The sequence below is a fragment of the Schistocerca piceifrons genome, chromosome X (assembly GCF_021461385.2).
Source record: "Schistocerca piceifrons isolate TAMUIC-IGC-003096 chromosome X, iqSchPice1.1, whole genome shotgun sequence".
Taxonomy (NCBI): Eukaryota; Metazoa; Arthropoda; class Insecta; order Orthoptera; family Acrididae; genus Schistocerca; species Schistocerca piceifrons.
The window spans coordinates 528842424-528986602 of NC_060149.1; the positions used below are offsets into that span (position 1 = coordinate 528842424).

General features: G+C 42.5%; 1 protein-coding gene across 1 annotated transcript; it reads left to right on the forward strand.

The window, feature by feature from the left end:
- Nucleotides 1–18971: 18971 nt before the first annotated feature.
- Nucleotides 18972–112229, forward strand: LOC124723012 (protein obstructor-E-like). The gene is made up of 5 exons (XM_047248187.1): nt 18972–19077; nt 87001–87234; nt 99233–99427; nt 109190–109379; nt 111914–112229. The coding sequence occupies exons 1-5, from the start codon at nt 19035–19037 to the stop codon at nt 112026–112028; spliced, it is 777 nt and encodes a 258-aa protein (XP_047104143.1). The 5' UTR covers nt 18972–19034; the 3' UTR covers nt 112029–112229.
- The last annotated feature ends 31950 nt before the right edge of the window (nt 112230–144179 follow it).

The window sequence follows — 144179 nt, forward strand, 5'->3', positions numbered from 1 at the left end:
CAGAGTTGTCAGTGCTAACAGACAAGCAGCACTGAGTGAAACAACAGCAGAAATCAAATGTGAGACGTACAACGAACGTATCCATTAGGACAGAACGACGAAATGTAGCGTTCGTGGGCTATGGCAGCAGTCGACCGACGCGAGTGCCTTTGCTAAAAGCACAACATCGCCTGCAGCTCCTCTCCTGGACTCGTGGTTTTATCAGTTGGACCCTAGACGACTGGGAAATCGTGGTCTGGTCAGGTGAGTACCGATCTGAGTTGGTAAGAGCTGATGACAGGGTTCAAGTGCGGCGCAGGCCCCATGAATCCATGTACCCAGGTGGTCAACAAGGCACTGTGAAAGCTGGTGGTGGCTCCATAATGATGTGGCCTGTGTTTACTTGGAATGGACTGAGTCCTCAGTTATGTTCGGCTACTTGAAGACCATTTGCCGACATTCGTGGATTTCATGCTTCCAAAAAAAAAAAAAAAAAAAAAAAAAAAATGGAATTTTTATGGATAGTAATGCATCGTATCACGAGACCACAATTGTTGGCGATTTGTCTGAAGAGCATTTTGGACAATTCGTGCGAATTATTTTGCTATCCAGATCACCCAACATGACTCCCATCGAACATTTATGAAACAGAATTGAGACGTCAGTTCACATACAACATGCTGCACCACTAATACTTTCGCAGTTACGGACGGCTATAGAGGCAGCATGGCTCAACATTTCAGCAGGGGATTTCCAACGACTTTTTGAGCCCACGCCACATCGAGTTGCTGCACTACGCCGGACAAAAGGGGGACCGACACGACATTAAGTGGTATCTCACGACTTTTGGCACCTCAGTGTACTTTATTATAACAAAGAACATTGTGTTTTACATAATTAATACCGAGCGTAGACAATATTGAAGTGCCCATCAGTCTTCGTGACCTCTGTGAACTGAACTGAAAGCTTTACTCGTGTGCATACCCGAGATTCCGCGATTTGAAACAAATGCCGCACAAGTGGTCTCTACCACACCTGTCGAAATAGCTGCAACGCAAACACCGATACACTGATCAGCTAGAACATTATACCGCCGACCTGCTAGCGATGTAAACCTGTCCAGGCGATAGCAGAGTCACCTGGCGAGGAATGACTGCTTGCCAGACACACGCATGGTGCATGTACAATGGTGTCCAAAATTAAAGCAACAAAACGCTGTTTCCCAGTCCTGTGTCTAATTCACTATATAGTCATACAGACTGTCAAGAGATGTCCGTCCGATCACATTCTGCACGGAAGATAGCATTTCGGTCAACGGAAAACCACATCAACGATGACGTCAGGGCACCTATCAAACGGAATAGTGTTTGCCGTGTAGTCCCACATCCACAACCGGTGTGAACACAGTCACACATGGTGCAGTGTGGCACAGAGGAGACGCCTACCAGTCACTCTACAATGGAGGGCCGTAGGAAGAATGGAAGCAGGACAGTCGCCAACAGATGTGGCCCGATAGCTTAACGTGAATCGTTCTGTCGTTTCTCGGATGTGGCAACAGTTTATAGAGACCGAAACTGTTCCTCGAAGACCAGGGCACGGCCGACCACTTGCGACACCAGAAGGAGAGGACCGTTACTTGGCTGTAAATGCAAGACGGTGTCGCCTTGGTATTACGCAGCATCTGGCATCTAATCTCGCAGTATCCACTGGACAGGATGTATCGGGGCAAACGATGCAGAGAAGGCTTCGATAGAGTGTCTTTTACTGTCGGAGACTTGCTGTATGTTTGCCTCTCACGCGTTTTCACAGAAGGGAACCTCTGGGTTGGAGTCGTCAACATGCCACATGGACAGTCGAAGAGTGGGCCAATATTCTTTCCACAGATGATTCCCGATTTGGTTTGGAGAGTACTTTTCGACAGATTCGCGTCTGAACACGATTTCGAGCCCTGAACATTGTGGAAATAGATCGACATCGAGGAGAATCGATATTGTTGTGGGCAGGCATTGTGTTGAGCACCTGAACACCTCTTCGTGAAATTGTACAGGTGAAACGGAAAGGTTTAACTGCTGTCAGATATCGTGACGTGGTCTTAGGAGTTCATGTTTGGTTGTTGCGAGGTGCTGTGCACCCAGACTTCGTAGCGCTCGACCTCATTGTGGACGAGTAGTTGTTTTCTTGGAACCGGAAGATGCTGCACGTATGGCGTGGCCTTCGCGCTCTTCCGATTCGAATTCCATAGAGCATGTCTGGGATGCACTATAGAGATGGATAGCAGCACGGTAACATCCACCAACCACTCTGCAAGACTTGTGAGCAGCTTCGCCGGAAGAAAGGGCATTATTGCCTCAACATAACATTGATGACGTTATTCGCATCATGCTTTGTCGTTGTCGGGCCTGCATTGCTGCCAGAGCTTGTGACACCCCATAGTGAGAACATTAACCAGTTGTCGCAATACGTGTGCAAATCTGTTAAGTTGGAAAAAAACGTAGAACATTTTCGCCTACTGTTATGTATGTTGCAGATGTTTACGTTCTGTATTCATTACGATGTTTCTACTTTTCTATCACCTATTTATACTGTTTTGTGGCAAAATAAACGCATCCTTCCAAAATTTACGTTGTTACTTTAATTTTGTACACCTGTGTAGCATCAGTGAGCGTGCTGTCCGTGTGTAGAATGCACGATTTGCCGGATGTTCGAAGAGTGCTGTGATGAGTGTCTTCAACATGTAGCGAAACCAAGGTGAATCCACGTCCAGATGTCGTGGGGTTGGGCGGCTACCCTTCATTAATACGTTACAGGCCATAGACTGGGAAGACTGGTAAAAGGGGACAGGTGGCGAACTGTGGCAGAACTAGCATCAGAATTTAATGCTGGCCAGAGTACAAGTGTGTCTGAACACAGTGCATCGAACTCTCCAAACAATCGGCCTCCGCAACTGACGATCCATGCATGTGCTAATGTTAACACCACGATAACGGCAACTACGACTGAAATGTGCATATGACTATCGGCAGTGGATGTTGGTGCAGTGGCAGAGCGTTGAGTGGTTTGACGAATCCCGATACCTTCTTCATCATGCTGATGGGAGGAAGCCTTCCAGGAGAACAGCTCCTTGACACCTGTACTGCGGTTCGGAGACAAGCTGGCAGCGGCTCCATTATGCTCTGGGGAACATTCACTTGGGCATCCTTGGGTCTAGTAGATCCAAATGGTATCGTATACTGGTTGCAGACCATGTACACCCCTTCATGACGATCAAGTTTCCCGACGGCAGTGGCATTTTTCAACAAGATAATGCGCCATGTCACAAGGCCAGGAGTGAGCTGGAGTGGTTCGAGGAACAGTGGCGAGTTCCAGTTGATGTGGTGGTCCCCTAACTCGCTACATCTGAACCCGATCGAACACATCTGGGATATGATTGAACGTGCTGTCAGAGTTCATAGTCCCCCTCCTCGGAATTTACGAGAATTAGGTGACTTGTGTGTGCAGGTGTGGTACCAGCTCCCTCCAGCGGCCTACCAAGGCCTCATTGCTTGCATGCCACGATGCGTCGCCGCTGTTATTCGTGCCACAAGTGGACACACCGGCTATTAGGTAGGTGGTCATAATGTTCTGCCTAATGAGTGCATAAAGCCAATGTTATTGTGTTCAGCACGAATTTGTACCAAAACATTTACAATGCGTATGTTAAGCGGCATGTGGACAAGTCGAAACACGAGTGCGAGCAAGTAGTTGATCATTTTTGGAACGAATGCTCTTAGAGATCATATAAAAGAAGAGATAAATGAAGAGAGTCATACAGTTCAAAGGAAGATACAAACAACGTTGTCTTTCATCTGCAGTGTAAGTAAAGGTTGAGTGACATTTAATGTATATAATATACCAATAAAAGGTCAGTTTTCTAGGAATCCGTCAGAATGGTTAATACTATTTTCATGTAGCCTGTTTATCAATCTCTGTCTCTGTCTGTCCATCCGCCTGAATACTACTCAGAGTTGGCATGTTTAAAATAAGGCGTTTTTAATCACGTGATGGAAACACTACTTAATAGGCTTTATAAATAAAATGTGGTTTTATTAAACTGTTTTAATCAATGTTTAAAAACTTTAAAGAAATTGCGGGTAAACCTCATGTGAGGGGGAGAGAGTGGGTGTCCCACAACATGTCACCAAGGGGAAGGGAGGATCCAAATTTTAAAGAAAAGCCCTCACGTAATTAATGGACGTGCCTTTGAGAGGACTGAAACTAGCACCGTGCACTACTCTTCTGCCGATCAGTTAATAACAATTACTTTTAACAGGCTGTTTTCCAAAATAAATATGGGAGAGCTTCAATCTGAGCCGCATCAGCGTGTAGTATGCTGATCGATACAGTGTCACTGATTATTGATGCACGGCCTTCAAACAGACAAGATCATCAAAATTCAGGTAAGAGAAAATTTATTTTGCTCTATCACTACCGCTTGTAACACACCTACTTAATAGCACTCCATTAAAAAAATAAGACGAAGCGATATTGGAGGCGATAATTATTAAAATTCTGGAGACACCGCAGGTAAATAGTGGTTACGACTATAGCAGACCGCCCATGGTTTCAAGTTTGTTAGAGGTGACAGGTGAATTCCTTCAAGCACAACCGAATTTGGCACACGTTTCCCCGAGACAATGAAGGCCAGCTGTTAGAAATTAGAACGCTCGCTGAATCTTTCCTGTCGTCCGTTGTCGGAGCTTCCTCAGCGTCGCGCGGAATTATACTCGCAGTCGCGGACGGAAACCACGCACTCGCAGCGATGTGCGGCGCGTGAGACAAACTACGGGATAAACCGGAAATGTTTATTGACTAGCCCGTATTAATTCTCTGCTCTGGTACATATGTAAAATCAGTATAACTATGGGTCGTTAGCCTTTCTTTGATCCGGGAGACTGGTTTAAACTTCTCACAACTTCCAAGTCATTACTGTAAATCAGGTTTACTTGGACGCTAGGGGGAGGTTACTTATACCCAAAATGTTAAAGTGATTTAAGCCGCTTCAAGTGCCGGTTTATTGAAATATTCGACGTAGTTCCCAAAGTCATTAGGTCAACCATAAGACGACAGTAAGTTAACATTAGAATATGCTGATGATATCAGCCTCCAATCATCAGGAGAAAATGATTCAGTTCTCCTAGCAGTGAGGATGAAGCATGTGACTTGAGGACCTTTATCTGCCATCTACCAGGAGGTCTATGGACGAACAAGCTAAGGTGCACAGTGAAAAAAGTTAGAAGAAAAAAGACAGTGGATAGAATTGGAAGGAAAATCAGCTTTGGCCGTATTTTGTTGTTTTATTGTCAGCAAAATCGATTTTCGGTCACTTAGTGACCATCCTCAGTGCTGTAATATACGACTAAAATTGGTAGGCACTGGTATCAAGCTATAACCACAAGCTTAGAGCGCTCACATAAACTCAAAAAACAAAATACGGCCAATGCTGATTTTCCTTCCAATTCTATCCACTATTTGGTCGTGGTGCACACAACACGCCATGGAGTCGCCAATAAAAAAAAAGACAGTGGTTCAAAAGAGAGTAGTCGTAAACAGACATAGGAAGCAGGCAATTTTTAATCGTTTTATGGGAGAATATTGAATTTCCTGTCCATGTGAAAAGCACAGACGACAACGGAGCTTTCGTCGAGTGTATGCACCAAACAAAAAAATTCTGGAAGTGGCCTGAATGAAAAGACGATCTACATTATAAAGGGTGCGTAATGAAGAAGAAGATTAATCCTCCAAATCTTTCCAAAAGGGCCTCATTTTTATTCCAACAGTGAAAGATCATGTTAAAAGTCGTTTATGGTTCTGTAATTTGTTACACAATCCTATTTTTCTATTGTTTTATTGAGTTGTTAAAAGAATTTTCCGAATAAAATTATTTTGTAAATGCCTATCTAAGTGTTACTTAAAGACCCTAGTCATACTTGAACCACACGAATTTTTATGACGCATCTGCATAGGAAAGTAGAATATTGGTTCAAGTAACCCAACCTAAGGGCTACTTGAACCCAATATTGCTTTGTCTTTTTAAAATCGTGAATTGCACAAATAAGGTAATAACTGTCACAAATAGGAGGTAAAGAAGTTGTTGATTAAGACAACTCATTTACCAGTACTAGTCTTTTATAATTATGGTTTTACAAGAACATGTATCAGAAATGTGTAAAAACTGGATCCAAGTAAGCCCGGTTTACGGTAATAAAAAACGTTGTAGCTATCCAACAACTCCCAGGAAAGATTCCGAGGTCTGACAGTTGGGTTTGAAAGGTTCACCGCTAAGAGTTCAGTACACACCCTCCTTCCAACTGGCAGCTCTCGCCGATAAACACAACAACAGTACAAAAGAACACTTCAAAGTCAGTATGGAAAGAATCACACAAAGTTATCACTATCAAATTTTCATGGAAACTAATGAAATTTATTGACACGGATTAATCTTACCCAAGTCTGACACCTTTATCCAGCGACACCTGCAGCTAGCTAACGGCTCCACTTTATACTCTGAGGCTTGTTTATGCCGAACAAATCTACGCACACTAATATGTAACACTCGCCTAGAAAAACGGGAAAGTGCCTACACGGAATTCGACGGCCCGCACAGGAACACACTTTCGAATGCTTTGTATGGTTTCAGTACTGGAAAAGTAAACACACTGATCAAACAGGATAACTAGCTGCAGACTTCCGAAATTATAATCATTGAGAAACATAAACTCCGGCCCAAAGGGCCACGATTTGCTACCTCAGCCCTACGAACGCCGCAGAGCGACTCCTCGATTTCGCGAGTCCCAAAGCCGCTCCACGGAATTATTTTACATTTAAGCCTTCCAGATGATCTGAATCAGGAGTAGAATGCAGGATTCACATTGACCATTTGCTGCTTCTGATTACAGCGCCTCTGTAAGGTGCTGCGTTGTGGCAGTACTTAGGAACTCTTTTTGCATGGATGAGGGAAACACTGGTTGTCACGGGAAAATTACTGTCCCTGTAAGCCAGCCAAGTAGGCTCTGGTTATAATCCATTTAGGAGGATTGGATAAATATTGGCCCATCAGCTCCAGGTCGAAGAAAGACCTCCTTCCACTGTGGCCGGATGCTGGGATCTGGCGAAGTTGGCAACAGGCTTTCGAGAAATGTACATTGTTTCAGAGTTATTGACAGATATGCTGTAGTTCTAGAGGCATCCGTACAAAATTTGAATAGTTCTGCAGAATTTCACGAAGAAAGCTATAGTACTCGGGAAAATATTCATTTCGTAAAAAAATTATTTGCCGGTTTGAGGCCGGCCAGAGTGGCCGTGCGGTTCTGGGCGCTACAGTCTGGAACCGAGCGGCCGCTACGGTCGCAGGTTCGAATCCTGCCTGGGGCATGGATGTGTGTGATATCCTTAGGTTAGTTAGGTTTAATTAGTTCTAAGTTCTAAGCGACTTATGACCTCAGAAGTTAAGTCGCATAGTGCTCAGAGCCATTTGAACCATTTGCCGGTTTGAGAAAAAAAATTTATGATCACAAATTTGAATAGCTCCGCAACAGTTCCAGAGAAAACCTTAATGACATTTTTTGTGCACATAATAGTTTATGAGATAGCTCCAACAATGAGGAACACATTTTCACTACTGGTGAAGTTGGCACTCGACTTTCAAGAAATATACTTCTTTTTTTCAGAGTTCTTCATAGACATGTCATAGTTCCAGAGTTCTCTGTGCAAAATTTGAATACTTCTGAAGAATTTCGCAGTTCAGAAAAATACTGTGGTTCTTCTTTGTTTTTTTTCGGAGCAATTCTTTCGAAAGTGGCTCCGCATACTGTACATCTCCCTTTGATCTTCAAGAAGTATTTGGAACTTGAACTTTCGTTTGCTTTCATGTATTTGAAAGATGAGACACACTGAATAATTTCTGAGGTTCATGAATTTTATCAGCTAGTAAATCGGTCCATTTCCCTATTTCTAATCTTGAAAACTTTCCATGTTTCTCGTTTGATGGTAGCCCAGTTTTCTGCTGATAACAGAAGGTCACATAGTCTCTATTGGACGATGAACCAAAAATCTTCTAGGACTCGTCTTTTCTGTAGTTGTCATTTTCGTCAACGAAACATTCCAGAATTAAGGTGTTTCTAACGAAAGTAAGAATATCATTATGGTCTCCTTTAATTCGATCCTGGTATCCAACAATTTTCTGAAGACAGGATGAGACGGAATGAAGAGAACGCCTCTATCATTTGTGACTTTAAATTCTTCAAAGCCACGAAGACGTTTCAATTCTAACAGATTGTGCATTTTATGAGTTTTGTGGTTCATGGAACTCAATTACACTACAGTGACAACTGAAAAAGAGCACCGACTGAAAAACATAACCAGAGCGTTGCCAACTCTTCGAAACAAAATAATCTAAATGTGTCTACAAAAAAGCGCCAGAAAAGAGCTGGTATGTAGCTGTGCAGTTTTACTTTTTCAATAATTATACTGTGTGAGGTATTTAAGGACAGCAGGGACGTGCATATGAACTACATAAAGATAAATTTGGTCAAATTTTATACACAGGCAAGCCAATATGAAATCAACACTGATATTATTTTGAACGTTATATTTTTAAAAAATCAGGGTCCCGAAAAACAATTTACTCAGATTTACTCAAATTAGGGAAGTAAATCAGTTTAAAACTACTTCAGAAAATATTTTTCGCACAGCATTTTGCATCATATCTTAACCACATGTACGACGTTTCATTTTAATGGCTTTAACAGTCAGAGAGCAAATGTATTGACACTCAAGACTGTAAAGCTTCCGGAAAATACAATCGAATAAAAATTTAAAGGCGTGCCTCGTGCACCTCAGTAGATACATGATTTCTGGCTGCACTTGTACTTCGACTGCAGGTACAACAATCTGAGATTTTATTTCTATGATGTGCGAATAAAATATCAGCACACTTTTAAAACCTTGATATTTTGCTGCAAAAGTGTATTTAAATAAACACATTCATGTCAGTTTCTTTCGCATTGAGAGGCACCCACATGCCTTGCTCATACTGTGGCATCAAGCAGTCAGGCCTGCAAGATGAGTGGTCTGCCAAGCGAGTGGATTCATTTTTTATTTATCAAGTAACATGAGCGTTAGTACTTACAATTAAGTTACAAATTATTCTCCTGTTTGAATATTAACCAACGGAAACGGATAACGCACATCTGACTATTAAAAATTTACACAACTCTGATTATTCACTACGCACTGGCAATACCACATTTTCGTTCTTATTCAACGGCTTTGATCAACACGTGGCCATCGCACTGAATATGAATGGCGCACACATTATAAATTCTGGACATCATGACAACATACAGTTCGAAGGAAAAGGCCACCAATCTTTTTCTTTTCACTATCTTATTTATTCCGATAAATTCTATAACCTAAACACACAAATTCTATAGCCTACAACAATAACACATGAGAAATTCCGCCCAGTGGGCATGGCTTTACATTGGTGACTCTCTATCTTATGGTCTCGTAATAATTTAACGTTACAGTGCACTTTCTGGATAGGATGGTGGATCTTTTGCTATATCTCACACTTCGACTCTCAAACCCATCATCACGAAACTTTCCTCCACATCGAGTGGTACAAAAAGGAACATGCATAACCCACTGCTTCTAAAACTATCTTGTTACTCTCCCATGCCAACCACACATACTTAAATTTCATGAAATACATCACACTGGCAACATACAATACGAAACAAGGATTAGTCACAACGTTATAATCACATCACTTTCAGCTTTCCCACTTCAATTAAAATTCATCCCAGTTTCACACGACACTGCCCCACTTCGTAACTTTTCTTTCCTACTACGAACTCTGGAGGATATATGCACGTCCTCCTGTGCAATGCAAGCCAAGTGGCGTTGCTGGATAGACGGCTGACTCACCTTGCTTCTCTCTCAGAGTTTTATAGTTTGAATCAAGCGTCACACGGAAACATAACACGCAAAGTAATATTAAGAACATATTCATGACACACGCGAGTCCTCAACTGATACTATGGACGAGTACTTCTCTTTATCCTTTGTCTCATACACAGATTGAGACTCACACAGTACTCACCACGTGGAAGTACTCGTCTCTAATTTCAAGTCCTGCACACGCCATTTCTTAAATATTTCCAACTTATAGTACACACGCTAGTAATTCAGCTTAACTTAAGCACTCGGAAGTATTTCAACTTATTGCTACACGTGGTTTCATTGTGACCGTTGGTCACTTCCGAAGATAACTACGATCCCCTTTATATTACCTGCCTGACATTTAATTCTCCCCACAAAAGTTCCTGAAATAGAGAAATTATTATTCCAAACTACTCTTAAGTGTTTCAAATGCATACCATGTCTCCACTCTTTTGTTTTTATGGAGCACACCTAAGACAGGTTTTACCAACACTAGATCCAGCGGCAGAGTGCTGAAACATGGCCGTTCTTCAGGTCATCTCGCACCTCTGTCGAGGTGGGGGCGCACCAGGTTACCGTATTGGTCAGCCACATTTCAGGCGCTCAAAGCTCAGGTAAATTTCATCTCTTTGGTTCCACCAAAGATGACCAAATGACCGTCTCAAAGATGATCATATATTCACATTCACTATCTGCGGCTAGCAGACGGCCATACATTCATTCATTTCACAGATCTCACCAAACTGGATGTAGGGATTTATTTTATGGAAGTGCACATGTGATCAATTAAATAAATAAATTGTCATTCTTTCCCACACTGGTATCCGGCTTCGTTGTATTAATTGAAATTGAGTTATTATTAGAAAAAATATGTTGTACTGACAAGAATAACGAAGAATGTTGTACTTATTTTCAATGTCGGGCGGTACTGTACCCTTTCAGTCTAACTTTCTTTTTCTCACAATAAAAATAAAATGATTCTGCTAGGCACTTATTAGGACAAACTTCACAGTATCTGCACTGCAATATTACATTATTTCTTGCCCTTAGGAAAATACTGCAGTGAATAGAAGTTCGATGTTCCTCTCCTCAGTTCAGTCCCTAGCATATAGTTTATTGCATCTGAGAAGCGTTATAAATATGCCTTCTGACTCATGCTGCATAAATCCAAGTCCGCTTTGCTTAGAACAGCTCCCATTATTGTGAAGTTGCGAAACCTTGCTGACGTCAGCTATGGTGCAACAGTGTTTCCAGCAAGGCTCTCATCCATTTATATGCTGTAAGACAAAAAAAAGCCGACTCACGACGAAGGTATTATTCGAATGTGACGGAAATCGGTAGATGTGACGCATGTGTACAATCAAACAAATGGGTACAACTTCAGAAAAATTAGATTGTTTATTCAAGAGAAAGAGCTTCACAAAATGAGCAAGTCAATGACGTGTTGCTCCAGCTCTGGCCCTTATCCAAGCAGTTATTCGGCTTGGCATTGATTGATAAAGTTGCTGAATGTCTTCCTGAGGGATATCGTGCCACATTCTGTCGAACTGGCGCGATAGATCGTCAAAATCCCGAGCTGACTGTAGAGTCCTGCCCATAATGCTCCAAACGTTCTCAACATGGGGGAGATCTGGCTATCTTGTTGGTCAATGAAGGGTTTGGGGAGCACTAAGACAAGCAGCAGAAACTCTCACCATGTGTGGGCAGGCATTATGTTGCTGAAATGTAAGCCCATGAAGGGCAACGAAACGGTGCGTAGAATATTTCCAACGTACTGCTGTGCTTTAAGGGTGTCGTGGATGACAATTGGAGGGGTCCTTCTATGAAAAGAAATGGCACCCGAGTCGACCACTCCATCGGTGCCTGGAATCTTATTGACTGGGGAAGAATTAGCTTCAGTGATTAGTCCCGCTTCGAACAGGTCCTCGATCGTGTCGAAAGATGCAATCGCCATCCCCGAATTGCCCTTCAACAGTGGGAAGCAAGAAGGTGTTTAAAACATCAATGTATGTCTGTGCTGTGATAGCGCTACGCAAAACAACAAGGGTTGCAAGCCCCCTCCATGAAAAACACAAACACACCATAACACCACCGCCTCCGAATTTTACTGTTGGCACTACACTGGCAGATGTTAACCGGGTATTGGCCATACCCACACCCTGCCATCGGATCACCACGTTGTGTACCGTGACTCGTCACTCCACACAACGCTTTTCCACTGTTCAATCATCCAACGTTTTCGCTCCTTACACCAAGCGACGCGTCGTTTGGCATTTACCGGCGTGATGTGTGGCTTATGAGCAGCCACTCGACCATGAAATCCAAGTTTTCTCACCTTCCGCTTAACTGTCATAGTACTTGCAGTGGATATTAAAAAACTAAAAACCCGCCTCGACTGCTAAAAAAGCACCTAGTGTTAAGTGTTAACCCAGGTTTCGATGTAGATAACTACACCTTCTTCAGAACAACAATAAAACCCACAAGTGCCTAAGAAGACCTTTGTCAATGATTAAAATAACACCGTACTATACATTTATAAACGAAAAAGAAAAGAAAACACAAACAGTACATATGTACCAAAGTCAAAACCACTACTTAACTTAATGGTGTACGCTCCACCTCACACCGGCCTATGTTCGATGGGCCATGACCCGCCATAAACTGCCCCGCCTTTCCAGCAGCTCAACAAGATGGTTGGGCCATGGGCGAACTAAAACATATGCATGGAACAGCACTTCTAAGACCATAGCATCACAGGTGATACTCAACAGTGTGCCTTCTATCTGACACACGTGGGCCCAGAAATTTAGCAGCATCTGCAACATCCCGGAAGTGGTTTCCCTACTCTACCCTAGGAGAGGTTGAAGTCCACTTTGTTAGAATACTTTGACTCTCATGTGCATGTGGCAGCAGCATGCTACAAGTATTTCAGCTGCCATAAACGTAATGGTCTGCCTGACCACCAACGGATCGTCCATCTCCCGGGTTTATTTTGTGACTATCGTTCCCAATGCGGTGATCTTCGGTGTAGGCAATCATATGTGGCTCCCTTGGTCTGGGACACGATTCACGTGCATGCTCCCGATGAAGGTGTACGCAGGAATCTCCTTAAATTGAAGGACCCTTCCATAGAAATATGTCTCCCCATTATCAGATATTTTCAACAGTCTCTCAGATCATCAGCCACCATGCAGGAACCATCACAAGAGCTCGCCGCCTGACCAACACGCTGCCCTCAGCTCCAGTCACGTATTCGCACAATATAGAAAAGGACTCAGCACCCAGTCGCCACCCTCAAGAACTCCCTACCTCCAGCCAGTGTTTCATTAGTTACCAGAGAAGCCACTGCCAGTACCAGCTCGCTAAGTGCATCCCTTGTATGAAATCTGGACATAGGGCTGAAGTGTGCCAAGCAGTGGTAAAAAAGAATGTCAACTGTGCAAGTATGGTTCCATCGGACGCAGGGGTGGATGATGGGTTGTAGCTGATCTCGGACATATCCTGCATCCTCTCTGTGATTCCTGACTCTGTATCTACATCCACATCTATACTCTGGAAGTCATATTGTGATGTATGACAAGGAGTACTTTGTGTACCACTGTGACTTCCCCTCATTTCTAATCCAGTCACGAACAGTTCGCGGGAAGAACGATTGCTGGTAAGCCTCTGGGTAGGCTCGAACCTCTCCAGTTTTATCTTCATGGTCTTTCCTCGAGAAGCCGGCCGTTGTGGTCGAGCGGTACTATGCGCTTCAGTCTGGTACTGTGCGACAGCTACAGTCACAGGTTCGAATCCTGCCTCGGGCATGGATGTGTGTGATGTCCTTAGGTTAGTTAGATTTAAGTAGTTCCTAGGGGACTGATGACCTCAGATATAAAGTCCCATAGTGCTCAGAACCATTTGAACCATTTTCGCGAGATATGTGTATGAGGAAGACATATATTTTTTGTATCTTCTTAGGACGTACGCTCTCAGAACTTTAACAATGAGCCACACCGTGATGGCGAATTCCTCTCTTGCAGCGTCTGCCTCTGGAGTTGGTTGATATCACGGCGATGCTTTCGTGCTTATTGCACGAACCTGTAACGAATCGCGCAGCTCGTCTATGGATCTTCTCTATTTCCTCTAACAGTCCTATCCAGTATAGATCCCATACTGATGAGCAACATTCAAGTATTACTCAGAGGAAAGTCTAACGCTCACAGTAGCCCTCAAAAACTTACCCATCAAGCCGCAGATACATGGGGTCCTCCGTGACCATCATAGATTGGTAATCCTATTAACGCATTGGGTCCCCTCCCCTTCAACCTATGGACACTCCGCTGCATAGTTACAGCATTAGAGTCAATGGAAAATTTACAGTCCAAGTTCAGTACGATTCAGTCACCGTAACAGTCAGGATTTTGGACTTTGAGGCTCCTGGAGCCATCAATCTCTTGGGTCTGGGTCTGTTCAACGTTCTTGGCTTAGAAATACGTGACTGCGCCAACTGTCAAGTCATTGGGTGGCAAACCCTCCCTGAGAGATCTCTTTTCCAAGGCTAGCTCAGTGTTCATGCATTCCTCCTCACGTATCAAAGATTTCAAGGCACTTATGGCTCTTCTGCTATCAGCCACGCCAAATTTCTGCAAAGCCAGAAATGTTCCCTTCTTACTAAGAGACGAATTTCGTCTGGAGCTACAGCGGTTGCAGGATGAGAGTATTCTCACTCCTGTTGCCCCATTGTCATCACAGATAAAACAAATGGCGCATTGTTCATTTGCAGAGACTTCAAGGTAACCAATAATGTTCACACTGTCTTAGATCCTTATCCTGTTCTCAAGATATAGGACATAATGACCCACTTCACAGGTGGAAAAATGTTTATCAAAATGAATATCTCCAGCTTCCGTTGACCAATGATTCCAGATGCTTCTTTGTGATGAATACCCCTTTTGGATTGTATCAGTCTAACCGTTTTTCAGCGCTACCTCGAGCACCTCACCTGCAGTATGCTAGGCAGGCTGAATTATTTACATTATATTCATTTCGCAGGCAAAGGACAAACACAACTTGGCTAACAAAGTGCACACAATGTTCACAGTCCTCCAATAGGCCAACCACAAATGCAATAAAGACAAATTCTGTCTTTATTGCCTCTCAAGCAAAAACATTTGCTGGCAATGGACCACACCACATGGTAAAGCCTTCCAGGAGTTCAAACAGGCCCTCCTTCACCTACGTGCATCATGGTATATGACCTCACCAACACCCTAATCTTGGTAGCTGATGATGAGACTATAGATTAGGGACAATCTTCTAACATGTAATTGATGGGGTGTAGCGACCAGTCGCGTTTGTGTCTAAGACACTGTCTGCTGCATATCATAACTACAGTCAAGTAGAGAAAGAAACCCTATCAATCATATTTGGCCTAAAAAAGTTTCATGGCTTTGTCTATAGCCGCCATTTCATGCCCTTACTCCCTCTTTTCAAACTGTTGGCAAATAACCTGATCAAAATAGCAAGCTGCCTCCAGCAGTGGGCCTTGTTTCTTGCAAGTTATAATTGTGACTTTCAGCACTGTTGAGCAACCCAACACACTCACGCAGACTTCCTCTCACATATGCCCCTGGGCCAGGACTCTGTCTTTTATGCAACTCCTGAAGTTTTCTTGGCCACTGCAGTATCTATGGCCAACCTTCCATTGGACGCTAAACCCGTCACATGCTATAATGTCAAGTATCCAGTGCTTCACGAGATGCTTTGCTTGGTAAGACGCAGATGGCAACCAGACCGCAAACATCTGTGACACCTGGGGGTCCTGGCCTACTCATATCATCAGAACATGCTCTCCACCCCAATGATGTGCTCCTGCTCTAGGTTAACAACGCCCATGCCAGGGTCGTGATCCCAGTGGCCCTCCAGCAGCATGTCTAGCCTGGATTGCATGTCGGGCACTGGGAAGTTGTGGTCATCAAGCATCTAGCTGGTTGTCCAAGCTCCATCACCATCATGCTTTGGCTGAGGCCCTATGCTCTTTCTGTCTCCTTATTGTTCCACTCCCCAGGATGAGTCAATCCCAGCAGAAAAATTCGACAGCATACCACACTGGTTACAATAATCTGTTTCCGTCCCACCAGCGCATACCCCTTATGTCGGTAGTCCAGCTGCGACAGTTTCTCCCTTATCCTGTGTGGTGTCTTCACAAAAGGCTGCCAGCATTGGTTTCCTGTAGTCAGTTCCAATTTTCTGGGCCAAGCCACGGCTAAGGTGACGCTTCAAGATGGCACAGCATGCCATACACACATTAACAAATTTTTACCTCACTGAGCATCAGTGTTTGTTCCAGAAGCAGAGTCCTCCATAATGACCATCCTGGACACCAGCCTGTAACAGACTGTAGCCAGGTACCTGGAGGGGTCCTCAGCTACTCCGCACACTACAACAGTGCCAACGCCAGTGAGAGTTGATGTGAGTTAACTCTCGCCCCTTGGACCTTTTATCTTCCACGAAGCCATCCAAGTCGACTTTCGCCTCCAGGAGCTGACAGCTATGGACCTACACCCTTCGTGGCCTCTACACCAAAGACACATGGCCTCCAGTGCCGAAACCAGCGACTGGACTTTGTGATATTTGTCTTTGGTTTTCATCGGCAATATGGCGGACTTAACTTTTGCACCTTTTGCACATTCCTTCTGGACGTTGACTGTGGCGTGCTACGTGCATATGTATTGGATTTTGGAACTTTCAATTTACTGTGACATTTTAAGGCCTTCTGTCTTCAAATATTATTATTGTTCTTTCAATATTCAAGAAGTTATTTGTTTTTAATTATTGTGTTCTATACTATTTCCCATCAGAGAAGATAGTTTGTGTGTGTTACAGTACTCTTCATATTCATCGTATACCTGGTTATTTTTCCTGCACTGCCTTCGGCGGACACATCAGGTTGCTCACTCAACCTTGAGTATCAGAACACCAACTCTGATGCTTTTGACAGCCTGTAAGTATGATCAGAATTGTTTTGGTTTTAGTGAGGAATCATTCAATAAGATTCTGCTACGGAAGTAATTGACGACTTCATGCCTCCTCCTTTTGAGAGCCAACGTGTTTCATTCAGCATCTCATGTCTGTAGTGTTATGATTTGTTCTACACCAGTTACGCAGTAGTTTCTGTTTCATTAAAAGTTTCTTTACTTTGACTGTATACGAAGGAGAGCACTCTCTCAACATGAACTGTCTTACTACAATACATCCATCTTGTTTTTCTATCTATCCAGTGCTTGGTGACGCATTCCTTCAGTTCTTAGCCACATTTCTTCTACATGATCCTGCCCAGAGGCAAACGATTTGAGGTCCCCTTTGGGATATGACATGACCACCTCTTTATCCAGCAACGTGAACATGTAACTCCTTGTGATTGTTTTTGTTTCCCTTTGTATTTTAGTAATAATTGTTGCTAAAACTGTGTCATGGTCACAGATACCAGTTCCAATATGGACATTCTCAAAGAGCTCATGATATTTGTGCTATTTGTTCCAATTAGTTTTCAGAGAAAGTATTTAGATTTATTTCACATGATGTCTTGTTACGTCGACAACTTACAAAACTGTAATTATTCCAAGCGTTTGACAGATGGTTAAAATCTCCTTCAATGACGACAGTGTGATTGTGGAATATGCATATTAGTGAGCCGAGAGTTTATGTAAGGTCTTGGATTACATCTGGGAATGAGTCTGATGGTCGACAGAAGACACAATTATAAATTTATGTCCACCCTTGATACTGACTCTTGAAAAACATTCACACGTGGAACTTTAATTCCTTTCTCCAGATTTTTGCACCTAATATTATCAGCTCCATTGCTCTTTTAGGGCTCTTTGAAACTCTGGAACTTTCACGTGAATGCTCCGACAGATAATCACCAAAATTCTTATCATTTCATGTATTTGGGGGGGAGGGGGGGGGGGGAAAGGATTTCTAAGTCTTACATTACTACTCTGGGGTCTCCTACAACTAATGATGGTGAGTCGCCCTAGCTAAAAACGCCTTGTGTGCACCCAACACTCAGTAAGCTACCTGGATAGCAATCCCTGATTTGTAATGCACTTCGGACCCATTTAGAGGACCTTTCAGTTTTCAACCACATGAAACTTCCTGGCAGATTAAAACTGTGTGCCCGACCGAGACTCGAACTCGGGACCTTTGCCTTTCGCGGGCGAGTGCTCTACCATCTGAGCTACCGAAGCACGACTCACGCCCGGTCCTCACAGCTTTACTTCTGCCAGTATCCTTTTTTTCTCTTTTGTTACGTGTATACAATACAAGTGGAGAAGTAGAATCATAAGCAGATTTACCAAAGTCTTTATTAGCAATTTCAAACATATGATAGGTGCGATAGGCTATTACATCTCTATCATTAAAACTTTCAAGTCCAGGTACACTAGAAACTCCACTACCACCTCTCACTATGGCAACAGTAAACCACCCATTTCCATGTGAGAAAGTATCGTTTATATCCAAGCTACAATTAAGAGAACATCCAAGAAATACACAAGGTCCATCGACTAGGGCGTGGGCTGCAACACTCTTCACTGGAATGCGATTCTTCTTGTCTCCTGATGTTGTCGTTAGTTCAATGTTTTCTATATTTTTGTAAACTGTTGTACGACGACAATGAATATCCGTTTATCATCTATATTTCTTCTTGGTGTAGCAATTTTAATGGCCAGTAGTGTAGATTTAGTGTAATTAGAACTTCGCTACAAATAGTTCCTTGTTTCACTTGTGCGCAGGTAGTACGTAACTGAGTACTTAGCGTACTACAAACTATTTTTCTTGACTATATTGACGAACAGCAGCAGGTGCGGACAATAACGCGAGTGCAACCATTTATTTTGGCAACCGTGTGTGTGTGTGTCGGTGTGCAGACGTAAGGAATGGAGGGGCATCAATTTGTGTGTGTGTGGTGGGGGGAGGGTCGGCGAGGTGAGAGGTTGGCCGGCGCTGCGTCATGTTTGCAGGTGCGCAGCAGGGGGCCGCCGTGTTAAGTAAGCGCAGCCGACCATCCGCGGCACACACGGACACCAGCCATGCTGCACGCCGCGCTCATCTGCCTCGCCTTCTGCGCCCAAGGTACTGTCTCACTTCTCGTTCTCTCTTCTAGTGTTGCTGCCCTCATTAACAAGCATATTATCTGCACATAATCTGTACAACGTAGGCCAACCCAGGGTGTGTGGCGGAGAGTACTTGGTGTAACGCTGTCACTTCCCACTTTTCCTATACCAGATGCGAGTGGTTCGTGGAAGGCACGATTGTTGATAAGCCTCCGAGTGAGCTCGAATCTCAGTAGTATGACGGTCGTGCTCTTTTGCCGAGATATACGGAGGAGGGACCATTATATCGGTTAACTCTTCTCTCACTCGTTCAACCTATACTTGAGTATTGCTCGTCAGTGTGGGATCCGTACCAGGTCGGGTTGACAGAGGAGATAGAGAAGATCCAAAGAAGAGTGGCGCGTTTCGTCGCAGGGTTATTTGGTAAGCGTGATAGCGTTACGGAGATGTTTAGCAAACTCAAGTGGCAGACTCTGCAAGAGAGGCGCTCTGCGTCGCGGTGTAGCTTGCTGTCCAGGTTTCGAGAGGGTGCGTTTCTGGATGAGGTATCGAATATATTGCTTCTCCCGAGGAGACCACGAATGTAAAATTAGAGAGATTCGAGCGCGCACGGAGGCTTTCCGGCAGTCGTTCTTCCCGCGAACCATACGCGACTGGAACAGGAGAGGGAGGCAATGACAGTGGCACGTAAAGTGCCCTCCGCCACACACCGCTGGGTGGCTTGCGGAGTATGAATGTAGATGTAGATGTAGATGTAGCAGTGAACCGCTCAGAGATGTACAACGCCCCTCTGGCGTCTGCTATTGGAGCTGTATGGGCACACTGGTGACGCTTTCGCTCTTTCCTCCAAACGAACCACTAACAAAAAGCGATGCTCTTCTCTAGATTTTCTCTATTTCTTCTATTTATCTAATCCGGTAACGGTCCCACACCGACAGCAATACTTAAGTATCGGTGGAGCGAGGGATTTGTAAGCTGCCTTTCTTCCAATGATTCTCATTCTGGCCTTTGGCTTCCCTACGATTAGCTTTATCTGATCGTTCCGCGCATGCTCCCACATCTGTAATGGGTGTGACTGCTTGTAGCGACTGTTCAGTCATCGTATAATCATACGGTAACGAGTCTTTCAGACTATTTATGCTCAGTACGTTATATTGTTTAAGCTGAGGCTCAACAGCCAATCTCTGCACTAAATGAAAGTCCTCTGCAGTTTGTAAAATTTTTTGGATTGCGACTTCCCTATATACAACAGCATTAATCGCGAACAGCTTTATGGAGTTTTCGACGTTACCACTAGATCATTTATACATATTGTAACAGTACTGGTCCTGTAACACTCCCTCGAGGTACGCCCGAAGGTTCCCTTGAGTCCGAAGATTTAGCTCCGTTACGAATAACATACTGAGCTCTATTTCGTAGGAATTATTAAATCTAATAATAATGTTTGCCTGATATTCCGTACGCTCATATTTGGTCCATTAAACGACAGTGCCGAAGCGTATCGAACGGCGTGCTGAAGTCAAGGAACATAGCATCAGCCGAGGCGCCCGTACTAACAGCCTTCTGTGCGAGATGGATTTCACACAGTCGTTGTTTGCCGAATCAGTGTTGATCCACAGAGAGGAGATTTTAGGTCTCCAGAAAACACATAATACGCGAATATGAAAATGTTCCAAAATTCCGGACCAGGCTTACATAAGTGATTTAGGCCTATAGACGCGTGTGTCTGTTCGACGACCCTTATGGAAAGCGCATTTCTACAATCACTAAGAACGCTTCGATCCTCCAGCGACCTACGACAGGTTTCTTCTGGAATAGTAGCAAGTTCTTTTGCATACTCTGTGTGTAATCGTATGAGTATTCTTGTCGTAAGAAGTCATGTTGCTATATCATCTAATGATGACAATTTCACTGTATGTCTTTGATGACCACTACCACTGCCCTGAAAAAGCCATCTCTTTTATCCTCTTCTTATTCATCTTTTTTCCTTCTTCTTCTTCTTCTTCCGCCGCTGCTGCTATTGCTGTATGTTTTCCCACCTTACGCAGAGTTTCCGTTTTTGAGAAATTTCTTCCATTTAACCAGCTCCAGGGTGTCACCCTTTATCAATTTTTATACCTCCAAACCTCCCGAACACAATCGTTCCACTTCTTCCTGGGCCATACCGAGTGGGTGGTGAGATCGGCCTTGGCCCAGAGCACAGACAGGAGCCAAGTGCTAACTAAAGCTAGTTGAGAAAGTAGCCGCATGGAACTTCCAGGCGAAAGCGCTGACAAAAATCTTTGACTCATTTGATATTTTAAATTTCTTTTTTGTTGAAGTACGTGTTAAAAGTTCTTTATCCAAACATCTTAACAGCTTTGCGAATATTTACAACAATGCCAATGAATATAGCATCTTGTGTACGTAGTTGCAATACCTTAAAGTGATTAAAAACCATTTAAGATCGAGCGTGGATGAAAGAAAACTATGCAATTTTGTTATCTTGCCCACAGAATATGGCAAATCATTAAAAACCTGTATTCAAAGACAAACAATTAGTTTACTTTGCTGAAATTTAATGCATGGGGAGTAAAATTATAATTAAAACACAATTCCTGGAAAGAGATATTTTCCTCTAGGGCTCATAAAAAACTATTGATATTTTTTCATCCAAATGTTATAGTGAGTTCAACATTTTGAATTTTTAATCATGTAAACATTAGAAAATATCCGTCAATACTTATACAACAATTTTCAGTTCCTATGTCGTCAGCAGTCGATTACAGACCCCTGTTTCTTTCACACACTAGACGTAGCGTAAAGCGAATAAAATTTGTTCTTTGTTTTCTTTATCACACATAACATAAAATTCAGTATTCACAGCTGTCATGAAGAATTATACATAGATCTTTACTTACTGCAGTGATACAATTAATTTGCTCTGTAAAATACTCTTCATTAATATAGCTCATTTCTCGATAGGTCGGTGGTTAAGTACCACTATTACGAATAGAAAGGTCTGGGGCCGATTGCCGGTCAGTCACGTAATTTTCATCTGCCATGGAACATTTCTTTCACCTGTGTCATTGTTCGTTATTGTGGAAACTTCCAAGTTTAACCGTTGCTATAAGTCCACGTTAAACTGTAGGTTCCCCTGTAACTGGATAAGTAAATTCAAAAGTCGAAAGAACGCAACGGCATACCGTCACCAACAGAGCCAGGCCAGGAAAGCACTGTGATGTTAAAACTGATCCTAGAGTTGACTACACTTTTACTTTAATGTAATATTTCTCAATAATACATAATTTTTATAAAACGTAATTACAAAACAATAAAATTTGCTGAATCCATGCAGAAAAAAGCAATGAGGTACTTTTGTAGGAGAGGGGAGAAATCATCGAGGGGATGACAAATTAACAAATATGTAGCGCGTAAGCCGTGGGGCCGCTGGTACACTATGTGATCAAAAGTATTCGGACACCTAGCTGAAAATGACTTACAAGTTCGTGGTGCCCTCCATCGGTAATGCTGGAATTCAGTACGGTGTTGGCCCACCCATAGCGCCGGCCCGAGTGGCCGTGCGGTTCTAGGTACTACAGTCTGGAACCGCGCGACCGCTACGGTCGCAGGTTCGAATCCTGCCTCGGGCATGGATGTGTGTGATGTCCTTAGGTTAGTTAGGTTTAAGTAGTTCTAAGTTCTAGGGGACTGATGACCTCAGCAGTTAAGTCCCATAGTGCTCAGAGCCATTTTTGAACCCACCCTTAGCCTTGATGACAGCTTCCACTCTCGCAGGCATACGTTCAGTCAGGTGCTGGAAAGTTTCTTGGGGAATGGTAGCCCATCCTTCACGGAGTACTGCACTGAGGTGACGTATCGATCTCGGTCGGTGAGGCCTGGCACGAAGTCGGCGTTCGAAAACATTTCAAAGGTGTTCTATAGGATTCAGGTCAGGACTCTGTGCAGGCCAGTCCATTACAGGGATGTTACTGTCGTGTAACCACTCCGGCACATGCCGTGCATTTTGAACAGGTGCTCGGTCGTGTTGAAAGACGCAGTCGCCATCCCCGAATTGCCCTACAACAGTGGGAAGCAAGGTGTTTAAAACATCAATTTAGGTCTGTGCTGTGATAGCGCCACGCAAAACAACAAGAGTTGCAAGCCACCTCCATGAAAAACACGACCACACGGTAACACCACCGCCTCCAAATTTTACTGTGGTCACTACACACGATATAAAATGACATAAGTGACACCCAATCACCTGACCACGTTTGAAGTCCGTGAGTTCCGTGAAGCGTCACATTCTGCTCTCTTATGATGTCTAATGACTGCTGAGGTCGATGATATGGAGTACCTGGCAGTAGGTGGCACCAGAATGCACCTAATATGAAAAACGTATATCTTTCGGAGTGTCCGGATACTTTTGATGACATAGTGTAGTTGCGCTATGGCCGCAAGGTCACTATGGGTCTCTTCTCGTGACCTGTTCATGCTACTAGAGTCTTCTCTACTAGACTTTTTGAACATTTCAGTAACTTTTAATCATACTTATACTTTCTCATTTCGAATTCTGCCGATCCTGGTAACGCCAGACAGCCATTTTGGAATCTTCCTTTCGCCTCTCGCATTAGTTTTTATTCTCCGCAACGTTCAACAGTAATCGTCTCCACGTGAGTGATACTAGCTTTGTTTGGCGTTGATGTATACAGATGTGGCAGGAGGAATAGTACATTTTTAGGAGGTAACAATGTACACTAATTCCAATAAAAAAACCTCTGACTTCAATGTACTTTCTTGTCGCTTTGGCAACTGCACGTCGTGCTCTTCTGAAAGAAGGAAGGAAATGAAGTGAAATGATCATATGGCATTATTGGCCGGGAGTCCCCACCCGGGATTGTTCGGTAGTCTGGTGAGAGTCTTTTTATTTGACACCACCTCGGCGACTTGCGCGTCGATGATGATGAAATGATCAACAACAACATAACACCCAGTCTCCGAGCGGCTGAAACCTCCGATCCGGCCGAGGATCGAACCTGGACCCCTGCCTGGTAGTCAGACGCGATGACTGCACAGCTGCGGAGGCGGAAGGAAGGAACGAACGAATGAACGTAGGTTCCTGTTTAACGTCCCGTCGACAACGAAATCCTTAGAGACGAAGACAAGCTCGTATTAGAGAAGGGCGGGGAAGTAAATCGGCAGCACCGTTTCAGAGGAACCATCCCGGCATTTGCCTGGAGCGATTTAGGGAAATCGCGGAAAGAATAAGGGCAGGCAGGGACTTCAACCGTGGTCCTACCGATTATGCTCTACTGGAGTCGTCTTGGCGCTCTTTCAAATGGTTCAAATGGGTCTGAGCACTATGGGACTTAACATCTGTGGTCATGAGTCCCCTAGAACTTAGAACTACTTAAACCTAACTAACCTAAGGACATCACACACATCCATGCCCGAGGCAGGATTCGAACCTGCGACCGTAGCAGTCGCGCGGCTCCGGACTGAGCGCCTAGAACCGCTAGACCACCGCGGCCGGCTTGGCGCTCTTTCATGACGGCAGGTTATTCATAATTCGGACGATCAATTCGTCTCTTGTGTTTACTTTTTATTTCTAGACATCCCCTTTCAACAATCCCTGCAGGTAAAAATGTAAATAAGTAAGGTCTGGGGATATTAGTGTCGAAGAAATGTGACCATTTCTGTCGATCTGTCTTACGGGGAATGCTATGTTTAATTGATGTATGAGCTGACGACTAGAATGTGCGAGGACTTCCTCATTCCAGAAGAAAATACCCGTTCGTGTACCCAAAGTACCACCTTACAGTAATTCTGGAAGGTAAATTTCAAGAAAGTCTAAAAATAACGAGGCCTTGTAAGACGATGTGGTAGCACAACAGACTCAATTAACTGATTGTGTATAATAGCCCGTAACACATACCCCCGGACAGCCGAGTGTGTGAGCATGCCGCTTACGGGATTCAGAAAGACGCGCCGGCCGCAGATCGAATCCGCCCGGAGTATTAACTTCGAGGGCTGGTGTCCCGGCCAGAGTTGATGTTGATGTGATTTTAGGAGGTTTTCCACATCCGACTACAAGAATACTGGGTTGGTACCCACTTCCCGTCTCTGTTACAGGATTCGCAAACGTTTGCATGGACAGCACTAGAGGCAAGCAGTTGCGGTACACAAATTCCGTCTCAGAAGGGGGAGGGGACTGGGGGAGGAAGGGGATATGCGTGGCGACAGTAAGGGCAACCAGCCACCCGTTGTTATTAACAATGCCAGCTGCGATTATTAACGTGCCGACGCGCGTAACTGCGGGCAAAGGAAAAGAAAAAGAAGAGGAATAAGACCACACAACACATTGACATTTGAAAATGTATGTCCCCAAAGGCATTTCTGTTGGATAGGTTAGGTTAGGTTAGGTTAGGTTAGTGTTTACAAGTATTATTGATACCGTTGCAAGTGAATGTGGTTTCACCAATAAACAGTATTAATGGGATCAGCAGATAAGCTTATCGTTTCTTGGCTAACCAGGCCCCCGAAAGTCACCCCTTCAGATTTTTGCATGTGGGAATGGCTGAACGGCGAAGTCTACAAACACAAAGTAAACAAAGAGACGAACTGATCGTTCGTATTATGAATAGTGCTGCCGTAATGAAAAGAAAGTCAAGATGATCTCAGGAGAATTACACGTTTTGTTGCCAATAATGTTCGAAAGTTATTTGAAGACGGGGGGGGGGGGGGGGGACATTGAACTTAATCAATTTCCTTTTCTTAACGCCTTATATAAGTGTTTGTTTGGGTTACAGTCAAACAGCTGTATCAATGTAGTCAATAAAAATTGGACACACGTCAAATGGAATTTTTTGTTCGAATTAGTCTGTACTGCTACCTCGTAATATATTTACGGCTCCTCCTGGAACACCTTCTACTGCGAGTCTCTTTCTGTACGGTTAGATATTTCACATTTTTGGCATATTGAAATGATCTTTTGCTAGAAAGGATTGATATACAGTATACATATACTGCTTGAATAAACGTGTATGTAGACTGTCTTCTACGAAGAAACCAAACGTCGTAAAAAAAGAAAAGAACAGTTGTGCGATCTGTGGTATGTGGCGCAACATCCAACAGCATGACCTCGGATACAACTAACTTGGACGGTCATATGCTCTGTGTGGGAGAGTGTTTGCTACCTGGATGTAGAAAGCTAGTTGTCATCAAGGCCACATACTTAACTAGTCGTTAGAAGCCAAGTAGAAGACATCGATTGAGCAAATAAATACACTGCATGGACCAGATCTGTGTTGTGTGATCATGTACCAGAAAACTAATAATTTTACACACATTACCTCAAGGCAAACGTTTAGAACGTATTGAAATATTCCTCTGCTAATGTTACACGGGGAACATGCGACAGTATGAAGCTTGATAGCGGATAAAATCGTGTTCCAGTATGAACTCACAGATAGACTTTCGTCTTACGCAGACACGCCTCTCGACCCGACTGGAAATTTCGTTTCTGCTAGTACCTCTCTCTAAAATTACAAACTCCACACAGCCCCTAGTCCTAAGAGGTTCTGAGATGGCCCAGTCGGTAGTGCGGTGCTGCGAAAAGCAAAATTCCGCATTGGACTCCCAGCCCGGTAGACAGCTGTAATCCACAGGTGAGTAGAAGCAGTTTACATAGTACATCACAGTTACGCTTTCTAAAGTATTGCTCGACTCAAAACCTCAAAGAACAAAATACATCAGGTGATTTTTTGTAATTTTCTCCAGATCATCTGACTGAATGGATAATAATACTCTTACAAACAACTGGTTTCGATCCTACTTTGTAAAAAGAATGTTAAAGTGATTCTAAATAATTTAAACAATGGTGAAGTGAAAAGATACTTTAGTGACTGTGAGAAAATAAATCGCAAATAGAGTCCGACAGCGCTCAAGTTCAGATACATTCCTTTTCCTTATATAGGTGAATAACATTTAATTTTTTGTCGTAGATGACAAAGTTTATGATTACCGGTACCTCTGTCTGAGAGACAACAATATAGATACTTGTCAGTAATATTTTCCAAAACCCATATTTATTTCTGAATTAAACACAGAATATTCATTTCGTGGCCAGAAATGGAATAACGTCAACAACTGGTCAGTGAATTGAGTTGTGGTTTTCCATATTTTTTGGTGTACATATTGATGGACTCATGAACTGGAGGAACAATGTCAACCGGCTTCTCCAGCAACATTCAACAAATTTTCGTCTTCACACTACTGCTAGTTTCATACACAAATAAATCAATAGCTTATGATAATTTCACTCTTTAATGTTTTATGTGGCATAATTTTCTAGAGTATTTCATCTCTTACAAATAAAATATTAATTGCGTAAATCGAGCACTGAGATAACATGTAGTGTTCACCAAGGCGTCTTTTAAGCATTCCATCCGGACTTTCACAGTATTTAGAATCCATCGCAATTTTCAAATTAAAGTAATGTCGACAGCTACAACATCAGAAGAAAATATAACTCATCGTTAAAGCTGCCAGTGGTTCAGAAAGGTATTCAACACAAAACCACAAAAATCTTCGATAATATGCGCAATTCAATAAAACTCCTACCAGATAGCAAGGTAAATATAATTCTAAATTGAAATCGTTTTCTTTAATGCCTCTTTCTATTACGTAAACACGTTTATAATAAAAATGGTAGCATATGTAATCCAAACGACTATGACGTTTACATTTGTTGTTAAATTCAAGTATTTTTCACTAGTATCAAGAGTAATTTCAATAAAAATACGTGCAGTTCTCTTATATTTAAGCCACTATGTACTCCTCATAACCTTATGTAAATAGGCAGCATGTATTCATACCGAGAAACGAATCGTGTGTTATTAGCCTGTAAACCGACCGCTTTTACATCATATTAACAAGAATTATGCCAGTGATTTATGGAACACGGAATTAACTACTTAAATAAATATATTTCATTAGAGTGTACACCCATCTGAAGAATGAACAGTTTATTCTGCGTGTGGAAATGCGTCATACCTTTTGTTATTGTTGCTGTGGTTTTCATCAGGAAAACTACTTTGGTACTGCTCTCCATGCTAGTCTACTCTAGTCTCTTAATTGCTGCATTACTACTGCGCAGCACACATTCACTTGAACTTTCTTACTACAACCAAACTTTGATTCACAATTACAGTTTTTACACCGCCCACTTCACGTCAGTCCCAAATTGATGATACCTTCACGTCTTAGGATGTGTCCTATCAACCAATACCTTCTTTTACTCAACTTGTGTCATAAATTATTTTCTCGTCAATTCGATTCAGTATACAAAATACAGTGATGACCGAAAACGTTATGATCACTGCCGACCGCGAGTGTGAATTCCGCCTGATGGCATCTCGGGTCACGTGACGCTGGAAGAAGCCACCGCCATTGGGGAAGACGCGATTCATCCGACCAGGCAACACTGACATAAGCGACGTAGCAAAGAGCAGGTTGTTATGGGCCGGCACCTGGGATCGATCATCTTGGAAACAGCGAAGCGCTACTGCCGAGAGCATCTAGGAGCAGGGGTTGCGGAACGACGAAACCACGAAAAAAGGAAGGAAGATTGGGTTTAACGTCCCATCGACATGAGTGTCATTAGAGATGGAGATGAACACACGAGTAGGCGACAGGATGTTGGACGACAACGCTTCAGCACAGAACATACAAGTCGCAGACTTGGCTGCACTGTAAAACAGGATAGGCGACGATCTATTTCAGATCATACGACAGAGAACACTGCTTAGGTAGGCACAAGTGTTTCAGAGCGCGCCGTTCAGCGCACATCACTGACCATGGGGCTCTGCGGCAGGCGAAAACCGTGGATCAACGGAGCTGTGTTACCTGGTCAAATGCATCACAACTTCCCCAACGGCGGTGGCTTCTTCCAGCAACGTAACTGTACGTGTCATAAGGCCAGAAGCGCACTACAGTGGTTTGAAGAGCGTGATCGTGAACTCTCTTGCCGACCGCATATACCTGATCTCGAACAGATGGAACATATCCGGGACGCTGTTGCGCGCAGCCTCACGGGCATCAACCACCGTACCGTAAGTTAAGAAATTGCGTGACCTATTCTTAGACATCTAGTGTCACATACCTCAGGAGACCTACCAAGGACTTGTCGAATCCATGCTACACAAAATACCTACTGCACTGCGTTCCAAAAGCGGATCAAAGCTCTATTAAGCAGGTAACGTTACATGTTTGTTGAAAATGCGAGGAAAGAAAAAGAATGTGGTACATAATGAGATTTTGGGAGAATGTGAGATACAGCTTTGCTATCATGGCAGGGTCCTTGTGGAGGCTGTTAACCACTGTCATCTTCTAACACTAGATGATGTGCTACATGTTTGAAACAAGGACTTTAAATGCGAAAACCATCCTAAAAAGTAGGGCTGCTCAGCGGGCAATGGCGATATGTGTGTTGGGTACTATGAGGAGATAAATGAAAACAGAAAAGTGGAACAGGGCACAGACTGAGGTGGAATACTTAGTTATGACTGTTAGAAAATCAAATGGAGAATGTGGGACCTGTAGCCAGGCGATAGGCTGACAGGTTATTCTCTGGATTCCAATTGATAAGGTAAAGCCAAGACGATAAAGATGGGAAGATGCAGAGAAAGATGCGGATCCAAGGTTTGGTTCTATGGGGAACTCATTGTCAAACCCACTTTTAGATGATTACGATAGTGATAATGATAATAAATGGTTCAAATGGCTCTGAGCACTATGGGACTTAACATCTATGGTCATCAGTCCCCTAGAACTCAGAACTACTTAAACCTAACTAACCTAAGGACATTACACAACACCCAGCCATCACGAGGCAGAGAAAATCCCTGACCCCGCCGGGAATCGAACCCGGGAACCCGGGCGTGGGAAGCGAGAACGCTACCGCACGACCACGAGCTGCGGGCGATAATGATAATAAAGTACATACAATATATTAATAGTAAAAGTTTTTATACATCAGTTCTTAGTACATAGCTTTACACTGCGGTGACAAAAGTCGTGGGATGGCGATACGCGCATATACGGACGGCGGTAGAATCGCGTACACAGGGTATAAAAGGGCACTGGCGGAGCTATCATTTGTACTCAGGTGATTCACGAGAAAAAGTTTCCGACGTAATTATGGCCGCACGACGGGAATTAACAGATTTTGAACGCGGAATGGTAGTTGGAGCTACACGTATGGGACAATCCATTTCAGAAATCGTTAGGGAATGCAATATTCCGAGATCCACACTGTCAAGAGTGTGGCGAGAATACCACATTTCAGGCATTACCTCTCACCACGGACAACGTAGTGGTCGACAGCCTTCACATAACGACCGAGAGCAGCGTTTGTTAGAGTTCTCAGTGCTAACAGACAAGCAACACTGAAATAACGGCAGAAATCCATGTGGGACGTACGTTGAACGTATCCGTTAGGATAGTGCGACGGGATTTGGCCCTAATGGGCTATGGCAGCAGGCGACCGACGCGACTGCCTTTGCTACCAGCACGACATCTCTTGCAGAGCCTCTCTTGGGCTCGTGAACATATCGGTTGGACCCTATACGACGGAAAACCGTGGTCTGGTCAGAAGAGTGGCGATTTCAGTTGGTAGGAGCTGATGACAGTGTTCAAGTGTGGCGCGGAACGCACAAAGCCATGGGCCCAAGTTACCAACAAGGCACTATGCAAACTGGTGTTGGCTCCGTAATAGTATGGGCTGTGTTTACATTGCATGGACTGGGCACTCGGTTCTATTAGGCTATTTGGAGACCATCCGTAGCCATTGATGGAGCTCATGTCCCCAAACAACGATGGAATTTTTATGGATGACAATGTATCGTGTCACCAGGCCACAGTGTTTCGCGATTGGTTTCAAGAACATTCCGGACAGTTCGAGTGAATGATTTGGCCATCCAGATCGCCCGACGTTAACCCCATGGAACATTTCTGGGACATAATCGAGAGATCAGTTCGTGCCCAAAATCTTACGCCAGCAACACTTTCGCAGTTAGAGACGGCTATAGAGGCAGCATGACTCAATATTTCTTTTGGGAACTTCCAACGACTTGCTGAGTCCATGCCACATCGAGTTGCTGCACTGCACTGGGCAGAAGGATGTTCGACACGTTACTAGGAAGTACCCCATGACTTTTGTCACCTCTGTCTAGTATAACTTTCAGGAAGTTTCCGTTCAGAGAACCACAGCATTTGAAAAGTATTCATGCAAACATGTCACTTCTTCCCACATAAGTCTCGTGAAATGACCACAACGAGAAAACCAAAGAAATTAGTTATAAGACGGAGGTATACCATAAGTCACTCTTACCGTGCGCCATTTGCGAATGGAACAGGGAATGGGGAAAGGAACAATGTTGCCAGACGTACCCTTCGCCACAAATCGTAAGGTGACTAGCGGAGTGTATCCTGAGAACTGCAGGGTTGGGAAATATTAATATGTTGTGCACCCAGTTGACCTTGGTTTCTCGATGCTGGACAGACGGTAGATAGTGGCTTTTTCATAGCTTCGCTAGTGTAGGTAGCTCGCATTGTCCAAGACTAACGCTTCGTCACTGTGGTGGACTGGAAAAGAGCCCATGGCCGGAGGCTATAGAGGTTGTCCCGAACCTTTGGAGCGAAAATCATGCAGAAATCAGAGGTTCAGAAACTGAGTATTCTGAGATGAGGAATCCATTGTCAGAAATGAGTATGTCAGGCGGTACGAGCAATGTGTGTGAGGCACATGTTTGTACACTGTAAAAAATAAATAAAAATAATAAAATAAAAAAGCTGCCTTCCGCGTTAACTTTGGTGGTGTCATCTTGAAAAATAACACACAGTACACTGCTGAGAGTTTCAAAAAACTGAATCTGATTTCATAAGCCTGTGGCTTCTACAAGGTAGAAAATTTGGTAAATTTTATCTTATACACAGGACTAGAAAGTTTTCATTCTGTTTGAGATGGGTATATCTTTTACACGCATGCACAAAAGAACCTTGAGGTACCTGTTATAAGTGTGTAAATGACCAAAGTTTCCGTTTACCTTTCACATATGTTCAATATGCCGTCCAACGGACACACAATTGCCTAGATGACAGTGAGACTCGTTCCATACTTCTGCGCGTATGTCTGGAGTTACTGAATTGACTGCCGTTGCTATGCGGCACTGCAGTTCGCGAAGTTGTTGCAAGACTTGGCAGAAAGACGGAATCTTTCACAAACGTACACAAAAATAAATAAATCACATAACGCTATAGCAGGCCATCTTGAGTGCCTGGGATGCAATGCCATCCTCACGAAGAAAATAATGCGGCACGGTTGTAGTTGAATTGCACTTGTTGAAACGGAGAAGGCGAAAGGCCTTTTGTTGCTGGGTTACCGCCATCATGACTCGACACACAGTGAGAAATGAACGAGCGTGCGAGAGAGCTGTACCCACAGACAACAATATACACTGGCAATTTATGACTGACGCCGAAGTAACATTCAGTTTCGATGCATAAGTTAAAATGTGCTCTAAATTTCTGTCTTCATTTATGTGGAAGACACACATCTAAAGTAATGTATCCCGTTTAATCTCTGCGATAGCACATATAGTTATCTGCCAAAACATTGTGTCCACTGTCCATCACGAGATTCAATGCCACTTGGTGGAGTTACGGGCACGTGAAGCGGTAAGTATATAAGAGGAGTAGAGACGAACGGGGAGTCATTCTAGCGAAGACACGGCCCGCAACTGAGGAAATCCGCTGACATAAGCGACTTTGACTAAGGACATACCGTTATGATCCGGCGCCTGTGAGCGATCATGTCGGAAACGGCGAAGCTGGTCGTCTGTTCGCATGCCGCTGTCATGAGCATCTGTGGGACAGTGGTTGAAGGACGCTGAAGCCGTGAGTAGGCGACAACACTTCGGATGACCACACCTCATAACAGAACGCTATGGTCCGGGTCTTGTCCGCTCTATAAAGGATAATAGAGTGCGATTTGTGGCAGATTTGACAATACAGTACAATTCTGATGCAGGCCCAAGCGGTTTGGAGCACATCGTTTAGAGCACATTGTTGAATATGGGGCTCTGCAGCAGATGACGCCAACGTATCCCCACGTTGATCCAGCGTTACCGTCAGTTACGATTTGATGTTGATCAATGGAAACGTGTCGCCTAGTCGGTTTAATAAAGTTTCTTGTCATACCAAATTGGTGTTCGTGTGCGGATACGCCGTCATTTGGGGGAACGGCTGCTCGAAACATGCACCGCGATACGGGCTCTGGCCGTTTGGAACAGTATTGTGCTATGGGGGACATTTCCCTGGGCTTCCATGGGACCTGAGTAATAACCGAAGGCACCATGATAGCTGCGGACTACGTGAACATTACTGCGGACCACCTGCATCCACTTCGTGCTTCACGTCTTCCCCAACAGTGATGACATTTTCCAGCAGTTTAACTCTCAGAGTCATAAGGCCAGAATCGTGCTAAAGTGATTTGAGGAGCATGATAGAGAAATCACCCTGATATGTTGGCCATCAAATTCACCTGATATGAACCCAATGGAACACATCTGGGAACGTTGTCGGACGCCAGCTCCGAGCGCGCGAACCAGTGGTCCGTAATTTACAGAAGTTACGTGACCTGGGGTTAGACATCTGATGCCACATACCTCCGAAAACCTACCAAGTACGTGTCGCATCCATGTCGCTCACAATAGTTGCTATACTGCCTTCTAAATGTGGACCAGCACGCTGTTAAGCAGGGGTCAATATTTTGGCTCACTGCAGTCTCGTGAATTTGGACGAATCTCGTATATTATGTGTCCACGGTAGAGTTAACGAAGGTTTACACGGTACATAACAAGCAGCCGTACAGGGACATTACTCGTTACAAAAAATTGCAGACAAGCATTTCACGTGTGAAGCACCAGGGTGTAATGCCCGGAACAAAAAAAAAAAATGGTTCAAATGGCTCTGAGCACTATGGGACTTAACAGCTGTGGTCATCAGTCCCCTAGAACTTAGAACTACTTAAACCTAACGACATCACACACATCCATGCCCGAGGCAGGATTCGAACCTGCGACCGTAGCAGTCGCGCGGTTCCGGACTGCGCGCCTAGAACCGCGAGACCACCGCGGCCGGCTAATGCCCGGAACACTAAAGGACTAAAGAGAGAGGAGTTTCGCCGTAGGAGGCGGCCTAATTGGAAGAAAGGAAGGAGGACAATGAGATTATCAGAAACAGAGCAAAAGCGCAGATTCTTGGAAGATGGTGATAGAATTAACCGTGTTATTTTCAAAGTAACCATTCCCGCGTTCGCCATATGTGATTTAGGACAACTATGGAGAAGTTAAATCAGGATGATGAGACGTGGAATCAAACTCTGGTCGTAGGAACTGTGTGTCCAGTTTCTTACCACTGCGCCAACTCGCTCGCTTCCTCACTGAAAAAAAAAAAAAATATATGGGCGTGGATAGAAACTTAGCCGTTCGGGCCGCAGAGAGCTGGACACAGTTTGTCAAAGAATTTTTCGTACAGCAGACTTCGAGGAGACGGTGTTCGATCGTTTAGCAGAAGGTTCATCAACATGCACTAGTCAATTTAACTGTCCGCAGCTCGTGGTTGCTGCCGCTGGATCATGAGGTCCCGGGTTCGATTCCCGGCCGGGTTGGGGATTTTCTCTGCCTGTGGACTGGGTGTTGGTGTTGTCCTCATCAATTCATCATCATCATCTCATCATTCGTGATACTGGCTAGACTGGACTGCGTAAAAAAAATTGGAGTGTGAAAAAATTAGGACTTTGTACGCTGATGACCACGCAGTTGAGGGCCCCACAAACCACACATCATCATCGTCAATTTAACTGCCAAATGCGCACTTGGAGGGCTACAGTGCAAAGAGCGCTAGACAAGCAGTAGTTGCGTCCCTACCACCAACAACGTGTGTGGGGCTAAATGTAATAAAAATAAAATAAAAAGTTTATCAGGTAACTTTCGGAGAATAAAATGGCATACACTAAGAGTTTGGAAAACGGCAAGAAATTTTAGAAAATTATAAGCTATTTTACAGTTTCTTGCCTACAGTCATGGGCTCATGTCCTGACCTGCTATGAAGATTCTAGCCAGATAATGGCGCCATTTAGTACGCTGACCGTACCTTGCGGGCAACAAATCCGACACGATTCGAGGGTCCACAGGTAGGACGGGAAAACTAAAGGAAGTAGAGTAACATAAAGGGAAAGAACCCTCGCCCCACTAAGAAAAAACTTACGAAGGAGCGACTTCCGGAACAAGGGCGGCAGACCTGTGTTCTAATAGAAATGTTAAGTGAAATACTAGTAATGATGAACGCACACATTTATTTGATAACGTGTAAGTTCTGATGTCAAAATCCTGAAAGTCAGTTGCTGATATAGTCATTTGCGTAACCTAAGTACTTCTAAAATATCTAAAATATTTCGGCGAATGCTTTTCAGATGCTCTACTTTTTTTAAACGGAATTTCTTGGAAGTTATGCTAAATTGATGTACTCACTGGCTAAACAAATTATTGTTATATTAAAATATGTTATATATTTAATTGTTATTATTGCTGTAATTGTAGGCACCTGTGGCATGTTAAAAGTGGCGGTGATTTAGATTTGTCGGAGGGACTTTAAGAAACTTTCACTCATCTCCCCTAGATACACGCCTGCTTGTTTACTCGATAAGTATTGTGTTTCCTACTATTATTTCCTGATCACAAAGCACTCAGTTTAGCCCCTATTCTCATAGCAGCATTTCCTCACTGATAATGACGTAATTTGCCGGTTTCTTACTGCAATTCAGGTTCCCTAAAAACCGTTTGGAATCCTCATAACGTAGGCACGACAGCTGATATCGAATGAATTCGGAGACGCACTCCTAGGATTGTAACAGCTCGCTGTTGCCCATACGAGAATATAACAGAGGTTTTCGGGAAACTTAAAAGAAAATCTTTGGTGGAGAGGCGACGTTATGTTCGTGAAATACCGTTGGGTAAATTTAGAGAACCAGCATTCGATAAAGACTGTACGGCATAGTGTATCTCGCGTACAGATCATGAGAAAAAGACGAGAGCGATTATGGCTCTCACAGAGGCAGACAGTCATTGTTCCCACACAAAATAAACGAATGGAATCAGACATAAAGCTGCTGATATTGGACGAAATGCTCTCCGCGATGCACTAAACATTGTGCTTGCTGACTACACAGGTTGAGTCACTTAAGACGAAACACCCCTTTTATTCCGTGAACGGTTCGAGATGTCCAAACGAGGATATCGGCAAATGGTAGAGGAGCAAGTAATTAGATTGTATGTTTAGTTGTCTTATCTCTTGCATCAACCGACGTACTGAAGTTAGTGTGGTTTCTTCAATCGAGCATAGCACCAGAGCTCCCGATTCCGGCTGTCCTGTCTTTCAACTTCAACACATTTCTGGGATACTTTTACGAAAAGTTTAAACTCCAGCATAAACGTTGAGTGCTACCGGCGGCCATAGCGAAGCACTGCTCCGGAAGCGTTGTGCTCGCCGCCGGCCACAGCACAGCTTCGTAGCTGACGCCGTGGCCTTGCCATGAAACATCCATTACCATGCGTCCCGCAGTCGACGTGTTAACAAGCGTTATATCACTGTACTCGTCTTCTCAAGAGATTTCAACTCCGTTAAAGCAATTACCGAGTGGTTATAATTAAAGTGCAGCTACTCGCAGAGGTTCAGAGTGGGCTGTAATTATCGTATGACAGCGAAACATTGTAGTTATGCTAATGCGTTAATGCGGCGGAACCGATTGACACTGAAAAAAATTACTTCTAGTTTTGGACAACAGGTGCATATCTGGCGCTAGACACTGTTTGCATGACGGTATGATATCAAGCCGTCAATTGACAAGCCATAAAGTGAGTGAACAGTATGGCTATCGAGAAGAGATACTGTGCTCTGTTAATGGAACTGTTTTATGCGAATGATAGGAATTACAGAGCTTCATTGAAAGGGTACTGCCGACTGAAAGGTCTAAGGAGAGGACTGATGTCATTAAATTTTTTAAAGAAGGTAATAATGAAATTAGAAAATACGGGTGAGCTTGGTTTGCCTCCGGTGGAAGATATTGACGAGGTTGCTGTTTCTGTAAGTGACCATGCACACGTGGCCCGGGTAGTGGTAGTGCTGGTGCAATGTCACAACTCCCAATTACAAGGTCAAGAGTATGGAAAGTTTTACGGTCTATTTTACACTGGTAACTGCACAAGACCCAGAGGGTGCAGGAACTGAAACCTCGTGATCCGCAGCAACGTTCTGAATTTGTTCTCCGGTTTCTGGCAGGGATCGAAGTTGATGACATGTGGCCGAGCTATATTCTATGGAGTGACGAGGCATATTTTATACCACAACTTGCAGTGAATACACAGAACTGTCGAATTTGGGGTGCTGTTAAATCACGTTTTGTGCACGAAGAGCGATTGCACTTGCCATATGTGACTGTGTGCTGTGGATTTACAAGCATCTTTATTGTTGGTCCGTTCTTCTTTGAAGCGAGTAGAACCACACTGCCTATCAGGTGTACACGTACCTGACGTCTGCACGTTATCGAGACCTCCTTGTAAAGCATGTGATTCTGCTTTGGAAGAACTTACCAGTGTAGAGACCACTGTTTTCATACAAGATGGGGCAACACATCATGTTGCTCGTCCAGTGAGAGATCTGGTTAATGCAAACATAGACGAATGTGTTATTTCCAGAGGTTTACCACATGCATGGCCTGCGAGATCACCTGATCTGAATCCATGTGATTTTTGGCTCTGGAGATATCTCAAAGAACCAGTTCACCAGGGACACGTTCGGTCTCTACCTGATCTGAAGGCCAGTATATAGGAACACATTGCTCAGATTCCACCGGAACTGTTGCGAGAACTATTGATTACGTCGTTTTATGGATGCAGCATCTCGTCGACGTCTCCGGTGCTCACACTGAACAAATTGTGTAAGCAGCGGTTAATAGTAAGATCGTCGTTATGCTTTTCTCACTCGTTTGACCTTTTCTGCCCATGTCGCGTTCCTAATACATTATACATGGATATATTTATGTATAGCTTTCTTACATTTACAGCGCCAGATTTGCCTCTGGTGACCAAGACTGGAACTAATTTTTTCTAGGGAAAATCGGTTCCGCATTAACGCATTACAATATCTACCAGGCTTAGCTGACATACGATAATTACAGTCCACACTGAACCTCTGAGAATAGCTATAGTTTAATTACGTGTAACCACCCGGCATATCGTTCGTTTAAGAAAACCATACTTGTTTCAATATCTTGATTGATACCAGAGTTACAACAGTGAAACATGCAAAAAGTTTGTCACGCTGCCCACTATCATTTTCAGCAAACGACGTGTCGATATAACGAACCATTCGCGAAGTAAAATGGGTGTTACGTCTAACGCGACTCACTCTTCGTATGTAAGTAGACGTATCATGAATTCTCTCTCTATTTACAAAAAATGGTTCAAATGGCTCTGAGCACTATGGGACTTAACATCTGAGGTCATCAGTCCCCTAGAACGTAGAACTACTTAAACCTAACTAACCTAAGGACATCACACACAGCTATGCCCGAGGCAGGATTTGAACCTGCGACCGTAGCGGTCACGCGGTTCCAGACTGTAGCGCCTAGAACCGCTCGGTCACCCCGGCCGGCTCTCTATTTACACTGCGCCTTTCTCTTCCTTGTTGAAACCGATGACATGCTAATGAATTTCGACAGTCTCTCTGACCAAACAAGAGAGGTATTTTCCACTGCGAGAACTTTTGAGTGGTGATGAACTTTTCGTTACACAATCGGCGTCACTAGAAGCAAGCTCAGAGACGGCTCATTTCTCTGTGAGTCGTGAAAGCAATGCCGTTTATCCACGGTTATCCTGGTGTAGACTGATTGGTTTTCGTAGTGAAAACTTTCTCCAAGTTCATGGTACACCAAAACCTAGCCGCACCTGTGAGTGCGTCTCATTCTTGCATAAAAATCGCGCCCGTTGGACCACACAAAACGCCTATTCAGTTTTTTGTTTGTGGTATTTGGCCCATTCAATACGTGTAGCTATTTGTACCTCTCTGAGCAATAACCTTTCGAGAGGCACGCGATTCCAAATGTCCACTGCAATCAGTTCTCTTTGCATTCTTCGCTCGGAAGCTACTGACGATGAATTTCCATTCTCTGACAGCGTAATTTCCTGTCGGGTCTGAAACCGACTGTCATTGGCAAGACGTGACATTCTAGTCTTTTCCCTACCGGTTAGGAACTTTTTGCAACTGTTCTTATGCCGTGTTACATAACGACAGATGAAACACCACTGCGCCAGTTGTTATATAGGCGCTGCCGACCGCAATGCCATGTCCTGCCTCTTTACATACCTCTGTTTACATACGCATATCTATACCAGTTTCTTTGGCGCCTCAGTGTAGTATAAAGTTTCTCTGGATATTCCGCGTCGATACACAAACAAATCGGACATCACACACGCCGTGTTCATAGCTACGGCCAAACACGGTAGCTCCTTTCTGTGACGTCTCCAGGTCGGCCAGTCTTATTCTTCTGATTCCATACAGCCGACTGAAACATACACAGCACTTCACTCCCAAGTATTACCTTAGCTTTGGGGGACCCATGGCCAAAATATATCAGTTCTACGCCATCTACAATGCTCCAAAGAGAGCAGCGTGCTCTCTTATTGGGGGGCAGGAGGGGGGGGGGGGAGGTAGGTGACTAATATTTTGTCCGGTGATCTGATATGAGGACGTCAGTCCTGAAACACTTTATTTCCATGTTAGACATCTTCTGCGACAACTCTCATAGCACATTAACCATGAGTATGCTCAATAATGTTCATGTCTGGGGAGTTTGGTGGCCAGCGGAAGTGTTTAAACTCAAAAAAAAAAAAAAATGTTCCTGGAGCCACTTTGCAGCAATTCTGGACGTGTGGGGTGTCGTATTGTCCTTCTGGAATTGCCGAAGTCCTTCAGAATGCACAATGGAGATGAATGGGTACAGGTGATCAGACAAGATTCTTACGTACGTGTCAGGTGTCAGAGTCCTATCTATACGTATCAGGAGTCCCATATCACACCAATTGCACACGTCCCACACCATCACAGAGCCTCCACCAGCTTGAACAGTCCACTGCTGACATTCTGGGTCCATGGATTCATGAGGTTGTCTCCATACCCGTACACGTTCATCCGCTCGATGCAGTTTTAAACGAGACTCGTCCAACCAGGCAACATGTTTCCAGTCATCAACATTTCAATTTCGGTGTTGACGGGCCCAGGCGAGGCGTAAAGCTTTGTGTCGTGCAGTCATCAAGGGTATACGAGAGGGCCTTCGCCTTCGAAAGCCTATATCGATGATATTTTGTTGACATCACTTCTGTCACGCTGAACTATTCTCTTCAGTCGTCGTTGTCCCCGTTCTTTCAGGATCTTTATCTGGCCGAGCGATGTCGGAGATTTGATGTTTTACCGGATTCCTGATATTCACAGTATACTCGTGAAATGTTCGTACGGGAAAATCTCCACTTCACAGTTACCTCGGATATCCTGTGTCCCATCGCTCGTGCGCCGATTATAACACCACGTTCGTACTCACCTAAATCTTGATAACCTGCCATTGTAGCAGCAGTAACCGATCTAACAACTGCGCCAGTTGTTATATAGGCGCTGCTGACCGCAGTGCCATGTCCTGCCTCTTTACATACCTCTGTTTACATACCTCTCGTATTTGAATACGCATATCTATACCAGTTTCTTTAGCGCCTCAGTGTAGTATAAAGTTTCTCTGCCTGTGAGTTCCTTAATGGTAGAAGATTACCACACTTGAACATTGACAACGACATAATTACACTACCTGATCGCAAGTATGCGGACACTCCTATACAAAGTATAAGAGCAGGCAGGGGTATTGTGTTGTCAGTAGAGAAGCAGTATCAGCAGAATTGGTCGCTCAGGAAAGACATTTCAAACCAAGTCGATTGTTGATGATGTAACTGTGGAACGCGAAGGAACAAGATCAGCTAAACCTAGACCAGGCAGAGCTCATGTACTGATGGACGCATTAGCATCGTAAAAAATGGCATGAAATTAGCGGCAGGACCCACTCGTGAGTTCCAGGTCGTTACAGGCAGACCAGCTGGCACAGTGACTGTGCATAGGGAGTTTAAAAAAAATGGAGTACGGTGGCCGAACAGCCTCTCATAAGCCACACATTTCAGAATTCAAATGTGGTGCAAAGAGTGATGCTACTGGACAGCGAATGACTGGATACGAGTGATTTGCAGTGCTGAATCACGCTGTACTCTTTAGGAATCCGACTGAATGACAGACTCCTGGAGAATGTTACTGCTCTCATGCGTAGTGCCAACGGTGAAACAGAGAGGAGGTGATGTTTCGGTAGGACATGTTTTTCCTGTTTAGGGGGTAGTCCCATTGTTGCGCTTAAGAAAACGCTAAACGCGGAAGGATACGAACACATTTTACAGCACTGTGTACTTCATACAGTAGGTAAATAGTTCGGAGGTGATAAACATTTGCATCAGCATGACAACGCACCGTGTCATAGAACGGCATTTGTCTGAAATGGACTGGCCTGCCCAGTGTCACTATCTGAACACAATGAAACACCTTTTGGATGAGTTAGGGCGTCAGCTTAGCTCCAGACCCCAGTGTCCAACATCCCCACTTTCTCTGGTTTAGGCTCTTGGGGAAGAATGGGCAGTCATTCCTCCACAGACATTCAGACACCTCATTGGTAGTGCCCGAGCAGAGCGTCATAAATGCGAAAGGAGGACGCACCCTATATAAATGTGTTCCACAATAAAAAAAAGTTCAGAAAAGGGCAGCCCGTTTTACATTATAGAGGGATAGGGGAGAGAGTGTTACAAATGTGGTAAATGAGCTGGGGTGGCATACAGCAAAAACAAAGGCGTGTCTCGTTGCGGCGAGATATTTTCGCGAAGTTTTGATCACCAACTATCTCTTCCGAAAGCGAAAAACTTGTGTTGACCTCCACCTACATAGGGTGGGATGACCATTGGGATAAAATAAGGGACATCAGAGCTCGCGCGGAAAGATTTAGGTCTTCATTTTTCTCAAACGCTCTTAGAGGGTGGAACGTCAGAGAAATAATGTAAAAGAGATTTTATGAACTTCCTGCCAAGCATTTAAGCGTGTATTGTAGAGAAATCACATACAGATAGATATAGATATAGATACAGATGTAGAATACTCCATGGACCTATTGGAGAGCATTCAAATCACGTAGTATAGGAAACTCACAGTGCTGTGACAGTAGCTTCAGGTGTAACGCAAGTTTACAGTGTTATCCTTAGTCTAGATTTCCTATATTGGGATGACGTTCACTGCATTCTGCCGTGTTTTAACTTGGACTATCAACATGTTAACGGTTGAATATTTTTATCACAATACTGGATCATGTATTGACTATTACTTGAAGTAAGTCGTCAAGTAAATGTGAGTATATAATTTTCTTATATATTTCCGTGTATTATTCAGATACAATTTAACCGAAACTAGATCTTTATACGTTTTGCTCTGATTTGCACACAGATGTATACCTGAATACGTGGCTCTAACGGGATGAAACTAGCTGCATCATAAATAAATATTTGTCTTACAGCTGAAGCGATCTTTTTCGTCACGATACAGTTCTACAGCTGTGAATGCCCAGGAAATTGTAATGAAATGTAGGAAGATCTGGAGAGGAGTGAAGGTTGATGTAGGAGCTTACAGTTGATCCACAGCGTAATCAAACGTAACGTATTCCATATATGTAGTCTCAGACACTCATTACTTATCATCAACACGATTGGCAATCCATTACTGGAAGTAGTAACCGTGTGTAGCTGTATACGTTCTGGACAACGTAAAGGTTAAAAGGACCACATAAAACTGGTTGTAGGAACGGCAATTCCCAAACATATTGTTCATAAAAGGCTCAATTACCAGTTACTGTCTGATTACACGACTGGAAACCAATTACTGAAAACAGATGCAACTTTAGTAGAAACGATTTAAAGTGGAAGGGCACCTTAAAACAAAACGCAGGAAAGTACTGTAAATGGCAGACTAAGATTCACGGGAAGAATCCTAAAAAAATATAATTCACCCGCAAAGTAGGTAGCTTGCAAAGCCCTCTGTCGACATATTCTTCAGATTTGATCGGAAGTCTGTGACCCTTATCGCAAAGGTTTAATGGGTAAGTTAGAGGCGGTCGAAACAAAAGCAGCACACTTTGTACTATAATCGCTTAGTAAGGGCGAGGGTGGCACGGAGAGGCCCATCCCACTTCATTGGCCGCGCGGAGTGGCCGCGCGGTTTGGACGCCATGTCACGGATTGTACAGTCCTCCCTCGGGCATGGGTATGTATGTTGTTCTTAGCATAAGTTAGTTTAAGTAGTGTGTAAGTCTAGGGACCGATGACCTCAGCAGTTTGGTCCCTTAGGAGTTTGCCGGCCGGAGTGGCCGTGCGGTTCTAGGCGCTACAGTCTGGACCCGAGCGACCGTTACGGTCGCAGGTTCGAATCCTGCCTCGGGCATGGATGTGTGTGATGTCCTTAGGTTAGTTAGGTTTAATTAGTTCTAAGTTCTAGGCGACTGATGACCTCAGAAGTTAAGTCGCATAGTGCTCAGAGCCATTTGAACCATTTGAACCTTAGGAGTTCACACAAATTTGAACATTTCGACTTCATTGACAGATGCTATGCAACACTGAGTGATTTCCTATTAAATTTCCGAATGTGTCAGTCCAACAAGAGTTAACCAATGTATTGCTTCCTCCTGTACACGTTTCGCGACCAGACCATTTCGGTAAAATGTGAGAAATTTCGCCGGCCGGAGTGGCCGACCGGTTCTAGGCGCTACAGTCTGGAATCGCGCGACCGCTACGGTCGAGGGTTCGAATCCTGCCTCGGGCATGGATGTGTGTGATGTCCTTAGGTTAGTTATGTCTAAGTAGATCTAAGTTCTAGGGGACTGATGACCTCAGAAGTTAAGTCCCATAGTGCTCAGAGCCATTTGAGCCATTTTTTGAGAAATTACAGTCCATACAGAGACGTAACAACAGTCGTTCTCCCGCACGTCAATCTTAGATGCAACGGGAAATGGGTTCGGAGTTTGGCGGTGGCCTTCGTTAGAAGTTTTCTATAGCTTAAAATTCTGTCAAAAGTCAGATAACGTTTTGTTGGAGTTTCATTGCAGGGAATAACGGTGTCCTCAAAATGTGCTACAAATTTGTTGTTCGCCAGTTTATTGTTTAATGGGGAAAATGTGAACTCTGGTTTGGACGGGTTATGTTGAAACCTCCATTCGCGGATGTATTGTCCAAGAGCTCTTAAAGCCTTCACCTATATTTCATTTCCTGCTCCCATGCATTTATGTTGGACAGTTATTGGTCAGTCATTGGAACGGTGCTACAGTGATCATAAAGAACAACGTTGGAAAGCCGGAATCTGCCAAGCCTCCCAGACTTCACTTGTAGAGTAAAAGACAACTGTCTCCTAAAGGTCGCCCTCTCCTCGAATTCCGCCTTGCGAAATAGCGCTGTTTTCACCGGAGAAATTCCTCAGCGCAAACTTAACGTCAGTTACAAGATTTCGAAACTGCATCCGCAGAGATTGATGAGCTACAAGTCACTTGACAACATCGGCCCGAAAAACAAGACTATTCCAAGGAGTGAAGTCCTGCCGAGGAATGTGGTGCCGTCCTTCTGGATCATTGCCATAACCTTTTAAGGTCGTCCAAGCGCAGCAGCTATATGACTCAGACCTGTAGTTTGTCTCCGCGAGAGACCGGCTAAGAATAGCACAGCGAACACAGGTATGTGTCACACGACAAGCAGAAATTTAAACGGGGGCGGCAGAAGCGCTGGCAGTCCTGTTCCGGACGGGGAGCTGCTCAATAATTTTGCCAGTGGGCTCGCAGACGAACTTTCTCAGTGTGTGTGTCCTTGGCATTTGGCCTTACGTAAGTCTCTGCTTTCCTGCCGGAGGCTACAACGCATCCCAAAGCGCTTTTGTGCTGACACCTGCGTGGCGCGAGGAGAAACTGCCACATCCTTTCGCAGGATTCCGTTCTACCGTATTTCATTCCAGAGAGCTAGAGCCATTACGTTAGAGACTTTTGCTCATGGTTCTCGTACACACCTGTTGGAAGTGGTATGTGTTCCACCATGAAGCACTCTTGTATTCGCTGTTGTGTGGAAGCAAACAGCCTCCGTACGTCATCTTGAGCAATTTCTTGCCATGCCTGTAACACATGCTGTGTCACTTCTGGATGGAGTGAATGTATACTGTACCAGGTGACTGGGTAGGTCATTCATGGTCTTTACATTCCTCAAAGCATTCTACATCTACATACATACTCCGCAAGCCACCGTATGGTACGTGGCGGAGGGTGCCCTGTACCACTATTAATCATTTCCTTTCCTGTTCCACTCGCAAACGGAGCGAGGGAAAGGACGACTGTCTATATGGCTCTGTGAAAGCCCTAATTACGTTATCTTCGTGGTTCTTAGGCGAAATGTACGTTGGCAGCAGTAGAATCATTTTGCAATCAACTCCAAATTCCGGTTCTCTAAATTTTCTCAGTCGTGTGCTCGAAAAGAACGTCGCGTTTGAATTGCTTCGATGTCTTCCTTTAATCCGACCTAGTGCAGATCCCACACACTAGAGCAGTACTCGAAAACAGCTCTCACTAGCGTCTTATATCCGGTCTCCTTTACAGATGCACCACACCTTCCTAAAACTGTCCCAGTGAACCGAAGTAGGCCACTCTCCTTCACTACGACAATCCTCACACGCTCCTTCCATTTCATACCGGTTTCCAATGTTACGCCTAGATATTTAAACGACGTGACTGTGCCAAGCACGACACTACAAGTGCTGTATCCGAACATTACGGGTTTGCTACTCACCTGCATTAACTTATACATTTGGAGCCACGTGTCATTCATCAGACCAACTAGAAATTTTGTCTGAGTCATCTCGTATCCTCCTACAGGCACTCAACGACGGCATCTCCCCATACACCACAGCATCATCAGCAAAGAGCCGCAGATTCCTGCTCATCGTGTCCGCCAGATTATTTATGTATATAGAAAATAACAGTGGTCCTATCACACTTCCCTGGGGCACTCCTGACAATATCCTAGTCTCTGATGAACACTCGCCGTCGATGACTGGGTTCTGTTACTTAAGAAGTCATCGAGTCACTCACATACACTACTGACCATTAAAATTGCTACACCAAGAAGAAATGCAGATGATAAACGGGTATTCATTGGACAAATTCATTATACTAGAACTGACACGTGATTACATTTTCACGCAATTTGGGTGCATAGATCCTGAGAAATCAGTATCCAGAACCTACACCTCTGTCCGTAATAACGGCCTTGATACGCCTGGGCATTGACTCATACAGAGCTTGGACGGCGTGTACAGGTACTGCTGCCCATGCAACTTCAACACGATACCATAGTTCATAAAGAGTAATGACTGGCGTATTGTGACGAGCCAGTTGCTCGGCCACCATTGACCAGACGTTTTCAATTGGTGAGAGATCTGGAGAATGTGCTGGTCAGAGCAGCAGTCGAACATTTTCTGTGTCCAGAAAGGCCCGTACAGGACCTGCAACATGCGGTCGTGCATTATCTTGCTGAACTGTAGGGTTTCGCAGGGATCGAATGAAGGGTAGAACCACGGGTCGTAACACATCTGAAATGTAACGTCCACTGTTTAAAGTGCCGTCAGTGGGAACAAGAGGTGACCGAGACGTGTAACCAATGGCACCCCATACCATCACGCCGGGTGATACGCCAGTATGGCGATGACGAATAGACGTTTCCAATGTGCGTCAACCGCGATGTCACCCAACACGGATACGACCATCATGATACTGTAAATAGAACCTGGATTCATCCGAAAAAATGACGTTTTGCCATTCGCACACCCAGGTTCGTCGTTGAGTACACCATCGTAGGCGATGGTGATGCAGCGTCAAGGGTAACCGAAGCCACGGTCTCCGAGCTGATAGTCCATGCTGCTGCGAACGTCGTCGAACAGTTCGTGCAGATGGTTGTTGTCCTGCAAACGTCCCCATCTGTTGACTTAGGGATCGAGACGTGGCTGCACAGCCATGCGGATAAGATGCCTGTCATCTCGACTGCTAGTGATACGAGGCCGTTGGGATCCAGCACGGCGTTCCGTATTACCCTCCTGAACCCACCGATTCCATATTCTGCTAAGAGTCATTGGATCTCGACCAACGCGAGCAGCAATGTCGCGATACAATAAACCGCAATCGTGATAGGCTACAATCCGACCATTATCAAAGTCGGAAACGTGATGGTACGCATTTCTCCTCCTTACACGAGGCATCACAACAACGTTTCACCAGGCAATGCCGGTCAACTGCTGTTTGTGTATGAGAAATCGGTTGGAAACTTTCGTCATGTCAGCACGTTGTAGGTGTCGCCACCGGCGCCAGCCTTGCGTGAATGCTCTGAAAAGCTAATCATTTGCATATCTCAGCATCTTCTTCCTGACGGTTAAATGTCGCGTCTGTAGCACGTTGTCTTCGTGGTGTAGCAACTTTAATGGCCAGTAGTGTATCTGGTAACCTATTCCGTACGCTCGCACCTTCGTTAACAATCTGCAGTGGACACCGTGTCAAATACTTTTCGGTTTGTGTTGTGAAATGCAGTGTGGAGTTTTGCGCTATCCTACTGTAACATACCATTTGGTACTCTGGCCATGAGGGGTATGGAAACAGGATTACCATCCCTGCCACATACTGGCAAGAAGTCTCCTATACTTCAACAATTACCAAATCACTCCTGTGTCATTCAATAGCTCCCACACCACGATTCCGGGAGTTGGAGAGGTTTCGGTCTCTAGAATCGCTGCTTCCTGTGGCCTTTTCCTCAGGTCGTCCACAGACACATTGGTGTTAATCTGACTGCCACAAACAGAGGTGAGACTCATCGATCATGACCACTGAATTTTCGACTTCAAATGGCTCTGAGCACTATGGGACTTAACATCTATGGTCATCAGTCCCCTAGAACTTAGAACTACTTAAACCTAACTAACCTAAAGGACATCTCACAACACCCAATCATCACGAGGCAGAGAAAATCCCTGACCCCGCCGGGAATCGAACCCGGGACCCCGGGCTCGACTTGATTCTGGCTCTTCGCTAGGTACGAGGGCGTGCTAAAAAGGTAATGCCTCTGAATTTTTTTATGTGAAAATTCTTAAAGCTTTTTATGTAAAACAAATGTTATTGACGTTCTACATCTTTATTCTTCACGTCTACATGTTTGCACTCCTTTGCCGCTACAGGGCTTCGAATTATAGCGTGTTACATGGCAGTGTGTAACGTAACTATATCGGTGAGTGTGAAACAGCGTGCTGTAATCGAGTCTCGAATTCGAAGAGTTCGTCCACACATGGAGCACATGGAGCGGCATCGCGCATGAACTATAGCTATAGTTTTCGCTAACAGGGCACATGCTAGAGCTAGGTAGGAAATACATTAATGAGTAGTCCTCATATTGTGCCCCATTTAATCTCTGCGCTAGAACATAAAGCTCTATTAATCTATTGCTAAGAGCGTTCGCCTCTTACATTGACTGCAAAACTGAGCTGATGCCCTCTTTCTGCAATTCCCTCAGCATGACAATGCCAGTCCACACACGAGCGCCGCGACATCTGCAACAATCCGAAGCCTTGGGTTCACTGTCATCGATCATCATCCATCTGCCTTGGTCACATCCGATTTTCATCTGTTTCCAAAACTTAAAGAACATCTTCGAAGACTTCACTTTCATAGTGATAAAGCGGTGAAAACGGTACTGAGCTTGTGGCTCCGTCAACAAATTCAATCATTCTACAGCGACGGTATTAACAAACTGGTCTCTTATTGGGAGAAATGTGTTCGTCGTCGAGGCGACGCTGTTGAGAAATAAATTTGTAAAAATATAGAGTAAAGATGTAGAATGTTAATGACTTCTGTTTTATTTAAAAAGCTTTCAGAGTTTTCACATAAAAAATTTGAGGTCTGTTGAAGGAGAAGATCAAAGTGTGCTGCTTCCTCGACAAATCCAGTGGTCTTGAAATGTCATTGCCAAATGTTCACGCACATTGCTGCGAAAATGTGCTGATGCGGCATCGTGCATGAACCATACCTATAGTTTTCGCTAACAGGGCACATGCTACAGCAAGGTAGGAAATACATTAACGAGAAGTCCTTATATTGTGCACCATTTAATCTCTGCGCTAGAACATAAAGCTCTATTAATCTATTGCTAAGAACGTTCGCCTCTTACATTGATTGAAAAACGGAGCTGATGCCATCTTTCTGAAATTCCATGGGAATTTTCATTAGCACACGCGTTATGATCTCGAAAATTCGCAACACGATCTCTTGTGAACCCCACCTTGTCAGTAAATAAAATCTTACAATGAAATGAATACCCTTAGCTGCATACAGGAGTCGATATAAGTCAACAGGGACAGTTGAAAACGTGTGTTCCGACCGGGACCCGAACCCGGGATCTCCTGCTTACATGGCAGACACTCTATCCATCTTTTTTTTAATCTCATTTTGTTCCATATTGTTTGTTGAATTCGTTCGGGGCGGACGTCCGATGACACTCGTTCAGGTTGTTCGTTGATCCGTTCACTCAGTTTTTATTACAGAGGGTAGCTAACCCTCTGACCGAACACGCTGAGTTACCGTGCCGGTTCCATCTGAGCCACCGAGGGCACAGAGGACAGTGCGGCTGCAGGGACTTATCTCTGGCACGCCACCCGTGAGACCCACATTCGCAACTTATTGTCCCGCACTATATTCATAGTGCCCCAGCCCATTATACTCATTACTCGCGGCTTTACTGCTGAGTCCCGTAAGAGTTCGGGCACTGTTTGTGCATCCGCATAGAAGAAGATGGTCAAATGGCCGGTGAGCCTTAATGTCCGAAAGAACAGATATCATCTTCATATATAAATAAAATCTTAGTTGTAAATGATGTATCTGCGTTATGCTTTTGCAGACCACGACGGTCTTGAGGTGCGCTGAATATGCTATACATACAGCAATTGTTCATAAAGTGCGCTGAGACAAAAGAATGCCTCACGCATTCTGTTGTGGTTGGCAGGAGAGCCAACACCGTGTTACTACAGGAAGTCGAAAGGCACGCGTTTTAGCTCACGCAGGCTGGCGTGAGGTGTGGAACAGGACAAAGAAATTAGAATTTAGAAAAAAACGGACGTAGCTGGTGGAATACTTAACTTTAATCCACTAATGGTGAACGTCGCTCTTGACGGTACATGATTCAGTATCAATAGTAACTGGTAATGGCGCCTTGCTAGGTCGTAGCAAATGACGTAGCTGAAGGCTATGCTAACTATCGTCTCGGCAAATCAGAGCGTATTTTGTCAGTGAACCATCGCTAGCAAAGTCGGTTGTACAACTGAGGCGAGTGCTAGGAAGTCTCTCTAGACCTGCCGTGTGGCGGCGCTCGGTCTGCAATCACTGATAGTGGCGACACGCGGGTCCGACGTATACTAACGGACCGCGGCCGATTTAAAGGCTACCACCTAGCAAGTGTGGTGTCTGGCGGTGACACCACACATACCGCTGGTGACAAACGCCGCACATAGGTTCCGTGATTTTCGTCCTCTAAATGCAGCCCACGTTACTCCATTTCAGGCATACGAACTGAGCAAATTCACTGTTTACCTTTTGGGGCCTTTCACCCGCCTCCTTAAGACGCTGGCAATTCGACCGACTAAATTATCATATGGTGCGCTGGTATTCTGGGACGAGGTTACTGATTTGTGCAGAGGATGCTGACTTGCAGGCTACTTTCATTTGCTCAATTGGAGCAGAAAACCTCATCCGTACTATCGGTTGTGGTGTAGTATTCTTCCATTACTAACGTGATGAAAAAGAGAAAAGAAAAGGAATAGAACCGTTTGCACATACAAACAGCAACATAATAGTAATGTTAGGCGAATGCGGGATGGTTTCTCGCCGGCCGGAGTGGCCGAGCGGTTCTAGGCGCTACAGTCTGGAACCGCGCGATCGCTACGGTCGCAGGTTCGAGTCCTGCCTCGGGCATGGATGTGTGTGATGTCCTTAGGTTAGTTAGGTTTAAGTAGTTCTAAGTTCTAGGGGACTGGTGACCTCAGAAGTTAAGTCCCATAGTGCTCGGAGCCATTTGAACCTTTTTTTTTATGGTTTCTTTGAGAAGGCACACGACCGCTTTTCTTCTCATCCCTGTACAAAATGAACTTGCGTTCTCTCTCTTACTTTTCTCGTCGTCAACGGAACGTTAAATGCTACAGTTCCTTTTCTTTCGGTTTCTGGGATGAGTACGAGGAAATTTTATGAGTGGCAATAAAGGAAGGGGGCACAGTGTTATATTCTTTACTTATTTATTTGGCCACTGTCTGACGTAATTTAGCCGTCAAAAAGTAAATTTAGCCACTACTGTCCTATCTAGCGTTTAAACAGAGATTTAAGAATAATTAAAACGTTAATATTCCCATGTTCATAATTAAGACGTGAAATCAACGTGGAACCAACAGTAATTTTCGAAAACCTTCGCTTTTTGCAGTAGCAGCACTTGAGACAAGTTGATCAGAAATTATTGTAAAACTTTTGTACAATTAGTTTATATAGTAATCTAGATTTGAGAACCTACACCAATGACTAGGGAAGTACCCTCTGCCGCGCAATTATGAGCAGTTTGCTGTGTATATATTTACACGTAAATACCTAACAATGATGAATAATTAAATAATGGTCACATTTGATTCAAGCTACCGAGATGTCGAAAAATTTATACTACTGACGACGGTGGTACCACACGAGGGAACTTCAAAAAGTAAGTTGCACATTATTATGGCAGACCATTTAACTTTTATTGAATGCTGCACTTTACTTCAAAGTGACACATACATGACACTATCTTCCAACATAAATAGATGAAATGATCACATGACATTGATGGCCTGGGAAAGTTCGGCCGCCGAGTTTCAAATCTTTTCAGTTGACGTCACGATAGGCGACCTGCGTATCGATGATAATTAAACGATGATAAGGACAACACAAGATCCAGTCCCCGAGCTGAGAAAATCTCCGCCCCCTCCGGGAATCGGCCGGCCGGAGTGGCCGAGTGGTTCTAGGCGCATCAGTCTGGAACCGCGCGACCGCTACGGTCGCGGGTTCGAATCCTGCCTCGGGCATGGATTTGTGTGATGTCCTTAGGTTAGTTAGGTTTAAATAGTTCTAAGTTCTAGGGGACTGATGATCACAGCAGTTAAGTCCCATAGTGCTCAGAGCCATCTGAACCTCCGGGAATCGAACCCAAGTCCGCTGCAGTGCATTCAAACGCGCTGACCACTTTTTTTTTAATTTTGTTAGTTATTGTTCGTTCTATTTGTTCGCTGTGGACGTCCCATGACACCAGTCGAAGTTCGTCGTTGATGCAGTCACTCAGTTTGTTATTACAGAGGGCAGCTAACCCTCTGACCGAAAACGGTGAGCTACCACACCGGCTACCACTCAGCTAAGACTGCGGACGTGCAACAGACTCGCCAAGCGCCTGTAAACAGAGGTCACAACACTCTACCAATCGTTCAGTTTCTCGGCGATAGAAATGTGCTCCTTGGTAACGGAGCCATTTGAGAACCGCTGTGTTAACGTTATCATCGCTGAAAAATCTCTTTACTCTCAGATGTGTTTTCAGTTTGCCGAAAAGATGGAAATCGCATCGTGCAAGATATAGACTTCTCGATCAGCATCGCCCACGTCCGTGCGAACTTAGTGAAATTGTTGTCACCATTTCGCTACGGCTGGACGAGACATTACATTTGGTCCACATACCGCCAGAATTTCACGGTAAATCAACGTGCAATTGTCTGCCCCCGCTAGCTGAGTGGTCAGCGCGACAGAATGCCACTCCTAAGGATCTTGGTTCGATTCCCGGCTGGGTCGGAGATTTTTCTCCGCTCAGGGACTGGGTTTTGTGTGGCCCTAATCATCTTCATTCCCTCCCCATCGACGCGCAAGTCGCCAAAGTGGCGTCAAATAGAAAGACTTGCAACCGGCGAACGGCCTGAAGTAAAGAACCACCCCCCCCCCCCCTACACACACACACACAAACTCACACTCAAAAAAAAAGATTCTACCCAAGAGGAAGAACTCGCGGAAGCTTATGTATGCGTACTGGTGTATTAATTTATAATTTACAACAATGTTTACTGTTTTGTAGTAATTTTCAATATGGACGCAGCTTTTGTATTTGTCTCAGAAACTTTCAAATCCACCTGTACTCAGTTATTCGCTTACAATTTGCACGGACTCAGTCATTCATTTTCAGTTTGCTTAGTCTCTTTCCTAACGTTTCTCTCTGTCTCCATGAGTCGGCACATTTTATTATCTACACTCAGACAAGCTAAGGAACGGAAGTCGTGTATGCCATCTCTCTGTGAATCGTGTAAACATTGACCTGTGCGTGTTAATGCTTTGTGTACCGGTATCATTTTCTGAGGAATGGATTGTGGGCAAGCCCAGAATCTGCCTAAATGACAGTGTAAAACAGCATAAAACCAAATTCAGACTGCCCGGTGTACCAGACCAACGGTCGTTAAACTGCCTTCGGATTCGATCCGGCTCCGGCTTCCCTTTCAGTCTCGCTGCGCATTAAGCTATACGAGCAGGTTTTGAATTTACCTCGCCTCTTTTTTCAAAATGCTTCAAATGGCTCTGAACACTATGGGACTTAACATCTATGGTCATCAGTCCGCTAGAACTTCGAACTATTTAAACCTAACTAACCTAAGGACATCACACAACTCCAAGTCATCACGAGGCAGAGAAAATCCCTGACCCCGCCGGGAATCGAACCCGGGAACCCGGGCGTGGGAAGCGAGAACGCTACCGCACGACCACGAGCTGCGGACTTTCAAAATGGAAACCTGGCAATATTAATTGACTATATACACTGAAATCATAAAAGTCATGCGATACTTGCTACTAAAGTGAGCCATGCCGCCTCTATAGCCGTTCATAATTGCGAAAGTGTTGCCGGTGCCGGATTTTGCACACAAACTGATCTCTCGATTATGTCTTATAAATGTTCTGTGTGATTCACCTCGGGCGATCTGGCTGGGCAAATCATTCGCTCGAATTGACTACAATGTTCTTCAAACCAATCGTAAACAACTGTGGTCCGGTGAAATGAAGCATCGTTCTTTGGGAATGGCTGTAAATGGTCTCCAAGTAGCTGAGCATAGCCATTTCCAGGCAGTGATGGATTCAATTCCACCAGAGGACGCAGTCCATTCCATCTAAGCACAGCCCACACCCCATTCCATGTAAGCACAGCCCACACCATTATGGAGCCACCAATAGCTTGCACAGGTGCATTATTTACGACTTGGTACCATGGCTTCGTAGGTTCTGCACCGCACGCGAACCCTACCATCAGTTCTTACCACCCGAAATCGGTACTCATCTGACCAGGCCAAGGTTTTCCAGCCGCCTAAGGTCCAACCGAGATGGTCACGAGACCAGGAAAGGCACTGCTGGTGGAGCCGCGCTGTTAGCAGAGGCACCCCCGTCGGTCGTCTGCTGCTATAGCTCACGGCTTTCACTTAACGATTGAGAGCGGCGGCGTTTACGTAGGGTTATCAGTGCTAACAAAAAAATGGCTCTGAGCACTATGGGACTTAACATCTGAGGTCATCAGTCCCCTAGACTTAGAACTACACTACTGGCCATTAAAATTGCTACACCACGAAGATGACGTGCTACAGACGCGAAATTTAACCGACAGGAAGAAGATGCTGTGATATGCAAATGATTAGCTTTTCAGAGCATTCACACAAGTCTGGCGCCGGTGGCGACACCTACAACGTGCTAACATGAGGAAAGTTTCCAACCGATTTCTCATACACAAACAGCAGTTGACCGGCGTTGCCTGGTGAAACGTTGTTGTGATGCCTCGTGTAAGGAGGAGAAATGCGTACCATCACGTTTCCGACTTTGATAAAGGTCGGATTGTAGCCTATTGCGATTGCGGTTTATCGTATAGCGACATTGCTGCTCGCGTTGCTCGAGATCCAATGAATGTTAGCAGAATATGGAATCGGTGGGTTCAGGAGGGTAATACGGAACGCCGTGCTGGATCCCATCGGCCTCGTATCACTAGCTGTCGAGATGACAGGCATCTCATCCGCATGGCTGTAACGGATCGTGCAGCCACGTCTCGATCCCTGAGTCAACAGATGGGGACGTTTACAAGACAACAATCATCTGCACAGACAGTTCGACGCCGTTTGCAGCAGCATGGACTATCAGCTCGGAGACCATGGCTGCGGTCATTCTTGTCACTGCATCACAGACAGGAGCGCTTGCGATGGTGTACCCAACGAGGAACCTGGGTGCACGAATGGCAAAACGTCATTTTTCCAGATGAATCCAGGTTCTGTTTACAGCATCGTGATGGTCGCATCCGCGTTTGGCGACATCGCGCTGAACGCACATTGGAAGCGTGTATTCGTCATCGTCATACTGGCGTATCACCCGGCGTGATGGTATGGGGTGCCATTGGTTACAAGTCTCGTTCACCTCTTGTTCGCACTGACGGCACTTTGAACAGTGGACGTTTCATTTCAGATGTGTTACGAACCGTGGCTCTACCCTTCATTCGATCCCTGCGAAACCCTACATTTCAGCAGGACACTGCACGACCGCATGTTGCAGGTCCTATACGGGCCTTTCTGAATACAGAAAATGTTCAACTGCTGCCCTGACCAGCACATTCTCCAGATCTTTCACCAATTGAAAACGTCTGGTCAATGGTGGCCGAGCAACTGGCTCGTCACAATACGCCAGTCACTACTCTTGATGAACTGTGGTATCATATTGAAGCTGCATGGGCTGTTGTACCTGTACACGCCATCCAAGCTCTGTTTGACTCAATGTCCAGGCGTATCAAGGCCGTTATTACGGCCAGAGGTGGTTGTTCTGGGTACTGATTTCTCAGGATCTATGCACCCAAATTGCGTGAAAATGTAATCGCATCTCAGTTCTAGTATAATATATTTGTCCAATGAATACCCGTTTATCATCTGCATTTCTTCTTTGTGTAGCAATTTTAATGGCCAGTAGTGTTCTTAAACCTAACTAACGACAGCACAGACATCCATGCCCGAGGCAGGATTCGAAGCTGCGACCGTAGCAGCAGCGCGATTGCGGACTGAAGCGCCTAGAACCGCTCGGCCACAAAGGCCGGCATCAGTGCTAACAGACAAGCAACAATGGGTGAAACAACCGCAGAAATGAATGTAGGACGAACGATGAGCGTATCGATTAGGACAGTGCGCCGAAATGTAGCATTCAAACGTTACATTTCGGCGCACTGTCCTAACGGATACGTTCGCCGTTCGTCCCATAATGATTTCTGCGGTTATTTCACGCACTGTTGCTTGTCTGTTAGCACTGATAACCCTCCGCAAACGCCGCCGCTCTCAGTCGTTAAGTGAAAGCCGTCAGCCACTGCGTTGCCTGTGGTGAGAGGTGAAGCCTGGCATTTGGCATTCTTGGCACGCTCTTGATACTGTGAATCTCGGAATATTGAATTCCTTAACGATTTCCGAAATGGAATGTCCCATGTGTCTAGCTCCTACTTCCATTCGTGTTCAGAGTCTATTAATTCCCGTCGTGCGGACGTAATCAAGTCGGAAACCCTTTCACATGAATCACCTGAGTACAAATGGCAGCTCCGTCAATGCACGGCCTTTTTACGTCTAGTGTACGCGATCCTACACTATCTCAAGACTTTTATGACCTCAGTGTAAAATATGCAATGTGACCAGTGGAGAGTAGGAGTGCCGGTCGTTGTGGCCGAGCGGTTCTAGACGCTTCAGTCCGGAACCGCGCTGCTGCTACGTTCGCATGTTCGAATCCTGCCTCAGGCATGGATGTGTGTGCTGTCCTTAGGTTAGTTAGGTTTAAGTAGTTCTAAGTCTATGGGACTGATGACCTCAGATGTTAATTCCCACAGTGATCAGAGCCATTTGAACCATTTGATCGAACAAAGAAGATTAGTGATTCAGTTCCTGTCGACGAAGAGGGTAATATGTCCTTTTGGGAAAAGAACCGTCCCGGAATTTGCTTTAAATTGTATATGGATTGGTTCGGGATTTGAACCGCATTCCTTCCAGCTGCGAGTCAAATGTGTTAGCACTGCGAGATGCTGCCATACAGTGGCACCTGTGGGTGGCCGTTCGAGCGCGTCCTTGAGACATGCCCAGCTCACGCACCTGGGCGAAGGCAGATGGCTCCGTCCTTGGTCGGCCTCTGAAGCTGACCGCGCAGCAGCTTCTCGACCGCAGACAATACTGCGCGCTGCACTCAGCTCGCATCTGGGAGTGCTTCACGCTCTACTTGCTATACAATGCAGACCGAAAACACGTAGATAACATATTGGTGCTAGATGAGAGCAAGCAAATATCGACGAGGGACCAATGGTATCGAGCACACACAGCATGGTTACACAATTTCGGGAAACGTGCAGTGGAGAAATGATGCTACCAATACCTGGCATCGAAAACATGATTCTGAGGATCAGATCCATACTGTTTAGGACTCCAAAACGCGTATCGCTTGCAAGTTACAGGGTTGCCACACTCATACTATGCTCATGAGTAATTCTGTAAGGAACACTTACCTAGCAGCGTGTATACAGCTCTAACGATGGCGGTAAAGCGTTGGCAAACCATAAATTATAGCGACTGGTAAGAGCTTAGACGAAGAAGCTCACTAGTGGCGCCGGCCGCTGTGGCCGAGTTGTTCTAGGCGCTCCAGTCCGGAACTGCGCTGCTGCTACGGTCGCAGGTTCGAATCCTACCTCGGGCATGGATGTGTGTGATGTCCTTAGGTTGGTTGGGTTTAAATAGTTCTAAATCTAGGGGACTAATGACCTCAGATGTTAAGTCCCATAGTGCTTAGAGCCATTTGAACCATTTTTTTGTTTTTTTGTTTTCGCTAGTGGCCTGCATACTGCCGCGCTGGCTAGTGCCAAAGTATGTATTCGCGAGGTATGCTCTTTAAACATTGTGTCACAGGTAGCCTGATACATTTACCAATAGTACCTGTGCGAACACTGCAAAAAGGGAAATACTTCACATAAGCGGATAGTATCTGTAGGTGGCAGTTACTTGTTGCCGGTGGTTTGGTTAGCAATTCTACACACAGAAATTTCGTGTGATGATTGTGTTACAAACAGCTAAAGAAAGCGAGAATTACATCGTGGAAAAGATACAGCTAATGCCAACATATTTACGAACAAAAGAAAACAGACAAGCGACTTAGGGCAGACGTATGGAAATCTATGAACTTTGGTTTTTTGATGATTTATAGTCTTTTTACAGAATGCTAGACGGAAGAATTCCATAGTTCCTAAATTCTTAACTTGAAGTACGTGAGAAGGACTAATTATGTGCACCTATACTCCGAAAGCCACCTTACAGTGCGTAGTGGAGGGTGTTCTGCGTACCACTGTCACTTCCCCCCTTTCCTGTTCCAGTCACGAACGGTCTGTGGGAACAACGATTCTTGGTAAGGAGAGTGAGCTTGGATTTCTCTAGTTTTGTCCTCACTGTATTTTGGCGAGATGTACACAGGAGGGAGCAACATATTAGGTAACTCATACAGGAACAGTTTTAACAGTGTACCACTGCGAGAATCACAACACCTCTCTTGTAGCGTCTGCTACTGAGGTTGGAAACGCATATCCGTGACGATTTCGCTGTTACTAAAGGAACCTGTGGCTGAGATAGCTGCTCTTACATGGATCTTCTCTATTTCCTCTTTCAGTCCTATCTGGTAAGGGTCCCAGACTAACCAGCAATGTTCAAGTACTGGACGAACTTGCGTTTTGTAAGCTACCTCCTCCGTGGGATTCTTCCAATCTCAGTCCGGCCTCTGTCTTTCCTAAGATTAGTTTTATGCGCTCGATCCGCTTTAAATTGCTCTGTACGAACACTCCCACATATTTAAAGGATGAATCTGCCCCCAGTCATGGTTCAGCAATGGTGTAGTCATACAACGCGTCTTTCCGCCTGCTTCCGCACAATACTTTCCATTTGTTGATGGTGAGGGTCTTTGCACCAAGCGCCGATCATCTGCAGGTATTCCTGCATAGTGCCGCAGTTTTCTAGCGTTGTGACTTTGCTGTATACAACAGCACCATCCGCGAATAGCGTCATGGATCTTCCTATTTAATCCATCAGAGCACGTTTACATAATGACGGAAAAAATCGAAACCCCAAAAGAGAATTAATGTAAGTTAATGAAATTCCAGGAATACATTTGTCTAGGTAACATTTTTAAGTGATTAACATTGCTAGATCACAGGTTAATGCAATCGCGAAGTAAGCCATTGCAAATGTGAAATGTTGGTGCGTTAATAACCGGTGTAAGCGCCAGAATGTTGAGTGCAAGCACGCAAACATGCATGCATTGTGTTGCACAGGTGCCGGATGTCAGTTTATGGAACGGAGTTCCATGCCTGTTGCACTTGATCTGTCAGTACAGGGACGGTTAATGCTGTTTGTGAATAACGCTGGAGTTGTCGTCCGATGACGTCCCATACGTGCTCGACTGGAGGCAGGTCTGGTGATCGAACAGGCCAAGTCAAGTAGTGCATATTGAGTTATAACAGCGGTATTTGGTCGAGCGTTATCCTGATGGAAAACACCTTATGGAATGCTGCTCATGAATGGAAGCACCACACGTCGAATCACCGAACTGACGTACAGATTTGCAGTCAGGCTGCGTGAGACAACCACGAGAGTGCTCCTGCTGCCATATGATGATGCTGTAGTCTACGGGAAAGTAGCATCACACGAAAGTTGTGAACAAATCAATGAGGATTTGCAGAACATAAGTGAGTGGTGTAATGACTGGCAATTATCTCTCAATATTAGTAAGCGTAACCTACTGCGTGTAACAAGGCGAAAATCCCCATTAATGTACGAGTACAAAATAAATGCCCAGTCTTTGGAAGCGGTAACGTCCGTCAAGTATCTGGGTGTGACTATTCGAACTATAGATTGCGGTTTATTGATAGAATCCTGAAGCGATGCAGTCCTTGAACAAAGGAATTAGCGTACAATACCTTAGTTCGTCCAGTCTTGGAGTATTGTTCCTCTCTTTGGGACCCTTACCAATTGGGTCTGATTCAAGAGATTTAGAAGGTCCAAAGAAGAGCGGCAAGATTCGTGAGTGGTTCATTTAGCCATCGCGAGAGCGTTACAAATCTCATAGAAAGTTTGAAGTGGGACACACTTGCAGATAGACGGCGCGCTAAACAGAAGGGGCTGCTCACTAAATTCCGAAATCCGATCTTCACCGAGGGTGTAAAGCATATAATATTACCACCAACTTTCAAACCGCGCAATGATCACCATTCAAAGATAAGGGAAATAAGAGCTCGAACAGAGGCATTCAGACAGTCGTTTTTCCCTCGCGTGATCCGCGAGGGGGGAAATATGACTTTGGCACGATTTGTGCCCTCCGCCACACACCGCTTGGTGGCTAGCGGAGTATATATGTACATGTAGATGTAGATGAAATCGCACCCACACCATAACTCCAGGTGTAGGTCAAGCATGCCTAACATGAAGACAGGTTGGTTGCAGGCCCTCAACTGGCCTCCTTCCAATCAACGCACGGCCATCACTGGCACCGAGGCAGAGCCAGCTTTCATCAGAAAACACAACAGACCTCCACCCTGCCCTCCAATCAGCTCTCGCTTGGCACTTCATGTAACCGATTTGAAATAGTTCGTGTGCCACAGCCATACGCCAGAGACATTGGAGTACCCTCTCGGTATCGCCACGTGGCCGCCCGAAGTCCGATCTTCTTGCGACCGTATATTCTCGTGATCGTCGCTGCCAGCAATCACGTATGGTGGCTACATTCCTGACATGTTTTTCTGCTGGATCGCAGAAGAAACGTACAGCTTTTCGTAGCCCTATTACACGACATCGTTCAAACTCAGTGAGCTAGTGCTAATGGCGTCTTTGTCGTCTTGACGGCATTGTTGATTAATATCAACTCACTGCGTCCAATCTCATAGGTAACTAACGCTCGCGACCGGTACAGCGTGTATTTAAAGCAAATCTGATTTGCATCCTCATAATGGCGCTACTACATCTATCTACATCTACGTGATTACTCTGCTATTCGAAATAAAGTGCCTGGCAGAGGGTTCAATGAACCACCTTCAAGCTGTCTCTCTACCGTTCCACTCTCGAACGGCACGCGCGAAAAACGAGAACTTAAATTTTTCTGTGCGAGCCCTGATTTCTCTTATTTTATCGTGATCATCATTTCTCCCTATGTAGGTGAGTGCCAACAGAATGTTTTCGCAATCGGAGGAGAAAACTGGTGATTGAAATTTCATGAGAAGATCCCGTCGCAACGAAAAACGCCTTTAATATAGGAGATGCACATCTTGCTCAGTCTAATATTTATAACTCTCCTTCGTTGCACAAAAAGTTTCTGCATACAGAGTAGTCCAGATTTTTAAAAAGGAGACGGAATCTTTCAACACAAGGACATGGGAGCCAGTAAGGATCATGAAACAGGAAATCCTGCAGCTAAAACCTAATTTCCAAAATCGATATTGGAGAGTTTACATATAAACCAGAAGGAAGATTTGTTTACGAAAGCTGTGCTATAAATTTCATTTCTTTCCGATTCGACTGGTCCCTCATCACTAGTTATTCGTTCTGCCGAGAGCGTACCCATGATCAAAGCTAGGGGGTAAAGGGGAGGGGGACCCATACTAGTTTCACGGTGAATGATGAAACAGTTTGCTGATTTATATGTCAAATAGTTCTCGGTATACTTGCTAATAGCCAATATGCATTATAGGTTCTAGTTTTCTTGAAACTGATATTTAATTGTAACTTTAATTATACCCTTACTTGTGTGTGCAGCAGGGTGAGAGTTCGTTTTGCGAATGGTTTCTTTCTGGGATTGTGAGGGGTGGGGGGGGGGGTGGAGAGAGGGGGAGAAAAATACCCTTCCTCCATCTCGCCGGGTACGCCCTTGCGATCCACCCATCTAGTCTTAAGCATTCTGCTGTAACACTACATGTCGAAAGCATCTATCCTCTCTTGTGTTTAACGGTTGTCATCCACGTTTCACTTCCGCACAAGGATATACTCCTGAAAAATACTTTAAGAAAATACTTCCTAACACTGAAATTTGTATTAGATGTTAAAATATTTGTCTTTCCCAGAAACGCATTTTTTACTGTTTCCTCGTCTCACAGATACGTACATTTAAGAGAATCATAGTAAGATGAGGACCCATATCCGCCATTGTAATAAACAAATTACAATCATTTACACTTGAAATTGTGATGGCTCTGAGCACTACGGGACTTAACATCTATGGTCATCAGTCCCCTAGAACTTAGAACTACTTAAACCTAACTAACCTAAGGACAGCACACAACACCCAGTCATCACGAGGCAAAGAAAATCCCTGACCCCGCCGGGAATCGAACCCGGGAACCCGGGCGTGGAAAGCGAGAACGCTACCCCACGACCCCGAGCTGCGGACTGAAATTGTGATCTTTTCATACAACATGATGTATTTTTTTCATGGTTTTCCTCACTGTTACCTTAGTTGCTGCTCCTTTTTTCCCGTATATGTAGTACACTGACAAATATAGGTCTTCCCTTTCCTAAGAGACTTTCAAATACACGGTTCTGCGGTATATGATCACCAAGCTAATTGTGGTTCTTATTCTATTATTTTATCATATTCAGTACAGCGCGCAGCCACAGATGCCAACCATTGTCTTATTGAAACTACCCCTGACGTACATAGTCATGAGTGTAGTTAGTAATACATTTTTCTTCAAATGTAGGAATCATGAGCTGCTTTAAGACACGCGCTGTATACAAAAATTTTATTTGGTTTCTCTAAACTGTATGAATATGAACATGAATATGTATATGAATATCATCGATGAAAACCCAACCTCGTTGAAAGTGAGTGCCTGGTGATTAGTCGATATGAGCGACCCCCGATAAGACAGGAAAAACCGTCAACGGATTATTAACCATACAACGATAGGCACATCTAAAAGAGAAAAATAATAATAATATTTCACTAAGTGTCTTTAACGACTTGTTCAAATAAATATTAATTACAAGTAAGTTATAACTTTGGAACTTGTATGTCCTAACTTTTTGCTCTCTAAATACAGAAATCATAAATATTTTTCACAGACCAGTTCAAAGAGGATTTACTTAAGAGGACAAATTTCACTCTCTGGGCAGTCGAAAGGAATTAATAACAGCCGCTCAGATATATACAAGTTAGACTGAGTTGGTTATTTCATTATCTCCGAAACAGTTACTAGTAATGGTCCTCTAAAAACAATAGGAACAGTATATGTTTCAATGTGACACAAAAAGATACTAGGCACGAGATTTGTGTCAACACAAATATGTGTAATTAAAAAAATTCTGTTTAATGTTGAGATCTTTCCATCATAAGGACTCACTGCTACCAACAACGGAACTGTATGGGCATATACCGTTCACCTTGTATTCTTCGAGTGTTTAGACCACGCTAGTTGAACAATTACCATTTCTGTGCCATTTATTTTTATTTATTAATATGTTTTTCATCGATTTTACCTGTCAAGATGAGGGTCTTCAGTTCCTCTCTTATACAGGGTGGTCCATTGATCGTGAAGGGCCAAATATCTCTCGAAATAAGCGTCAAACTAAAAAAACTACAAAGAACGAAACTCGTCTAGCTTGAAGGGTGAAACCAAATGGCTCTATGGTTGGCCCACTAGATGGCGCTGCTGTAGGTCAAACGGATATCAACTGCGTTTTTTTTTCAAATAGGAGCCCCCATTTTAATTACATATTCGTGTAGTACGTAAAGAAATATGAATGTTTTAGTTGGACCACTTTTTTCCCTTTGAGATATATGGCGCTGTAATAGTCACAAACATATGGTTCACAATTGTAGACGAACAGTTGGTAACAGGTAGGTTTTTTTAATTAAAATACAGAAAACGTAGGTACGTTTGAACATTTTATTTCGGTTGTTCCAATGTCATACATGTACCTTTGTGAACTTATCGTTTTTGAGAACGCATGCTGTTACAGCATGATTACCTGTAAATACCACATTAATGCAATAAATGCTCAAAATGATGTCCGTCAAACTCAATGCATTTGGCAATACGTGTAACGAAATTCCTCTCAACAGCGAGTAGTTCGTCTTCCGTAATGTTCGCACATGCAATGACAAGGCCGGCCGCGGTGGTCTCGCGGTTCTAGGCGCGCAGTCCGGAACCGTGCGACTGCTACGGTCGCAGGTTCGAATCCTGCCTCGGGCATGGATGTGTGTGATGTCCTTAGGTTAGTTAGGTTTAATTAGTTCTAAGTTCTAGGGGACTGATAACCACAGCAGTTGAGTCCCATAGTGCTCAGAGCCAGCCATTTGCAATGACAATACGCAGACGCATGTTGTCAGGCGTTGTCGGTGGACCACGATAGCAAATATCCTTCAACTTTCCCCACAGAAAGAAATCCGGGGACGTCAGATCCGGTGAACGTGCGGGCCATGGTATGGTGCTTCGACGACCAATCCACCTGTCATGAAATATGCTATTCAATACCGCTTCAACCGCACGGAAGCTATGTGCCGGACATGCATCATGTTGGAAGTACATCACCCTTCTGTCACGAAGTGAAACATCTTGTAGTAACATCGGTAGAACATTACTTAGGGAATCAGCATATATTGCACCATTTAGATTGCAATCGATAAAATGGGGGGCCAATTATCCTTCCTCCCATAATGCCGCACCATACATTAACCCGCCAAAGTCGCTGATGTTCCACTTGTCGCAGTCATCGTGCATTTTCCGTTGCCCAACAGTGCATATTATGCCGGTTTACGTAACCGCTGTTGGTGAATGACGCTTCGTCGCTAAATAGAACGCGTGCAAAAAATCTGTCATCGTCCCGTAATTTCTCTTGTGCCCAGTGGCAGAACTGTACACGACGTTCAGAGTCGTCGCCATGCAATTCCTGGAGCACAGAAATATGGTACGGGTGCAATCGATGTGATATAGCATTCTCAACACCGACGTTTTTTAGATTCCCGATTCTCGCGCAATTTGTCTGCTACTGATGTGCGCACTAGCCGCGAGAGCAGCTAAAACACCTACTTGGGCATCATCATTTGTTGCAGGTCGTGGTTGACGTTTCACATGTGGCTGAACACTTCTTGTTTCCTTAAATAACGTAACTATCTGGCGAACGGTTCGGACACTTGGATGATGTCATCCAGGATACCGAGCAGCATACATAGCACACGCCCGTTGGGCATTTTGATCACAATAGCCATACATCAACACGATATCGATCTTTTCCGCAATTGGTAAACAGTCCATTTTAACACGGGTAAAGTATCACGAAGTAAATACCGTCCGCACTGGCGGAATGTTACGTGATACCACGTACTTATACGTTTGTGACTATTACCGCGCCATCTATCACAAAGCGAAAAAAGTGGTCCAACTGAAACATTCATATTTCTTTACGTACTACCCGAATATGTAATAAAAAATGGGGGTTCCTATTTAAAAAAACGCAGTTGATATCCGTTTGACCTATGGCAGCGCCATCTAGCAGGCCAACCATAGCGCCATCTGGTTTCCCCCTTCAAGCTAGACGAGTTTCGTTCTTTGTAGTTTTTTCGTTTGATGCTTATTTCGTGAGATTTTTGACCCGGTCACTATCAATGGACCACCCTGTATATCTTCATTTATATATTCATCTTTAGACATGTACTTTAGAGTTAACATTGCAATGCGCAAACAATTAGTTACACATAATAACAACAATATAATAATAATAATAATAATAATAATAATAGTAATAACGGAAACAGATCTAATAATAAAAACAATAATTAAAATAACGTCAATTCTTAATATGACTTTCCTATCATATGGGAATAGTACAAGGTGAGTCACCTAACATTACCGTTGGATATATTTCATAAAACAACTTCAAATACTGACGAATCGATTCCACAGACCGAACGTGAGGAGAGGGGCTAGTGTAATTGGTTAATGAAAACCATAAAAAAATGCACGGAAGTATGTTTTTTAACACAAACCTACGTTATTTTAAATGGAACCCCGTTAGTTTTGTTAGCACATCTGAACATATAAACAAATACGTAATCAGTGCCGTTTTTTGCATTGTAAAATGTTAATTACATCCGGAGACATTGTAACCGAAAGTTGACGCTTGAGTACCACTCCTGCGCTGTTCGATCGTGTGTATCGGAGAGCACCGAATTACGTAGGGATCCAAAGGGAACGGTGATGGACCTTAGGTACAGAAGAGACTGGAACAGCACATTATGTCCACATGCTAACACCTTTTTATTGGTCTTTTTCACTGACGCACATGAACATTACCATGAGGGGCGAGGTACACGTACACACGTGGTTTCCGTTTTCACTTACGGAGTGGAATAGAGTGTGTCCCGACATGTCAGGCCAATAGATGTTCAATGTGGTGGCCATCATTTGCTGCACACAATTGCAATCTCTGGCGCAATGAATGTCGTACACGCCGCAGTACATCTGGTGTAATGTCGCCGCAGGCTGCCACAATACGTTGTTTCATAACCTCTAGGGTTGTAGGCACATCACGGTACACTTTCTCCTTTAACGTACCCCACAGAAAGAAGTCCAGAGGTGTAAGATCAGGTGAACGGGCTGGCCAATTTATGCGTCCTCCACGTCCTATGAAACGCCCGTCGAACATCCTGTCAAGGGTCAGCCTAGTGTTAATTGCGGAAGGAGCAGGTGCACCATCATACTGATACCACATACGTCGACGCGTTTCCAGTGGGACATTTTCGAGCAACATTGGCAGATCATTCTGTAGAAACGCGATGTATGTTGGAGCTGTTTGGCCCCCTGCAATGAAGGGAGGTCCAATGAGGTGGTCGCCAATGATTCCGCACCATACATTTACAGTCCACGGTCGCTGTCGCTCTACCTGTCTCAGCCAGCGAGGATTGTTCACGGACCAGTAATGCATGTTCCGTAGATTCACTGCCCCGTGGTTTGTGAAACCCGCTTCATCGGTAAACAGATAGAACTGCAACACATTCTCTGTTAATGCCCATTGACAGAATTGCACTCGATGATTAAAGTCATCACCATGTAATTGCTGATGTAGCGACACATGAAACGGGTGAAAGCGGTGACGATGCAGTATGCGCATGACACTACTTTGACTCAGTCCACCGGCTCTCGCAATGTCCCGTGTACTCATGTGTGGGTTCATGGCAACAGCAGCTAACACACCAACTGCACCCGCTTCTCCTGTGACGGGCCTGTTACGGACCCGTTTGCGTGCTACGACCACACCTGTTGCATACAGTTGGCAGTAGATGTTTTGCAATGTGCGGCACGTTGGATGCTCTCTGTCCGGTTACCGTTCTGCATACACCCTGCAGGCTTCAGCTGCATTTCGTCGACACTCGCCATAGATGAGTATCATCTCCGCCTTTTCAGAGTTCGAATACACCATGGTCACAGTTCCTACAACACTACACTAGCACAGACGTCTGGTAACACGGTGTACTACAGTTGGTCTGCGTGCGGAGACGAATGCAGAATAACAATAGCAGCAAGCGCTACATGCGGACACTGCGACAGCTAGACCAAACCACAACAGTGCACTACAGCCACACTCGTAAACACGGTCGTCATCGTAAACATGTCCCTGCAGATGCTGCTCGCCGACCGTGGCCCGTGTTTGTTACAACACGCAACTGAACGTCGGAGGTTTCAAGCTTCAACTTTAGGTTACAATATCTCCGGATGTAATTAACATTTTACAATGCAACAAACGGCACTGATTACGTATTTGTTTATATGTTCAGATGTGCTAACAAAACTAACGTGGTTCCATTTTAAAAAAACGTAGATTTGTGTTAAAAACATACTTCCGTGCATTTTCGTATGGTTGGTATTAAACAATTACACTAGCCCCTCTCCTCACGTTCGGTCTGTGGAATCGGTTCGTCAGTATTTGATGTGGTTTACGAAATATATCCAGCGGTAACGTTAGGTGGTGGTGGTGGTGGGTAGTGTTTAGCGTCTCGTCGACAACGAGGTCATTAGAGACGGAGCGCAAGCTCGGGTTAGGAAAGGATTGGGAAGGAAATCGGCCGTGCCCTTTCAAAGTAACCATCCCGGCATTTGCCTGAAACGATTTAGGGAAATCACGGAAAACCTAAATCAGGATGACCGGAGACGGGATTGAACCGTCGTCCTCCCGAATGCGAGTCCAGTGTGCTAACCACTTAACGTTAGGTGACTCACCCTGTATATACAAACAGAACTACGTGCATTGTATCTGCATCTACATTTATACTCCGCAAGACACCAAACGATGTGTGACGGAGGGCGGAGGGTAATAGTTCCGGTACCACCATACCTCCTCCCCCCCCCCCCCCCCCACACACACACATCCTGTTCCATTCGACAATGGTACATAGGAAGAATGATTATCGGTAAACCTCGGAATTAGCCCTAAATTCTCTCATCTTCTCGTCCTAGTAATTTCGCGACATGTATGTAGGAGGAAGGTGGTACGTGCCCAACTCTTTTTGGATTGTTCACTCTTGAAATTTCAACAGTAAACATCTCGGCGATACACAGAGCCTCTCTTGAAGCGTTTGCCACTGCAGCTTTTTAAACATCTCGTGCCCACTTACTGACCCAATGACAAAACGAGCCGTTCTTCGTCGTATCTTCTGTATCCCTTCTATTAATCCGGTTCGGTAAGGGCCCCATAATGATGAGCTATACTCACGAATCAGCCTTACAAGTATTTTGTAACCCACTTCTTTCGCGGATGAATCTTGACGTGTTATCTGATTTTCCTACAATTTGTGCTATATGGCCATTCCGCCTTAGATCGCTATGGATGTTTACTCTTAGTTGTTTTACAGTAGTTGCTGTTTCCAGTAATTTATTGCCAATGGTGTCATCGAATGACAATGGATGTCCTCGTCTATTTATATACAGTACATTACATTTACTTATGTTCAAGGTCAACCGCCAGTCCCTGCACCAACCGTCGATCCTATGTAGGTCTTTCTGCATTTCGCTACAGTATTCTGGCATTAAAATGTTCCTATAGACAACAGCACTGTCTGCGAACAGCGTTGTAGAGCTTCCGACGTTATCCACTACGTCACTGACATGCACTGAAGTGCCAAAGAAATTGGTACACCTGGCTAATATCGTGTAGGATCCCCGCGAGAACGCATACGTGCCGCAACACGACGTGCCGTGGACTCGACTAATGTCTAAAATACTGCTGGAGTGAATTGACACCATGAATCCTGCAGGGGTGTCGGTAAGTCCGTAAGAGTACGAGGGGGCGGGGGGGGGGGGGGGAGATCTCTTCTGACAGCACGTTGTAAGACATCCCAGATATGCTCAATAATGTTTATGTCTGAGGAGTCTGGTGGCATCGGAAGTGTTCAAACTTCGAGGAGTGTTCCTGGAGCCACTCTGTTGCAATTCTAGACGTGTGGGGTGTCGCATTGTCCTGCTGGAATTGCCCAAGTCCGTCGGAATGCACAATGGGCACGAATGGATGCAGGTGATCAGAGAGGATGCTTACATAAGTGTCACCTGTCACAATCGTATCTAGACGTACCAAGTGTCCCATATCACTCCATCTGCACACGCCCCACACCATTACAGAGCCTCCACCAGTTTGAACAGTCCTCTGCTAACATGCAGGGTCCATGGATTCATGAGGTTGTCTCCATACCCGTACACGTCCGTCCGCTCGATACAATTTGAAACGAGACTCATCCGACCTATATGTTTCCAGTCATCAACAGTCCAATGTCGGTGCTGACGGGCCCATGCGAGGCGTAAAGCTTTGTGTCGTGCAGTCATCAAGAGTACACGAGTGGGCCTTCGGCTCCAAAAGCCTTGTCCCGCAGTTTTCTCAGGGTCGGCAGGGTTACGATCTGGTTAATTGAAGAGGTGACCGGATACCATTCCTACCGGCACCCCGTACCCTCCGGGACGGAGGCAGTGTACCCCAGCTGTCTGTATCTAGTGTAAATCATGAAATAGTGCGAATGTGTCTTACATGTCTGCGAGTCGTGTAACTGAGGCGGGACGTGGCGATCAGCCCGGTATTCACCTAGGGGGATGTGGAAAACTGCCTAAAAACTACATCCAGGCTGGCCGGTACACCTGCCCTCGTCGTTAATCCGCCGGGCGGATTCGATCCGGGTTACCCGAGTCCAGGAAGCAGCGCATTAGTGCTCTCGGCTAACCTGGAGTGTCACCCTTCCTCTCATCATTATGCCAAATTGCACAGCTTCACTGTCTGTTAACGCAAGGAGACAAAGTGGTATTAAAGTATTGTCTATGGACGTGAAGTTGAAAAATTATCCGAACACTGTAAGACTGTTTTAGATAATCTAGGAATACAGCTGTTGATTTATTTATCTCTTATGTTTATCTGCTGTGTTCAATAAATTAACGAAAAACTGCTATTTAGTATGCACTACAGTAATACAAAACAATTCAGTTATCATGATAACGTTACTAAAAAGTTTTTTTAATTAAAAAATTATTCCAAATTATCACGAATTATCAAAATAATATGCACTTTCGGCTTCGAAACTGTCTGTCTCTACATTCAGTCCACAGTCATACAGAAATGTTACAGGACTACCACGAATGTATGATAATGTAGCAGTAGGGGTAGATACTCACCAAAGTCCAGTTAACAAATTATGCTGTGTCGCAGAAAAACAGATAGACGCCAATCTCGGGGAAGATCAGTTTGGGTTCCAGAGAAATTAAGAAACATGTGAGGTAATACAGACCCTATGACTTATCTTAGACGACAGAGTACTGAAACACATATCTACGTTTATAGAATTTGTAGATTTAAAGAAAGCTTCTGAAAAAGTAGACTTGTATACACTGAGGTGACGAAAGTCCTGGGATAGCGATATGCACATATAAGATGGTGGTAGTATCGCTACATAATGTAGAAGAGGGCAGTGCATTGTCCGAGCTGTCATTTGATTCGTGCAAAAAGATGTCCGACGTGATTATGGCCACACGACTTGAATTAACAGACTTTGAACGTGGAATGATAGTTCGAGCCAGAAGAATGGGACATTCCATTTCGGAAATCGTTAGGGAATTCAATATTCCGAGATCCACAGTGTCAAGAGAGTGCCGAGACTCCCAAATTTCAGACATTATCCATTACCAAGGACAATACAGTGGCCGACGACTTCACATAACGACCGAGAGCAGCGGCGTTTGCGTGGCGTTGTCAGTACTAATAGACAAGAGACACTGCGTAAAATAATCGCAGAAGTCGATGTGGGACGTACGACGAACGTATCCATTAGGGCAGTACTGCGAAATGTTGCGTTAATGGGCCATGGTAGCAGATGACTGACGCGAGCGCCTTTGCTAACAGCGCGCATCGCCTGTAACGCTTCTCCTGGGGTTGTGACCATATCGGTTGGACCCTAGACTACTGCAAAACCGTGGCCTGGTCAGAGGAGTACCGATTTCAGTTGGTAAGAGCTGATGGTAGGGTTCGAGTATGGTGCAGACCCCGCGAAGTCATGGACCCAAGTTGTCAAAAAGGCACTGTGCAAGCTGGTAATAGCGGCTCTGTAACGGTGTGGGCTGAGTGTACAAGGGAATGGACTGGACATCTGATCCACCTGAACCGATCACTGACTGTAAATGGCTATGTTCTGCTACCTAGAGACCATCTGCAGCCATTCACGAACTTCAGGTCCCCAAACAATGATGGAATTTTTATGGGAGACATGTGCCATGTCACTGTACCACAATTGTTTGTGATTGGCTTGACGAACATTCTGGACAACTCGAGCGAATGATTTGGCCACCCAGATCGCCCGACTTGGGACGTAATCGAGAGGTCAGTTCGTGCAGTATATCCTGCACCGGCAACACTTTGGCATTTATGGGCAGCTAAAAAGCCAGCATGGCTCCATATATCTACAAGGGACTTTCAACGACTTGTGGAACGAGGTGTTACACTACACCGGGCAAAAGGAAGTCTGACACGATGTTAGAAGGTATACCATGACTTTTGTCACCGCAGTACACTCTCTTTGGAATTCTGAAGGTAATTAGGGATAAAATACGGGAAACGAAACGTTATTCACTGCCTGTACAGGAACCAGACCGTATTAATAAGATTTGAAACAATTGAAACGAAAGCAGTGATTGAGAAGTAATGAGACATTGTTGTAGCCTATACTCAATATTACTCAATCTGTACATCTGGCAAGCTGTGAAAGAAACCAAGGAGAAAACTAGAAAGGGAATTAAAGTTCAGTGAGAAGAAACGAAAAAAATATTTGCTGCTGACGTAGTAATTCCGTCAGAGGCAGCAAGGGACTTGGAGGGGCAGTTGAACGGAATGGACAGTGTCCTGAAAAGAGGTTATAAGATAAACGTCATCAAAAGTAAAACAAAGGCAATGGAATGTATTCGAATTACACCAGGCGATGTTGAGAGAGATAGGTTAGGTAATGGGACACTAAATGTAGTGAATGAGTTTTCTCTTTCTGGATAGCAAAATAACTCATGATGGCTGGAGTAGTGAGGGCATAAGATACAGACTGGCAGTAGCGAGAAAAGTATTCCTGAAAAAGACAAATCTGTTTAGTTGTAGCCTAAATTTAAGCGTCAGGAGGTCTTTTCTAGAAGTACACTATGTGATCAAAAGTATCCGGACACCTGGCTGAAAATGACTTACAAGTTCGCGGAGCCCTCCATCGGTAATGCTGGAATTCAAAGTGGTGTTGGCCCACCCTTATCCTTGATGACAGCTTCCACTCTCGCAGGCATACGTTCAATCAGGTGCTGGAAGGTTTCATGGGGAAAGGCAGCCCGTTATTCACGGAGTGCTGCACTGAGGAGAGGTATCGATATCGGTCGGTGAGGCCTGGCACGAAAGCGGCGTTCAAAAACATTCCAAAGGTGTAATATAGGATTCAGGTCAGCACTCTATGCAGGCCAGCCCATTACAGGGATGTCATCGTCGTGTAACCACCCCGCCACGGGCCGTGAATTATGAACAGGTGCTCTATATGTTGAAAGACGCAGTCGCCTTCCTCGAATCGCTCTTCAACGATGGGAAGCAAGAAAGTGCTTAAAACATCAATGTAGGCCCGTGCTGTGATAGTGCCAACCAAAACAACAAGGGGTGCAAGCCACCTCCACGAAACATACGACCACACCATAACACCACCGCCTCCGAATTTTACTGTTGGCACTACACACGTTGGCAGATGACGTTCACGGTCATTCGTCATACCCACACCCAGAGATCGGATCGCCACATTGTGTAGCATGATTCTTCACTCCATAGAGCCGGCCGAAGTGGCCGTGCGGTTCTAGGCGCTGCAGTCTGGAACCGTGAGACCGCTACGGTCGCAGGTTCGAATGCTGCCTCGGGCATGGATGTGTGTGATGTCCGGTTAGTTAGGTTTAACTAGTTCTAAGTTCTAGGGGACTAATGACCTCAGAAGTTGAGTCCCATAGTGCTCAGAGCCATTATTATTCACTCCATAGAACGTTTTTCCACTGTTCAATCGTCCAATGTTTACGCTCCTTGCACAAAGCGAGGCGTCGTTTGGCATTTACCGGAGTGATGTGCGGCTTATGAACAGCCGCTCGACCATGAAATCCAAGTTTTCTCACCTCCCGCCTAACTGTCATAGTACTTGCAGTGTATCCTGATGCAGTTTGGAATTCCTGTGTGATGGTCTGCATAGATGTCTGCCTATTACACATTACGACTCTCTTCAACTGTCGGTGGTCTCTGTCAGTCAACAGGCGAGGTCGGTCTGTACGGTTTTCTGCTGTACGGGTCCCTTCACTTTTCCACTTCACTATCACATCGGAAACAGTGGACCTAGGTATGTTTAGAGGTGTGGAAATCTCGCGTACAGACATATGGCACTAGTGACACCCAATCACCTGACCACGTTCGAAGTTCGTGAGTTCCGCGGAGCGCCCCATTCTGGTCTCTCACGATGTCCAATGACTACTGAGGTCTCTGATATGGAGTACCTGGCAGTACGTGGCAGCACAATGCACCTAATATGAAAAACGTATGTTTTTTTTAGGCGTCCGTATACTTTTGATCACATAGTGTATTTATGTGTTGTATAACCTTATAGGCAAGTGGAACGTGAGCGACAAACAGTTTAAACAAGATGCGAATAGAAGCTTTCGAAAGTGCTACAGAAGAATGTTGAAAATTAGATGGGCAGATAGATTACTAATGGAAAGGTACTTCTGCGAATTGCGAGAAAAAGAAATTTATGGTATAACCTAACTAAAGGAAGGTATCCGCCGACAGGACACATCCTGAAGCATCAAGGGATCATCAATCTGGCAATGGAAGGAAGTGTGGGGTGTAAAAATTGTAGGGGATACCAAGACTCGAATGCAGTAAGCAGTTTTAGCACGATGTATGTCACAGTAGTTATGCAGAGATGAAGACACTTGCACAGGATAGACTAGCACGGAAAGGTTTGTCAAACCAGTCTTCGGACTGAAGTAATACTGATCATCATTATCATCATCATCAGAGGCAAAAAAAGAACTCTTCCACGTGTTCTCCTGCGGCAGAGCAACGCTGATGCGGCGACTTTTGGCCATTTCTGCAGAGGAGAATCTCTACCTGTGGCCGACACAGTGGGGTGACATTTACGGCTGCTGGCTTATGGACTGTGAGCTGTTTATGGCCCAGTTTGCTGCGCGGGATAAACCGTGTAAACGACTCGAGTTACGGCGCGCAGTAGCCCTTAATAGGTGCCCGCGATGGATTCCCTTAGCCGACTTTATTGCCTGCGGCACCGCAGGAAAGAAAGCGACTAGTGTAAATTTTTGTGTCAACCACCAACCAGTCCAGTAAAACACGCGAAGAAGCGACCGCGGCTTTCTGGTGTGAATTTATTGCTGTTTCACTTGCAGAGCCTACGACCGTGACATTTTCCTGAATTCTTGCTCAAGAAATTTCGAGGTCGTAAAATACTCAAATGCTGAATAACATTTCTAGAAAATCGCTATCTCGCTTTTACGGTGTTCCACAACACTAAAGCATGAGGCTGTTCTTCTTGCTACTGCCGCATGTGAACTTTGCGTAAGGAAGGAGTGTTTTTATGGCCTTTTTTCCATCACAATTCAAACTTCTGTGGCTTTGAGCGATTACATAATTTTGGTGCAGTTAAATCCCTTTGGCAGTTTCAAATGATTTCGCTTCTGTAGACTTACAATAAACTTCCAGTCGTAAAGATCTGTTTCTGTAAAATTATCGTTCATATGACGAAAATACTTTGAGAAAGCATGAATCACTTTTTTTTATGCATAAGAGCACTTTTTAATACCTAATGAAAGATTTAGAAGATTTCAATCGGGAACATAATACGTCTGTGTTAAAGCACTGTCATCGCAATTAGCCTCATTTTCTGTTTCTCGGCGTAAGTACCTAACTTTCTCACATCCACATCGAGTTCACAAAATACAACCGCTATCAGTCGCACAACAATATCATCAGAGAACACTTTTTGCTCTTGAACTTAAATGTAATTCTAGATAGTTCTGAATTTCCATCATTTCAGCCACTCGGGGTAGCCGCGCGGTCTTAGGCGTCTTGTCACGGTCCGGGCGGCTGCCCCCGTCGAAGGTTCGAGTCCTCCCTCGGGCAGGGGTGTGTGTGTTGTCCTCAGCGTAAGTTGGTTTAAGTTAGATTAAGTTATGCGTTCGCTTAGGGACCGATGACCTCAGCAGTTTGGTCCCATAAGACCTTACCACAAATATCCAAAAAATTTCCATCATTTTATTTAGAAATGGAACGTATCGACTGGACAATTTGTCTAAACTTCGTATTATGTCTCCTAAGTAGTTTGAATGTATTTCCGTAGAAAACAACCAGTCGCACTTCGCGAGTTGATGAAGTGGCTCAGAACAAACTCTTTGAACTTTATATAGGGCTGTAGTCCGATCAGTCAGACTATGGCTGTTTTTATGATCACAACTGTTCAAACAAGATACACTTAAAACTAGACTGATGTTTATTCTAATATCTATGAATATGCGTCGAAGCGATGAGTTCTATTTCTACAAACGTTTTGTTCACGGAAGCCTTGCCTTTCACAACCCGAAGAAACATTTTAGCTTAAACGTTCCTTCTAATAATTACAAGAATGAGAACACTAGTTCTTCGAAATATTGCAACAACTACATTTCTGTAATGCAAGTACTAGTACAAACATGTATAAACGTCTTGCACATCGACAGCTTTTAATGGCATAACAATTCATAAATGCACACATACGTAGTAAAAGTATGTTATAGCAGCTTAGATTGAAACTGGAAGATATTCGGACTTAGCATTATCAAGAAATGGAATGTATCCAACTTCTCTCGAAATTTTTAAAAAGAAGCAATACTTTGCCCGAATTTAAACCATAGACACCAATTTTTCTTACCAACATAGCTTCCATATTTACAGCAGACACTGTCGCTATAAAATAACAAATATCAACATACCAGGTGTTACGTCTTCGGTCTTGAATCTTATTGACGGGAGTGGAACTGTCTTCAGTGATGCGTCCCGCTTCGAACTGAGCCCCGATGACCAGAGAAGACGTATCGCCGCGCGGAGTGGCCGTGCGGTTTGAGGCGCTATGTCACGGATTGCGCGGCCCCTCCCGCCGGAAGTTCGGGTTCTCCCTCGGGCATGGGTTGTGTGTGTTGTTCTTAGCATAAGTTAGTTTAAGTAGTTTGTAAGCCTAGAGACCGATGACCTCAGCAGTTTGATCCCTTAGGAATTTTTGAGAAGACGTATCTGGAAACGTCCTGGACAGCGGTGTGATATAACCTGACTTTCGCCTGCCATACGGCCCGACAACCAGGAGTAATGGTCTGGGGTGCCGTTTCTTTGCATAGCAGGACTTCTTTGGTTGTTAGCTGCGGCACCCTTACAGTACAGCGGTACGTCGACAATATTCTACGCCCCGTTTTGTTGCCCTTCGTGGCACTGGGCTTACATTTCAGCAATATAATGCCCGCCCGCAAATCAGCGAGAGTTTCTACTGCTTATCTTCGTCCTTGTCAAACCCTACATTGGCCAGCAAGGTCGTCAGATCTCTCCCCATTTGAGACCGTTCGGAGCATTATGGGCAGGATCCTCCAACTAGTTCGAAATTTTGAAGATCTATCGTGCTAATTTGACAGAATGTGGCACGATATCCCTCAGGAGTACATTCACCAACACTAGCAATCAATGCCAAGCCGAATAACTACATCCATAAGCGCCAGAGATCTTTACGTCTCGTTACATGTCTCTCCTTGTAGACACATTTGACAGCCCGTATTCATACACCAACAAATCGGAGACCTTAATTCACGGTGCGATCATGGTCACGTGCAAATACGATAGTTCCGTTCTTCCATTCTGTCACGTCTTCACATCTTACTGCGCTGATTGTAAAGGCATGGGAAAAACCGACGGTTAAAACCGATCCGGTATTCTAGTTCTGAATAACCGGTATTTTTCGGTATTTGTTTGGTCTCGGTTATAACATGTGGGTTTTATTTTTTGCTAATAACCGAGTAAAAAAACCGAAGTATCAATTAGCCAAAGCAGCAATGCTAAAGTTTTTCGTTTTCAAATAAAATAGGAACAATTTTTGTTCATAAAATTTGCTTTGGTTTGAAATATTCCGTTATTACAGAAACGATCAGTGCTATTTTAATAACAGTGCCGATATAAACGAGTAACAACCACAAAGCATAAGAACTGGTTCAGAATTTGCTAAGACAATCGCGTCCCTGTTGCCGTGTGTCGTGGTTTACGGCACGTGTGTACGTGTTGTGTAAAAGGCTTTCCCCACTGCGTCTATACGGTAGTTACTCGCTGTCGTCGCCGCACATGTCGTTTACTGCAGAATGACACCAACCCTAGTCCGGAAATATTTTTACGAAGTGTCGTAACAATGAAGTACAATGCTTCATTTGCCTTGATAGATCAAAGAGTCTGCCATTTCTATGAAATAATAGAAGAGGAAGAAAATATTGGCAACAGCAATAAATTAAAAAATGTTCAAATATGTGTGAATTTCTAAGGGACCAAACTGCTTAGGTCAGCGGTCCCTAGACTTACACACCACTTAAACTAACTTTTGCTAAGAACAACACACACACCTATTCCCGAGAGAGGACTCGAACTTCCGCCGGGAGGGGCCGCGCAGTCCGTGACATGACGCCTTAAATCGCGCGACCACTCCGCGCGGCAATAAATTAGAAACTTAACAACAATTCACATGTGTGACCTTAGTTCCTCCCGGTGTATACACTCTTCAAATAACTTACGGGAATGGGTTTTCTCTGAAAACCGAGGTTTTAAATTTACCTGCATAACGCTTACATGCTGCAATTCTGCCTTGAAAATAGCAGGATGTGCTCCTGTCGAAACATCGTCGATTTTCGACGACGTCACCCGGCTGCAATCCCGTGAGTTATTTGAATTCATTCATAGTATATAATAAAAATAGAAAGTAGCTGATATGCTCTCTGTGCTTCTATCAGCTTATAGCCCTTGAAAACGGACAAATGAACACGAAAAATACCTCAGTTTTCACGCTACAGCACTGACTATTCGTAATGTCCAAATAGTGGTATGATCTCTGCTTACAACGTGATTTTTGAGCAAAGTTTCAAAAAATCAGAATCAATAGGAGGGTACTGGTAATTTTTTGTAGTTTTCAAACACTTGTGACTTTCAGGTTACCTTCCATTCAGAAGGCTGTTGCACCCAGCGACTGTTATATTGACTTGTAAATAATAGATTTCAGCTATCAGTGTCCTTTTTAAATGTTTATTGGCAGATCCAGATTTCAGCCAGAAACTAGCCATTCTCAATGCACTATCATTTTTGAGCAGTGCATGTAATGCCTGTTGGTCGGGCTTCATCAACAGTTCATTGAACATTGTGAAATTTAAAAAGGACGACTGATAGCTGAAATCTATTATTTACAAACTTGTCACTTTTCCAGAAAAGTAGCGAATGGTGGACGGCCTAAGTTCTTTTTTGTTACTTGCCATTTTAATTTAATATTTTGACGCTATGTATCTTGAAACTAAGTGAGCCAAAATTTTTCAGTATTTGTTCGATTTTTACGTTTCTTACAGGAAATAATAGGAATAAAAAAACCGAAAATCGATTACTCCAGAGACCGATTATTTTGAGCGGTTTTAAGAGTCAGATTAAACTGGCGTGTGAAAAATCCGATATAACCGAAAACCGGTTGTTTCAGCGATAACCGCCATCCATAGATTCCATACAACCGACTAACATATAAACACCATTTCACAGCCATGATTTACGTCAGCGATGGAGGGTCAGATGATCGTCACGGATCGGTTCTGCTCCATCCCCACCACTCCAAAGTGACCGTGTGGTATTTACAGGGGTGAACTTAACACACACTCTAAGACAATAAAAAAAGACGCACAACGAAGGAATTATCAGGACGGGAAGGAAATCGGTAGATGTGATGTATATATAGGGGAAACAAATGCTTACAATTTCAGAAAAATTTGGATTATTTATTCATGAGAAAGAGTTTCACAAATTGAGCAAGTCAGCACTCCTGAAGTGCTAGTTCTGCAAGGTTCACAGCAGAGCTTCTGTGAAGTTGCGAAAGTAGGAGACCAGATACTGGCGGAAGTAAAGATGTGAGGAATGGTCGTGAGCCGTGCTTGGGTAGTTCAGTTGGCGTAACACTCGCCAGCGAAAGACAAATCTCCCGAGTTCTAGTCTCGGTCCGCACACAGTTTTAATCTGCCAGAAGTTTCAATTCAGCGCACACTCCTCTTCAGAGTGGAAATCTCATTCTGGCATGTCCTGTTATTAACAGTTTCCGCGAGAACTCATGAAAATGACGGGGAACAGGACAAAAGGCAGATGATAGTAAGTGAAAAATTGTGATGTAAAGTTTTGTTTAAATGTGTAGATTTCCTCACAAAAGATGTTCAAAAAGTTCAACGTCAACTGCAATGCATTTTGTAGCTCATGTAGACAGCTGCTGTGTTGCCGATCTGAGCCCATTCGTACGCTAAGAACCATACTTGAGCACATGCATCTAAAATACGAGCGAGAAGTTCCGTGTAGTAAGGAACGTCCTGACTGCTGTTTCCTTCGAAATGTCCGTAATTGGAGTAGCATCAGCTCAACTGGTGTACAAGTCAATTGCCGTGAAGATATATCGGAACCTTACTCCTGGAAGCAGCAGACACACTAAGTCAATGTGTATGTGGGGGGGAAAAGTGTTGTTTTACAAAAATAATCTATAATCACTGAAGACAACACTTCGTAGCCTAACGTCACTTTGGCTGCATTCACATGTAAGTGCTGGTGAAGAAGCACATTGCAGCACCGATGTGTTGTGTTACCCAGCTACGAAACGCTGGGAGCAATGTAGCAGCTAGTGTAGCCCTCTCACAAAGGAAGAGTGACCTAGTAAAATCTAGTCAATATCTCTGATAAGAGATTTAGCTTCGTTTTTAGTTTACGAGTCGATTGACATAAATCACGGCCTGATCAGGCAAGTACACTACTGGCCATTAAAACTGCTACACCAAGAAGAAATGCAGATGATAAACAGGTATTCATTGGACAAATATATTATACTAGAACTGACATGTGATTACATTTTCACGCAATTTGGGTGGATAGATACTGAGAAATCAGTACCCAGAACAACCACCTCTGGGCGTAATAACAGCCATGATACACCTGGGCATTGAGTCAAACAGAGATTGGATGGCGTGTACAGGTACAGCTGCCCATGCAGCTTCAACACGATACCACAGTTTATCAATAGTAGTGACTGGCGTATTGTGACGAGCCAGTTGCTCGGCCACCATTGACCACACGTTTTCAGTTGGTGAGAGATCTGGAGAATGTGCTGGCCAGGTCAGCAGTCGAACATTTTCTGTATCCAGAAAGACCCGCACAGAACCTGCAACATGCGGTCGTGCATTATCCTGCTGAAATGTAGGGTTTTGCAGGGAGCGAATGAAGGGTAGAGCCACGGGTCGTAACACATCTGAAAAGTAACGTCCACTGTTCAGAGTGCCGTCAATGCGAACAAGAGGTGAGCGAGACGTGTAACCAATGGCACCACATACCATCAAGCCGGGTGATACGCCATTATGGCGATGACGAATACACGCTTCCAATGTGCGTTCACCGCGATGTCGCCAAACGCGGATGCGACCATCATGATGCTGGAAACAGAACCTGGATTCATCCGAAAATATGACGTTTTGACATTCGTGCACCCAGGTTCGTCGTTGAGTACACCATCGCAGGCGCTCCTGTCTGTGATGCAGCGTCAAGGGTAACCGCAGCCGCCGGCCGCGGTGGTCTAGCGGTTCTAGGCGCTCAGTCCGGAACCGCGCAACTGCTACGGTCGCAGGTTCGAATCCTGCCTCGGGCATGGATGTGTGTGATGTCCTTAGGTTAGTTAGGTTTAAGTAGTTCTAAGTTCTAGGGGACTGATGACCACAGATGTTAAGTCCCATAGTGCTCAGAGCCATTTGAACCATTTTAACCGCAGCCATTGTCTCCGAGCTGATAGTCCATGCTGCTGCAAACGTGGTTGAACTGTTCGTGTAGATGGTTGTTGTCATGCAAACGTCCCCATCTGTTGACTCAGGGATCGAGACGTGGCTGCAGGATCCGTTACAGCTATGCGGATAAGATGTCTGTCATCTCGACTGCTAGTGATACGAGGCCGTTGGGATCCAGCACGGCGTTCCGTATTACCGTCCTCAACCCACCGATTCCATTTTCTGCTAGCAGTCATTGGATCTCGACCAACGTGAGCAGCAATGTCGCTATACAATAAACCGCAATCGCGATAGGCAACAATCCGACCTTTATCAAAGTCGGAAACGTGATGGTACGCATTTCTCCTCCTTACACGAGTCATCACAACAACGTTTAACCAGGTAACGTTGGTTAACTGCTGTTTGTGTATGAGAAATCGGTTGGAAACTTTCCTCATGTCAGCACGTTGTAGGTGTCGCTACGGGCGCCAACCGTGTGTGAATGCTCTGAAAAGCTAATCATTTGCATATCACAGCATCCTCTTCCTGTTGGTTAAATTTCGCGTCTGTAGCACGTCATCTTCGTGGTGTAGCAATTTTAATGGCCAGTAGTCTAGTTTACAAGTCGAGTTGATTAACTGCAGATTTAAAATCATATCATATTAATTTTCCCCGACAATTATGGATATCTGTTGGCTCGCCTAACAACATGAGTCCCGGCTCGTGAAGAGATTATAATTTCCTGACGCCTGACATTATTAATACAGCATTGCAACAATATGGCGTATTACTAGAAGGCTAAAAGTAGCATTTAGCTCGAATTTCAGTTCTTCTTCGCCGGTGGCGCTGCGGGAATCGCGTCATGTTTCCGTAAAAGCTATCTCAACCGCCCCTGTCTGGGCTGGTCTCGTCAGTTCTTATGACAGAATTTCAGCTATCTTGCAGCGCACTCTCTCTTAATGCAGTGGTTTGACCATTCAATATTATGTCCGTATTTGTACTATTTGATTATTACTTTGTCTTGACCTGCAGCAGGACGAATCTTGCCAGTTCTTAATTTTGTTTTGTTGGCGGCAGTAACTGTTATTCACGTGTAATAGGCTGCCTCTCATTTAACGGGTTGCCTTGACTCAATATATGCAACATCATACCAGATCTGTCTGTTTATTTTCTTGGTCTGTGGATTCCCCCTGTTGTCTCTTTCTTTATCAATTGGCCTAATCACTGAAACCCAGCAAGGTGTGATGAAGCCTGACGTCGGTCGCGGTCGGGACAGCTGAAGGATCACAGGTGAGATTTAATATCGCCAGTTGTTTGGGCAACAAGAAAAACGGGCAGCCAAATCAATCACTCTTCATTCAGTTTGATAAACCCTCTTCACGAACCACAACATGCAAGTGACGCCCGTGATTTTCAAATAGGTGTATGTCGAACACAGTTAAGAAAAGGGCAGATGTTCATTTGAAGTTTTTTGTTCAGAATCAACAATAATATCACCCCTCAAAGGAAGTACCTTTCCTCCTGACTCGCTCTCTGTAGGTTCATGACGAGTACGCTATGGACATTCCTTTCTTCCAAGATAGCAACAGCCGTGGTCACAGGGCTGCGAGCATACGTTACTTGTTTGACGAACACTCACGCACTCTATAGTACTTCAACTGACCCACTAAATCACCCAGTCTTAAACCCATATAAAATATCTGTGATTATCTGGAACAGCAGATAAAACAATACGATCAGTGTTCCCGCAATTTAGTAGCTTTGCCTCATGTAATCATCAATGACTGGCTTCAACTGGATACGGCATTCCTCAACAAAATTATGGACTCTCTGTGGTGTTTTCTCCCTGTCTCTCAGTGTGATTTTTCTATCGGAAGTTTCTAAAAGGGTTACACAAATTAGCATTTCATAGAATAAGTTATCATTACCTAAATTAACTGTCACGACCACGGCCGTTTCTACCATTAGACAAGACTAGGCGGCCGCCTAGGGCGGCAAAAGTTTGGGGGCGGCAAAGGCAAAAAGGATTAATTTCAAATCAAACAGCAAAAAACTTGAGCAAATAAGAAGAAAAAACGAAGAAGAGGAAAAATTAAAGCACCGAATCGTTTTCCAAAGCATACGAAACAGTTACTTTACCCTAGCAGTGCCAATGCATTTCCCATAAGGCATACTACATACTAGCGTGTGTGTGTGTGGGAAGGGGGGGGGGAGGGGGGGAGGAGACTTTGTGCACAGCACAAAGTTTTATTAACAAAATCGTTTGTAAATATGTCCTGATGTATAAGTATGGTCCAGAAGCTGAATACAACTTTTTGCACAAACTTAAAAATACCAATGCATTTTCTGTAATGCGTATACAGGGAGGAAGCGTGCTTTATGACCAGAAAAAAAAAATAAGAAATACAAATTTTGTTAATTGTTGCTGAGTTTTGTGCACAACATACTTTCTAAAGATGTATAGATCTGTAAGCAGGATCCTGAATTTGAAAAAAAAATCCAAAATAAAATTGTATGTTTTTGAGCACACAACACGCATTGGATCTTCGAATTAGATATTTAGCATCTGAATTGTCTGTTTTACTTATCGAAATACAAACAGCTTGCATATTGGCACTACTGATATAAATATTTAGGTTAAGCAGCAGCACGTGCTGACGACGATAGTCCGAATGTTATACCACACTTTGCAAGCTCTATGGACATTCAAATTAAATATTTCCACATCTAAACTGTAGTTACAACTTATTAAAATACACACAGCTTACTTATCGACACTACTTAAATGAATTATACGTTGTACATAACCATACTTTGGTCTCTGTACCACGCATTAAATTCATCTAAATACATAAAAACTGGTTGTCAAACATACACAAGGAAACTACTACAGATTTAACATACAGCCTCAAGAGGACTGAGAATTAGCAGAATAAACAAATAAAACACGCTACGCTAGCAAAAAGCAGTTCATCCATATATCCTGGAACGCATAGCAACATAATCAGAATGCAAATGCTATTTTTTGATACATCAAATAATTATTGTCCAACAAAACCTCTGGGAAGGTGGAACTGTTGAAACATGTTTTCCCCCAGCACCGTGATCATTTTAACCAGTTTTGGTTCAATCGGCAAGGATCTGGTTCAATAGAGTAAGTTCATCACTATTTATCTAGGTAAGACTTATGGTTCTCATAGGTAACTTTACGACTGAGTCCTTCACTTTATTTTCTGGAGCCATTGTGCACTTCCTTTTAAAATACTTTTGAGGCAAGTTGATGCATTTTTGAGGCAAGCTAACACATTTTTGGGGAATTTGTTACATTTATGGGGCTAGCTGATACTTTTTGAGGACAAGTTGATACATTTCCGAGACAAGCACATAAATTTTTGGGGATAAGTAGATAAATTTTTTGGGATAAGTAGATAAATTTTTTGGGCAAGATGGTACATTTTTTGGGCAAGTTGATTTGTTTTCAGGGCAATTTGATACATCTTTGGGGCAAGTTGCGACTTGTTCCAGCAAGTTGTGACAGGTATCAGCTATAGGGGAAAATTTTATTTCCATCACTGCCTCTGTAATATATTATATTGTTACCTCGTTACAATAACCATTACAGAAATAGAGAGAGAGAGAGAGAGAGAGAGAGAGAGAGAGGTGGAGGGAATTTATAGAGGTGCCTAAATCAGGGAGATGATGTCAGCTGACAAGATAACATGTCCTGTGCTGCAATTGCTTGACAGAAGCAAATCAAGCAGCCACCATCTTGATTTCAGTGCTTACAAAGCTAGCATGCCATATATTGTGGTTTTTGTACTTCCACTTGCATATTAAAAAAGTATTCCGGTTCTCTGGAAATGGGCTCTTCCTAAATTTTGAGAAGACACACTATAGTCATACCAACAATTTATGTAGCAAATGAAGTGTCGTGTGGTTAAGGCCTCCCATCGGGTACACTTGTCGCCTGGCGCAAGTCTTTTGATGTGTCGCCACTATGGCGACTTGCTTGTCGATGGGGATGATATGATGATGACGAAGACAACACACCATCCACTCCCTGAGCGGAGAAAATCTCCAACCCAGCCGGGAATCAAACCCGGGCCCCTTTGCATGGCATTCCGCCACACTGGCCACTCACCTATGGAGGCGGACATGTAACAAATGAACAGGGATAACTAAATAGGGTAGAATGCTCCTACACATTTTGAGGGAAACTTGAACTGGAAAAATCATATTACCGAGCTTCTCAAACAGTGAAATTCAGCTACCCTTGCTCTTCATATAATTGCTAGTCATGGAAACAAATTGATTAACTTTCTAAGATATTTTTGATATTTCCACTCAGTAGTGTCTTACGGAATAATTTTGTGGGATAATTCATCACTCAGAAAGGAAGTACTGATTGCGCTGAAGCGAACAGTAAGACTAATATGTTTTGTTCACTAGCGATCGTCATGTAGCCACCTCTTCAAGGAGTTGACCGTTTTAACGGCAGCATCACTGTAGATACATATATATTCGCTAACGAAATTCGTTATAAGTAATCAGTCACAATCTGAGAAGAACAATGATGTCAGTACTTACAACTCTAGAGGAAAAAAATGACCTCCATTACCTATGATTAAAACTGTCAGTGGCTCGGAAAGATGTTCAATATGCAGCGACAAAAATCTTTCATCATTTGCCCAATAACGTAAAATGTCTGACAGGTAGCAAAGTAAGTTTTAAATCCAACATAAACTCATTTCTCCTTCTAATCCATGGACGAATTTCTGTTTAAAAACTGTAAGCCTTTAAAATAAAAAAAATAAAAAACTTGTTTTTATGTGTAGTTGTATGCGTAGGACTAAAAAATATGTTCATTAATGTTAATACTAATCGTGTATGCATATTCTATAAACTGATCCATTCCACATCATTTTGATAAAAGAATTGTTCAGATGATCTACGGAACACGTAACTAACTAACTAACTGACTTCAGCGTCCGTGGGCCAGTTTCGGACGTCGAGCAGCAGCCAGGTCGGGCTGTCGTGCCCGGAGAGAAACGGCCGGTACCCCAAGAGCGGGCAGTGCGACGCATACATCCAGTGTGAGGACGGCGTGCCCAGCGAGCAGCTCTGCCCGGACGGGCTGCTCTTCAACGCCAAGGCCTCAATCTTCAGCTACCCCTGCCAGTACCCACCCGAGGTGGACTGCGAGGGCCGCTCCCAGACACGTGAGTACCACCCCGCCCCAGCTTCCATTTGTTCGATTCCTATATCTTTTCTCGCTTTTACATATTTGTCTGCCTTCGTGGAACAGCATTTACAGGATTTAGGTCCTCGTGGAATTTTTCCACGTCACCAAACCAATACAGGCGATAAAATAAGGATTAAGAAGACACAAAGTCCATTACTGTAACATTCTGAGCGAGGTTACTTTCCGATGACAGCAGATGACGCTATTCTCGCACCATTAACGTCAACGTTAAAATGCCCATCCTAAGAACCCTTAAAGTCGGCGCTTCGTTCTTTTTCGTTCCACTGACAGTCTGTGTAAATGTTGCCATTTGAAATGCCTTACAGAATTTGTTGAAGTTTCATTCCGTTCAGGGTGAACCGACTTTTATATCGATCGCCTGTGTACCTGACATGCTATGTAAGTACAACTATGTATTGTAGTTGGCCATCCCACCTCCTACTACTGACATCTGTCAGTCGCAAAGTTACACTACTGGTCATTAAAATTGCTACACCAAGAAGAAATGCAGGTGATAAACGGGTATTCATTGGACAAATACATTATACTAGAACTGACATGTGATTACATTTTCACGCAATTTGGGTGCATAGATCCTGAGAAATCAGTACCTAGAACAACCACCCCTGGCCCTAATAATGGCCTTGATACGTCTGGGCATTTAGTCAAACAGAGATTGGATGGCGTGTGCAGGTACAGCTGCCCATGCAGCTTCAACACGATACCACAGTTTATCAATAGTAGTGACTGGCGTATTGTGACGAGCCAGTTGCTCGGCCACCATTGACCAGACGTTTTCAATTGGTGAGAGATCTGGAGAATGTGCTGGTCAGGGCAGCAGTCGAACATTTTCTGTATCCAGAAAGCCCCGTACAGGACCTGCAACATGTGGTCGTGCATTATCCTGCTGCTGAAATGTAGGGTTTCGCAGGGATCGATTGAAGGGTAGAGCCACGGGTCGTAACACATCTGAAATGTAACTTCCACTGTTCAAAGAGCCGTCAGTGCGAACAAGAGGTGGCCGAGACGTGTAGCCAATGGCACCCCATACCATCACTCCGGGTGATACGCCAGTATGGCGATGACGACTGCACGCTTCCAATGTGCGTTCACCGCGATGTCGTCAAACACGAGTGCGAGCATCATGATGCTGTAAACAGAACCTGGATTCTTCCGAAAAAATGGCGTTTTGCCATTCGTGCACCCAGGTTCTTCGTTGAGTACACCATCGCAGGCGCTCCTGTCTGTGATGCAGCGTCAAGGGTAACCGCAGCCATTGTCTCCGAGCTGATAGTCCATGCTGCTGCAAACGTGGTTGAACTGTTCGTGCAGATGGTTGTTGTCTTGCAAACGTCCCCATCTGTTGACTCGGGGATCGAGGCGTGGCTGTATGATCCGTTACAGCCATGCGGATAAGGTGCCTGTCATTTCGACTGCTACTGATACGAGGTCGTTGGGATCCAGCACGGCGTTCCGTATTACCCTCCTGAACCCACCGATTCCATATTCTGCTAGCAGTCATTGGATCTCGACCAACGCGAGTAGCAATTTCGCGATATGATAAACCGCAATCGCGGTAGGCTACAATCCGACCTTTATCAAAGTCGGAAACGTGATGGTACGCATTTCTCCTCCTTACACGAGTCATCACAACAACGTTTCACCAGGCAACGCCGGTCAACTGCTGTTTGTGTATGAGAAATCGGTTGGAAACTTTCCTCATGTCAGCACGTTGTAGGTGTCGCTACAGGCGCCAACCTTGTGTGAATGCTCTGAAAAGCTAATCATTTGCATATCACAGCATCTTCTTCGTGACGGTTAAATTTCACGTCTGTAGCACGTCATCTTCGTGGTGTAGCAATTTTAATGGCCAGTAGTGTATTAAATGCATCTATAGTGTTGAAGGGTGTCACGTAGTGGGCAGAAATTACACACACCAGTTCATTATTAGCAGTTATCGCAGTACAATGTTAATTATACTGCAGTGTTAAAACGTTTTTGAGGCCGGTCAGGAAGAGTCCAGAATAATCATGATTGTTGGTCTGATTGTGTTGGAGTTTGAACTACATGTAACAAACATGTACACTAGAACGGTTATTTCATAGCCGTCGATTACATCACACAAAGCCTTCAAACGACGAATTTGGTGCCCCAAGAACACAAACTATAACAACGACAATGGGGAAAATGTCATCTGGTCAGACAACTTGTGGGGCGGCGGATGTATAAGTTTGTAATAATAATTAAACTAATTGCTGTATAAACGCTTGCGTGTTGAATCAGTTTCTAGCTTTTAGAATGTTGTTATTGCTGTCTTTTGCCGTTCTCAACACTGGCTCTCTATTTACTCCGTGACCCCCAGAAAGTGATTTAATAAAACTTGGAGCCAGTAAATAGATATCCTAGTGCCCACTTTACCTGAGAATGTTCTTATAGCTGCAGCTTATAGCTCTGAGGAATTAGGAGATTGTCCGGGATTTCTAATCAAAAACGGTTTTCCAAAATAGTTGAGTATATTCTGAAATTCACTAATAAAAACCACAAGTATCCCTACAACCTAACTAACAGAACAGTTCAGAGTCTAATGCGCTGATGCAACTATAAATGTCCGAATCAAATGTTAAAAAGAATGCTCGCCATAATTTGATGAAAATATTTCATCAAACGCCACGCTAAATATTTGGTAGAATGTCTGTCCCGCGACGGCATGTGAAAAATTACGACAATACGCAAACTGAAGCTAGATAATGAAAATCATTCCAGAATTAACACTTCACATGAAATGTTTTCATGGTTCCGCATATCTCTAGTAACTTAATACGGCACCCGAGGCTGTTTGTAGCAGATACACTGATGCGACGCGACTACCGACACAGATGGCGTGTCATTCAGCGTCTGGAGAGAACTGGGGCCTTTTCCTCACGCAGTGTTCTTATATATAAAGCCGCGGTGCGGACGGCTGAGGGAACGCCTGATCAAATCCGCTCTCCCGACTAGCCGCTGGGCTAGTAACGCACCACTTCAAGTTACATAATAATTTATAGCTTCTTTGGCTGATGGCCGAAGAAGCTCTTAATTTAAACGTGCATTCAGCACGCAGGTAAGTATTGATAATAAAATTTTGACGTGGCTAAGTTAAATACTTTGAGCGAGAGAATTAATTAAATTACACAGCACGCAGCAGATGAGCTCTGAACTGTCCCTTTTGAGATCCGCTATCGTTATAATTTTATAGGTATTAAAAGGAAACTTTACACATCTTCATAATCATAGCGGACCTCCAACCTATTTAAATCTAAACATCCTAGCCTTATTTACTAGCCTACTTAATCTATCTTGCTTCCTTCAGTTTTGAGACGAAAACCAGAAAATCATGAATTTCCACTAAAGTCTTAATTTGTGAAATCCAAAGTACTGTTTTTATTAGATCATTATGAAAGATGAATCTAAATATAAATTTTGAAGTCTCTAGCTCTGTTCTGTTGCGCCAATGATTTTTTCAGAAAAACGTCCAAATCTCGGAAATGGCTGAAGTTATCGAACTGATATTTAACACACATTAATTTAGTAATATTCCTGACATGCTAGAAAAGTTTTAGTTCATTTGCTTGATTTTTAAGGTATTGCGCAACATTTATGACGTCAGAGCTAGTTACAGCAGACTGGCTGGCACACAACGGAAACTGATGTGAATTTATTACAGCGTGAGTAGGCTGCTTCCCTACAAACTCAACTCGCCATCCCCATTTTTCTGGACGAATGGAAGTATTTCTGCAGAACACCAGCAGAAGCGTGTCACATCGACTGTCTCCGGCCTACTGCGAAGCAGGGCAGAAAGTCAGTAGTAATGTGGGGCACAAAGTGTCTCACCATGCAGGTCGCTCACTTGTTGTCGTCTATGAGAGCGTTGCAGATTGGGATAACGTCATATTCTGAGCGACTATCCTCACCCAATGCTGCAGACTTTGTTCCCTCGTGAGAAAGTAGTGTACCAAGTCGACAGTGCTATCATGCACACTTCTGGTGTTGTTGAAGACAGGTGTAATGAAGAAGAAGAAGATGATGATGATGATGATAATGATAACACCTCGTGTTGGCTACTCAGTCCCCTGATCTGAATATAATCGAACCTTGTTTTGGAAGACAGTTGCCATATTGATTGCCTCCTTCGAGCATGCTCCATGAATAAGTGAATGTTTGGCCAAAGGAGTGAGTAAGCATTTTTCTGCCCACTGTGCATAGGTTGTGACTGTCAGATCTAAGCTGTAATTCAGGCAAGGGGAGGACCAACAGCCTGCTAATAAAAGATTTTGCTGATTTTCAGTGATATTTAGAACATTTTGTCTAACCGTTATCTGCACTCTCTAGTCCTTAGGGTGCTTAGCGCATCATTCTGATATAAATCGAAGACATGGAATGGTGCACTGTCCTGTGGAATGAATAGGTTTTCATAGGGGTGCTGCAGAGGAACTATCTGCTCTATACGATTGCCAGTACTACCCTGTCTCATTCGCTTGTATGGGATGGTGGTAAATGTACCAGATGTCTCCTCTCATTTTACATAAACGTCTTCTACATGAATGTACACTGTCCAGTCACATTGACATGACCACCCATCAAAAGCCTGAATAACCACCTTTTACAGCGTGAGACGTGCAGGGAAAGAGTCCATGAAATTCTGCGAGGCACTGACAGGCACGTTGAGCCTTGCCGACTCAAGTGCCGTGGGCAGCTGCGTTAGTTTTCTCGGTTGAGCATCCCTGGTGCCAATAGCCTGATCGAGGTGGTCCCACAGATTCTTGATTGGGCTTAAATCCAAGGAGTTTGGTGGCCAGGGGAGTACACTACACTCATACTGGTGCTCTTCAAACCATGCATATACACTGCAAGCTGTGTATTATGTTGCTTTGTCCTGCTGGTAGATGCAATCGTGCTAGGGAAAAACGAGCTGGATATGATCCCCAAGGATGGATGCATACTAATGTTGATCCACTGTGCATTCCAAAATTATGAGATCACTCAGAGAATGCCATGCAAAAACATTCCCCAGACCATAACGCTCTGTCCTGGTTGTAGGGTGTTTGCTTTCTGACATTTCACGCCACACATGCCAATGGCCGTCTGTGTAATGGAACATAAAAAGCAGTTCACCTGAAAGGACTACCTGTCGCCAGTCAGTGGACGTCCAGAGCCATTTTGCCATGCACAGTATAATTCAACCACAGCAGCACACAAACAGTTCACAGTCTTAGTCATTTCGGAAATGCTTCCACCCTGGGCCAAAAGTCAATGATCATGCCCTTCTGGATGTCAAATAAATCGCTCCCTTTCTGTATTACGACAATGACTGCACTGTTTTCTGCGTCCCCACTTTACATACCCTCCACTGCTAGTGCTGCCACCTGTCGTCTATGAGCGGTTATTGCACGTAGACATCAAACATAGGTAGTGGCCACATTAATGTGACTGAGCTGTACATTATCACCAGCCTGACTAAACTCTGCTGTAACAGACATTTGTCAGCAATTGAGTTAGAGGTAGCTGCTGTGTGCGAATGGAAGTACACCTGTTGCTATGGCATATCAAATGCTTCAGCATGTCACATCAGTGGGAAGTCATCATACCTTGTACTGGCCATAGCATGACAATTGATCATACAAGGAGCAAGGCACTCAATATCACTGCTTCGATTTTGGCCAAAGTGTGAGTGCCTGACACATGGGTCACTCCATCTCTGAGGCTATGAAGGCTGGCACAGGACATTTCACATGCTGGCTTGTTGAGAATGTATCACTAATCTTACAATTGAGGGAAAACTGCTTACACCAGAGACAAATGCTATAGGTGATAACGTCTCGATAATAGGGCTCAACAATATGCTGACTTATTAAGAATGTATCACTAATCCTACATATGAGGGAAAACAGCCACTACCAAAGACAAATGCTGTAGGTGGCAATGTCTCGATGATAGGGCTCAACAATGAACTGATGGGTAGCTGTAGTATCAAATTATAGGGCACAGAAGTCACTGTCCCACACATGTACCTCTGCTCACATAATGTCACAGGTCTCACAGATTAGCACGGATACAGGAACATATTCACTGCACACTTGAAGCATATATAGTGATACTGGTGTATGTCAATAGCACTGTCTGTTGTGATATTTATTGGTGCATGTTGATGGCACTGTATGAGTATTATTTCAAAAATGACACAAGTTGAAGAATCTGGTCTGCCAATACGGCACATTGGTGGTGAAGGTATTCTCATGTGGAGGACTTTTACGTTGGTGCCTGTGATAATTCTGTCATTGTGTCTCCCATTGGCATAAGATGTAACACCCTACTATTTTACTAATATGCAACCATGAAATTGCCTACAGTTTCCTGAAAATGCAGCAAGACACTGTGCCATGTCACCCCAGAACTGTGTGATAATGTTTTGAAGAACACTCCATCCACACGAAGGCACCTGAGTGACACCAGGTTACCTGATCTCAGTCCCGCTGCACATATTTGGGAAGCCATAAACTGAGATGAACCTGCCTTGGGTCCATGATCTATGGGTAGTGGCTGAGTGGCCATGGATCAGTAATATGAAGGGTTGCCAGAACATTATGAACAACCACCTACAGTTCACATTGAGTTCACAAACTGAGTATGGATACTTCATATGAGATGCTGTGCAATGCAAAGGAATCACTTTACTTCAAATGCACATAACTGAGGAAGCTGCTAATTTAGTTGCTTTTCAAAATGAATGAACAATGACAACCTGGTGGCCGGAGAAATATAATAAAAACAGAGGCTTGGTAGGTGTTAATTTATTGCCTTTATTATTGTCTATCAAAAATATACTGATTAGGGAAAAGTGGGTAATAAATAATAAAGAGTTAGTTGTCTGAGTCTCATCTGAGAAAATTAATGTTTTGTTGCACAACATACACTCCACATCCTTGCAAATGTAGTCTCCGAGCACATAACAAACATTTTTGCCTTTGTTGATTAAATGGCAAAATCAGTTACAATTGCACTGGTCACCAAAGTATCATCACTGAACCATATAATAATGGAAAATAATTTCCTGATTCCTTGAATTGTGTTTCCTGTCAAATCTTGACAAAGGCCTTATCTGAAATGACCATCTTCCAAAAGCAATGAGGCTGTGGACCATTAACTATGTAAACACTATTACAACTTGTTTTTGTTCCTTTATGAATACACACTCTCTCCCTTTGATTTTCAAGTAGGATAATCATTCTGACAAAATGTAGCTGATGTCCTTGCCTCCAATGTAGCTGTATATGAATCGAGCTGGATGTTTCTGGATACTGCTAAGTACTAGTCTACAGCTCTTGAATCATCTCCTGAGAATCTAAAGGTATTATATGAACTGTTCATAGGCATCTGGTACCATCTACTTCTAACTGTGTACCAATGACTTTCACTCAATGCCACAACATACTGCTGTTGGTTTTCATGCCAAAGATGACAAACACATTAATAGATGGTTGGTCATAATATCCTTGCTGGTCATTATGTATCTCATGAGGAAATACTGGGAAGATTAACAATGTGATAACTGTGATTGTGAAATGAAACTCAAAGGATGCAGAAGGCATTTACCCTACTTAACTGAAATATTATGAAATATGACCAGCCTATAAAAGTGGCAGACTGGGTGATGTAGAAAACTATTGGCTCAAACAACTATTATGAATCTTTCATAAAACATTTGGAAAAGCTATAGATAATCACACAGAAGTATAAACTAAAACATATTATTTTAGATCGTGAACAAAGATTCAGTGAATGATGTAGTCACCAAAGAAGCAAGTGTGTCAACAGCAAGATAACTCTAGTAACTTTTCTGACCAATTAAAGCTTTCACTGCAAGAAGCCATGAGCTTCTTTTGAAAACAGTCTGCGCCTTTTTAACAGAATCTGTAAGCTATGTTAAAGTACATAAAATACAAAGCAATAATGCAGGACATAAATGGAAGGCCATGCACTCACATTTGAAATGGATAAAATAAATGTTTCCCAGTAATTAATACTATGTCATAATAACTCCTGTAGCACATAATTTATGTTTCATCAAAAATACATTGAGAACTTTTACTGCATGCAAATGATTTAACAACAGCCACTGATGATAGTAATGAGATTAATGAACTAATCACCTGCACAAAAAATCTCTTGGAACATTTTAAATGTGGCATATTGTCAAAGCTCAATAAAAAATGTTAAAATCTGATATGCAGAGCAAACATTTGTCCTCATAAACCATTTCAGATTTATTGTCACTTCTGCAAATAAAAAAATGGACACATTTACTATTCTTGTATATTTATATTCACTAGTTTTTTAAGCTTAAAGTTGGAATTGTTTGAAGGCTGTTATTATGAACACACGGCGGGAATTAGCTGTCTTCTCACTTGTATTGCTAGTGACTATCATATAAACTGACTGCTATGGTATAGCCATGTTGGGTATGGAAGGAGAGGAAACAATTTAAACCCACTGTCATGCAAATTGTCCATTTATTGGAATGAAATCTACCTACTGTAGGGAGGTTATACAACAAATTAATATACTAGAATGTCAGTGGCTATCTTTCAATGGGAGATTATACATATATGCAGAGATGGACAAATGTACACAATGGTCCAGCTATTGTGTCCATGCCAGATACATCTCACCACTCATACAGCCAAAATATGCATACATAAAATGTTCACTCTCTCAGGATAGGGAACCAAAACCCATATGTTACATGGGACATATACATATACAGCAAAAGAAAAAAAATCACAGTACCAGTAAACAATTAACGGAGAGTAATAAAATTTCGGGAATATGTTCGTCTGGGTAATGTATTTAAGTGATTAACATTGCGAGATCATAGGTTAATGTAAGTGCAAGATAAGCCACTGCAAATGTGAATTTCTGGTACATTAATAACCAATGTAACTACCAGGCTGTTGAATACACATGCGTAAATGTGCAAGCATTCTGTTGTAACAGGTGCCAGATGTCAGTTTGTGGGATGGAGTTCCATGCTTGTTGCAGTGGGTCAATCAATACAGGGACAGTTAATGCTGTTTGTGGATGATGCTAGAGTTGTCATCCAATGATGTTCCATATGTGCTTGATTGGAGACAGATCTGGTGATCGTGCAGGCCAAGGCAACATGTTGGCACTATGTAGAACATGTTGGGTTACAACACTAGTATAACCATGAGAGTGCTCCTGTGGACAGGTTGGATGCAGGGCCTCAACTGACCTCCTCCTGTTCCATCATCTTTCGGGCGTGCACTCGGGACAGCGACAATTCTTCTTGCGATATTTCAGCTAGAAACCTCCCAGCCATCTTCAAGGCAAGTTGGAGACTGAGTTCATAGCGTTTGTGCGTGCCTATTTATACAGAGAGTCACGTGATACAAAGCTGCTGAGGATTGAAAGTGCATGCGTCAAAGATATCAAAGTCGCCACTACTGCGCTAGTCATAGATAAGATGTATATAGCAAAGATAAACATAAAAAGAGTGCAAACTAAATAGTGCTGCTGCGAATCCACCGTGCTTGTAAATAAATAATTAATCTTTAAAAGTGGTAACATCTGTCGGAAGGGAAGATGCAGAAATTCTTTCTGAACGAAGGTGTGAAACAAGCAGTTTCCAAGCATTGTCAAGATGAAATCCTTCGTCACGGTTTAGCAGGTTCCAGAATCACAATTAGTAACAGTTCATTGTGTCACTATGGTGTCAACTACTGCTCAGATTGCTGTTGCGGATGCAGTATGATGTGCCAGTCATATGCCAAACATGATGGTCTTCCTTCTCGGTAGTGCCATGTAACCATTCAGAGCCTAGTCTTCTTGCGACCATACATTCTCATGTCAACTACTGCTCAGATTGCTGTTGCGGATGCAGTATGATGTGCCAGTCATATGCCAAACATGATGGTCTTCCTTCTTGGTAGTGCCATGTAACCATTCAGAGCCTAGTCTTCTTGCGACCATACATTCTCATGTCCACCACTGCAGCAATCATGTTCAGTGGCTACATTCCTGCCAAGTGTCTCTGCAATATCATAGAAGGAACATCCAGCTTCTCGTAGCTCTTTTACATAACCTCGTTCAAACTCAGTGAAGTGTTGAAAACGGCATCTCAGTCACCTTAAAGGCATTCTTGACTAACATCAACTCACCACATCCATTACAGTGTTTGTTTAAAGCAAACCTGATATGCATCCTCATAGGGGTGAGACTAGTGCAACTTTTATGTGACTGGTGCAAAATTTGAATAGACATCATCTTTCAGATGTAATAACATACCTACCAACTTTTGTTTGTTCATATCACACAGCTCCTTCTTGGTGTTGCAATTTTTTTTTTCAGTGTAACTTACACCTATACATGGGGAACATGAAGTACAATATTTTGATCCCAGCATTATTAGATAGAGGTACTGTTTACATACAGATTACATCTACACAAAGAAAACAGGGTCTAATATTATGAGCGTAGCAACACTAAATGGTTCACAGCATGGATGTCCATCTACCGTAGTGGGCTAGATGCACACTGGTGTTTGCACACTGCAGGGGTGTACACATCAAATCTATGTATACAAAAGAAATCACAATGTACTTCGGGTCTCTTACCACATGAGTCTACACTCTCAGGTGAACATGAGAGGTAATAACAGAATAGATACATGGTGCATGCAGCTAACTATCAGTGCAAACAAACTGACATTAATAGAGACAATGTTATTTCACACATGTACATAGGCGACTTATGAAGAGTTTATAAGGATTCATGAGCACACTCATGTGGGCATATGCTGCACCATTTAGCATGCTCTGGAGGGAACTGGACTACTGTCCACACTAGTATTAATGTTGGTAGTAATTGAGAAGCAGTTTCTGGTGTTGCACCTGGAATAGCCGTCAGGGTAAGGGGTCAGTGCGTGCCCTGATATTTAAATAAAGTAGGCCCATTAGTTCTCTGTGATAAATTAAGTAGCCTGTAATACTCATGCTGCTTAGTCACACAAAACTGAATTACCTGTGGATGGTCTTCTAAGTGCTCATACATCTATCTGGGAGCACAGTGCAGCAAGCCATTAAGTTCCATTGTCACTCAATTATACATTGCACAGATCACTCACTGCCAGTGTCCGAGGTATCACTTGCTCAGCATTCATGCGCAAAGTGTTGGTCATGGTATAAAGTCTTCTGGCCACACTTTCTGCTGGGAAAAACCCGCCTACACCAAAGAGGTGGCTGGAGAGTGACTCATGTTGTGCTAGGATGCTTGACACATACGAACAGTTTGGCATGTGTTCTCATGTCTTCTGTTGTAGCATTTGTGTTGTCTGATTGAGTGGCAGATGCAAACATTGGGGAGCACACACCACAATACAAAGGAAATGAGACGTGAATCAAACCAGATGCTTCCATGTCATACACACTAGTTCTTCACAAATACACTCTACTATAAATTACTACACTAGACTGCCAGTTTACTTATATATGTGAGTATACAGAAACTCGTAACTTAAACAATTTAGAATGTAGTATTAAAATGATTTCAGAGTAAATTCTTTTATTTTATAATGGAAGATTTGTGAAAGCTTATAAGACATAGAGTTTTTTTTATTTTTTTGAAGTAATACAAGCAGTTCTTTTGTGCCGATATTTTAACTGCATGGGATATTAATTCACTTAGCAAGCAATTTTACTTAATGTATAATTGTAGCATTAAATGAGTTACTATAGCCTAATGACTACGCTTGACACGATACGTGACTGTAATACTAAAGACACCCGAGGTTAATACACTGTACCTGCTCAATGTAACAGAAAATATTTACTTACAGCTAGTTTTACTAAATTATATGGAAATTTCAGGAATGAAATAATGTACATGTTTCTTTCTTTAATTTTACTTTTCTCTATATGCAGAGCCTGCTCAAGCAAATGAACGATGTCCTCGCCAGTTTGGATACTATAAGATGGGTGACTCTGCACATTGTGGACAATTTATGAACTGTGTGGGAGGACGTGGTTTTGTTTTTGACTGTCCTGAAGGTCTAGCGTTCAACCCTGAGTTACTACGGTGTGAATGGCCAGATCAGGTCAAAGATTGTGATGCTGAGGGTATGTAAAAACTTGTAAGATACCAACTGAAACTTAAAATGTATGTTCATGTGTCACAATTTTGATAAATATGAGAGGTATTTCCAAGAAGAAGTCAAGTATTTTACAGTAAACTTGATAGTTTAAGTCCCCTTCCTATTGGAAACAATGTACCAGGTATTGCATGAGTTTTGGCCATCAAAATTCATGTCAGAATTTTGAAAGCATGAAGTACAGTCTTGGACAACATGACAGGTCAATGTTGGAGTCATTTTTAGAACAATGAGGTTAAAAACAAATCATTGTACATGCATGCAGTCACACCAAGCATTGTCTAATTCAGGAACAGAAATCTCCCATTATAAATACTTTCATGTTATTTTGAGAAACCAACTGGAAGTAATTTCTATGTGTCTCCCATTATAAATACTTTCATGTTATCTTGAGAAACCAACTGGAAGTAATTTCTATGTCTCTCATAAACAAAAGATTAGTACACTGATTTATGGAACACAAGCTGATTTACTTCATAATGACAGCTACAAAATTTTCTTATTGGGCAATCATGAATAACATGGTCTACCATTTGCTCTATTTGGTCGTAATTAGTCTCAAGGCTGTGTATGATCTTGTATTTATAAAGGGATGCTTTGCACCTTGCATGCCTGGTTCTGACGTGGCTGAGTTTGTCCCAGACTTTTCTTGGCAGCTGGCTGCCTGTAGGTGGTATAATTGGGCCACACCTTGTCCAGCGAACAGTATCCAATTAACTATACAGCACTCTGTTAAACTGCAAGTAGTAGGTTGGTGAATACTGTTGAGATCCTACACATGCTTTCTGATAATGTTTTTCCTAGTTTCAATTTGTTGTTTGGTTATTTCAAGATGAGTCTGCAATGTGAGAGAGTGATCAGGCATTACACCTAGATATTGAGTATTTGGTTTAACTGTGCTCTGTGAAAGTCAGTATAAAGTTTAATGTTGGTAAGCTTGTTATTTAGGCAGGATATGCACCCCTCCATTTTACTGGTGTTGAGATAAAGTCTCCACTGTTTCTAATATTTATGTAGCAAATCTAGATACTCTATGAATCTTCTACTTTTTCTTCTTCTTCAAAAGATTTACTTTATGTTACTAGAGCAGTATAATCTGACAAGCAAAAATTTTGAGATATTGTTAGCAACAAGTCACTGGTGAATAAGTTGAACAAAAGGCATACCAACACCAATCATTGAGGCACAGAAATTTTTATTTTATATGACTTATTGGAAAGTTTTCATACTGTGTTTGTGAACTAGTGATTTCAACCATAGTCTACAATAGTTGAGTGATCTTAGCACAGTGTATGGTTTATTTTAACTTCTGCAGTTATTTATTTATTTTCTGGTTCCGTGGACCATAAAACCTAATGCTACTTTGTCATGCAGTGAATAAGTACATACTTTACTGAAGGCTGATTAGCAAATTTATTAACACAGAATTAAAGAACTAATAAAAACATGAAAAAACAAGGTGTATAAGATTAAATAACATATTACACAGAAAAGTTTGCAAATGCAGTGAGGAGCTCCTGTGTAGAATTGAAGGAGTGTGCCACAAGGAAAAATTTCAACTTAGATTTGAATACTTAGGGTTTATCACTCATTTTTTTCAGGTCTGTGAAAATGAAACCTTCTGAATAGTGCACACCTTTCAGTACAATGCTTGGCGAATTGTTATCTGAGTGTATATTATTTTTGTATCTAGTGTTCACTGAATGAATGTTGCAGTTTCTTCTGAATGAGTCAATATTGTCAACAATAAAATCCCATGTGGAATGTATGTACAGGTACAGCAGAGTTAGAATACCAAGGCATCTGAAAAATGGCCTACACAAAGTTCATGAACTGACATCAAGATCAGTCTGACTGTTTGCTTCTGAGCTAAGGATATTCTTGCTGAGTGCTCAGAGTTGTTCCCATATATAACACCACATGAGATAATAGAGTGAAAGTAAGGAAAGTAAACAAGCATTCATGTTTCAGAGTTGGAGACAGAAGACATCATTCTCATAGTGAAAATAGCAGCATTCATTTTCTGTGCAAGATCTTGAATATAATACTGGCAAGGAAATGAAAAGGATAGATTGCTACTCACTACATACAGGAGGCACTGAGTGGCTGACAGGTACATTGAAAAAGACTGCTAGAAATGATTAGGTATCAGCTTAAGTCCTCCATCAGGTGTAAACAAAACAAAACACACCCAACCACAACCCCCCCCCCCCCCCACACACACACACACACACATACATGGCCACTGTTGTCTCCAGGCACTACTGTGCCTGTCTACCTCTCAACACCTCCTTTATGTGGTGAGTAGCAATCTACCCTTTTGATATTATTGTTATTCCATCCTGGATTTTCCATTGCTTGTTACTCCCAAGGAAGCCTCCCATATAACCTCAGTCATTACAATTTAAAATGGTCAACTTCACTGATTGTTTCACCACCTTCCAACAATACAATTCTCCTTTTACAAGAGTTCCAAGTCAGAAACTATATGCATTGTGTTTTGTTACATTTAAGCATTAATGTGTTCTCTGAAAGCCATGTGCTGAGGTTAGTGACTACCCTATTAACTACATCATTTATATTACACTCAACGTCTTTCACAATAACAATTATTTCATTTGCAGAGATAACAATTCTTGTGTCTTCTCTCATATTTAGTGGCAAGACATTGAAATATACAATGAAAAGCAATGCACTCAGAGCAGAATCCTATGGCACCTGCCAAATTACATGAATCCAGTCAGATTCAAACCTCTTCGCTATTTATTGAAAATGGAGGACAACTTTGTGCTTCTTACTTTCCAGATTTGAAGTGAATCATTGTTGAATCTTTTCCATAATCCCATAATGTTCCAACTTTCACAAAAGTGTTGTATGCTCCATGCAATGAAAGACTTTATTTAAACCAAAGAAAATACCTCTTGTTCTCAACCTATTATTTAGCACCACTAGTACCTCACACATAAAAGAATAAATAACATTTTCTGTAGATACACCCTTCCTGAAGTCACACTGTGAGTTTGAAAGAAAAGCATGAGTACTGAGCTGTGCCACTACTCTCTTCTACATTGCTTTCTCAAAAACTTTTGAAAACGATGTTAACAAAGAAATTGGTTCGCAATTGTCTGTTATTTATTTCACTCTTTTCATAAACTGGCTTCACTAATGAGTATTTCTATCTCTCAGGAAACTGACCACAGCCAGGAACTGAGTACAGCATTAATGTATGGCACACTGATCATCACAATCCTACTTGATAGTGCCGATGTGAATCTTTACACTTCAGTGTTGTAATAATTGATTCACTTTTATTTTTGCTTGTTTCCTGCAGCTTTATGCGATGTGGTTGTCTCAGATCACCAGCTTTCAAGCGTTCTAAATATTTACCTGTACCAACAAAATTTTGATTTAACTTGCTGTCTATTGACAAGGAGTGATTATTAAATATTTGGCACAACTCTGACAAAGCACTAACAGTGTAATTCTCACACAAGAGGGGTATAATATGTTAAGCACCTCTATTATGTCCTGATATCTCTTTCACAATTGACCATACAGTTTTAATTTTATTCTGAAAGTCTGGTACCGCACGCTGCGGAATTTGAATCCGCACCAGATGGCATGGAGGTCAAAGACCCCTAGGGGTCTCTGCACCATCGCACCGCAAGCCATGGTGGCGCGTGCCTCCTGGCCAGATTTAGTTTGAGGGCGCCACAGTGGAACAAGTGGTCCCAGTTGCCAATAGCGGCACCCCCTGAACATGTATTTAAGCACCTGCCTCTCGCTCAGCCAGCCAGTCTAATCTTGCGTGCGTCTCTGGACATATGGCTTTGCCTTAGACAGCGTATTTACTTTCTTGTTCTGTGTATGAGTGGACGTGGTTTTCTTGTGATTCTGCTGTTTCGATTTTCTGTTGTTTGTTAGGTACTTCATTGATCGTGTCCGTCCTTTTCCATTTATGTTGTTGCTCGCGGGCTGCTCCATGGGTTCTGCCACACTTTCTGTCACATCACCCTGCGACCATTCCGGCCACAGTTACAACAGAGAGCTTTCTATTTTCTTGGTGTAATGCACTGTTTTAGCCTGCCTGAAGACACTCTTTGGCACTTTGCCGTATTGTTTGTAGTAAAATTCTGTTAAAAGACTCTACCTCTTCTTCACATGATGATACAGCTCCCATTTCCTCATACATTGTATTCTAATGCAATTAGTTATCCACACTGATTGCCTATTACTTCTGCATATGCACCCACACATTTTTAATGGTAAAGAGCTATTCTGAATCCTATTTTGATGTAGTCCATGTCTAGTATAGCTGGACCTATAGATACCCTCAAGTGGCACCAGTGAAATGTGTGCTTTGTCAGCAGTCATTAGCTTCCTCTCAAGTCACGTATTAACTCGCCTCACAGCGCTGCCATGACGGAGTTGATTAAAATGCCAGAATGGCTGTACAAAGCAACATTAGTAATCTGAGTTGGAGTAGCAATCTTATCCAGGTCATTACCTGTGTCACATGCCCAGTCCCACCCAAGACTATTTCCAAACCCTCCCAGTATCACTACCTGGTCCATCTATCCATACAGCAGTTAAATCAATAAATGTGACAGGCATTTTCTGGCATCTTTGAAAGTCTGTTTTAAAAAGTGAAATTACAGCTACGACTTGCTCACAACTATTTCAGTTTCATCTGAACCCAGCTTTTTCCAGGAGTTCTATGATGTCAATAATCACCTATATTCTGTTGTAAAGTAACCCTTCTGATAGTAATAGCATATACTGAGCAATGCAAAGGTGCAATTGCTTGGTTTCACTGGCTTTAGAACTGCTAGTGGCTGAGATATTTTAAATTGTTGTGGGATTTTGCTGGCAGTGGGATTGTGAGAGTAGAAATGTGGACTATTTTGTAACTTACAGGTCCAGACATTTAGTAAATTCAGGATAAATTCTATTGTTTTCTGCACCCTTCCTCAGTTTCAGCTTGAGCTGGAGCTAAGATTTGCAGCTTCCTTTAGTTCTTTGCACATATCTTCTAAGTCTTTCTAAAAGGTCTTTTTTTTTTTTTAATGTGGACCAAGTGAGACATTCTCTGTATGGTTTCCGTTATGGTGAGTTAACTCAGATGGAGTAACATTAGGTGCTTGGCTTAATATTGACGCTGCTGTCCACAATTGTCACAGAAGAAACAAAGTTTATATTTTCTGTTATTTTTTTACAGCTAGCTTTCCAAGACTCATTTATTGCCTGCTGTATCTATTTTCCTATGTCTGGGTTACTTGTCTGTAAATATTCCTTCTGGAGATTTTCTGTATCTTCCAACAAGGTGTGTGCACGTCTTTATAGCTCTGTGGAATATTTATTTTTTGCCGCAGCAATTGTGGCACCTATTAGTTGACCACAATACTATTGCATCTGCTATTGAGAGTGCTTTGGTCAGCTTGTTGTGAATAAGCATGTGATCATGGTTGGTACTATATGCACAACTGACCTGAAAGTATTGACTGTGTGATGCATTTTCCACAGTCATCTCTGTACTTGTTTACTGTAATGTCACCATGAGTTTCCTGTAATGGCCAAGTGCAGTAACATTGTGTGTGAATAGTAGAAAGTGGTTATAATTTTTTACTGTTGATGTTATCCAGTCTAACTCCTTTTCTTTTTTTGCACTCTCAGGTGCCTTTCTAAAATAACATCTTTTAATGAGGGGCAGTTGACTTCCAATTTTAAGTATAACTTGCTGATGCTGATTGTGTGGAAAATCAGGCGAGACATTTCTTGTGTGTGGAATTGGTAGACTGGAACTGTCAGTTGTAACAGTGTTTGTATCTGGAACTGTTTCACTCTGCCATCTATGACTTGGGTTTTTTTCTGTCTTAAGAGCTGGTAGGGGAGGTCTCATCAGTCTTACTGTTGGTGGCCTACAAACTGACATTATTGTAACTCCAGGTATTTTATGGTGACAATTTGAATTTCGTGTTGGCAAATTCAGTCATTTATATTACATTCCTCTATGTTTCAATGAGTGTACATTAGGGAGACATCATATTTGATGCAATGTTTCATATCTTTGTCAATATTGGATGAAAATATATCAATGAAGACCACAGATATTGAAGGTTTAGTGACTCCTTCATATGTGGCAGTAACTACACCACATCACTACCAGCCATGCAAGTCAGCCACCTTGGAAACTAAGAATATGGCAAAATACCTGGCCACAGACCAGGCAGAAACCAGTTTCCTTTTGGGCAGCCACTGCAAGCAGATCATCATCAGCTACAGTCAGCCACCATCTTCTCATGATCAGTACTGCTGGACTTGGAGTACAACACTGCTCCACAGAGTTGGGCTGTGCCAAAATTACTGTCTCATCCTGCTGCACTGCCATGATCTAGACTCTGTCAGTAGTGCTTGACAATAACTGATAGATGTAAAATATGTCCTCTGGATAACTGTGCTACTGTGGACTATGTGGTGTGGAACTCTCTGAAATAGCTCACATTAATATCAAGTGATTTATGCTGAGCTCCTACAATTTCTCTTATCAGTTCCATCTACTTATTTTCTCATGGACATCACTCTTTCAGTTACAGATTGTGTACTCCAAATTCCAGCATAAAGAGTAATTATCTCCTGTGTGGAGTAGGTTATGGAAAACATCAGTACAGAGAAGCAGCTATTACAAAAGTTCTTTGTATTCTGCATTAAAAACAACAAAGTTATTTTACATCTATGATATGAATCAGAGTCATTAGCTTTACTCGGCCCATACTTGAACCCGCAAAATCTTATTGACAGCACAGAAGACAATACTTTGAAAACTATTCATTTACTGTGCAACTTTGAATTTACTTAAGCATCCTTAAATTTACTGATGTCCAGAAAAAGTGGTTGATTTATTTTGTGAAGAATGTTATTCACTACAACATTAGCAGGGATTAGAAATTCTAGACATAATTTATAGAAATAGTGACAAAAAAGATATGCTCCCAGTTTATTTTTCAATACAGGGAGCAGCCAGACAACAAGTTAAAATGTTTGCAGGAGATATATGCATGGTTCAGTCACATTAATGTGACTGCTGCCTATGGTCAGCATCAACATGTAGGTGGCAGCACTAGCAGTGGAGGGCATATAAAGTGTCTTGGGGTACGCGGAAAGCAGTGCAGTAGTTATGCAGAAACAGAGTGATTTATCTGACATCCAAAAGGGCGTGCTCATTGGCTTTTGGGCTGAGGGTGAAAGCACTTCTGCCACAGCTAAATTTTAAACAGGTTGCACACTGCCATGGTTAAACCATACCATGTATGACAAAATGGTGCTATCCAAAACTGGCACCAAGGCAACTGTGGTGCACCAAGGCCCACAGATAGGGGGGTGAACGACAGCTACAGAGGTGTGTACAGACAAATATATGTGCAACAATAGAGCAACTGACCACCCAGATGAACCAAGGGTCTACCAACAGCGTCTCCTCAATGACCGTTCAGTGAATGTTGTTGAGTGTGGACCTCCACAGCAGGCATCTTGTACCTGCATCCATGCTGACTGCTGTTCATCTGTGATGAAGGTTAGAATTTGCACACCAGTACTTCAACTGGATGACCACTAAGTGATGATAAGTTGCCTTTTCAGATGAATCATGTTTTATGCTCCATCGGAAGGTGGCTGTTGGCATAAATGTCTGAAAGAAAATCATCAGAAGGGTCCAGGCCGGAGGGCATTCCCTGAGTAATCTCACCATTCTGGAAGGCACAATGGATTGATACAAGTATGTATCCATCCTTGGGGACCATGTCCACTCGTACATGCAGCTTGTTTTTCCTTGGCATGATGGTATCTACCTGTAGGACAATGCAACCAGTTACACAATTTTCAATGTATGTGCAAGGTTTGAAGAGCACCAGGATGAGTATACCATATTCCTCTGTCCACCAAACTCCCCAGATTTAAATCCAATTGAGAATCTGTGGGATGACCTCAATTGGGCTGTTGATGCTATGTATCCTCAACCAAGACACCTAGATCATATTCCCAATGGCATTGGAGTCTGCAGGACTCCACATCTCTATCAGTACCTTGCAGAATCTCTTTGACTCTCTTCCCGCATGTCTCACAGTGGTCTGCACTGTAAAAGGTGGTTAATCAGGCTTTTGACAGGTGGTCACATAATTCCTCTATAAACTCCAAAGAAAAACACAATGCCTATGAGTAACTTATTTTAATATCTTTCACAAAAATTGGCTGTATTACAGCTCATCTGGAACTTATATGCCACTATAAAGACAATGTACTGAAATGTTTCTGTAAAATGGCTAAACTCCTTGAAAATGCTTTTGCTTGATGTTTGCAAATTGAGAGTAAATAATAATGTTATTACTCATATTGTAGACTAAGTATTTTATTGATATTTCCTGCAAAAATATGTTACTATATTGTCAATTGGCTAATACAATGAGAGTTATTTCAGAATGAAAAGTGAACTGAGTTAAGTAGTTTTTTCTGATCATCAAAAAGTTGTTTCCATTTTAATGGGTATATGAGAACAGGTCCCTTCTTACTAAGGAGAAGAGGCACTAAGCAGTAGGCAGGTATATAGAAAGGAAGTGAAAGTACTCATTTTCTGTACAGAAGTGTGTTACATCTGGTACTTGTCAGTCATTATCAATGGTTTGTAATAGTGTAAAATGAGTTTTTCTACGTCTATAATGTAGGTCTGTGTAGGAATGGAATTCAAAATATTTGCAGGAACCAAGTGTAGGACTGGTTAGAAAATACCATAATCCTGTGTGGCTTAGTCAAATATGGGTCCCTCAATTAGTATTGCTTGTGTCAGAGGAAAAATTGCAACACTGGAGAAATCCATCAACACATTTTTCAGATAATTTATCACTTAATTTTATCCAACATAAACCTATATACATATGGTATGAAGCCTAGTCTACAGTTATTTTTATACCTGTGGGGAAATTTCTCAGTGTGGTTTTTTGTGATCTACAATTGAGATGAGACATTGGTCACACTATGTAGGAGTCATTACTTTCGTAACCTCTAGTAAAATTTTATGGTCTCTTCACCCAAAGGGTTTGGCAACAACATACTAAATGCTAAAATATTTTTCCTTCTCCAACTGCAAACATAATCCATGAACTGGAAACACCTCTCTTTGTTGAGAAATATGACCAGTAAGTGTAGCAGGTAACTGCTGTTGCCATTAATTGTGGCCACACTAAACACAAAAGGTTGTCTCACAGTTGTTGGGGAGTGTTACTGTTGTTAAACAGTGATGATTCTACGTCACATGAAAAAAATGCAGTGTTCCACATTGTTTAGAGTTCCCAGCCAATTACCAGATGTGTTGCAGACTAGGATACAGTCACTCAGAACCTACAGCATTAGTTCCAATTTGACAGTTACTACCAGTAACTCTTGGTCACAGTAGGTAGGTGGGAAATACCTGTGAGCAGATCTGTCTCTCTGATTCAGTCATATTAAGATGCAAAAGCTCTTATGGCAGATTTTGGAAGATTTGTAAGTCCTAATTTTGTTTTAATAACATTCATCACATGTAGCATGATCTTAGTTTTTTATAATAATCCTCAACAGGACTGCAATTTTTGCAGACATGGATGAGAAAGTAATTGTCTGTCAATAAACCTACATTATTGAGACTTCTTATCCTGTACTGTCACCAGTTATTATTTAACAACAGCTTTTCTTTCTTTCTTAGCTTTTCTTGGTTTCCGGTGTCCAGAGGAAGCAATTGGCAGTGAAGACATACGTTTCTATCGCAGCCCTGAAGACTGCCAGAGATTCTTTGTATGTGTGAATGGAAAGCCTCGTCTACAGCGATGTGCTGATGGCTACGCATTTAGTGATGAATTTGGAGAATGTGTTGGCGTTGAAAATGTCACTGCTTGGTGAGTGCTTTTAAGATACTTTGCATATGAACACTCATACTGTAATATTTTGTTAAATTCCTCTTATTTATTGCAACTCATCCTAGTTCAGTCTTAAAAGTACTAAAGAAGTAAATGACAGTTTAACATTCAGGGTAATTTAGACCTACACTATTGCCCCCTTTTGGGGGGGGGGGGGGGGGGATTTCTTTCAGGTAAAACGTGTCAAATTGATAATGTCAAACTGAATAATGACCTTTACATTGTATGGAAGTGGTGTAAAATGGAGAAAATATATTCCACTTCAGCATGACAAATGGGAACCTGATTTAGAAATCAGCTGCAGAATATAATTCTAGACTGGAAATAATTTTCACTTAATGTCTGATGAGTATAAATGTGTTATGGATGTGGACCATCATCATGTAGATTTCTCCACACAGAACTTCTGCTATCTCTGAAATCCTGCACTATTCTTTGTATAAAAAGATGTAGGTCAAAATTTATTGCAGAAGGCATCTCTGCACTTCCATCATATCTAGCACATTATGTTACTGGCTTGTTATGGTTGCCACACATACCTGAATATTACCAGAAATTCTTTGTGTTTATGAGTGGAAAGCCATGTCTACAGTACTGTTGGCATGCACAATCTCAGTATCTCTCTGCATAAATCACCTCTGCTTGTTAGTAATTCTTGTACTCTCAGAGTGTCATAAGCATATCAAATGCCCCTTTGTTATAATATGCCATCTCGGAACACAATAAAGACTGCCATAGAAAGCTCTGACAATATACTGCTGAAACACTTTTTGTTCCACATGAATAATGGCACTATGAGTGAGACAACACAAGTTATGTTTCTTAGTATCAGTAGCTTCCACTCACTTCCGCTGTACTATGAGTAGTATGGCACATTTCCAGGAAAAGCTTTTATATGATTCTATTGGCGTTGGCACAAGATAAAAAAATTTTTTTTTCACAAAAATGCCAGTACTCTATTCAACATTAATAATGTTGTACCACATTTTCTTTTAAATTCCCATGTTGGTCTCATTTTATCCATTTTCCAGCAGCTTCCAGGCAATTTAAAGTTCACCATTCAATCCATGTTGGTTTGCCTACAACACATTTTACCTACAAATGACTGGACACACTATTTTTGGGAAAAAGGGCCAGTCCTGTAAGTCTGACATCCCCAGTGTTTGCCACAGGCACCACAAACTTGATTAGTTTTCCAAGTGCAATCAAGATCCATGTGTCACAGGTAAATGTCCTATAAACAAATGCCAAAGCTACTTTGGCCCTTCTCAGTGACTGAAAGAAGGAATGCCACAGCCATTTATAGCTGATTCCAGGGGCTGTAGCAGGTTTATCCTTACTTATGACCATTCTTCCTTATACTGATGCATGACACTGCTGCAGGGTACTGGCACATTGCTGAAGTCTGTAACAACCACAGCCTTTCTTAGCTGCATGTATGTGTGCTGGCGTTTATAATATGCAATGACACCCAGTTTCCTTACTGTTAGAGCAGAAGAATGCAATCGTGTGTTCTGAACCATTTTATCTGCTGGATACCCCTAAAAATATTTTCTATCAGTCACATGTCCCTTGCCTAACAGCTTTCAGGACTGCACTAAAAACTGTAAGTTCATTAGGCAGGTAGGGCCTCAAAACACAATAAGGTTAATCTAGATTAACATTCATTGGCATATTAGACATGAAAGTGTGTTCCTGATCTAGAAGGCTCTTCTCTTTCTAATTTTTTTAAATCTAAAATTTTTCTGGGTCTCCTAAGTACTTAAGATAGGCCCTTACACTAGCCTTGGTTTAAACAATAATATTCACCACACACATCTCTAAAATAATTATTTATGAATTAACCCCACCATCCCCTTTGCTTACAAATAACTACTGAGTGGATGTTATATGGAAGGACAAGCAATGCTACAGTTTGCATGTGCATTCAGTACGAGTACACTCAGAGTACTTGTCTGAATATCTGTAGTTGAGGCCTGACTGAGGACTGGAATCAAATTAGTTCTCAATGTCCAATCTAATCTGTTTCCATCATGCTGGATTACATCCTATATCTTCAGATGCAATGGTCTGGTACATCCACGTATAACACACCCATAATCAAGCAAGACCATAAAAAAGACACTGTGAAGCTAGTGCAGATAGACTTGGTCTGCTTCTTCCCATAATCTATAATTATGTGTCTTCAAATTCCTCTTGGCATTTTAAAACAACAGAGATCTCAGGTCGATTTATCAAATTTTAAATGGCAATCATCACTGTAACAAGAGGCAAATTAAATATGCAGGTAATTGAAATGCTTCTTTTATCACAGGTACTGAAAAAAATTGAGTTCTAATACAGGAATGAATCAAGGGAAAGAAATGGTAGGTGTGTGCACCACTTGATGTATAAGATACTCAGGCAAGCAAATAGATACAGCTAGCTCTGATTTTATGTCAATGTATCCTATACACTTATTTTCTTCTTACTGAAAGTAAAATCCTTGTATTAATCACAATTTTTTTTTCCAGCAAAAATCAGGCAAATCTTCGACTGAAGCCAGTGAGGCCTTCAAAGCTGGGAGTTCAGAAACCATCAGTGCAGAAACAAACAGCACAAAATCCAAATCAGTATCGTTTTGGTTGAGATAATTTCATATTGTGTCACTGCACCTAAAAATGAATGGAATTTCTGCCTACACAATCTTTCAATGAACTAAAAAAATTATAAGTTCTCATGAAAGATCTCATTAGATAACAATATACCGAAGCTGGAGTTTGTTGTGAAACAGTATCAAATGTAAACTTCTGAAGTCTGTCAAATAAAGTTCTGTATTATATTTCTGAAGGATAATGTATGCATTATGCCACAGTTTCTGCTTGTATAACATTCCTACCTGGTCTATTAATTATTCTCAACAGTCTTCTTAATATAAACAATAACAGCCTCAGCAGGTCTTAACTTACTTTGAAATTTGCTGTTGTCATTGTGTATCTTTCAGTAAATACTCAAAGTTAAAGGATTACAGTCCATCTGAAGTCAGCAGAGATAGCACAACGCAGTTTCTCAAAATGTAAGACAATGATGTAAATGTCCATCAAGATGCACATCCCATATATTTTCATATGTGTGTGTGTGTGTGTGTGTGTGTGTGTGTGTGTGTGTGTGTGTGTGTGTGTGTGTGTTTTGTCAGACAGTTTCAGTGTAATATACAACTCAAATAATTAATGAGTACTTCAGCAGTAATTTTTATGCCATAAGTCAACACAGATGTTATGTAAATGGATTGTGTGATAAAGCCAATAATCCATACATATATAAAAATGGATGTATGTACATTGAGGTAACAAAAGTCATGGGATACCTCCTAATATCATGTCGTACCTCCTTTTGCCCAGTGTAGTGCAGCAACTCAATGCAGCATGGACCCAACAAGTCGTTGGACATCCCCTGCAGAAATGTTGATCCATTCTAATACTATAGCCATCCATAATTGAAAAAGCTGCCGGTGGGGGATGTTGTGCACAAAGTTATTTCTCGATTAAGTCCCATAAATGTGCAGTGGAATTCATGTTGGGCAATCAAGGTAACCAAATCATTCGCTCAAATTGTCCATAATGTTCTTCAAACCAGTCGCGAACAATTATGGCCCTGTGACATCACATCGTTGTTTGGAAATGTGAAGTCCATGAATGGCTTCAAATGGTCTCCAAGTAGCTGAAAATAACTGTTTCTAGTCAATGCTCAGTTCAGTTGGACCAGAGGAAACAATCCATTCCATGTAAACATAGCTCATGTCATTATGGAGCCACCACCAGCTTGCACAGTGCCTTGACTTTGGTCCAAAGCTTTGTGGGGCCTGCACTACCCTTGAACCCTATCATTATCTCTCACCAACTGAAATCAGATTGCATCTGACCAGGCAATGATTTTCTAGCTGTCTAGGGTACAACCGATTGATCATGAGCCCATGAGAGGCACTGCAGGCAATGTTGTGCTAGTAGCAAAGGTTTACTCCCATAGCCTATTAATGCCAAATTTTGCTGTATTGTCTTAATGAACATGTTCATCATATGTCCCACATTGATTTCTGTGGTTATTTTATGCACTTTTGCTGGTCTTTTAGCACTGACAACTCTATGAATACGTCAGTATTCTTGGTCATTCAGCTAAGGCCATCAGCCAGTGCTTTGTCTATGGTGAGTAGTAATGCCTGAAATTTGGTATTCTCAGCACAATCTTGACATCATGGATCTCAGAATATTTAATTTCTTAATGATTTCCAAAATGGAATATCCCATGCTTCTAGCTCCAACTATCATTCCACATTCAAAGTCCCATCATATGGCCATAATCATGTCAGAAAACATTTCACATGCATCACCTGAGAACAAATGATAGCTCCACCAATGCACTGTCCTTTTATAAGTTGTGTACACAGTACTACTGCCATCTGAATATGTGCATGTCACAATCCCACGTCTTTTTCCACCTCAGTGTATACAGGGTGTTACAAAAAGGTACGGCCAAACTTTCAGGAAACATTCCTCACACACAAATAAAGAAAAGATGTTATGTGGACATGTGTCTGGAAATGCTTAATTTCCATGTTAGAGCTCATTTTAGTTTCGTCAGTATGTACTGTACTTCCTCGATTCACCGCCAGTTGGCCCAATTGAAGGAAGGTAATATTGACTTTGGTGCTTGTGTTGACAAGCGACTCATTGCTCTATAGTACTAGCATCAAGCACATCAGTACATAGCATCAACAAGTTAGCGTTCATCAAGAACGTGGTTTTGCAGTCAGTGCACTGCTTACAAATGCGGAGTTGGCAGATGCCCATTTGATGTATGGATTAGCACAGGGCAATAGCCGTGGCGCGGTACGTTTGTATCGAGACAGATTTCCAGAACGAAGGTGTCCCGACAGGAAGACGTTCGAAGCAATTGATTGGCATCATAGGGAGTACGGAACATTCCAGCCTATGACTTGCGACTGGGGAAGACCTATAACGACGAGGACACCTGCAATGGACGAGGCCAGTCTTCGCGCAGTTGACGATAACCCTAATGTCAGCGTCAGAGAAGTTGCTGCTGTACAAGGTAACGTTGACCATGTCACTGTATGGAGAGTGCTACGGGAGAACCAGTTGTTTCCGTACCATGTACAACGTGTGCAGGCACTATCAGCAGCTGATTGGCCTCCACGGGTTCATCCAACAATGTGTCAATCCTCATTTCGGTGCAAATGTTCTCTTTACGGATGAGGCTTCATTCCAACGTGATCAAATTGTAAATTTTCACATTCAACATGTGTGGGCTGGTGAGAATCCGCACGCAATTGTGCAATCACATCATCAACACAGATTTTCTGTGAATGTTTGGGCAGGAATTGTTGGTGATGTCTTGATTGGGCCCCATGTTCTTCCACCTACGCTCAATGGAGCACGTTACCATGATTTCATACGGGATACTCTACCTGTGCTGCTGGAACATGTGCCTTTACAAGTACGACACAAGATGTGGTTCATGCACGATGGAGATCCTGCACATTTCAGTCAAAGTGTTCGTACGCTTCTCAACAACAGATTCGGTGACCGATGGATTGGTAGAGGCGGACCAATTCCATGGCCTCCACGCTCTCCTGACCTCAACCCTCTTGACGTTCATTTATGGGGTCATTTGAAAGCTCTTGCCTACGCAACCCCGGTAGCAAATGTAGAGTCTCTTCGTGCTCGTATTGTGGACGGTTGTGATGCAATACGCCATTCTCCAGGGCTGCATCAGCGCATCAGGGATTCCATGCGATGGAGGGTGAATGCATGTATCCTCGCTAACGGAGAACATTTTGAACTTTTTCTGTAACAAAGTGTTTGAAGTCACGCTGGTACGTTCTGTTGCTGTGTGTTTCCATTCTATGATTAATGTGATTTGAAGAGAAGTAATAAAATGATCTCTAACATGGAAAGTAAGTGTTTCCGGACACATGTCCACATAACATATTTTCTTTCTTTGCGTGTGAGGAATGTTTCCTGAAAGTTTGGCCATACCTTTTTGTAACACCCTGTATATGTATGTGCGTTCCACATTTCCTCCTAAACCAGGGGACCAACTTTAACAAAACGTGGCACACTTTTCATTTACCATCTGGAAAGAATTGCTGTGGGACTATGAACCACCTACTAATCAAAGGAGCGGCAGTGGAGGTGGGGGTGGAAAAGCGGTGTAGTTCATGATGTGCCAATACCCATACTTTATTCATCCAGTATTTGAGATGAGAGCATTTAAAAAACTTGCAAAAAATTTTTCACATAATTTCAAGCCTTTACAGTATGTTTTTATGTTTACAACCCCCACAAAATGATGAAACAGAAAAATGTTTATTGCTTACTACATATTTGCTGTTCATGCAGTAAACCTGCCGCATGAAGCATGACTTTTAATTTATTACTTCTTTACTACTAACTCTATTCACAACACGTTTTGCAGACATCAGCCACATACAGGACTGGATGTATCTGCAAAATTATATGATTGTGTAACAGAGTTCAGGTGATACTTCATTATAAACATTGAGCTCAGTGAAAATGAAACTGTAGGGTGAAATTCGTTAGACATACAGGTGAAAAAATGTGGTGGTGTCTGAAGAATGAGGTCCCATGCCAAAGTTGGTATGTCATGACGGAAACACACTGTCTGACTGAGAAAAGAATGGGAGATGTCAGCATAGGCACACCCTAAGGAGGTTCCATACGTCACTTCTGCTGGTTGCTTACTTAGGTCATAGCACAGCACTCCTCAGCACACTCATTAATCATTGCTTATGACAGCAGCATTGCCTTACTTCAGATCCAGTAGTGTGAATTGTATTAGAAGGCAGAACTGTCTATCAAAATTTACAGTCAACTGTACATTGCAATATGACTATCATTCCGTATCAAACCAAGTGATAAGTTTTAAAAGTCAGCAACACTAACATATGAGTAATGACATTCCTGTATACCTGGACTGATTTCAAGTTAAGTACTGTATTTTGTTCAAATTTTAATAAAGTGTTCTATTATTTTGTGTGTGATATGGTATCTGCTTGGCCTCCTCCAGAAGTAAATCTAGAACTGTTACAAACCCACTCCAATGCCGACAAGGATGTGTGCAGGTTATTCCTATCCATATTCCTCCCTGGTCTGCCTTGTGCATCCTCTTAGCATTCTGCTAGACAGTGGCCAAAATATTCATTGTGCAGTCTGTTTCCTACTGTGTCTACTATAAAGAGTTTAACCATGTCTGACCTCTAACGAGAAACTGACATTGTTCAGTTTCTTGTCAAGCAGGTTGAACAACAGCAGCTTAGTACCCGACAAATGATAACCTTACTGGTGCAACAAGCAGCTCCTCAACTGGTTGCTGCTCCCAAGTTTCACCAGTTTAACAGTAAAGAAAAGGACTGGTCTGAATATCACGCACAACTGGATGCCCACTTCACAGCCTACAACATCAAAAGTATGGTGCTCACTGTTTTCTTTTTATCAGTGGTTACAGCTGACATGAACTTTCTATGGTTAAAACTGTGACCTGACTCTCATCCTGAAGATGAGAAACTCGTTCGTAAATCAGATGAACATTTACAAACTAAGGTCATGTTGCTGCAGTGAGATTTTTCGTCTTAAGAAGCGCTCCTAACAGTCACTGAAACAGTAGACTGCTGAACTTAGAGGGCTAGAGATTGTAGGTTCAACTGTTCTTGTGGCCTAAGCCATAGTGCAAACACACAAAACATGTCTGACACATGAATTCATGCTGCTATCTTAAAACTGCCAGATCTGGATCTGAAAACAGTTTTGTCAATTGTAGAGTCTCAAAAGCGCAGTGGACACAACTGAAGTTTATTTTGAAGCTCTGTATATTTTCCTAGTTCATAGTGTACAAGCTACTTAGTCTCATGCAAATGTTGAATTGAATAAAGGCAGGGATCAGATTAACAGTGAAAGTAAAGGTAAAACATTTCAGTCATATGGCTCTTAGCACTATGGGACTTAACATCTGAGGTCATCAGTCCCCTAGAACTTAGAACTACTTAAACCTAACGAACCTAAGGACATCACACACATCCATGCCTGAGGCAGGATTCGAACCTGCGACCATAGCGGTGGCGCGGTTCCGGACTGAATCGCCTAGAACCGCTCAGCCACAGTGGAGTCATTTGGTACACGAGGTGGACATAAGAACAAGTTGAGAAAGTATTATCCTCAGTGTTTTTCAAGGCATGATAGAATAGCTTGACCTTGTAAGGACACAAAGTGTTTTTGGTGTGGTAAGCAATGACATACCCAAACAATCTGTTTACAAAGCAGCCAGGGCAGGCACAGCTCGCGAACACGGCTTCAGTGTGGCTTTCAGGAAGTGAATGTAGTGTTGACACTTCCATTACAGCTGACGCTGACAAAGGCTCACTTTTCTTCTTCTGTAGACCACATGCAGCAGAACAGACTTTTCATTCAGGTTCAAAAGACAATTAAATTTCAGTCAGATATGGGTGCATATGTTTCACTCATCAGTAAAAGCACCTATGAAATGATAGGTATACCACAACTACAGATGCTAACTTCTGTTTTGTCTGCATATAACAGGCACAAAATACCAGTACTTGGTACATGCATTTTGCCAGCAAATTTTCGTCTTATACAAGACAATGTGTAACAAATCAGCATTTCAGTGCCTCATACTAATGTTTCCGACTTGTGCAATTAGTACAGTGAACTTTTTGAACCAGGTTTAGGAAGGGCTAAGGATTTTGAGTTGCACATTACATTGTTAAAGAGAGCGAACAACCACAATTTCATCATGCTCGGCCTGTCTCCTATGCTATACATGAGCAGGTTCATCTATGTGTACATCTACATCTACATGATTACTCTGCTATTCACAATAAATTGCATGGCAGAGGGTTCAATGAACCACCTTCAAGTGTCTCTCTACCGTTCCACTCTCAAACCGTGCGGGGGAAAAACGAGCACTTAAATTTTTCTGTATGTGCCCTAATTTCTCTTATTTTATTGTGATCATCATTTCTCCCTATGTAGGTGGGAGCCAACAGAATGTTTTCGCAATCAGAGAAAACTGGTGATTGAAATTTCATGAGAAGATCCCGTCACAACGAAAACCGCCTTTGTTTTAATGACTGCCACTCCAATTCACGTATTGTGTACATGGCACTATCTCCCCTATTTCATGATAATACAAAATGAGCCGCCCTTCTTTGAACTTTTTCGATGTCATACATCAGTTCCACCTGATGCGAATCCCACACCGCACAGCAGTACTCCGGAAAAGCGTCGTGTAAGCAGTCTCTTTAGTAGATCTGTTACACCTTCTAAGTGTTCTGCCAATGAATCACATCTTTGGTTTGCTCTACCCACAACATTATTTACGTGATCGTTCTAATTTAGGATTTTGTAATTGTAATCCCTAAGTATTTAGTTGAATTTATAGCCTTCAGATTTGTGTGGCTTATCGCATAATTGAAATTTAGCGGATTTCTTTTAGTGCTCATGTGAATAATTTCACACTTTTCTTTATTCAGGGTCAATTGCCACTTTTTGCACCATACAGATGTCTTATGTAAATCATTTTTCAATTCGTTTTGATCATCTGATGACTTTACAAGACGGTAAATGACAGCATCATCTGCAAACATTCGAAGAGGGCTACTCAGATTGTCTGCTATGTCGTTAATATAGATCAGGAACAAGAGAGGGCCTATTACACTTCCTTGGGGAATGCCGGATATTACTTCTGTTTTACTCAATGACTTTCCATCTAGTACTATGAACTGTGACCTTTCTGACAAGAAATCACGAATCCAGTCGTGCAACTGAGGCAATATTCCATAGGCACGCAGATTGGTTAGAAGATGCGTTTGAGAAACAGTGTTGAAAGCCTTATGGAACTCTAAAAATATGGAATCAATTTGACATCCCCTGTCGATAGCACTCATTACTTCATTAGTATAAAGAGCTAGTTGTTTCACAAGAACAATATTTTCTGAATCTGTGCTGACTATGTGTCAATAAATCGTTTTCTTTGAGGTAATTCATAATGTTCAAACACAGTATGTGTTCCAAAACCCTACTGCAAATCGACGTTAGTGATATGGGCCTCTAATTCAGCGGATTACTCCTATTTCCCTTTTTGGGTATTGGCGTGCCTTGAGCAATTTGCCAGTCTTTAGATATGGATCTTTCTGTAAGCGAGTAGTTGTATACAACTGCTAAATATGGAGCTATTGTATCAGCATACTCTGAAAGGAACCTGAGTGGTATACAATCTGGACCGGAGCACTTGCCCTTAAGTGATTTAAGCTGCTTTGCTACACCGAGGATATCAACTTCTATGTTTCTCATCTCGGCAGTTGTTCTTTATTGGAATTCAGGGATATTTACTTCATCTTATTTGGTGAAGGAGTTTGGAAAACTGTGTTTAATACTTCTGCTTTAATGGCACTGTCATCAGTGACTTCACTGTAGTTATCGCGTAGAGAAGATGTTGACTGCGTCTTGCCACCGGTGTGCTTTACATATGACCAGAATCTCTTTGGGTTTTCTGCCATATGCCAAGATAGAGTTTCATTGTGGAAATTATTAAAAGCATCTCACATTGAAGTATGTGCTATATTTTGAACTTATGCAAAACTTTGACAATATTGGGGATTTTGCGCTCTTTTAAATTTGGCATTCCTTTTTCGTTGCTTCTACAACAGCCGTCTGACCATTTTGTGTGCCATTGGGGATCAGTACCATCACCTATTAAGACTAAGTACATCTACCTGTCACAGTTGGCACCATCCAGAGTGGTCCCAATGGAGGTTGATGTCGCACCACCACTGCAGTCATCGATGGTCCTGCTACCAGAGCAAAACTCAATGGAGACACAGTCCCTGGACAGCCATCATAGCACCCCTGCCCTGGAGTTCCATCATTGGCTGTTGCAAGTCACACTCCCTGTCTCCTTATTAACATTTCCATTCAGGCCAGCCCCCCCCCCTCCCCCCCCCTGCCCCCCCCCCCCCTGTCCTGCTGTCATCATGTGACACACCACTACACAACAATGGTGTGTAGGTTTAAGGAGGAGCAGGAGGGGGGCAGGGGAGAGAAAGGAATGTGTTGTCATCCAAAAAATTAGGTCCCATGTCAAAGTTGGTATCTCATGATGGAACAACAAGTAAGAACAGTCTCTGCCTGATGCACCAACAAATGGGAAATGTCGGTGCAGACATACCCTGAAGAGGTTCCATATGCCACTACTACTGGATTCTTATGTATATCAGAGCACAACACCACTTATTCCACTTGTCAGTCATCACTTACGACAACAGTATGATCATAGATCCAGCAGTGCCAGTTGTATTACAAGCCAGAACTGTCTATTGAAGTTTATAGTCAACTGTAAATTGAGATATGCCTATAATTCTGTACTGTTCAGCGGCAGCAACATATACATAGTGCCGTTCTTGTTGACCTGAATTGTTTCCAAGTTAAGTACTCTATCTTGTTCAAGTTTTAATAACTTGATCTAACATTTCGTACATGTTGTAGTCTCTGCTCAGCCTCCTCCAGAAGTAAATCTACAATTGCTACAGCTCACTACATTAAATACATGTGAAATGTATTTGACATGTGTGTATGTGGACAAATGCATGGGTAAAAAGCTTACTACCTTCAAAGAAATTTGGTACACATGTTGGTTACTATATGGAAAGAAATACTGTTGGCGTAAGAATCACCAGCCTCCTATTCTACATCTACATCTACATCTACATTGATACTCTGCAAGCCACCCAACGGTGTGTGGCGGAGGGCACTTTATGTGCCACTGTCATTACCTCCCTTTCCTGTTCCAGTCGCGTATGGTTCGCGGGAAGAACGACTGTCTGAAAGCCTCCGTGCGCGCTCTAATCTCTCTAATTTTACATTCGTGATCTCCTCGGGAGGTATAAGTGGGGGGAAGCAATATATTCGATACCTCATCCAGAAACGCACCCTCTCGAAACCTAAACAGCAAGCTGCACCGCGATGCAGAGCGCCTCTCTTGCAGAGTCTGCCACTTGAGTTTATTAAACATTTCCGTAACACTATCACGGTTACCAAATAACCCTGTGACGAAACGCGCCGCTCTTCTTTGGATCTTCTCTATCTCCTCCATCAGACCGATCTGGTATGGATCCCACACTGATGAGCAATACACAAGTATAGGTCGAACGAGTGTTTTGTAAGCCACCTCCTTTTTGATGGACTACATTTTCTAAGCACTCTCCCAATGAATCTCAACTTGGTACCCGCCTTACCAACAATTAATTTTATATGATCATTCCACTTCAAATCGTTCCGCACGCATACTCCCAGATATTTTACAGAAGTAACTGCTACTAGTGTTTGTTCCGCTATCATATAATCATACAATAAAGGATCCTTCTTTCTATGTATTCGCAATACATTACATTTGTCTATGTTAAGGGTCAGTTGCCACTCCCTGCACCAAGTGCCTATCCGCTGCAGATCTTCCTGCATTTCGCTACAATTTTCTAATGCTGCAACTTCTCTGTATACTACAGCATCATCCGCAAAAAGCCGCATGGAACTTCCGACACTATCTACTAGGTCATTTATATATATTGTGAAAAGCAATGGTCCCATAACACTCCCCTGTGGCACGCCAGAGGTTACTTTAACGTCTGTAGACGTCTCTCCATTGATAACAACATGCTGTGTTCTGTTTGCTAAAAACTCTTCAATCCAGCCACACAGCTGGTCTGATATTCCGTAGGCTCTTACTTTGTTTATCAGGCGACAGTGCGGAACTGTATCGAACGCCTTCCGGAAGTCAAGAAAAATAGCATCTACCTGGGAGCCTGTATCTAATATTTTCTGGGTCTCATGAACAAATAAAGTGAGTTGGGTCTCACACGATCGCTGTTTCCGGAATCCATGTTGATTCCTACATAGTAGATTCTGGGTTTCCAGAAATGACATGATACGCGAGCAAAAAACATGTTCTAAAATTCTACAAGAGATCGACGTCAGAGATATAGGTCTATAGTTTTGCGCATCTGCTCGACGACCCTTCTTGAAGACTGGGACTACCTGTGCTCTTTTCCAATCATTTGGAACCCTCCGTTCCTCTAGAGACTTGCGGTACACGGCTGTTAGAAGGGGGGCAAGTTCTTTCACGTACTCTGTGTAGAATCGAATTGGTATCCCATCAGGTCCAGTGGACTTTCCTCTATTGAGTGATTCCAGTTGCTTTTCTATTCCTTGGACACTTATTTCGATGTCAGCCATTTTTTCGTTTGTGCGAGGATTTAGAGAAGGAACTGCAGTGGGGGTGACAATGTGGAGAGAAAAGGGAGGAAGATGATATGGACAGACAGAGAGGAGGAAGGAGGAGATGGACACAGATGGGGGGAGGAGGAGATGGACAGAGAGAAGGGGCTGGTGAAATGAACAGAGAGTGGGGAGAGGAGAAGATGGGTGGAGAGAGGGGAAAGGAGGAGATGGACAGAGAAAGGAAAGAGGAGCAAATGGAAGAGAAAGGACGGAGGAGGAGAAGAACAGCGAGAGGTGAGAGGAGGAGATGGATAGGAAGAGATGGACCAAGAGGGGGTGAGTAGGAGATGGGCAAAGAGAGGGAAAGGAGGAGATGGACATAGGAGAAAGGAGCAGATGGACAGAGGATGCAAAATGCAGTCTAGCAATAGCAGGAAAGGCATTTCTCATAAACAGAAATTTGTTAACATCTATCTTCTTATATATAGATATCTATAGTAATGATAAAACTGTGAAAGCAGCATAACTGTATGTCTGCTTTGAACACATTTATCTCCAAAATTATCAACCGTATTTTCATGGGATTTTCATAGGTAACTTGCGTGTAGCTTGGGGTGACATATAGGTTTTCTTCAATCAAAATTGGAACATGGAAAAAACTATATATATTTAAAGTTTTGTCTAAAATTACCTGCTCAGCTTAGCAATTCAGATGTTTAATTATAATGGTGCAATTCATCAAATAACCAAAAGATGCCACTGTTAGTTTTGTAGTATATCAAAGAACCAAGAGAAGATGCTCTCAAATTTTTAAGAAGTATATGTTAGTGACATAATTGTGTTCTTTACGAACACAAACTAACAGTGAATTTACTTGGCTAGGATACACAGATTTAATGTTTTTGTTCTGTGTATTAAAGACTTTAAGACATTGCTTTGCTTCCTTTGATTGGTTTCGTTTAATTTCTTTGCTAGGAAAGACGAAATTATTAAGTTTGTTGTGGGATTTGGCTGCCTACTCATTACATTTTGATTTCATTTTGTTTATGAGTAAAAATGTCTATAAAACAGTCAAGTCTTTCTGAATATGCCACAAAAGCTAGAAGACTGAGGAGTGTGCGGCCTCAAGAATCCAATGAAGATTGTGAGGTGAGACTTGCTGCAGATCAAGTACATCACTCTTTAATGCATTCTTTGGAAACTCCTTCCAAAAGTGAGGTGCGACACAACTCTGATTGAGAGCATCACGCATTATCTTGTTCCTTGGAGCCTTTCACTCACAAGGGTTTCAAGTTATGTCTCTCCAATGTAACATCATAGAAGCAGAAATTTGAAAGGAAGTGGCACATGACAGCAAGTGTTTTTACTCAGAATCCCATTTATTCTTAACAGTTCACCATTTCGCTTTAAATACGTATGATTCCCAGTGAGCTTATGTTATGCCATGACCATAAAAAAAAGCACAAAGCCAGATGTTGCATGCTGCTGGTGTGCACCTTATTGTCAGTTGCTCTTTGTATGACCAACTCTATGGTGGCTCTCTCCCATGTTAGTGAAGCAAACAAGCTCTTTGTTCATGTCCCCAATTGTACTACTTCAAATGTATACAAAGTAGCTTTATAAGTCAAAAATATATTCCACATGTACAAGGTCTCAGGCACAGCTATAAATAAATACTTGGGCAATACTGGGTTTCTCAGCTAGTGGTCAATATAACGAAATATCATTGCAGTTTCCTAGCAAAGAAAATGCTCCCCTTGCTAGAATGATTAAGGGATGCTGCTTATCAGTTATTACCCAAAACAACATGTACTTCACCACAGGTTCATTTAAGAAACACTTACTGGTTATCAGATCAGTCACTAAGTCTACATCTGTTGTGAACTATTATTTTCCACAAATTAACTGAAACACATTGTGGGCAGGCATATTTTAAACAGCATACATTATTTTGTGCACCCTCTAGGACTTAAAACAAGTACTTGAAATTTTTCTGATAGTAAGTACATACTCTTTCATTTTATTTTCCATTTGATGACTTTTCCTCTATGTTCTATGTCCTTTATCATGTAAAAGATTTATGAGTCAGTCTTGTATGAGTAAGAATATTTCTATTCTTACTCTAATTTACATCTTCAGTGACATGTGTCTTTGCCTTCCATTTTTTGTCAGCTACCTTCCACTAGCAGAAGCTTCTTCAGCATGTTCCCATTTATGTATTCTCTAAATGAAGTTTTCCCAAACACCCTTCCCCTTCTTTGACCAAACTAAAATATGTTCACTCCACAGCTTTAAATGTTCCTCAATTTATGACATCCACTGGGGCATTTAATTCCAAATGCTTTTAACCCCCATCTCCCAAGCTTTCTGTCTTCCACATAGCACAATGTTCTAGAAATGGTTTCAGAAAGTTCTTATACTGCACCTGTATAACATGATTAATAAATAAGTAAAGCAATTTTAAATAATTTTTAATTCTACCTTTACTGGTAAAAGTGACTAAATTCATTGGCATGCATTCTTGTCTGTACATTTTAATATATACGTTGTATGTATCAGCACTTCAACTAAGCTATCAACAATGCATTTTATTGCACATTTATGCACACTGAAATAAAGGGGAAACAAAAATGTTGAAACATTTGTTGAGAAGTAAGATGATATGCAGAAAGTAAGCAATGTCCTGTTGGTGCCCCATGTGTTTATACCGTGCCACTCCCTTTTTGGTTTCAGGCCTCTGCTTATGTATCATTGTTACAACTTTGCGGTCTGCGTCTGTACATAAATACTGCATTTTCTGTCAGTTAAACTGTAGCATCGCAGATGAAGTGAGGTCATTAGAAAGATATTACTGTCTCAGATCTGATAATGATGGTGAAGGAATTGGCTAAAACATTACTCAAGGAATCATTCTAAGATTAAACTAGGCTGATTTTGGAAACTAGAATAAAGTATAAACCATGGCAGTTTCAGATGTATTTGGACTCCAGTCCTCTCATTTTACTGATGTGTAAGCACACCCAGTGCACTTGGATCTCTTCTGTGGCCAAAATCAAAATTTTAATATTCTTTTCAATCATAACAATATAACATTTATAAAAACAAAGATGAGGTGACTTACCGAACGAAAGCGCTGGCAGGTCGATAGACACATAAACAAACACAAACATACACACAAAATTCAAGCTTTCGCAACAAACTGTTGCCTCATCAGGAAAGAGGGAAGGAGAGGGGAAGACGAAAGGAAGTGGGTTTTAAGGGAGAGGGTAAGGAGTCATTCCAATCCCGGGAGCGGAAAGACTTACCTTAGGGGGAAAAAAGGACAGGTATACACTCGCACACACGCACATATCCATCCACACATACAGACACAAGCAGACATATTTAAAGACAAGGAGTTTGGGCAGAGATGTCAGTCGAGGCAGAAGTGTAGAGGCAAAGAAGTTGTTGAAAGACAGGTGAGGTATGAGTGGCGGCAACTTGAAATTTAGCGAAGATTGAGGCCTGGCGGATGACGAGAAGAGAGGATATACTGAAGGGCAAGTTCTCATCTCCGGAGTTCGGATAGGTTGGTGTTGGTGGGAAGTATCCAGATAACCCGGACGGTGTAACACTGTGCCAAGATGTGCTGGCTGTGCACCAAGGCATGTTTAGCCACAGGGTGATCCTCATTACCAACAAACACTGTCTGCCTGTGTCCATTCATGTGAATGGACAGTTTGTTGCTGGTCATTCCCACATAGAATGCTTCACAGTGTAGGCAGGTCAGTTGGTAAATCACGTGGGTGCTTTCACACGTGGCTCTGCCTTTGATCGTGTACACCTTCCGGGTTACAGGACTGGAGAAGGTGGTGGTGGGAGGGTGCATGGGACAGGTTTTGCATTGGGGGCGGTTACAAGGATAGGAACCAGAGGGTAGGGAAGGTGGTTTGGGGATTTCATAGGGATGAACTAACAGGTTACGAAGGTTAGGTGGACGGCGGAAAGACACTCTTGGCGGAGTGGGGAGGATTTCATGAAGGATGGATCTCATTTCAGGGCAGGATTTGAGGAAGTCGTATCCCTGCTGGAGAGCCACATTCAGAGTCTGGTCCAGTCCCGGAAAGTATCCTGTCACAAGTGGGGCACTTTTGTGGTTCTTCTGTGGGGGATTCTGGGTTTGAGGGGATGAGGAAGTGGCTCTGGTTATTTGCTTCTGTACCAGGTCGGGAGGGTAGTTGCGGGATGCGAAAGCTATTGTCAGGTTGTTGGTGTAATGATTCAGGGATTCTGGACTGGAGCAGATTCGTTTGCCACGAAGACCTAGGCTGTAGGGAAGGGACCGTTTGATGTGGAATGGGTGGCAGCTGTCATAATGGAGGTACTGTTGCTTGTTGGTGGGTTTGATGTGGACGGACGTGTGAAGTTGGACATTGGACAGGTGGAGGTCAACGTCAAGGAAAGTGGCATGGGATTTGGAGTAGGACCAGGTGAATCTGATGGAACCAAAGGAGTTGAGGTTGGAGAGGAAATTCTGGAGTTCTTCTTCACTGTGAGTCCAGATCATGAAGATGTCATCAATAAATCTGTACCAAACTTTGGGTTGGCAGACTTGGGTAACCAAGAAGGCTTCCTCTAAGCGACCCATGAATAGGTTGGCGTACGAGGGGGCCATCCTGGTACCCATTGCTGTTCCCTTTAATTGTTGGTATGTCTGGCCTTCAAAAGTGAAGAAGTTGTGGGTCAGGATGAAGCTGGCTAAGGTAATGAGGAAAGAGCTTTTAGGTAGGGTGGCAGGTGATCGGCGTGAAAGGAAATGCTCCATCGCAGCGAGGCCCTGGACGTGCGGAATATTTGTGTATAAGGACGTGGCATCAATGGTTACAAGGATGGTTTCCAGGGGTAACAGATTGGGTAAGGATTCCAGGCGTTCAAGGAAGTGGTTGGTGTCTTTGATGAAGGATGGGAGACTGCATGTAATGGGTTGAAGGTGTTGATCTACGTAGGCAGAGATACGTTCTGTGGGGGCTTGGTAACCAGCTACGATGGGGCGGCCAGGATGATTGGGTTTGTGGATTTTAGGAAGAAGGTAGAAGGTAGGGGTGCGGGGTGTCGGTGGGGTCAGGAGGTTGATGGAGTCAGGTGAAAGGTTTTGCAGGGGGCCGAAGGTTCTGAGGATTCCTTGAAGCTCCGCCTGGACATCGGGAATGGGGCTACCTTGGCAAACTTTGTAGCAGTATACCGCAGTATACCGTAAGCAGCAGAATGGTCCAGTATTCATGTTGGAAACAAGCCGAGATGGTGTCTGTGTACAGCCAAGCAGATGGAAAGGGTCGAGAGCCTGCACACCTATACCGAAACAAGTATCCTTACAGACACCAACCACATCAAACAATGTTTCAAGCCCTATTTGAATGTCTGTGTGATCATGGATCCTTCCCGACAGATGAACATGCAAGGAGGTGGCAGACTGTGCGTACACCAGATTTGGAGGACCGGGTTCTACAGGATATTGAGAAAAACCCTAGTACAAGCTCCAGGCACGTGACCTGCCAAAATGGGTAAGCCAAAGTACGATTATGTGTATCCTGCTTGACAACTGCTACTATCCCTGTCACCTGCAATCCCACAGAGGCCACTTTGAACATCTGTTGTGATGTGGATGCAATGCAGTTCTGTACTGTGTTCCAGGATGATTTGTTGTCATTGCACACACACACACCGTCCATTTCCAGACATATGTTCATAGGGCCTTTTTTCTTCCATTTCCAGTCAGGAATCCAGTCCTGCAGCTTGTTGGTTTTACTAATGTTCACCCTGTATATCTAGTGCTGACATTATCCAATTGGGTTTAGACTCAATAGCTACATCTAAAGTCAAATGCATCCAAACTTACTGTATTCACAGAGAATTGTTTCATTATATAATTATCTACTGCACCATTGATTGTGTTCTTATGTTTTGCTGATTGCAGAGGTCCTCATGCTCCCAACCCTACTTTACATGTATTGAAGTTATGTCTGTTTGTAACAGGATTTTGCTGTAGGCAAGCAAGTGTACTATACAAATGCACTGTAATTGCACAATTCCCCAAATACTTGTTGTTTACTGAACTGAAGGTAATAGCCTATATGAGTAGTTTTTCATTATGAAAAAACTTCACAGATTTTAGAAATCCCGCATCTTTCAAGCCCTTTTTCAATAATATTCACCTGTTGAAGTTATTAATGTGTACATCCGAAATTTTATAATTTCACTTCATTTATTAATTTTCTCTTTGCATTATAAGTTGGAAGACATGAGGTCTCTAGTCATGAAGCATCTGCCACACTAACAGCTCAAATTTTGGTAGCTAGTTCATGTAGCTCTATAAAGAAGATGCAGTTGATTCCGTTCATTGCATATGATACCTGCCATTCACTGCTTATCAACAGAAGAAATAATACTGTATATACTGTACATAAAATATAATTGGTATTCCTGAGATGTGAATCAATTAAAATAACACAAGAACTATTGTATTGTCCATTTTCGCACTCCTTTTACATAGCTTTGTAGAAAAGAAAACACTTATCACCTTAATGTGGCATAATCTATAATGTCATCAGTATAAATTTACCGAATGCAAATGCAGTACATCATTCAAAATGCAGAGCTATCAAATATCTCTTCTTATTTCCTCTGTTTAGTGCTTTTCAGATAAAGCTGACAATGGTTTACTGTTGTTCATCTTTGCTTTCTCTCACTGTTTACCTAGTGTTGGAAATGTTGACACTGAAGTATGCTTCATACATACGCCACTTCAGCCAACAGTTTTCAAATGGTCACGTTCACAGTTTCAAATCATCAGTCATAATAAGTTCAGTAGAACAATATTCCAAAGTAATATATAATACACTGTGACTGGCTGATCACTTACAAATTATCAAAATCTTCTCTCTGAAAGTTAATGATGGAGTTCTGCCAATTCAGAGACTTCTAAAATGCAAACACATTACATTTGTCTCACTAATACGAAATAGCAGGTAATACGGAAGCTTCCATCTTGTCAGAAAATTGAACACACTTCATTAAAATGTGGCATACTGAAATGTGCACATCACAAGCACAAGAAGATGGTACGTGTTCCCATAAGAAGGAAGCCATGGCTGCACAATTGATTCTTTGTAGTGTTGCAAGGTGACTGAGAAACATTTCTTTCCATCCAGGTGGCTCGAGTGACGTGTGCCACAGATGTGTGGTGGATTTCACTGACTGTAGAACATCGTGTCTGTCTTCCAAGCATTCTTGCTCCAATCAGCTCATGGTCTTGTAACTCCACAGTGAGATTAGGACATACAAGGGAACAGTACATTCATTGCAAACATGCTTAAATGTTCATCAGTCAATTTCATTCATATGTCCTGGTACCAAGCAGAATGATCCCTCCTTCCCAGAGCTGTTTTAAAATCACCTGGAGCCCATAGCATTGGGACCGAAGGGTCCTTATTCATCAATACATTCTCATATTTTTTTCAAATGTATCATTTTGCCTCCGTATAATATTTAAGGCAGCATCTAATAAAATTTTATTTCACTAGTGTAAGTACTATCAGATGCATGCACCCTGATTTTTGAAACATTATCACAGCAACAAAATTAGCATCACTTGAGAAACTAAAATACCTGTCACAGTTGACTTTTATTAGCTCCACTCACATAGAAAATCGTGATTTACAAATAGTAAGTCTCTTCATCACCAAACTGAAATAAAATTTTTGGACCACTACCTATTTCTTATATGTATACACCAAAACTAAGCACATGATCAGCATGCCACTATTTATATTTTCACAAAATGAGAAGCACTGCTTCAGACTTCTACCCTGATTCAAATCACCACCAAACAGAACTGGAAGTTGCCCACCACTTCAGGTGCTGACTTGCTAAAATTATTATCAATTACAGTGAAGTGCCAAAGAAACTGGTACAGGCATGTGTATTCAAATACAGAGATATGTAAACAGGCAGAATACAGCACTGCAGTCAGCAGCACCTATATAAGACACCAAGTGTCTGGCACAGTTGTTAGATTGGTTACTGCTGCTACAATGGCAGGTTATCAAGATTTGAGTGAGTTTGAACATTGTGTTATAGTCAGCGCACAGCATCTCAGAGGTAGCGATGAAGTGGGGATTTTCCTGTATGACCATTTTATGAGTGTGCCATGAATATCAGGAATCTGGTAAAACATCAAATCTCCAATATTGCTGTGGCTGGAAAAAGATCTTGCAAGAACGGGGCCTGGGGACTGATGACCTTAGATGTTAAGTCCCATAGTGCTCAGAGCCATAGCCAAGAACAGGGCCAATGACGACTGAAGAGAATCATTCAACATGACAGAAGTGCAACCCTTCTGCAAATTGCTGCAGATTTCAGTGCTGAGCTATCAACAGGTGTCAGTCTGCGAACCATTCAATGAAACATCATTGATATGGGCTTTCAGAGCCAAAGGCCAACTAGTATACCCTTGATGACTGCACAACGCAAAAATTTACGCCTCGCCTGGGTCCGTCAACACAGACATTGGACTGTTGATGACTGGAAACATGTTGCCTGGTCAGATGAGTCTCACTTCAAATTGTATTGAACGGATGGACGTGCATGGGTATATAGACAACCTCATGAATCCATAGACCCTGCATGTCAGCAAGGGACTGTTCCACATGTGGAGGCTCTGTAATGGTGTGGAGCATATGCAGTTGGAGTGATATGGGACCCCTGATACATCTAGATATGACTCTGACAGGCGACATGTACATAGACATCTTGTCTGATCTGCATTCGCTCATGTCCAATGCGCGTTCCTACTAACTTGGGCAATTCCAGCAGGACAATGCGACACCCCACACAACCAGAATTGCTTCATATTGGCACCAGGAACACTCTTCTGAGTTTAAACACTTCTGCTGGCCACCAAACTCCCCAGACATGAACATTGTTGAGTATATCTGGGATGCCTTCTTACATGCTGCTGAGAAGTGATCTCCACCCGCTCATACTCTTGCGGATTTATGGACAGCCCTGCAGGATTCATGGTGTCAATTCCCTCCAGGACTACATCAGACATTAGTCAAGTACATGCCACATTGTGTTGTGGCACTTCTGTGTGCTCATGGGCAGCCCTACACGATATTAAGCACATGTATAAGTTTTTTTGGCTTTTCAGAGTATTACTCTCATTAAAATGTAAAATATGTTGAATTATACAGCAGTAATTTTTAAAACTCTGGATAGAATAATATGAGACTCTTCATAGCTCTGTATCACACATTAAAATGTTATGACACGCCAGTTAGGAGAGAATGATTTATGTTGTGCTCAATGGTGTAAGTTGGAAACTTAACACTGCAATATTCAGCAGGAGAGAATAAGCACACTTGCATATCTGAATGGGTTAAATGTTAAAGCATGCTGGAAAACCGTACAGAAATGGTTTGAAGTGTGGTAGATAAACATGCTGTAAGGGCACACTGTGGCTGAACTCAAAATTAATTACAGTAACATAAAATTTGACTGCAAAAACAGTGTTAAGTGAGCTACATTATAAATAATCTTGACTGAAATAAATAGCAGTCAGAGTGTTGGAAGATCCTGTTTGTCAGACGATTTTTCTGAATAGTCTGCAGTGTTTGATCTGAGTGCATATCAACATAGAATTTTACGTGAGCTTCTTTTTAACTACAGGTATGTAAAGCAAATGATTTCTTACCATAATACTGTGGTGCAAGTTCATAACAATGCACAGCAGACCACAGTGAAACAGAACATGTACAAAAATTCTAGAGCCAATTTGTAATATGAAAGATGTAGTTTAATGAAACATATTTATGTTGAATGTACTCTTCAACCATTAAAAAATACATGTTCCTGACATATTATTTCCAGATCTTCCAAAACAGTGCACAGTCATGCTCACTTAGTCCTAAAAATGTAATTATTTTCAATTCAAAACTGCTAGCTGTTAATTTTGTTCCAAAAAATAGAAGACTGCTGAATGGGATTCCTGCCAGCATGCGGCTTGTAGCACATGCTATTCCAATAATTCGCCTCTGCTCCTTTCCCTACCTTTGTTAGGAGAGATGGTTTGGACTCACTCTTCTGGCACATAAATACATTGTATGGCTTATGAAGCAGTCTAGGGGTCAGAGTATGTAAATGTCGCAACAGTCACATCTCAACTGCACTAATGTCCTCAAAATCAGATGTGATTGTGCAAACCTCATAGTAAATTAAATGAGCAGTCAGATCTTAATTCAGTCAGAGATAAACATGGAGCAGCTGTTGCAGTGTTTAGACCCACAGGCATGTAAATAACGCAGCTGCAATGCTAATTCAAAATAATATGGCAGACTGATTTAAAAACCAGATATGAACATCACTATATCTTCCTCTCCAAAACTTTCTAAAATGAGTCTTGATAGCCATGGTGGCAAACATCCCTGCCCTGAAAAAGGAGTGCAATTTGGTCCACATTAAGTATCACTAAGTAATGCTCAAAGCAAATTTCAAGAGGACTAACTGCTTATAGACAGTTTATGATGAGTTCCATTCATGAGTGAGAAATAGTATGACACACCAGCGGGTATTGAACTGTCAATTGTCCAATATCAAACTGTGCAGCTTCTTGGTGTTTGTACATGTGATTGCTCATTTGGGATGGTCTTCATATAAATCTACATCTACATCTACATCCACACTCTGCAAGCCACCTGATGGTGTGTGGCGGAGGGTACCTTGAGTACCTCTATCGGTTCTCCCATCTATTCCAGTCTCGTATTGTTCGTGGAAAGAAGGATTGTTGGTATGCCCCTGTGTGGGCTCTTATCTCTCTGATTTTATCCTCATGGTCTCTTCGCGAGATATATGTAAGAGGGAGCAATATACTGCTTGACTCCTCAGTGAAGGTATGTTCTCGAAACTTCAACAAAAGCCCGTACCGAGCTACTGAGCGTCTCTCCTGCAGAGACTCCCACTGGAGTTTATCTATCATCTCCGTAATGCTTTTGCGATTACTAAATGATCCCGTAACGAAGCGCGCTGCTCTCCATTGGATCTTCTCTATCTCTTCTATCAACCATATCTGGTATGGATCCCACACTGCAGAGGAGTATTCAAGCAGTGGGCGAACAAGCGTACTGTAACCTACTTCCTTTGTTTTTGGATTGCATTTCCTTAGGATTCTTCCGAATCTCAGTCTAGCGTCTGCTTTACTGACGATCAACTTCATATGATCATTCCATTTTAAATCACTCCTAATGAGTACTCCCAGATAATTTATGGAATTAACTGCTTCCAGCTGCTGACCTGTTATATTGTAGCTAAATAATAAGGGATCTTTCTTTCTATGTATTTGCAGCACATTACACTTGTCTACATTGAGGTTCAATTGCCATTCCCTGCACCATGCGTCAATTCGCTGCAGATCCTCCTGCATTTCAGTACAATTTTCCATTGTTACAACCTCTCGATATACCACAGCATCATCCACAACAAGCCTCAGTGAACTTCCGATGTCATCCACAAGGTCATTTATGTATATTATGAACAGCAACGGTCCTATGACACTCCCCTGCGGCACACCTGAAATCACTCTTACTTCGGAAGACTTCTCTCCATTGAGAATGACATGCTGCATTCTGTTATCTAGGAACTCTTCAATTCAATCACACAATTGGTCTGATAGTCCATATGATCTTACTTTGTTCATTAAATGACTGTGGGGAACTGTATCGAACGCCTTGTGGAAGTCAAGAAACACGGCATCTACCTGGGAACTCGTGTCTATGGCCCTCTGAGTCTCGTGGACGAATAGTGCGAGCTGGGTTTCACATGATTGTCTTTTACGAAACCCATGCTGATTCCTACAGAGTAGATTTGTAGTCTCCAGAAAAGTCACTATACTCGAACATAATATGTGTTCCAAAATTCTACAACTGATTGACATTAGAGATACAGGTCTATAGTTCTGCACATTTGTTTGATGTCCCTTCTTGAAAACGGGGATGACCTGCGCCCTTTTCCAATCCTTTGGAACGCTGCGCTCTTCTAGAGACCTATGGTACACCGCTGCAAGAAGGGGGGCAAGTTCCTTCGCGTACTCTGTGTAAAATCGAACTGGTATCCCATCAGGTCCAGCGGCCTTTCCTCTTTTGAGTGATTTTAATTGTTTCTCTATCCCTCTGTCGTCTATTTTGATATCTACCATTTCGTCATCTGTGCGACAATCTAGAGAAGGAACTACAGTGCAGTCTTCCTCTGTGAAACAGCTTTGGAAAAAGACATCTTTAAGAGAAATGTAGTCACATTTTAATTCAGGTGCATATTTTGTAACTGTTCAAAACAAAGGGGTCGACACTTCAAGAGCTTTCTCTAACTCTGAAATAATTTCTATTGGTTATCAACTGCCCAAAACAATTCAAATTATGATGACAAGGTACTCTGATTTACCCATTTGAATGAGACATGCACAACAGGATTAACACCAAAGGTTGTACAAATCAATCTATTCTAAAGATTAAGATGACACTTCACTTACATAATTGTAAAATATGTGCCAACATAATAAAAACTGAAATCAATATAATCTCTGTGCAACCGGCTTTATGTTACCAGCCTCACAGCAACCACAAAATTTACAATGAACACACACACTTCTCACAACCAGTGGCTTTAATAGGTTTATAACTGGTGATACATTATAAATTTATGTTTAAATAAATGAACAATTATTTTTCATATTTAAATTTATTGAAGCTCTCTCTCTCTTTTCATGCTGGTTTGCATCCCTCAATAAAAAATCAATACTGCAACACCAACAACAGTGACTGCAGGCAATAACAGAGTACAGACAACAATAATAATTTAAACTGTGAAACTAAAGTGTTAGTGTGTGAATATGAATAGTACTTCTTTATGCCTGTGGAATACTATACATGCTACTCCTCAATACTGTAAAATGTAAACAGGTTTGTGCGCATGGGTATGAGTTGCACATACATAGCCAGTAATGTAATTTTCTGCGCAATATAATTGCCTTCCACACAAATAAATTGTTGGATAAGTGTTTAGGAGTTACACGCAAATGGTTTTTGTTCAGTGGCCATCATCACATCTTTTCAGTCAAACAAAATGCAAATAGTCACTAAAATTTGTTTATGTTCCTTTCTTCTTCACATACCCCTAGGGAACTTAACATTTTCAAATTTTTATCCCCCAACAATACATAAGCTTAATCAGTTATGTGTTAAGAACAAATTAATCCACAGCAATATATTAATCACTTTTAAATTACGAAAAGAAAAATTAGTCAACTCATAACATAATTAAATCAATATGTACAAGGGCTGTTCAAAAAGTAAAGTGACTTTTCAAGTTGTGCAGGCACCTTACATTCAATTATCGAATCTTTTTTTTTTTTTTTGTTATGTTGGTACACATGTCCCAAACATATGTTCACAGTTTCAAGTGTACAGCATACTTCATTTGTTTTTGACAGATAAAAAGGTTAGATGTTTTTTACTGTGCTCAGTGATTTTCGATTATTACAAAAAAATGAAGCAAAGAATTTGCATCAAATTTTGTGTGAAAAATGGAATCAAGTCCTCTATTAAATGTTGACAGCGGCATATGGTGAGTCTGCTCTAAGTAAAACAAAAAAGTCTACAAGTGGTACAAGCTCTTCCCAGATGGCCAAGAAGATGCCAATAATGAACCTCGCACTGGACACTCCAGCACATTAACAACAGATGATAACATCGAAGCTGTGAAGAAAAATGTTTTGGAAAATCATCAAATTACCATAAGAGAAGTTGCTAAAGATGTTGGCATATCGGTCAGCTAGTGTCACGCATTTTTTTCGGATTTTTGGGCATGTGACATGTGTCAGCAAAGTTTATTCCTAAACTTCTCAATTTTGATCAGAAGAACCGTCGCATGAGGATCACTCAGGAGCTTTCTAATGTCATCAATGATAATCCTGATTTGCTCAAAAAGGTCATAACTGGTGATGAAACATGGGTTTGTGGTTATGACATTGAAACCAAAGCCCAAACGTCCCAATGGAAGCATCCTGGAGAGCCAAGACCAAAAAAAAACCACACCAAGTTCGATCAAATGTCAAAGTTTTGCTAACTGTTTTTTCTTTTTTTTCAATTACCGTGGTGTAGTGCATCATGAATCTTTGCCTCAGGGTCACTTGATCAAATTATGCACCATTTTCGAGAAGCAATACGCAAAAAATGTCCGGAATTGTGGAAAAACAATTCATGGCTTTTGCATCACAACAATGTACCTGCTCATTCATCGTTGCTTGTGAGAGATTTTTTGGCCAAAAACAACACGCCGTCATGCCTCAGCCATCATATTCACCAGATTTGGCCCCTTGCGTCTTTTTCCTGTTCCCAAAACTGAAGAAACCTATGAAAGGATGAAGATTTTCAACAATTGAGGAAATAAAAACTGCATCACTGGAAGTACTCAAGCCTGTACCAAAAAATGCTTATGAGAAGTGCTTCAAGGATTGGAAGAAGAGTTGGCACAAGTGTATTGTATCTGGGGAGGGGGGCGGGGGGATTACTTTGAAGGGAACAACATGAATATTGATGAATAAATAAACATTTTTTCATAAAAACATTAAAAGTCACCTTACTTTTTGAACACACCTCATATGATGCTTATATGAACTTTGGTGTACCCCATAGGAAGGGCTTTTCCCTGGGGATATATATACCCCAGTTGTATACCACTGCTTTAGTTCAACTAATGAATGCACTACAGCATAATTTCACTCAGAAGAATGAATACATGGTTCCATCAACTAAAACACTAAAGAATGGTTTCAGTTGAAACAACAAACACATGGTTCAACTGACAGGAAAATTAGAATGGTATCACTTGAAATGGAAGAATGAGTAATTCAGACAGTATGCAAAACTGCAGCAAAATGTGTTAACTGTTTTCACTCAGTTGCTTGCACACACTGGTTTCAACCAAAAGAAATGTATGAATAACAGTCCAACTGCTACGTAAAACTACAACCAGCTGAACTGATTGTTTTCATTCAGTTGCTTCCACAGAACTGGTTTCACTCAAAAGAATGGCACAGCTGACACATAAAACTACAGTTGAATAAGTCAGCTGTTTTCAATAACTGACTGAATTCTGTTGTTCCCATCACTATTGTGATACAGCATTAGCAGGCCTCTTCCGTGTTGGACAGAATGATTAACACTGCTCTAAAAATCTGATATACACGGTCTTTAAAAAAGTGCAAATGAAGTGACTTAGCTCTTTTAGCTTTACTTGATCTGCTTTCCTAATCAGATGATTAATTCTTTTATGCACAGGGATATGAGATAAATTTCAACCATTACCGCACAAGTCTTTTAGTTGTTGAAAAATTTTATAAATAACTAGTGAAATGTTATACAGTTACATTAGACTAAGAACATTAATAGACATTATGCCGCTCTTCAAGTCATGTGGAAGTAATGTATGCAATATTTGTTTTTGCAGGAATGCAGAACCTGCCACATCTGACACTTCCACTAGTGTGGTAGTCTTGGAAGCAGTTTTTTCCTAAACAGAGAGGTACCTGGCACACACAACACATCCATTCAGTTTGTATCTGCTTTTCCTTTGTGCTCAAATTTTCACATCTTCATCATGAAGTTACTTGAGGCTGGTGTGCTGGACATTGTTGTCATACTTTTAGGCATACAAGTTTTCTTTTTGCTAATCTACACAGGATTGCTCATACACCTGCTGTTCCTTGTTGCAACCATTGCACTGTTCACAAGACATCTAGACACTTCCCTCACAGAGTCCACTATGTGTGGAATATGGGAGGACACACAGTTTTGAAAGTCATTAGTTTATTGAAATGTACGGTGGCAGAATTTTATGAATAGGTAATTTGTTGACTCTTTAAGGGATGTGGTAAATGCTTACATCTGAATGGTGATTATGTAGACAAGTTATACAAATGTTTACAGTTAAATTTTTTTTAATGAATTTGGTTTAACTACTCCAGTATTTAATTTATAGCTATAGCTTCTGGGAAGCTGTTATATTTCAAATTACAAGCATTGTAGCCAAATTTCATGTGGTCGCTATAACAGCCATTAGTAAAACACTCCTATTTCATTGAATATGTCCTGGTAAGTCTTTCAGGTAGGTGGTACGACTTATGTACTACCATTCCTCCTTGCTTAAATGTATGACAGTACAAAAGTTGTACCACTTAACTGGGAAGTTCTGACTCATCCAGCATGAAGTTACATTTGTCGAACCATCCATTATATGTAATGTGGTAGTTCCCACTATGACCCAGAAGGGTCAGATGTAGCAATGTTTCAATTAGTCTGTTAGTGGCAACTGCTATTCTCTGTGGTGAGCACAGTGAAATCTGGCAACCTTGCTGGTCAAGGGAAGGTTTGGCAAGCACAAAGGCAAGCAATAGAAACTCTCGTCACATGCAGACGGGCATTATCTTGCTGAAATGTAAGCCCAGGATGGCTTGCCATGAAGGGCAACAAAACGGGGTGTACAATATTGTCGACGACCTACTGTTCTCTAAGGGTGCTGTGAATGACAACCAAATGGGCTCTGCTATATGATGAAACGGCACCCCTGACCACTACTCCTTGGTGTCTGGCCGAATGACACACAACAGTCCGGTTGGTATCCTACCGCTGTCTGGTGTGTTTCCAGACTTGTATTTGGCCTGGAAGCCTGCTGAATGGAGTAGAATTGTCTTTAGTGATGAACCCCACTTCGAATTGAACCCTGATGACCAGCGAAGAAGTGTCTGGAGATGTCCCGAGCAGTGGTGGGATACCAACCTGACTTTTGCCTGCCATAAGGCTCAACAACCAGGAGTAACGGTCCAGAGTGACATTTTCATTTCCTGCTAGGACCCCTTTGATTTTCATCCACAGCACCTTACAGCACAGTGGTACATCAACGATATTCTACACCCTGTTTCATTGCCCTTCATAGCAAACCATCCTGGGCTTACATTTCAGGAAGATAATGCCTGTCTGCATGTGGCGAGAGTTTCTACTGCGTGTCTTTGTTCTTGCCAAACCCTACCTTGGCCAGCAAGGTCACCATATCCATCCCAATTGAGAATGTTTGGAACATTATGGGCAGGGTCCTGCAACCAGCCTGGGATTCTGATGATCTGTCTCGCCAGTTGTACAGAATTTGGCACAGTAAATCTCAGGATGACATCTAACAACTCTATCCACCAATTCCAAGCCGATATAATTGCTTGTACATGGGCCAGATGTGGACCAGTGCATTATTGACTTGTTCCACTTGTGAAGCTCTTTCTCTTGAACATATCGTCCAATTTTTCTGAAACAGTAATCATTTGTTTATCTGTAAAAATACATCACATCTATAAATTTCTGCCCCATTTGGATTATTCCTTTGTGGCGTCTTTTTTTTCTTCATTTGCTCACAAATATGGTTGCTGGTAAACAGAGCCTGAATGTTATGTAATATCAAATTATGAAATATGTACATAAATATGCAACCAGAAGTGCTGTAATACATAAATAATTATGTAATGAAGCAATCATATGTAAAATCCACAATTTTTTTTTTTTCACAAAATGTAAGTTCACAGGAAAGCTACTCAAATATTTACGTTAAATCTTAATCAGTTCACTTCTGCTACAAAGTAATGAAGTGTCTCCAATTCAAGTCACACTGGAACGGGATGCACAGTTAATTATAATATACCTTTCCAAATGTTTTGTTTGCTATGCACAGTGTTCTGCATGACAATATGTTTTGCAAGAAGTAAGCGGTGAATATTTTTAGAAACAGGTTGTGCTAGGAGTAATATTCTCAGTGGATTCTACAATTTCATCATTAAATAAGTGAAACAAAATAACAAGACTTGAATATCCTGAGTTCTTATTCAGCACCAACTGCAGTTTACTGGAAACTACACCACCCACTTCACCTAGTACAACGCTGACCTTCCAAACTGCATCTTCCATTATTCCCACAGTCTCTTGGGGAGGCATACTTGAATTCTCCAGTTTCTTGATACTGTCAGGAAGGCAGCTGAAGTGATTTGCAATGTACAAAACTGAAATGAGCACTTTAGAACTGTTGAATGCTGACAAGCATTTACTCACAGACACTGCAAGATCAGAAGGAAAGTTCTACATCACTTACTTCACAGCTTCAGAGTACTTACTGTAGAAAATCACAGCTTCAGTCCATGTTGCCCACCTTGCTATCACTGGCTCCAGAGGCAGAGGTATATCATGTAGCTGCTGATTGTAGTGTTGCACACGATAAAGACATTCTGAGGAAATCTTCTTTGCTGCTGTTATCAGTGCACTTACTTCTGGGAATTGGTGTCTCTCTCTACCACTCATTGCAATGCATGAACCGCACATGTAACATGCACTAAGTTTGGATAAAATACGTTAAGCAACATGTCTGGAGCTGCATCTGTGTACATCAGTAGTACCCTCTCTCCTTTTACACCATCTGGCCAAAATGATTTAAGTCCGTCATTGATGAATCTATCAGCTGTTAAACTATTTGTTGCCTCCAATGGTTTACAATAAATTAAATATGATTTAGATGCAGCCTCAGAGTCAAACTTACACATAGTTAGATTAGCAATGAAATGGCCTACAGCATCCGTCATCTCATCAGCAGAAATCCATATAAGTGATTTGCCAATGTCAGCCCTGATTTTTTTTTTTTTTTTTTTTTTTTTTTTTAAATATGCCCATACAGCAAGAATCTGTGTAATCTTTCCTGAGAGTGGACTTGTTGGGAATGTTGCGACTTCAGTATTTCTGTAAGAAATGCTTAAATTCAGGTATTTGAAGTTTGTTCCAGGGCATGTTTCCCACAAGCAATACAAAACATGGTTTTTTGTAAAATTCACTGTTAAATGATGTAGGCTGTCCCTGCAACTGTGTAAGAAGAGACTGTTTCTTTGAAGAAATCTGTTGTTTATTCCTAATATGCAGACTGATTCAAAAATCTTGGTCAGTTTGAGATTTCATCCTACATCCCGTATGTTTATCACAAATTTGGCAGAAGACTATTTCACCATCAGTGATTAAAGCACTGTCAATAGAAACCAACTTTTTCAGCTCTGATTACAACAAAGATGCAATCGGTGCCATGGTTAACTAAAATGCAACTGACTGTTACACATTGGAAAGTGTTTGGGAAAAAGAAAGGAGAGCATTTAACCAACTCATTGTTGTCCAGATCAAACTTGTGAAATTTAGCTTTGAGTGTAATTGAATCGATGACAGTATGAGAAACACAATAATAAAACTTAAAATTGTTGTTCCTTTCTTGCTATGTGCTGAAAATGTAGAATTATTTTGCAGTAGTATTAAAATATGTAAAATTATGTAGTATAATGTGAAATAGGTGTTTTATCCCAAAACATTTAATTTAAAACTTTGAAATAATGGCCCTTTTGGTGTAATTTGTTGACATTTTAGTTTTTCTTGTAACTACATATAAAGGAACAGAATATATAGTTACATGAAATCTGAACCCTACTGGTAAACATCACTATTTTACATCATATAATCACATTATATCTCTATTAGACAATAATTTACTATAAAACTAAATTAACCCTTTCACTATTGTCCAGTGTTTTGCCACTGTTGAACAGTGTATGTAAATATAACGATGCTTTCTGGGAATGGACTGAGAATATCTCCTGGTAAATCGTTCTACTTGTTTACGCCGTCGTTGTTCCATGATTTCACACTTATTTTGTACTTACAGTTTTTTCTTCCCTTACATATTCCATTAGTAGAGAATTTATCTAAATTGTTGTTCCATGATTTCACACCTATTTTGTACTGACAGTTTTTCCTTCCCTTACATACTCCCATTAGTGACCAGTCATGTGTCCTCCCAGGCATCCTCATCCAAGTTTCCTTGGCAAATTCCCACAAGTGTTGCTCTTATCTTTCTCTGTGCAAGACTTTCCTGTTTAAATTTCTTAATTTCTGTAACACTAGTTGTTCTCCTGTAATCTCTCATTATATACCTGTCTGCCCTCTGTTACACACTTATCTGCTTTGGCAGATAAACAGCTTTACAGCATAAAGTTATGGAATTCTTACCATCATCTCTTATTTCTCTTCTGAATATTTTGATGACTTTTAGCTCTTTGTACTTGAAAGGCTGCATGTTCATTGAAGCTGGTCAGTATTACAATCTGTGCAACTGAGCACATTGGGAGAAATAGAGGTCAAATCCATGTCTGACCATTCAGATTTATGTTTTCCTACACTGCTTCAAGTGAATTCTGGTATGGTTACTATGTAAAGGACACAGTTGATTTCCTTCCCCGATACAACTTGTGTTCCATCTCAAATGACCTTCTTGTGAATGGGACATTTAAACACTAATCTTATTTCCATCTTTCAAACTTATTCAAAACTACATTCCAGTGCAAATGCAGAGGGCATTTCTGATTCCACCAAATGAGAAGACATTTCCATAGTAGTCCTGAAGACCTTGGAATCTATGTATCAGTAGCCTGACAGATCATATCTGTAAAGTGACCCATTTATTCATGCTTGATGTATCCAGCTGACTTTGCTGCATACGCATTTTGCTGGGTTTCTTTCACGTACTGCTCCATTGATCTAATGTATCTAAACAGGGAAATAGTCAATGAGTTGCACTCCAGTGATTCTCCCCCATTAAGCAATGTTGCTGAGGACACAAGAGCATATCAAGATGTCAGTGGCAGATACCCAACAGCTGGTCTGAAGTGTGCTCTCTGCTTCAGCTTCAAAAGACACAGATACTCTGACAAAAAGAGGCTCTTGATAGTATAGCTCAAGGACCAGGTTGTAGTGAAGCCCCACAGTACATGATAAGGATTAAAATTCCCGCAGAGGAGGAACAGGCAATGGATCTGTGTGATAACACAGAGCCTCATTGCTGAGTGCCAAAAAGGGGCAGGTAAAGTGAGCACACCACCACTTTCTTTGGAACATGCATGGCTGCAATGAATGTCTGTACCTTAGTAGACACAAAGGTAAGGAATAATATTAATCATTTATAAAGAAAGCCACATCATATTTACTCTCTCATCACTGAAAGTGTGCTTTACATGGAAAGTGTAGCCTTTTAGCAAAGAGATGTCAAAGTGTACAAGTTTCTGGCAGATACAAGAACACATATCTTCTCTGTGCCAGGAGTCTCATTTCCTACATGCATCCTGATCCCGTTGATGTTCTACTGTAATATGGAGGCCATTTGATCAGTGAAATTTTTCTATGTCTCCCTTCTCCCTCTACTTGGAGTATTTGCAACAGATATGGTGGAACAAAGTTATCCTTTGGTGCCCTCAGACACACTTCCAATTTTACAGCCCCAGCAGATGAGTCTTCTTTAAACATAAAGTGTTCAACTGGCTGATGGTGTTGGAGCT

Coding starts and splice junctions, on each gene's coding strand:
- LOC124723012 (XM_047248187.1), top strand. CDS start 19,035: ATGCTGCACGCCGCGCTCATCTGCCTCGCCTTCTGCGCCCAAG. Junction 87,235..99,232: donor CGAGGGCCGCTCCCAGACAC/GTGAGTACCACC, acceptor CTCTATATGCAG/AGCCTGCTCAAGCAAATGAA. Junction 109,380..111,913: donor GTTGAAAATGTCACTGCTTG/GTGAGTGCTTTT, acceptor TTTTTTTTCCAG/CAAAAATCAGGCAAATCTTC.